Genomic DNA, 121,896 nt, shown 5'->3' with positions numbered 1-121,896 from the left:
ACATACGGGTTAAAAAATTATTTAGAATTTCAGACTCAGCCATAATAAATGCTGTGACTGCTGATGGAGGCTGAAATGATGCAAAAACAATCACGAGGAAGACATACCTCTTTATTGGGTCCCATGAAAAGCTCCTCTTTGTATACATATTTCACAAAGCACAAGATAGCTCTGATATAGATATGCTTTAATCCAACTGGGAAAAATTCCACAGCTTTTCAAAACAGAAACTCAGACTATACAACATTACGTAGGCCTTTACTAGTGAAGGCTGCACAACTAAACAAGGTCAGGAATATCTTCGAAGACTGATTAGATTGATTTCATTAGACAGCAATAGTTTATCTTCTCTATTCTTTTCTGTGCGTAGACAATGAAGTCAGCACACATTGTTTTTATCTTGTCACATCCAAGCTCACAATAAAAATTGCTCAACAGGAGTACTAGAAAAAAGCCCATTTTGCTTTGGATAAACAATGAAGGAATATTTTATATAGTGTTATTTGTGTGTCTATTTAATATATTAGTCATCTAATAAAAACATTTTTTCTAGTGTATAAACCCAAGTTGCTCACCAACCACCCAGAGCTACGGGAAAGGCAGCTGCTTGCTTACGACAAGTTAGGACAGCAACTGTAGCCTCCAACCATATGGTGAAGCTGATTAATTAAGCTAGGGTATATGTTAATCCTGTTAATCTGGATTTCTGAGTGGCTGGAAATTGGTGCAAACTGACTATAAGTATTTATTTTCATAAAAATTTAATACCACTTAAAAAAACTTAAGTTTTGTGGCAGGCAGCTACAGAAAACATGAGTTACCACAATACAAACTTTTAAGCAGTGATGGGTGAACGGCCCTCTGCTCAATTTAGAATTGGATTTGGCAATTAACAACAGAATAGAAATTACTCCCAATTTGGAATGCTCTCATTGACATCAGGGGGAGTACAATGGCACTCCCAATAACATTAGGCATGGGTTATTACACTCAAGTGTAACATAGATGAGTAGCACCAAGTTTGTAACCAATAACTGGATTTAAGATGAGAACAGTATGGATGTTTTTAGGCTTATCAAATTAACTTTTTGTTAGCAGGCAAGACTGTATTGCATAGTGTTAGTAAAGACTTGCAGCTTTAACAACCAAGGTTCAAGAAGTGGCTAATTGAAGTTTTGAAGTGTGTGGAAATGGACAGGTTTTTACTAAGATTCACTGTGGAAATAGATGCAATTGTTTGGTTGTACCTGGCAAAAACCAATCACATTTGCTGCATATTGGAGTACATATTGTAGTGATATTCAGATAGAAGAGTACAGAGATTTGCAATATTAAATTTATAAATAAAACTATTTTAAGGCTGTAATCCCTATTTCAGTCTGGAAATAAGAATTACTGTCTCTGTTGTTGTAGAACAAGAAGAACAGGGTTTCAGTCACTGGTGAAGAGGCCTGACAAAACAAATGTAAGAATTGTTTTCCTATATATAAAAAAGTGTCAAATGCCAGAAACAAACTGGGTTGCATGGTATCTGAAGAAGTGTGCATGCACATGAAAGCTCATACCTATGACAAACTTAGTTGGTCTCTAAGGTGCTACTGGAAGGATTTTTTTTATTTTGTTTTGGGTTGCATGGTGTGGGTGGCCTGGTTCACATGACAGTCTAAGCTAAACCTTGGCTTAGTGAGACCATGTAAACATAGCTCTGAAGATTAAAAATTGCAGAGCGACAAATTTTGGCTAAACATTAGGAGAAACATTCCTAATTAAGAGCTGTTTGACAGTGGAGCAGATGGCCTCTGGAGTTGGCTGGCTCTCGTTGGAAGTATTTAAGTAGAGACATGACAGGCACTTGTTGACTAGATGGTCTTTAAGCTACTTCCAATTTTATTGTGCTGTGATTCTCTGTTTCATCATATCATGCAACAGAACAACATGGCTAATCCTCTGGAATTTGTGGATGCAATGGCTGCTGCTGGATTCTAGAATACCTATCTGATGTACTAATAGACACATGCACGAAGTCTTTCAATTCTGCAAGTTAATTGTGGGAATCAAAAATTCTAATGGTGGAAAAAGTGACTAGAGACTTCCATGATGCTCATTACTACTCTCCCCCACCTTCAGACCCAAAAAGCAAATTCTCTGGTAATCACAGCAGCTTTATTTTCTGGCTTTATTTATTTATTTATTTATTTTACCAAAGAACATGCAACAAAGGTTGAGAACATGGTGGAACAGTAACTGCAGTGCCTTTACTAGAACCAATTAGAGTAATGCTTCATACTGACAGGTGTATCTATATTATTCAGTGCAAATTCATAACAGTTCTTCCATTTTCAGGTGAGGACATTTGTACTGGTTTGTTTGTCTCTCTCATTTACTCAACTTACTCAACACAATATCTGAGTATTTACACAGTGTTTCTGTTTTGTTTTGTTTTGGTCCTGCAACCATATCTTGGAAAGAGAAATGTATTTTTATACCTAGAGAAAACTGGTCAGTGCAATTGTATTTCTTTTTTTCCTGCCAATATGGAAAAAGAAAGAGGCAACTGCTACATGGTGATGCATAGCATATTTTAAAAACCACACACAAAACATTTGTAGATTTAAACAAAGTGTACATTATTCAGATATAACATGGAAAGGAGAGGGGCATCTCAGATAGGTAGCAGCTAGGTGAGGTCTAAGGAAAGGGAGACTTCAATTCAGGTTAGTAGAAAGACTGAGCAAACATTTCTCCCTTCTAATAAAGAACTATCTTGGGCCCAACCTGACCAGCAGGCACTTTACAAAGATTGCATCTGAACAGGCCTGCACAGCTTAAATCTGACCGCAGAGCCATACACAGCCTACTAGGAGCCTGGTATCTTTATAGTTTGTGCCATCCCAGGCAGGCAGCAAAAACAGGCAGATTAAGCTGCTGGTTGGCTGTGTTTTGCTAAGTGGGTCGAAGTTGTACAGCCCTATAATAAAAAGAATAGTCCCACAAAAGTAAATTAAAGCTTTTGCCAGCACCACCTGGAAAATTTACAGTAAGAAAGAAAAAAATAAGAAAAAAAATTAAGGTGCCAACAACAGAAATCTCTCCATCTTGATCCTTCTTTCTTTCACAATCTTTGGACTACTGCAGACACCACCTGGCAAATCCCTGAGAGGAATCATTTGGCAGAGAATGTACATTTTCCTTGTAAATGCTCCACAAGAATCAAGCAACTCTTTCTAGGATCAATACTGTAAAGAGTATAAAAATCCATTCCAGTCCCCAAGCCCCTAGTTTTTATAGCAAAGCACATAGAAATATTATGGTGGGTTTCTTTAACCACATACTGTATGTAGTTACTAAATAAGATCTCTTCAGACCAGAAGCCGTGTTGCATGGCAGCAACCAGAGCCTTACAGTCACAGCTTTTAGTAACATAACTGATCTCATTATCTATGAAACCATCACCCATACTTTAAAAGGCAAATATACCCCAAGACCATGGTCCCAATGGTCCATGGGGTCACGAAGAGTCGGACATGACTAAACGACTAAACAACAACAACAACCCCAAGAACTTTTAGTCAAATCAAGCAATATTGGATGAATCTTTACAGAACTGGTCCCCTTTAAAAGGCCTTTATTTTACATCACATCACAATCCTCTAGAAAGTGCAGCTTCATGTTTTAAGATTCCAAAAGATTTTTTTAAAGCACTGCCTAAGGAGCTACATTGGAATTTGCCCAATTAAAAATTGAGAGAACTTTAAATTGTTAACTGGCAAAACAAAGTCTTCCACAAAAATACCACAATATATATAGAGATATTAAAGTGTATATATTAGAAATAGTGACAGTTACAACAGTGTAAAACAGGATAAGAATCCATTATTTTTGTATAAAATATATACATAAACAGATGCCATGGTACATATTGCTAAACTGCAATAGATTATGTAAACAATTTTATCCTTTGCAGATGTTAAGAGTGTGCTGAGAAATCTATTAGGATCAAGAGTTCCATATAAAAAACCCTAATCAGAAAGACTGTGTTTGGAATTGGTGGCCAGAGCACGAGATTAATTTGCCTGTTTGTTGTGGAGCAAAAAAGTGAAGGGTCTTCCTTTCAATAAAGCAGAAGAGTAGTTCTGCTGAAGAGCAAGAGCATGAAACCATGTTGCCAAATATTTACATAAAGAAGCAACAACTGCAGTCTCTGGCTCAGAAACTGGCAACCTTACCAGCAACCAAGACAACCAAGCCATGCTACACATTGGGCTAGGGTTATGTTTTGTGGCAAAAAACAACAACAACAACAAAAAAACCAACCAACAAAAAAACCACACCCCTTAACAATTTTTTAAAATACCATCTATGATACACATACATAATGCACAGAAAATAAAGGAGTACCTTGTTCTGGCACAATGGTGTATCAATGGTATAGGCCAGGCACCCCCAAACTTCAGCCCTCCGGATGTTTTGGACTACAATTCCCATCTTCCCCGACCACTGGTCCTGTTCCTGGTCCTGTTAGCTAGGTCATCAAAATCTGCACCAGGAAATTGTCATTCAACTCTCATTCTGAGGCAACAAACCAGGAGATTATCTAATATTCCAAGCAGATAATTTCACTGTTAAGTGGGTAATTGCCATCTATACATGAACTTTACTTGGCACAAATGTCAATGCCAATCAATACCTGACTTGTTAGCTATCTCACAAATATTCATTTCTCAGCAGAAATTGTACACAAAATCTCACAAGGAAACAACAAAACGTGTTTTAGGTAATGAAGTCTTCCCTTACTTAAATACTTCTTCTAGTTTGTCCTAAATATAGAAATTTACAGTGTGCATAATATAAAAAGTTAGAAGATTCCAGCTTCACAATGGATTCCTGTGGCAGAATGGCACAAGTGCAACCTAATATCTGGTTTGCAGTAGTATTGGTCCCAGGAAAACCACAGCCTCTCTGTAAATGTCTGTTTGTATCCAGTTCCAATAATTTTATCTGCTACAGAAAATTTAATTTAGCAATTATTTTGAACTAACTTTTATTTGCTAGGTACTTAGGAGGAATAAGAGTGTTTGGCATAACAACAGGAAATGCAACTTGCAAGCTTTCAGTTGAAGCCTATATATATCCTGAAATAAGTCCCAATGGGTTCAACTGGCCTTGCTCTCAAACAAATGTATATAGGTTTGCAGCCATGGTTGCACTGTCAAATGTTTTTTGCAAGGCCCAGTTTCCAGAAACACTGCCCAGCCTGGGCATCATTGAAGTGAATAAAACTCGCAAGTACTTTGATATACAGTACTGCTTTCTGTACAAACCTTTATAGTTTGATGAACACACGTTTCTCAGCCACAATTAGTAGGATTTAAGGGGCAAGAGGGGAATTGGTGAGAGTGAAAGAGAAAGAAACCCAAATGATCAATTAGTGAACATTGTTTAGAAAAAATTATCAGGATGAAGAGCAAGGTACCTCTTGGTGAATGACAGCTGCTTTTAAGGATGTGGAATTCCAGATATGTCATCTGGGATGGTAGATGAAAGGAAATATGGTCCAGGTTTACTCCTGACAATGACATAGACTCTAAAGAGAATGCTGCTATTTTCAAAAATGGCTTTAAATTGTACATCTATGATTTATTGAGGATAAAGTGTTGTCTACTAAAATTTTGTTCCTTTTCAAGATTTTCCAATTAGTGTAAGAAAATGAAGCTTGGTTCTCAAAGTACTTTCTGGTAACAGCTTCATTAATTTCAGGACCATTTATTCCTTAAAACAATCTACCCAGCTATTTAAGGGCATTTTGAAAGTGAAATATGGGATTCAAGGCAGCTTGATGCGCCAACAACTACAACTGAAGATTCTACAGTAATTATCTCTACTTCTTCCAACAATCATTGATGGCCTGCTCTTAAAATGTACATACAGTACTACATAAATCCCAAGGAGATGAAAAAAAGTGCTCAAGGCTTCACAAAACAAACAAACCCCACAACCAAGGCACAAAAAAAATTAAAAAATGATGGAGGAGCTTTATACATGCTGACAATGACTTAGCATAAAAACCCACACATTTGGTACACCAGTGTTCTGAAACATGAGATAATTAGGACAACTGCTGCCTAGTATGGTAAATAATTTTTCCATTTATCTTCATAGTTGCAATTTAACAAGTCCTGTCCTGGTTGTTCATTTTAGTGAAAGGCAAAGATATATGATCATAACGATGCTCTCATATTCCTGGAGTTCAGTTCACTCTGCTTTGAACTCCCTATTTTGTAGGTGTGTTTTCTGTTTCTGAATCTGAAAATAAACAGGAGATTACATACATTAGAAACAGAAACAGCAAAGCACTGGTTTATATTTTTCCCACAGGAACTCTCCTACAATACAATTTTGTTCAAGCATCCATATTTTAGCAAAGAGCATCTGTAATTCAATTAAGGCAATCCTAAACACACTCAGTGGGAAGCAAGATCTATTGAACTGAGTCGGATTTACTTCTGAGGAAGCATGCAGGGGCTCAAGCTGCAAGAGCACTTGGGTCATTTTAGAAGTGACACTTGCCGAAGGAGAGCATTTAAGACTATGTCCTCACCCAGATACATCCTTTTGTTTTTCAGCATCCACAATGAGAAAGCATTATGTACAATCTGAACATTGTATTCCCTAATAGTAACACTGGTTTATCTTAATAGTAGTAGTATTGTCATGATTGGGGTGTATGGGGTGCTAGGGGAGGGTGAAAGTAGGAGATGGTGGCTTCATAATTGGGCAGAAAGTGAGATGGGTGCTTTGCAGTTTAAATGCTTGGGAGGAGGAAGATGCCAGAGGTTACCATGGGTGGGGTCGTGTTACAGGAGGGCATTCTACAAAAGGAGGGGAAGAATACAGCAGGGTCATGGGGTGAAAAGCAGAGATGCAGAATAAAAGAGAGAAGTGGCTTCAGAAATAGAATTAGGATGGTGAAAAGCAAGCTTAGTAGTTGACTGGAGTGGGAAGTGGATACTCTAAACATCAGAAAAAACTTTATGACACTGAAAGCTGTTCAATAATGGAATGGTCTCCCTAATTCCTTGGAGGTTTTTAAGGAGAGTTTGTGTGGCCATCTGTCATGGATGCTTTAGCTGAGATTCCTGCAGTGCAGGGGTTGGACTAGATGACCTTTGGGGTCACTTCCAACTCTGCAATTTTATTGTGTTCATGTGGTGAGCAGAGCAAGCAGGGGCAAAATACCTAGTAGTATATAAGAACCTTAAAGAAACAAACTTATTTTCTTTTATGGTTTGGTTTGCCTCCTAGCATCCTGTTGAAGCTTGCATAGCATCTAAGTAGATTTGACATTCTGCCTCCAGGTCAAAAGTTCATTATTCTCCATGACTGCAAAAATACAATGCAAGGGGGAGCTTTATTTTAGTGAAATGTGTTTACCCTTTAACTCGCAGCATCTCTTCAAACGTCTCTGGAAGAGGATTCCCATAACTCTCCGGGAGGAACAGGGTGAGAATCCCTATCAGCACAGTCAGACTGCCCATGACGATATAAGGTAGAAATCTATCATAGGCACCTGGTGAAAGACAGAAGTTCCAAAGTTTAGATTATACTTCAATATAGTTACAGAAGAACTGAAGTAATTATTACTTTATCATATTTGCATACTGCCCTTCCTCTAAGGCAGGCACCCCCAAACTTCGGCCCTCCAGATGTTTTGGACTACAATTCCCATCTTCCCCGACCACTGGTCCTGTTAGCTAGGGATCATGGGAGTTGTAGCCAAAACATCTGGAGGGCCGCAGTTTGGGGATGCCTGCTTTAAGGACACCAAGGCGTGGGTTTATCCATTTTATCCTCAACAATGTTTTTATGCGGTAGGCTAGGTTAAAATACAGTGAATATTTCAAGATATGGAGGGGGGGAGAATTTCATATTTTAACATGAAATTAGCCAATTTGGACTTCCTGAAACAATATGCAAACTGAAATGCGGTTATCCTTCAAAATTCATACTTCTCTGAATTTTGCAGTTCCCCAACCAAAAAAAATGTGAACACAAATATACACATATTCAGTTTGCATAAAAATATATATATATTGGTAAAAGCATAATCAAAAATGCACTATATGGGGGAAATTGCTTGCAAAATGGGACAATGACAATAAAGATTATCGTAAATGTATATTAGGAGAAATGGGAACTAAAATGCTGATGAATTTCCACAAGAACTAAAAAAAGCAAAGCAAACTGATGTGGAAATGTTACAAATTGAATTTAAGGTTATAAAAAAATGAAAACCAAGTGAAAACAAAGCTGTCCGATTATCCATCCCTACTTTAAGGTTGGTGCTGACCTTTAAAGCCCTAAACGGCCTTGGTCCAGTATACCTAAAGGAGCGTCTCCTCCCCCATCGTTCTGCCCGGACACTGAGGTCCAGTGCCGACGGCCTTCTGGCAGTTCCCTCGCTACGAGAAGCTAAGTTACAGGGAACCAGGCAGAGGGCCTTCTTGGTAGTGGCACCCACCCTGTGGAATGCCCTCCCACCAGAGGTCAAAGAGAACAACAATTACCAGACCTTTAGAAGGCATCTTAAGGCAGCCCTATTCAGGGAAGCTTTTAATGTTTGATGGATTTCTGTATTTTGGTGTTTTGTTGGAAGCCGCCCAGAGTGGCTGGGGGAACCCGGCCAGATGGGCGGGGTATAAATAATATATTATTATTATTATTATTATTATTATTATTATTATTATTATTATTATTATATTCAGTTTCATAATCCTAAATTAGATGGGAACTGGGAATTGAAGGTTGTTTTAAAAATGTAGCTCAAATGTATAATAAATAATAATTACATTACTGCATGTTGGAAGTTTGAGAGTGTTTTGAAGCAAGGAGTGACCCACGGATAAGGCAATCAGAATTGAACTTACGCAACTGCTACCTAGAGATGACAGAAAAGTGAACTGCATTTTATTAAAATGATAGGACACTTCTTACCAAGGTAAACAAAGTAAGGAGCAATGATGCTGCCCACACGGGATGACATGGAGGTGGCACCTACTGCCATGTTTCTTACTATGGTTGGATAGAGCTCTGCAGTGTAAACATAAAGCATAGAGAAGGCAGACGTGATGCCAAATTTTCCCAACATCACCAAGATAACAGACAGGATGTTGAGGTCTGTGGAAAAACAGAAACAGAGTCATAAGACCTCTATTAACCACCTTTCCAGAAATCTTCCTTTTATCCCAACTATTCTTTGCTTATCCTACAAACTGTTTTAAATGTTGCAAAGAGCACCGCAGCATGTCAGCATATATGTCTTGTTGGTACCTGTAAATACTTGATTTACACAACAGGTCTGAGACTAAGCTGCAGGTACACTAGTTCCAATAGCTAAATGTAGAAAATCTTAAGTAATTAACCATAATAGCATTAAATGTACCACATAAGTTTCTTAACTATTTAACATTCCACAATTGTTATATAGGCAGGGCCATTAAGAGCTGTGTCTTCATCCATGATATTAACCTTCACCAGAGTTAGACAAAGATGATGGGAGTTGTGGTTCAAAACATCTGAAGGCTGCACCATCGCTACTAACTAGAGAGACTTTTCTGCATGGGTGCAAGTAAATGAAGGTACTAAGAAGGCAAGGACGTGGTCCAGTCAACCTCTGAGCTACATAGCTTTCATTTATGCACATAGATAGGACTAGGAAGTGAAGCTTTCATGCGTCAAATCCCTGTTACAATAAATACATGATGATACGTACGAAAGTACAGAGGAAGCAAATCCATAATCTAACTTGCAACATGGATAAGCAACTAGGATAATGGAGCTAAACAAAACTCAAGGATACTTAGCTCAAGTTGGTCTTTTCCAATACCAATCCTCTAACAGAGTCTTTACACCAGGGTGGGGAACCCTAGTCCCAGGAGCCAAATATGGCCCTCCATGCCTTTATGTGTGGCTCTCAGGACACTTCCCTGACCACAGCCCTCACTGGCCCAGCTGCACACCCTCAAGTGTTTTTGTCTGCCTGGAATATGCCCTTGAACTTTGTTAATGCCTCTTGCTTCCCCGGATGGAAGATAGAGCATTGAATGTAGCCCAATATATAAAGCTTTTGCTTCATACTTTTGCCTCAGCCTAAACACTGCCATCTGGTGCTCAGAAGGTTGCCCAGAAAGAAATGTGGCCATTGAAATGAAAAATGTTCTCCACCCCTGCCTTGCACAGTACGGTCAAATATCAACACATCTATAACATTGGTGGGTGTTCATACTTGGAGGTACCAGTTGAATGAACAGAATAACTCCTCCACCCAAGAAAAGGGTGCCAGCTATTGAATAACGCCGAGGTAAGTTTCGGAGCAGAAGCCAAGCAATCACATAGGCTGGAACCTCAATTACTGCTGACAGGAAACAATTGAGGTAGGCATCTCCATGTAGATTGGGGGTGTTGAGTGACAAGCCAAAGTAGCCAATAGATGTAAACATCCTGGAATAAGAAAGGGAGAAATAAAATAATAATAATAATAATAATAATAATAATAATAATAATGTGCCTGATGTTCAAAAAAAATGAGACATTGCACTACCTTTGTAACCTAAGAAAATCTTTAATAAAAATAATTATAAAAAAAACAATAGCTAGTTATTTTCTGTAGAGGAAATGCGAAAGACCATTGTAATTTCGAGGAGTTAGGTGACATGTCTCTTTCCCTTCTACATCCCCGGTTTAAGGTTTGCTGATTTATGATAGTATAATTTGTTTTTCACACACCTGTGTCAGGAGTTTCCTGGGTCTCCTGTGTTCTAAGTGCTGATTGGCTAGTGGGGATGATACCCAGTTGCAGTGAGTGGGAGAGACTCAGTTGCTCCGCATTAGTCGCACCCGGTGTCCTGGGCTGACCATGAGTGATGCCTGCTAACCAAGTGCACTCAATTACATCAAAGTTGGCTGTAAAAGCTGTAGGCTGAAGGAGCTCAGTGAGCTGCTTCACAGATCGAGGTACCTGATGCTGTGAGACTGTCAGCTGTGAGACTCTCTTTACCTGGGGATCCGGGCAGCTGAAGGGGAGATTGTGTCTGGTATGCTATAATTTGTGTTTTGTATGTCTGCTGTTATTTGTTGACCTTACGCAAACAAAGGATTGCTTTTTCTTCACCCACCGGCGTGCTTATTGGCCCTAGATCCATAAAGAACCCTGCCCTTGGCAGAACATTTTCTAAGCTACCATTCCATGTAGCAACACTTTGTTTTAGAATGTATTTATGGTTTTAAACTTCTTTGCTGCCCTGAGATCCATTTTCAGATACAGAGTGCTCTACATATTTTAAAAATAAATAAAATAAAATGCAATCATCCCAAAAGATAAGCATAACACTTGCCTTACCAATCAGGCCAAAGGTCACTGAGCACTACTGTCAGTGAGATGCAAGTAGTAACAACATTTACAGAATTTTGCCCCTCCAAAAGGTATAGCTAAGACACTGGATATTTGATAGCTTTGGTTTTATTTTCTTGTTTTAAACCAGATTTTAAATAAGAGCCTCTATTCTAGGCCCAGCCATGGAAAAAAAATAATCTAGCTTTTAATCCTGACATATGTAGGAAGGTAGGAACCTTGACAGGTTTCTGTTACCCAAGGTCTCAAGCCAGGAATGGAGAATCTGTTGTTGGATTCCAAGTGCCTCAGCCCCCACCAGCAGGGCCAATGGTCAGAGATGATGGGAATTGTAATCCAATAACATGTGGTGGGTCAAAGATTCCCTAGGCCTGAGTTGCACTATATGAGATTTTCATAAGCAGGGAGAATTATTATTTTTTGTGGCTGTTCTGCAGTTGCTATGTAACTGAGGGGACTTTACTCTGAAGATGAAATGTGATCTATTAGATACCCATTATCTGACTCTCCCAGTTACCCACATCTATCCAGTGCCAGCATTTGTTATGGCTCTTTGTAAGAAGTGCTTTCATCTGAATCTTCAAAATTGTTCTGGATTTCCTAATGGTCATTTAGTAAGCTAAGTACATGAAGCCCACAACATATATGCATTTAACTTGTCTGCATTCAGCTTTACACACATGCCAAAAATAAGGGGTGGACAGAAAGGAGGCAGGGATCTGGGGGAAATTATTTTGATAATCCTACCTATATGTGATTTTGGCTTTAGGAACGATCCTCAGAACATAAACCCTGTGTAAGTTGTGGACTTACTGTACCTCAAACAGGTGCATTTTTTGCTCTTGTTTCCATCTTGTAGAAACACTCAAGAATGTTTAGTAGTTTTAGTGCAAAGAACAAGGAAGCAGCTATTTTGGAATTTCCTGACCTGGGAGGTCCATTTGATTTTTTCATTTGTCTCAGCTGTTTGCTTTTTAGTGAATACATTTTTATTCTGATAGGTATTTGGCCTGTCAGGATGAAGAATTTTAGTGGGCAATTATTAGGTTTGTTTTGGTTTTTAAAAAGACTATTTTCCTTGACTGTTTTTCTTTTATTGAACATTGCCAGACTTAATTGTTGTTACTGGGGCACTTTTGCATGCATTAAGGGAGTAGCCCCATCACTGTCCTCAATTTCATAAGGAATCAATTTAATATCGCAAAGGCTAGAAACAGGTAAAGGTAAAGGGACCCCTGACCATTAGGTCCAGTTGCAGACAACTCTGGGGTTGCAGCGCTCATCTCGCTTTATTGGCCGAGGGAGCCGGAGTACAGCTTCCGGGTCATGTGGCCAGCATGACTAAGTCGCTTCTGGCAAACCAGAGCAGCGCATGGAAACGCCGTTTACCTTCCTGCTGGAGCGGTACCTATTTATCTATTTGCACTTTGACGTGCTTTCAAACTGCTAGGTGGGCAGGAGCAGGGACCAAGCAACGGGAGCTCACCCAGTCATGGGGATTTGAACCGCTGACATTCTGATCGGCAAGCCCTAGGCACAATCACAGTAGACAGCTGAGCAGCACGCAAAATAATGTATGTTGAATTTGAACCTGCTTTTTAAAAACTTAGGTGGGAATTTGAACAACTCAGTTCATACATGGTTTGCAGTGTCCTGTTGTAATCAGATATTCTCTTGATCCTTATGTGCTTTAGAAACATACACACACTTACCACAAGAGAAGAGAAAAGACAGTGATAGTTGCAATATTTCGGGTTCTGAACAAATCCAGAAGCAATCCTTTCTGCTGCTTGGCCTGCATATCTTGTTTCTTAGGAGTGGGGAAAAAGAAAGTGAAAATGATTCCAAAAAACAAAGCAAGCTTAAAAGCACTCAATACCCCAAATGGGAAACAATTGTGATCAGGGGTGGTGGTGCAAAAAAACAAAAACAAATAACTGAATTCAAGAAATAGGATTCAAGTTAGCTGGAAATTAGTTGTTAGATACAGGTAATCCACCAACATATGTCTAAGGGAAGTTCTGAGACACCATTACATTTCTGAGTCTGATTTCTTCCCCTTTTGTAGTGGTCCTGTTATCAAATGTATTCTGTTGTTCACTGCATTATGTCAGCTACATATTTTATGTGTAAAATGAACACAAGGCTAAAACTGTCCAACTCTGCCTTTTTCTTTCAGCAATAGTAAAGCCATTGGTGGAACCAAGTTCATAATTCACCATAAGGTGCAAATGAGAGTTACAGGTTAGAAATCTACTGTACAGTAGAAAGCTAGGTGAGTTCAACTCGATTAGGAGTGGGGAACTGGATCCAGCCAGTGGGTCAGGTCCTTATCACTACCCTTCATGTGCCAACTCTGATAGGCTGGATGGACGGCCGACCTGTCAATCACTTGATGCCACGTGGGATCAGGTGACCTGTTTTCCTTTGCCCATAGCAGACTAGAGCAACCAGCTGGCCCTTGCACATGTTTCTACAACACTGCTCAGAGATTGAGGGAATTTAAGTGAGTTATTTTACTAACACATTAGCAACAGGTTAGAAAGTCACAGGTTGTCACTTAAAAAATAATAGGTAAAGGGAACCCTGACCATTAGATCCTGTCACAGTGGCCGGAGTGGACTACTTCAGAGTAACGACGCTACGCAGCTCTGCATTTTATTCTTTTATTGGTGCTGCGTATTTACAGTGCTCAAGTCATTGCTATTTACACGGAGCGATGTTGTCAGTCGGTTTCAGAACCTCCTAATGGCTTTTGGCGCGTCTTTCTCCAACACAAAAGCTTTGGCAGACCCATCCTCTTGCCCCTCCTCTTCCTGCGTAATTCTGGAGTTGGAGGGATGGGTCTTCCCCCCTTGCTTGCCCCTTCCTGTCCCACCTGGGACCCTGGCTCCTCTACCTTGCCTGAGCCTCGGACACGACTTCCTGCTTCCCCACTGGAATCGGAACTCTCCCTGCTTTCCCCTTTGCTCGGGGACGGGCTTGAACTCAGGAGGGGAGGGACTTCGCGATATCCCCTGTCCCTCACATCCACCCCCCTCCCAAGCTCTCCTTCACCCCTCCCCAGGCCCCCCCCATGTGTCGGTGACGACTGGAAGCCTAAGAACTCAGTGCTCTCCGAGCCCGTTGGTGTGAATACCTCCCCCCAGTCCTGCGAGCCCCCCCCTTCCGCCTGGGCGGACGGGAATCCCAAAAAGTCCGTGGCGTCAGAGCTGGTGGGGGTAAAAACGTTCTGCCAATCTGCTCCTTCCTCTGACTGGGTGGATCTCGGTGACACCCATACCTCATCCTCTGGTTCCTCAAACTCCGCTTCCCAGCGCCATGGTGAGCTGCTCTCCCGTGCCTCCTCCTCCTCCCCCTCCCTTTCCATGTGCCAGGGCTTGGGTCTGTGGGGAAAGAGGGCGTGAAATTCTTCCACCAAGAATTCCTCCTGTATCTGAGTGGCTGGGACCCATTCATTCTGGGACGGTGGAGCGTCCTCCCATGCCATGAGGTACTCCAGTCCCCCCACCCCCCACCTTGAATCCAGGATGGCCGTGGCCTCATTGAGTTGCTCCCTGCCTTCCCTCTCCCCCCCTCCCTCGGGGGTTTGTTCGCTGTCTCGGAGCCTGCTGCTTTCCCTGTACGGCGACAGCAGCGATCTATGAAACACTGGATGCACCCTCATGTCCTCTGGCAGTGCCAGCCTGTATGCCACCGGGTTTACCTGTTGCGTGACCGTGAAGGGGCCCAGCCTTTTGGGTGCCAGCTTTTTGCACCTCCCTCTGGTGGGAAGGCCCTCCGAGGACAACCACACCTTGTCCCCCACCCTGATGACCTCCCCTTGTCGCCTGTGGCGATCTGCCCCCTTTTTGTACGCTTCCTTGGCCCTCTCCAAGTGTTCTCTGAGCTGCTGGTGCACCGTCTCCAGTTCCTCTGCCCAATCCTCAGCCTGTGGGCCCTCCTCCTCCTCCTCCTCCCTCTCCCTCTCTGGGAAAGATCTGAGGTCGCGCCCGTAATTGGCCTTAAAGGGCGACACCCCTGTGGAGACGTGCACTGCATTGTTGTAGGCAAATTCTGCTAGTGGCAAGCGATCCACCCAGTCCGTTTGCCGCTGGCTGACGTAGCATCTCAGGTACTGCTGCAGAATGGCGTTGACCCTCTCCGCTTGTCCGTTGGTCTGCGGGTGTCTAGCCGTCGACAAGCTGACCTCCACCTGCAGGAGGTTCATGAGCCGCCGCCAGAACCTGGAAACAAATTGGCGGCCACGATCCGAAATAACCCTTAAAGGTAATCCATGCAGTCTGAAAATGTGATCAACAAACAGTTTGGCTGTCTCTTCTGCCGAGACTGCCCTGGCACACGGTATAAAGTGACACATTTTGGACATAAGGTCCACCACCACCAACACTGCAGTCTTACCCCTGGACGAAGGCAGATCTGTGATGAAGTCCATGGACACCACTTCCCACGGCCTGTGTGGTGTGGCTAAGGGCTCCAGCAACCCTGGTGGCGCTGCTCTGACCACCTTCGCCCGCTGGCAGGTGGTACAGCCCCTTACATAGTCTCGAACATCTTCCCGCACCCCTGGCCACCAGAAGTGTCTCATGACTAGGTGAGCGGTTTTGTCCCTTCCAAAATGCCCCGCTGTAGGGTTGTCGTGCATCTGCTTGAGGACCGTACGTCGAAGCTGGGTGGTGGGCAGGTACAGCGCACCCTTGTAGAAAAGCAGCCCTCTGCGTTCTGCAAAGTCTTTTGCCTGCTCCCTCCCCCCTCTCAGTTCTCTGAAGATGCGGTTGGCAAATTCATCCGCTGCCGTCAGTGCTGTGAGTTCTGCCTCGCTCACCACAGCTGCTCCGCAGGACCATGCCGACGGGGGGAAAATGTGCCTTGGGGCTGGTGGCGCCTCCTCCTCCATGTACTCTGGCTTGCGGGAGAGGGCATCCGCCCTGACATTCTGCTCCCCCGGGATGTAGTGGATGGAGAAGTTGAAGTTCGAGAAGAACTCTGCCCACCGTATCTGCCGCTGGTTGAGCACCCTGGCAGTTCTCCAGAACTCCAGGTTCTTGTGGTCTGTGCACACCTGGATGGGGTGCTTTGCGCCCACCAGGAAGTGTCGCCAGTGCTGGAACGCAGCGTAGATCGCAAGAAGTTCCCTATCAAACACTGTGTAGTTGCGTTCAGGCTGTGTCAGCTTCCTGGAGAAGAAGGCACAGGGTCTCCACTCCCTGTTGGCGTCCAGTTGCAACAAAATTGCGCCCACAGCTTTTTCAGAAGCATCTGTCTCAATGCGTAGGGGCGCGTCCTGCACCACATGGAACAGGTTTTGGTCTGAGGCGAACACTCTCTTGAGGCTTTCGAACGCTGCTTGCGCCTCTGGTGTCCACTTGAACTTCTGCTTGCCTCTCAGGCAGTCCGTGATGGGAGCCGTAACGCGAGAGAAGTTCTTGATGAACTTCCTGTAGAAGTTAGCGAAGCCTAGTAGGCGTTGGGCATCTTTGCGCGTCCTGGGGCTGTGCCAGTCCAGGATGGCCTGCACCTTGTCCTTGTCCATCGCCAGCCCCTTGTCTGACAGCTTGTAGCCCAGGAAGTCCACCTCTTTGGTGTGAAACTTGCACTTCTCCAGCTTCACATACAGGTGGTTCTCCTTCAGGCGTTGCAACACCTCTCTGACATCTTTCACATGCTGCACCGGGTCATTCGAGTAGATAAGGATGTCATCTAGGAAGACCAAGCATTTCCTGAAGAGGAGGGACCCCAGGACGTGGTGCATGAAGGCCTGGAAGCATGCTGAGCCCCCTTGCAAACCGAAGGGCATCACCAGATATTCAAAAGAGCCCAGAGGCGTGAACATCGTGGTTTTCCATTCATCTCCTTCCCGGATCCTGATCAAGTTGTACGCCCCCCTTAGGTCCAGCTTGGTGAAAATCTTGCCCCTGCGTGCCGCTGTCAGGAGATCATCCACTCTGGGCATGGGGAAAGCCACTGGCTCTGTCACCGAATTCAGCCGTCTAAAGTCCACTACAAGACGGCGCTGTTGCGTGTCTTTCTTGTCCACCCAGAAGACCGGGCTGCCCCCTGCTGCCTTGCTTTCCCTTATGAACCCCCGCTTGAGGTTCTTGTCGATGAAAGCGCGCAGATCCTCCAGCTCCTGGTCTGACATGGCGTACAGCTTGGCTGGGGGTATCGTCGCCCCTGGCACCAGGTTGATCTGGCAGTCAAAAGGCCTGTGCGGGGGTAGGTGGTCGGACTCCGCTTCGCTGAAGACCTCCTGCAGGTCCCAGTACTGCTTGGGTATTGCCTCACCCCCTTTGATATGCATGGTGGCCACCGTGGCTATTGGAGGCCCCTCCCCTGGTTGGTGCTGCATGCAATGTTCCAGACAAAAGTCCGACCCAAACGTGATGCACCTCTGGTGCCAACTGATGGAGGGGTCGTGGCGCGCCAGCCAGCTCATGCCCAAGACGATGGGGGGGTCTGAGATGGTGGTGACGTTGAACGCCAGTGTCTCTGAGTGCCTTCCAACCGTCATTCTCATGGGGGGGGTTTGATGTGTGATGGCCCCTCCCAGCAGCTCCCTGCCGTCAATGGTTGCCACGTGCAGAGGAAAATCCAACTGCAAAAGCTGGATTTGGTGCTCTTCTGCAAAGCTTCTCGAGAAGAAGTTGGCGGACGCCCCACTGTCAATTAAGGCGAGGACCGTCAGGGGATAGCCATTTGGGAGCGTTAGCGTCACTTCTAGAACCACTCCTGCTCTGGGAGGGGTGGGCTGGCTCTGCACCTCTCTGTGCGGGTGGGCGGGCTGGGGCTGTTGTCTGCTGACTGTGCCTGGCTGCTGCCCCTTGTCTCCTGCAGCCAGGCTTTCCCGTTTCCCTGCTGTGGTGCTGCGTCAGTGGGGGAGGGCACCACCGTTCCCGCCTTTCCTTGCCACTCCCTGCGATGTGGGCAGTCTCTGACTAGATGCTGGGGTGAGTTGCAGAGAAAGCAATTCCCGCCCCTTCCCTCCTTGCGTCTTGGCGCCGCTGGGATTTGAAAAGCCCGCGCGCGCGCGCTATCAATCTGCATGGGCTCCTGGTCCTGGCTGGCTCCAGGCGTGGCTTGAAAGGGTTGTTGAGGGAGTGGCTTCTCCTGCGACCGTGGGAACCAAGCCCGCTTTGCGCGCGTCGCTTGCTTGTCGTTCCACCGGGATTCCTGCCTCACCCCCACCGCCAGAGCTGCTTTGCTCAGCTGATCCATAGTACTGGGCTTTGGACCTCTCGAGAGTTCATCCTTCACCTCCTCGCTCAAACCCAAGTAAAACGCAGCTTGCATGGGAGGCGAATCCAAAACCCACCCCAGTCTGTGCACCAGCATGGTGAATTTCGCCCAATATGCGCGAACTGTCATATTTCCTTGGCGTAAATTATGCAGTTCCTCCTTAGTCTGGTCCAAATGACTATCGGACGAATACATCGTCCTCAAACCTTCTAGAAATTGTTGTACATTTTTCATGCAAGGATTCTTGGTTGCGATTAATGGTCTTAGCCACTCCCTGGCTGCTCCGGTGAGATGTTCCACAATAAACGCTACTCTGTGCTCATCATCGGGGAACTCATTCTGGTGCAGCTCAAGAGCATACACGATCTCAGTCTCAAAGCCCTGAAACTCCTTCGGGTCTCCATTGAACTTGCTTACAAGGGTCCCTGCTCTCCTTCCTGGCAGCACTTGGACTTGGGGAGCCCCTCCCGCCTTGTTTTTCTCTGCATCCAGCTTGTTTTGGAGGTCTACCGCCACCGCCCTTAAATGCTGCTCTTTTTCCTGGAGCTCTCTCACCTGTTCCGCAAGTTGTAGCCGGTCGTCCTGGACCTTCTTAGTCTCCTCTTTAGCTGCCTTCAATTCTCCCTGCGCCTGCAGCGACAGCTGTTGCAGTTCTAGCTGGGCTTGCTCAGCGATCTGCCGCCACTTCTCCGCCTCGGACACGCTCATCCCGGCAACTCCGAAGTAGCCCAAAAAGGATTAGGAGGTTGCTGTCACAGTGGCCGGAGTGGACTACTTCAGAGTAACGACGCTACGCAGCTCTGCATTTTATTCTTTTATTGGTGCTGCGTATTTACAGTGCTCAAGTCATTGCTATTTACACGGAGCGATGTTGTCAGTCGGTTTCAGAACCTCCTAATGGCTTTTGGCGCGTCTTTCTCCAACACAAAAGCTTTGGCAGACCCATCCTCTTGCCCCTCCTCTTCCTGCGTAATTCTGGAGTTGGAGGGATGGGTCTTCCCCCCTTGCTTGCCCCTTCCTGTCCCACCTGGGACCCTGGCTCCTCTACCTTGCCTGAGCCTCGGACACGACTTCCTGCTTCCCCACTGGAATCGGAACTCTCCCTGCTTTCCCCTTTGCTCGGGGACGGGCTTGAACTCAGGAGGGGAGGGACTTCGCGATATCCCCTGTCCCTCACAGATCCAGTGGTGACTGACTCTGGGGTTGCGCTGCTCATCTCATGTTATTGGCTGAGGGAGCCACCGTACAGCTTCCAGGTCATGTGGCCAGCATGACAAAGCCGCTTCTGGCGAACCAGAGCAGCACACGGAAACGCCGTTTACCTTCCCGTTTATTTATCTACTTGCACTTTACCGTGCTTTCGAACTGCTAGGTTGGCAGGAGCTGGGACCGAGCAACGGGAGCTCACCCCGTTGCAGGGATTCAAACCGCTGACCTTCTGATCGGCAAGCCCTAGGCTCTGTGGTTTAACCCACAGCGCCACCTGCGTCCCAATTAAAAAGTAATAATCTAATGCTAAAAATCATTTTATCTCAGCTAAAAGCCATTTTATCCCAATGAATTTTTTTCAAAGCTAATGATTTGTCCACCAAACTGAGATTCTTATTTTTACCTCTTTGTTGAAAGCATTCAAAGATCTTGCCACAAAGAACAGGCAAACGAGACACACCTATCTTTCAGCAAATTAAGAGAGTTCTTGCTGCTAAAGTAATCAGAGCTGGCCCAAGACATTCTGACAGGTGAGGAAGACCCTAAAATAGTGCCCCCCTCTCTGCCAGGGAAGAAGGGGTGAGGGAACAAGGCAGGGAAGATCTGCTGCCCCTGGGGATCCTGATGTCCGGCAGTGATTGCCTCACCTTGCCTCATGGGTGGGCTGGCCCTGAAAGTAATAATAAGTGTAAGGACCGCATGAGCCATCAACTGCCAGTGGCACATATTTACTACTTATTAGTATGACAAATGTTCCAGCTGTGGCTTGTTTACTATACTGGGTTATTGTAGCTAAACAGAGGTAACCACGAAACCCGTTTGAAACAGTTACAAAGAACATGGAAATATTTACCTCCACAGGGTCTAGAAGTATTGCTGGGGCTGGAACACCATTCATTTTGGCAGCCTTGCGAATAATAACTTCAGCTTCTTCAAATCTTCCTTGAGAGATCAACCACCGGGGAGACTCAGGAATGAGCCTGAAACAAGCATCAAATATTCAAGCTGATATTTTTAAAACTATGAATTTGCTGGTTCAAAGGAACTTTGCCAGCCAATTACTTCCTTAGTTGGAGTATGAGGACCAGCTGTAGATATGATTGAGGAGGCTATGTGTGTTTTATGCATGTGTCTATTGTTTGTGTGTTATGCAGGGAATGAGGTCTGTATTTCATATCAAAAAGGTGCATGAGGCATAGCTGCCAAGTTATCCCTTATTTTAAGGGATTTTCCCTTATGCTGAATAGGCTTCCTCGCGAGAAAAGGGAAAACTTGGCAGCTATGGCATGAGGGCGAGGTGAGCCAAACTCTTCTTACCTGATGGCTGTTTTATATGTCACAGATCATTAAAAGGTAAATATTCAAGGTATTCATTGATTAATGTAATGCTAAATAAAAACAATCAGATCTGTTTCAGCAATGGTATGGAGCATATCAATGCTTTAGAAGAGTATCATCAAACTGTAGAGTTGGAAGGGACCCTGGGGATCATCTAGTCCAATCCCCTGCAATACAGGAATATGCAGCTGTCCCATATGGGGAATCAAACCTGTGACCCATGTGAAAGGAAAAGCCAAATAGTCTGGGTCTAAAGCACATTTGTCTCCATATTAATACTAAATTTCAGTAAAACTGGAAGCGTGTTTAAACAGCAGCTTTAATGTACAACCAACCATTACTAAGGCTGTATACCAATGGTGGAGAACAGGATCCATCCAGCAGTCAGAACTTCAACTCCCCAATCTCCTGCAGGCCACTTGTTGAACAGTTCAGGTCATGACATCAGGTGACTCAACTTCAAAGAAAAGACTTGGGAGTGCACTCTTAAGGGCATTCCAAATCCTTCCTTCCTTTGCAGCTTGGCTCGAAGTTAGGCTGAGCTGCAACTGACGATACCTTCCAAAAGGGGCTGACTGCAAACCTAGCTGGGATTGGTACTGACTGCAAACCCCACTTACAGCAGGGATTATTGGAAATATATCTGTAGTGTGATGCTGTCCCTGATTTGACATCAGTAATATGGTAACTGTACAGATGTAATGTAGAGTTAGGCTTCATGAGAGCATGTGTCCAGGTCCGTAATTTTTCTTGCTTACATACATTTGTAAAAAAAATGAATCATAGTTCCAAAAAATGCTTTGGGCATGGCATGTGTACACATCAATGCTCATTTACAATTTGGAGGAAGAGCTTGCTTTGACGTTTTGAGGGCATTCTTTGCAGTGGCACGAAAACCTGCAAAACTGAATTGCAGCAGGAACTTAGCAAGATGAGAAAATGTTAGTAGTGCCATCTTGTGGGCATGGCTGCTTCTCAAGCAGAATCCAAATGAAGTTAGCCAGGAACTCTGCATGTGATTAAGGCAAGTACATGCTTACTTCTCATTAAAGTTGAAATATTATTCTCATAAGTTGTGGCATTGCTTTCTTTCACAGGGGAAATGGTCCCTCTTTCCAGAAAAACACATCAGAAATTAGATAGTCTAGTATCTGTAGAAAGTCTTGAATGATAAGAACTGCTGCTTTTTTCTTCCAAATGCCCAGATATTAATGTAAATGTCAATTTCTTTATAACAGAGATGAAATATATAGAATGTGCAAACCAAATACTAGGATTTCACATTTGGACTTTCTAAGATTTTGACAACAAAAAGATGTTTTTGTCCCCGTGGATCGTTATGGATTTGTTTTCTGTTTTGCTGATTTGTTCATGGATAATACCCCAACTAGGATTCCTCTGTTCACAAAAGTCATCATAAGCTGGCACAAAATAATGGCCCATTCTTCTAATGCTAGCAAAGACCTGCCACTGGTTCTCTTGCTCCCCCCTTCCTTATGTGGTAGGGTGGTGCCACACAGTGAATATATACTGTATGGACCAAAGCAAGGCTTTCCCCTTACATGATATTCCATGGGCCATTAATTGGCCAGGTAACAGTTGTAAGTACTTGCAAAGTATAGGAACTTTATATAGGGTTAACACCCTTGGCATTTATGGGACTGGAATGCTAAGGACTAACACTACTGGTAGGCACTGCATAAGCTTTTCCTAAATCTCTGTGAAAAGGAACATGGGAAGCTGCCTTATACCGAGTCAGTCCATTGGTTCATCCAGCTCAGTAATTATCCATGCAGACTCACAACAGCTCTTCACAATATCAGCTAGAGGACATTCCTATCCCTGCCTAGGAACCTCAGACCTCCTGCATGCATGGCAAGTGTTCCATCACTGAGTTAGGACACGTCTGCCATCTCTAGAAGGCTTGATAAAGAATGAGGTGGCACTCATGACCATAAAAGAAAAAATATAGTTTCTCACAAGTGCACTTTGATCTCATGTCAGGGGCTTTTGTACAGTATCATCTTATAGCTACATTTCCAATGGGAATTTGAAAAAACCATTTCCCCCCACATACTTTTTAAAAATGCATAAATGCCACTTTTCAACCAAAATGTCCCCAAAGTAAGATAAAAACATTAGTTTTAATTAAGAACAACTGTTAAATACTAAACATAGTAAATTCAAAACACAGTAATACTAAGCATAGTATCCAGGCCATATTTACTGGAAGCATGCCCTACTGAGCTCAATGGAGCTTATTTCCAGACACAAATATGTCATACTGTAGCAAACGAGTATTTAGATTTCTGCTGCAAATGAATTGGTCTGCACTGTAATTTAACCAATATAAAATAGGACTGATTTTCTGCAAGCAACCAGGGGGGGGGGGGAGAGGAAAGAATTTCACAACAGCTTTATTTCATGAGCCCAATACTTCCTTGTTGAGGAATCCCGATGCTATAATGCACAGGTTCCTCCATCCAACCCCAGCATACGTGCACAGGAGCACCAAGCCGCGACAGGAAATGGGAGGTCTACGTGCATTTCCCATATTCCCATCCAGCTCCTTGCAAACTTTCGAGGAACATGAGCTTTAGTATATTTAGTGTTGTACTTTATTTTAAACTTAAGTTATTGTATGTTTATTATTTATGTATTTGTTTTGAATTATACAGCACTTTGCACCTCATCTGGGTATCAAAACAGTTTACAAAGAATAAAGAAAATACTGTCCAATAAAATAAAATATAAATTAAAATGTTGCCCACAGAATGTATGTTATGGGGTGACTAATACATACAGACATTCAGAGCAAAAGGGCTGGATGGAGACACAAGAGGTCTGAAGCTCCCTATTGCCTATAACGCCCAGTGCACAGAGCTCAAAACCCTATAGTGAGCCCCCCACATGCAGGTGCTTGTCTGCAGGGATGTTTTTGTTTAATACAAAAGAGAAAAATAATAAAATAGACAATTGTAAGGCATTTCTGTAACAAAATTAATTAATTTGCTTAAACCTATAAAAACCATTAAACCACATTCTCTTTATCACCTTAGTATTAAAACAGAGGCTGTTCACTGAGAGAGGATTCCACAAGTTAGGATCTATACATGGAAATAAGTTGAGGAGTTGTCTGTTTGGCATAACTCACTTCACATCACAGAACTTCTCTGAGCAACAAGCTAAGCATAATAGGTCCCCACTCTCTTGTATGTTACTTCACCAAGGCATGGACAAAATAACTATATATATATATATATATATATATATATATATATATATATATATATATGTAATCTGTATATATATAAAATCTCTTTTCATACTGAAACCACATAACCAGCCAGAAGTGAGTTCAGTGAGAATTTGTTTAAATTTGTATTGATTTGAAAAAAGGTGTAAAGGAAATGACTGCAACTGAAAGCCAAATGAGAAATATCCAAGAGCACTTGAGAGGGGTAGTTTTGTGTACACACACAGGGGAATTAGCAAGTGTTGAAATGGCCAAGGCTGAAATGCATGAAAATCCAAGAGTTGTAGTGAACATGAGGGAAGATTGCATGGAAAACACAAAATGAACCATCCTCCAAAAGCAGGGGGGGAGGAGAGAGGGAGTGGGTTTTGTTTCCTGAGCATAATAACATGGCCACTCAAGCCAAAGTCTGCTTCCTACACCCTACATAGTACATACTGTCTAATAATTACCTCCCACGATTACTTTCCATTCTGGGCCCCCTAAAGCAGATTCAATAAATACCCATCTTCCAAGAAACTAGCTTCACATCTAAAGTGTATCAGGCAAACTGGAAAAGAGAGATTCCACTTGGATCTCAGATTGTTGCAACCCATCTCCTTCAATCTTATGTTACTGTATTTGGCCATCAGAACTGGAAAAGGAGAGTATCTTTTGGGGGGGGTTGCTACAGATACCTGTGACAGTCTTTTCAAAAATGTGGCCCTTTATAAAATGTGGCCTCTTACTTTGTAGCTGCTGAATCATATGGACACTGGCTAGCTATGAGCTCAACAACTCAAGATTTACAGGAACAAAAAGCAGGAAAATTAGAGAGGAAGAACTACCATATATGAAAATACAAGAAGTAACTAAAGGGAAAACTCTCTAGTGCAACCACCATAGGAAACAATACATATGGTAGCTAGCAGGGTTTTGATTAAAAGTATCTGCTGCTTTATTTTTGTGGAACCAAGGCTAAAAAGTAGGGACATTTCAGGGAGTCGGGTCAACCCCAAGGCACATTTCTAATCTCTAACAGTCAGCTTTATCCTTCAACAAACTGGCAAACTGATTAGCAGAGTAGAAAGCAGCTGGGACCAAGGTTGAATCATGTTTTTGTTTCAGCAGCTAAAGTGGGGAATTCATTGTAGAAGTTTCTCCCTAGCAAAAACATACATCAAACATCAGCTACCAGAAACTTAGGGAGAGGGCTTTGGTGGACAAGATTAAAGATGGAGGACACCTATGTAGAACTCAAACAAGTAGTCTGAGGTTGGGAGGAATGGAGTATGGGTGGAGAAAAGACACCATACACATTCCCTGTAGACTAAAATGCAATGAAGCAAAATTGCTTAACAGGATAGGAGATTCTTTAAACCCTTTTAAAAATGCACAGCTCCTGTATATTAAGAGCACCTGAAACTGATGTGTTCATAATAGTGAAATTGTAAGCCCACTGCCAAATCATTATTTCAAGTCAACAAATCTAAAAAGTTGACTTAATCCTTCTCAGAAAATTAAAAATACCCCTTGTTTGCAGCTGTTCCCACCTCACTCAAGTCCATCAAAAGTGTGTGTAGAGATGGTCAAATACCGTTATCAATAGGTCTACATGGTAGAATCTGTACTAGTTTTTCTAGCCTGTTGCAACTAGCCACCACTTGAATTACCACCGTGCAATTTCTAGGAGAGTGAATGCCTTATGTTCTGTTGCTCAGAACTTGGGGGATAGGAGAAGGAAAGCAGATAATGGTATTTAAAAGTGTGTGTGTAAACAAAACAAAAAGGCCTAATGCAAGAAAAAGAAATTGAGCTGGGAGTGCAGAAAGGCCTGAGGTAGTGGGGGGGGGAGAAGTGTTAGCTATGGAGTAGAAAGGGGGGGGGTTCAGAGAGCCCTGCGGTGGTGAAGGAAGCAGGGAAGAGAGAAAGTGTGTGCACACCATGGGGTACAGAGAGAACAAGGGATAAATGAGTTAGCATAAATACATTAAATTAAATGTGATATGTCCCTCAAGAACATTTGAGCTGTACACTACATTTTAGAAAACTTAATAGCTTTTTCAATGAAGATGAAAAAAATATTAGCTGGTGGGTGGGGTAGGGGAATAAAAATGCCCATACTCCTGTTCATGTTATTTGGAGCAGACAGCAACTATAGAATGAATAAAAAACTATTATTACAGTACTGAAATATTTAGTGCCAACATATTGCTAGCTACTGGAGAGAAAAAATTCTGTCAGGGGAAATCCATGGGCACCAGGGCAGACAGGGGGAGATGGAGGGCAGAACTAGCCCAGGAGCAAAGTGTTGGAAGTAGTGTGGCTCTTCTCTTACTTCACCATCTGAATATCCTACTACTGAAAGTAGCTATAGGATTAAGCTGCTACAAATGGTGATGCTGGAATAAACTTAACATCACATCCCAAACTGAGCAGTAATGCAGGAGCGAATACCAAGCAAAACATACACACCCAGTCCAGGGCAGGATGATACGTGTTTTCAATATTTTTCTGGTTTTAGCACTTGAGTTAGATTCAGCATCCGTGTTGAGAATCATTAGGTCATTTAATGTTTTTTAGGGAGCTATTTCCCCCTCTAAAGATGAACTTGCAATGCCTTCTCCAATTTCTCACTATGCCTAGATATGTCAGAGTTGCAAACAAGTAAATAGGCTACATACAGTGGTACCTCTACTCACGAATAACTCTACTTACGAATGTTTCTACTTACGAGTGGAGCTCCGTCCGCCATCTTGGATGCAGTTTAGATAGGATTTTTTCTACTTACGAATTTTTAGATAGGGTTGCTTCTACTTACGAATTTTTTCTCCCAATGCATTCCTATGGGATTCGACTTACAATTTTTTCTACTTATGAATGTGCGTTCGGAACGCATTAAATTTGTAAGTAGAGGTACCACTGTATATCAAATACAGTGATACCTTGGTTGTCGAATGTAATCCATTCTGGAAGACCGTTCCACTTCTGAAACATTCAACAACTGAGGTGCAAAGGGCGGTCGGCAAAGTCAATGGAGAAAATTGGGGGGGGGGGAATGCAGCAGAAGCTGTTCGACTTTGGAGGCATGTTTGAAAACAGAAGCATTTACTTCTGGGTTTTTGGCGTTCAGAAACCAAAATGTTCGGCTTCCGAGATGGTCGAAAACTGAGGTACCACTGTACATACAGAAGGTATCCAACTGAAATTATATACTGGTAATGTGATCTGGACGATGAGGTATACATAGATTTAACCACTACTTTTCTATGACTACTATTGAAGGAGCAAGGTGAATGGTCTATTTTATGTAATTTATAACAGGTATTTCAGGAAAATTTTTAGTTGTAACTATGAAGAAAATGGGGATGGAAGAAAATTAGAGAAGGGGAAAGGATGTACAAGAGTGCTCATCTAGTAAGATTCAAAAAGGCAATAAAAAAGCTGGAGGAAAAAGAATAAGAAAAGCGAGAAATAATTTCAAAATTGCATTGAAGAGCCGACACAGGATGCACTCAACCAAGCTACCAGAGTCAGTCAGACTCTAAAAAGAAAAATAATTTATCTGTAAAGAAATGTTCGGCATTGAATACAATTCAGTTCTCTGCAACCAAAATGCCAGGGGTGGGGAATATATCCACAGCAACCAAAGGCTGTTAAAATCCTCCAGCTGGTTATATAACAATGCAAGTTGAAGGCTATCAGCTACAGATGACACATTTCTGAAGCTGAACGCCTGTCAAACATTAAGACTCACCACCACAGTGGAACGCAGCAAACCCCAGGTACAGTAAGAGCCAGTAGCAGCATCCGCCATTCTCTGATGAAGTAAGCAAATAGTGGCAGCAACATGTAGCCAATTGCAAAAAATATGCAAACTCCTAATGTAGAGAATATAATACGAACTGATTTGCCAAGAATTTCTGTGCCTGTTCAAAACAAGGAGTGTGGGTTAGCATCTTAACTCTCTCCCCCCCTCCTTAAAAAAAAGTTACTCAAAATATTCTATTGCATTTTGAAAAATGAATACAGTCTTTAAAATGGAGCCATTTGTCCTGGAACATTTCAAGAGAAGTATGGCCCAAAATTAAGCTATGCTTGTAACTATGGTTTAATGTGTAAGATAGGATATAATGCTGGGGGAGGGGGAAGAAATGGGAAGGGATTATCAAACACAGCTGTAACATTATTAAAAATCTGTTTCAACATCTATAAAAAAAATCAGAATTGCCTTTGCTAGGTTTGACCAAGGTTCAGATAATCCATTATTATGTTCCCAACATCAGCCAATCATATCTCTCTAGACACTCACAAGTAGAGTACGAAAGTAAGTCATTCCGTTTGTAACCATAGCTTAGATCCAGAGATGTCTTGTGCAAGCGGAAAAGCAAGTCTGCTTGAGAAAAGCAGCCCTCCCAAATTCCTCCAATTTCCCCAGCCTACAGCAGTGCATTGTAGCCCAGCCCATTCGGCTCCAGAGGGGCTGCTGACCTCCAGGAGAAGATTTTGCAGGGACCCATATGGCTTTTTTTTTTTTTTTTTGCGGGGAGTCAGGATAGCCCTGTCATACAAGTAGAGTCCCATTTGATCCTATCTCAATCCAACAACTAGTATTAATTCTAACAAAAATTAGAATTTTTGCCCTGCTTTGAGTGCTGAAGACCGCTCCCTGCAAGGCCCTTTCCACCTAGCCTTGGGGGCAGGGCCAGACTCATCCTGCTGTATTTCAGAGACTTCTGGGAGGCCAGAGGGACATTGCCCTGCTGTGAGTGCTGAAGAGCCCACACTCACTGGAACAAACTCTGGGGTTGGGGCAAATTTATAATGACATTTAAGTACTACTTTGGTTCACTCTGAAGAATAATAAAAACACCTGCCACACTCCCCAATAACCATCTGTAACAGAAAGCTTTGAAGAAGGGGGAAACTTCCTGGTGTCAGTAATTCTGTGAAGACTATGGGGGCTAATGAATTATTTCTTTAGTGAACCTTCAGTGTCATTAAAAATACACTTATCATTTAGGTAGCCCTTTAAAATATCCCAAGTCCTTCACATACATTGGCCTAAACCTGGGGAAAAGGTGGGATATGAATAAATTCTTCTTCATCATTATCACTCCAAGTATACATTCATGAAATTGGAGTTGTTCGTGCCCGCAGCGCAGGCAGAGATGTCTCAATCTGTGGAGAGGGGAAGCAGGGTAGGTAACTAAGGGCAGCCCCCTCTCTACAATTCTCTCTCCTCTTGAACAGTTGATCGGAACAATCACACATTTAAAACTGGGTTTTCTAAGTGCAGTCCTAGCAGCTGCATCAAAAGAGGGAAACCAAGCACAAGGCCCTGAGGGATTATCTCAGCAATTCCCTCAACAAGCGAAGGAAGGAAGGTCCATATTATTATTGCAATGAAAGTGCATATTACTATTATTCCCATATTGGGGACTGGGAAAATACTATTATGCAAAACTCCCTAGTGAGTTTGTAGCTGAGGCAACATTTGAATTAGGGACTTCACACACTTAGCCACTATGCTACATCATCTCTTACAGTATAATTGCCATTGATACTCATAAAACTGTACCATTATGCATTTCCTTCTCTAAGATGAAGTCACATTACTTTTTTGTATTAGGCTCTTTTCCAGTTTAGCATCCAGCAAGTTCAAAAATCAAGACTGCCAAACCTAGGGAATCTAATTATTGTTTAACCTTTAAATTCCCCTTTCATAGGTATCTCATCACAATAGGCCACCGCATGACTAAACCTAGTTGGAAATCTTGTAAGATTTGAGTGATGAACCAACTGGTGCAGCAAATTTTATTTTTTTCTTCAGTTCTGTGAAGAACTGTTCTCTGAAGCAGTTTATGGAAAATGAAATAATCTAGTATGTTTCACTGGTGACAAGATTCTCAACAATGGGTACCTGAGTTTTTGTCATTGAATCCTACATTTCAGTCCACAATTTATTATTATGAAGAAGACTGAATTCAGCAGAATAAAGTGGATGGTTCAGATGGATTTTTTTGGGAAGTGGGGAAGGTCTCTATCTCTCATCCACCCACCTACTCCTACCCCCTATGTGTGCCTTACACATTATGAAACAACTTTGTATGTTCTGGAATGAATTAAGAAAAGAGGTTCCAAAGTTGCATACAAATCAGTTTCTATAAAATATATTACGTGATTCTTTTCCCTTATCCCTTTTCCCTTGATTTCCTGCACTCGTGGCCTCCTTAAACACATTTAAAAAACACAAGTTTGTAATGCTTGAATCATGTGGAATTGTTTCATAAATTATATTGCTTCATTGTTGCATGTCCCTGCAGATAATAAAAAGAGGAAGGAAGATACTTTCGGGAATTTGTTCTGTCTTAGTTGGAGCGTGCTCAAAGAGATTTTCAAGAGCTGTGCCACCAGAAATATGCATCAGGTCATTTTCAAGTAGACTCTGGCAACTTGAATAATTCTTGAAAATTGCTTGAAACAACAGTGCACTCAGTACATTTGTTGTGGAAGGAATGTGCACACAAGGGTTACGGGTACTCTTTTTGACCTCCTCCCCAATTAAGATAGTGTGGCAATATTCTTTTATATACACCGAGGTGAAGGAAAAAGTATCAGTACACTTTATTTCCTGGCCCTCAGTGCTGCTATTGCAGCAGGAAAAGAGAACATCTTGCCTTAAGAATGCTCTCTTTTTATTTTCAAGAGGAAATTTATATTAATTCTCCTCATGAAATTTTGTTTAAAGTGTCACTAAAGGTTCTAAATCTAACCATTCTTGGAAGTCAGATGATGCTTAGAAAATTAATATGTGGCAATACAGTTTTGCTAACATGGAGGGGTGATAAAGAAATTGTAGTACAGTAGTAAAGTTTATGAGCCAGCCTGATAATGTGGGTATGTCTGATCAAGGTAAAACAGGGTGGAATTCTCTGTCTGCCTCTGAACACTAAGGAATGACATACCCACACAAACTTGGGATTCATGCTGGGGATCAAACCCATGGAGATAACAACACATATTAGAAACCTGGGGCAAAAACATGATGTGTTTCAAACAATTCTGGGCAGTGATGGTTGGGGGTGGGGATGAGGTGCTGGTACTCAATAGCCTGATAAAGGATTAGTAGGGCAACAAAAGAAGTGCCTTTTAAAAAACAATTACATATACGAGTGAAGTTTCTTGCTTGTGTATGAACACAGTGTTAAAGCACAGAGGGTGCATGAGCCTAGGACAGGCTTTGAAAATAAATCAAACTGTGCAGTATGATTATTAGATTGAAAAAAGTGCCCCATAGTAAAAAAAAACACTCAAAAGTTCCTCCAAAAGAGAAAATCATCGCTCCAGTTTATTGAAATGAGCATGTGTGAACTCAAAGCATGTCCAAATGAAGTGATTCCAGTAGTTAGTGGATGTAACTTTCCACAACTGCATGACTCCCTGCCTATTCCCTCACTCCTGTCCCCTGTACAATCCTGCTTCAGTGTTTGGCATTTGTGGCTACAGCCTTTGAGATTTCTCCAGCAAAGGGTACCAAATGAGGAAGGAAAATCTGTACAAGCGCGGAATATGTTGGTTAACAAAATTGCATTGTTATTCAGTCTACGCTGCTGGAGAGACAATGAAAATGAGAGGCATCTTAAGCATATTTTACCTAAATGCACAAAGACATGAGGCATGGACAAAGTGTGTTTAAATTTTTTAAAAACCCAACCCCCAGGTATAAAATTTTCCATTTTTTAAAAAACTAAGCATGGCAATGCAGTTCACCATTCCCATTCTGTCAGCCGTGGTTGACAGGATGGTGCAGGTGTGTGTGTGTGTGTAGGGGTGCACACCTGACTTCTCAACACCAAGCATCATTGCCACTTACCGAGGGGGGAGGGGCAAGGTGCTGGGAGCTCCACAAGATGTGGCACAGTGCCCACATGGTGCTGAGCATCCTGCACAACACTCTTCCTCCTCTTAGTCAGCGGCAGCAATGATCAGCAGGGGGACACCAGGAATGCATCACTGTACTGCCCAAGAAAGCCTGCTAACCCCGGCTACCTTCGGCCCAGCTTGGTCCAGTACAAGAAAAATAATGCATGGCAGTTCAAGGAAACACAATTTTGCCTCAACAATAGAAACATATATTTTTTAAAATGGAAAGAGTCACTTTCTACATGTTAAAATGCATCATACAATAACATTCTGACCCTATATCCACCACAAGAGGCTTCAAGCACCTCAAAACAAAGTTGAACATTTTCTGGGGGGTGGGGAAAGATTAAAATATCCCATCCCAATAAAAACCTATAATAATACAGAAGTTTAAATGAGTGTCAATGAAACTATAATCAAATTTACAGAAACTTAGTAATGTTTGGAATGGGAAAGACAAGGACCTATATGTAAACAGCTCTGGTGTAGTAGCCACTTTCAAATGGCACTATATGGAGGTTGCCTCTACCAAGTAAACCATTTAACTTGAGTGTTACCTTTGTGCCTCTTTTTCTCCCGACCACCATTTAGATGATAGATTATAAAGGATTTTGGAGCATAAGCTATATTTGTTTACTTATTTTACCCTGTGAATCATCGTGTATGGCATGACACAGATAAATCTAATAATAATAGTAATAATAATAATAATAACACCAACAGCATGGAACACCTAAGCAAGATGAGGTTATCTGATTTTTTTTAAAATACTATTTTTTACAAATTTTTCAGATGCATATCACTCTAGTCTCCAAAGGAATGTAACATTTTTGAATGCCCATTCAACTCATTGTTCATCCACATTTTGGGGGATGGAACAGTTTTTGAATTGTTCTCTGCTCATTTCTCACCTAATTACTGGGAAACTTAAATATCTAGAAATAATTTCTATGCCATTGCTGAAATTGCAATTGGCCAAATAAAGAAAGATCTCATCTAGTTTGGCGCAGAGAACCAGACCTCAATTCTAGACCTACAGAGCAGAATAGATTATGGCAAATTTATCTATAGCAATTTTGCTAAATGTTCCTAAAAGAAGTTTAGCCTCTTAGACACAGGACTATCAGTTACACAGAATCATTTCTTACTAAGTGAAATAATTTAGTATGCATACTCAAACTACCATGCTAAGAGGACATTTCAATGGAGTGGAAATAGTCTTACCTAATATGAAGGCCACAACGTAGTTTGAAATCTGTCCCATGCCAACTAGAACAAAAAGAACTGTGAACATTTCCCAGCTGGTTGAGAAGATCTGCAGGAAGCTGAAACCTGTCTGCACACCCATGGTTGCAAATAGAACAGACTTTCTGCCAAACCTTTTGAGGAAAAGAACAAAAAACAAACAAGCAAGACCGTAAATGAATCCACAATATTGTTATTGCCTCATTCTAGAGAAAGCAAAGAAACCTAGCAGGTTGATTTAACTTAAGACTCAAGGAGCAGACATTTCTCCTGCAGATAGGGGCTGGAGCATTGAGTTTACGTTTTGAAAGTTTGGATATTGGCAACATTCACCCAACATTGCACAACCTGTTCATTATTTTTCACTAGAACACAGACTTGTGACATTTTATGAGCCCCACTTTTCAAAAATAAAAATGGTACCCTAGAACAGACTGCCCCAAGAGTCAAATGGAATTCCCTGGGCCCCTCTGTGTGGCCACGGGGACTCAATCTAGGCCACACACCTTCCGCAGCCACACCGTTCAATGGTTCTGCTTTATAGCAAGGTTTCCCAAACTTGGGTCTCCAGCTGCTGTTGGACTTCAACTCCCATCATCCCTAGCTAGGAAGACCAGTGGTCAAAGATGTTGGGATTTGTAGTCCAAAAATAGCTAGAGATCCAAATTTGGGAAACCCTACTTTACCGGAACTTTTGAGTGCTTTTTCCTGGCTGGAGTGTGCCCCTGGACTCCAATAATGCTTTTTGCTTGCATGGATGCAAGATAGGGACCCAGGTGGCGCTGTGGGTTAAACCACTAAGCCTAGGGCTTGCTGATCAGAAGGTCGGTGGTTCGAATCCCTGTGACGGGGTGAGCTCCCGTTGCTCGGTCCCAGCTCCTGCCAACCTAGCAGTTCGAAAGCACATCAAAAATGCAAGTAGATAAATAGGATAAATAGGAACTGCTACAGCGGGAAGGTAAACGGCGTTTCCGTGTGCTGCTCTGGTTCGCCAGAAGTTGCTTTGTCATGCTGGCCACATGACCTGGAAGCTATACACCGGCTCCCTCGGCCAATAATGCGAGATGAGCACGCAACCCCAGAGTTGGTCATGACTTGAGGGCTTTTTCCTGGCTGGAGTGTGCCCCTGGACTCCAATAATGCTTTTTGCTTGCATGGATGCAAGATAGAGTAGGGCATGTGAGTGTGTGTAGAAACTCTCATATTATGCAAAGGTAAAATTTACATGTTTTGTTCTGCCCACTTTTGCTTCTGGTCCTGCCCACCATGGGTGTGTCACCCCTGGAAGGATGCCAAGGATTAACCAACAACTCACAAAAATGAGGCAAGCTTTTGAGTTCTTCAGAACTCTGCATCAGACAAGATGTTTTAAAAAGCAGGGAGTTAGCAGAATCTGTTTTTGGGGGAGGGGAGTACAAACATTAGGCAGGGTTGTACCCATGGGGTCAGCTTGTAATAATAATTATGATGATGATGATGATGTAGACCAGGCATCCCCAAACGTCGGCCCTCCAGATGTTTTGGACTGCAATTCCCATCATCCCTGACCACCTGTTAGCCCTGGTCCTGTTAGCTAGGGATCATGGGAGTTGTAGGCCAAAACATCTGGAGGGCCACAGTTTGGGGGTGCCTGATGTAGACCATTCTGTGAACTCAAATTAATAAAGCTTGACAACCACCAATTTGTCCTGTGCATTCTCTAATTGCAAATTAAAATGACAATTAACTCATTATGCTCATCACACCAAGAGGCAGCACAGCTACAGGTACCTTTGCTTTAAACCATTGAAATTATGTAAATATTGCTGGACAAAATCCTGGTGTTTTCTGTATTCTGTCTAATCGGAGTGATGCTTAGTAAAGAGAAGCAAGATATAATCAGATAACAAGTATTTTAAGTATCAGCTGATGTCACAATAATTTTACAATTGATAAAGTTAAATAATCTGGATTTGCCTTTCTTAGCAGATGAACACATGGTGGCAGCATGTCATTTTCACACTTCCTTTTACTTATCTCAAAATCACAGCCTCTTAAGGCAGCATATCCAGAATACTAGCCTTCACAATAATTAATTACTTGCCCTTCATTCTAAGATCACAGCGCAGGTTACAACAATTAAAACAGAATATCAGAAGAGTTGAAAACAACTAACAATCACAGAAATAACAATAGCATTTTGCTGTCCAAATTATAACACTGATTGTGAAAACCTTGCAGCAATGGTTTACCACAATCCTTTTTCTTTTATCTTCATCCTGGCTCAGGTGTATTTTTATTTCCTTTTCCTGTGTTACACTCATACTCACAGTGTCCTTTTATGGAAGTGAAAATTAATCTGAAAGTACTGGCAAAAACATGTTGCATAATATTATTATTGTTTACTTTTTGTAGGCAAGAATGAATACCCATATACAGCATGGTACACTCACAGTCTCCCTCTCTCCCTCATATGCATGTGTAAGACTTGTAAAGCGCTTTGAGGTTTTTACAATCAAGTGGTGTATAAATTTTTATTAAATAAATAAATAAAGTAGCAGAAGTCAAGGAAGAATGTGTCTTTCTTTTTTTACTGAGGCATGCCTAAGAGTCTAGAAAGTAAAGGGGAAATTCACATTGAGCATGGCACACTATTTGAAGCCTGCTGCGTACGTCGAATTTTGAAAACACTAAATATGACCCTGCTCCCTCAAAAGTGCAGGGCAAAAATCCTAGGGCAGCCAGCTGACTGTGTACTTTACCTGTCTGAGAGTTGTCCTGATACAAAGGATCCAAGCAGCACACCCACAAAGAACAAAGATGTAGTTAAGGGGGTTTTCCAGTCATCATCACACACCAGATTCCACTGCAAGAGAAACACAACAAAGCAAATCCCATGTCATTAAGGCATAAATTTAGCTTAAATTGGTTGCTAACTATATGGATTAGCAGTGACTAAGCAAGAAAGAAAACTTAGGGTAGTGGGGAAGCGCTCAGTAAAAATATCAGCTGAATGTGCTCCTGCTGATAAAAAGCCAAATCCCATGCTAGAGTGTACAGGCGCTCTTAGAATCATAGAATCATAGAGTTGGAAGAGACCACAAGGGCCATCCAGTCCAACCCCCTGCCAAGCAGGAAACACCATCAAAGCATTCTTGACATATGCCTGTCAAGCCTCTGCTTAAAGACCTCCAAAGAAGGAGACTCCACCACACTCCTTGGTAGCAAATTCCACTGCCGAACAGTAAGAGCTTTCTCTCTGTGTGTCTCTCTCACCCACCCACCACCACCACTACTATGCGCATCCCCATCACTCACAACCACAATTACCATGAAATAAATAAATAACCCTTCCTTCACTTGGGGCTGCTGCCCAAACAAGGGAAGGCAGCCTTTGATCAACCAGCGGTGTGGGGTGGGTGGTGCCTTCTCCCCACCTCTGCTGTGTTTGCACACCCATCCTGACACCAGTTCTGCTGGTCACCCTTCTTAGCCCTTCTGGCTCTTGGTATGCAGGCAGATTTGGGACCGGCTGGGCTGCAGCCCAGGTGAGTCTCCTCCCTGTGTACACCACTTTATGTGACTTCATTTGTGGTGGGGGAACACCTGTATTACCGTAGCAAAGGAACTGAAAATAAAATGGGGGGGGTTCTATAATAACGCTTATCTGTATCCAACCTCTTTATACGATGCATAATTTTATAAACCAGAGTTGGGGAACAAGTGGCTTTCCAGATGTCACCGTCTTTAGCCCTAACTCATGGTTGGGGTGATGGGAGCTGTAGTCCAACAACATCTGGAAGGCCACAAGTTCTGCTTTGCTGTTATAAACCCCTAGCATTTAGATATATTTTTCTAAACTAAAAAGCCCCAAATGCTTTAGCTTTGCCTAACAGAGAAGGTGCTCCAGCTCTCTGCTAAATTTTGGTTGCACCTTTTCCAGTTCTACAGTGACATTTTTGAAAAAGGTTTGACCATACATGTACATAGTATTGCATAAGGGCAGTTATGATATGGACTGTTCTATTTACTGTCCCAAATTGGGGAGATATTCACTAGCTTATATGGCTGTAAAGAAAGGATTTTGAAGATGTTCAGAAGCTAACCCTGAGATGGGAGGAGAAGCAAGCTTTGGAACAAATTTAGCTAGCTCCTAAGGTATTTCAAAAATTGGAAACTCATCTTCTTCTTAGATATGGTGTACTGCAACAACCTGGGGCAAACAAATCAATCCTATATAGACATAATCACCTAGGAGTAAGCCCCACTGAAGTTAACAAGACTGACTTTTGAGTAAACATGTATAGCATTGTGGTATCATCTGATGTTGTGCTTTGCAATGTTATCTTATGCTAGCCTAAGAACTCTCAACACATAAGCAAATTCACGGAAATACAGATCTTTTTTGTTTACAAATATAAAATACTTTTATTACCAACACCTATACAGTCGTACCTTGGTTTTCAAACAGCTTAGTTGTCAAACGTTTTGGCTTACGAACGCTGCAAACCCGGAAGTGACTGTTCCAGTTTGCGCACTATTTTTGGAAGCCGAACATCCAACGGGATTTCCAATTGGATGCAGGAGCTTCCTGCAGCCAATCAGAACCTGCGCTTTGGTTTCCAAACGTTTTGGAAGTCGAATGGACTTCCGGAACGGATTCCGTTCAACTTCCAAGGTACAGCTGTATATCTGAAAGAAATGAACTCTTTATTACAATGCATTTGTCTGTGTGTACAGAGTTAATGGGGTCATGAAGAGTCGGACACGACTAAACGACTAAACAACAACAACAGAGTTAATAACAGGCATTTGCTGAAGATAAAATCAATACTCTGCAAATGTAGGCCAAATATCCTTCAGTTGAAAGTTGAGAAATGCCGACAGACAGCTCTGCTCCCACAGAGCTTAGATTACAGAACTCATGTTCTGCAACATGCACACAATTGGCAAACAAACCAGAAGTCAAATCACTTTCAACAGAGCATAAATTGACCTCTCTTTTCTACTGTGAACTATTTAGAGCTTTCATCTATTTCCAACTCATGGAGCTATGATTACTGGAAGAGGAGAAGCAGAAGAGAAAGAGATGGGAGGGGGGGAGAGAGAGAGAGAGAGAGAGAATGACTGAAAGAAAATACAGTCCAGAAACATTATCAGACTTTATGTATTTATATTTATTATGGGCTAAGAAACCCAGATTTTGGAACGAGAGGGAAATCGAGAGAGAGAGAGAGAGAGAGAGAGAGAGAGAGAGAGAGAGAGAAGAAGAAGAAGAAGAAGAAGAAGAAGAAGAAGAAGAAGGAGGAGGAGGAGGAGGAGGAGGAGGAGGAGGAGGAGGAGGAGGAGGAGGAGGAGGAGGAGGAGGAGGAGGAGGAGGAGGAAGAAGAAGAAGAAGAAGAAGAAGAAGAAGAAGAAGAAGAAGAAGAAGAAGAAGAAGAAGAAGAAGAAGAAGAAGAAGAAGAAGAGGAAGAAGAAAAGAAGAAGAAGAAAATATCTCACGCTTTTATAATGATGTTGCACAAGTGTAAAACAGTTAACTATAATCTATTCTGTTTCAATTTGTGCTAGGAGGAAGAGGCATGTGGGGGCATTTCGGGGGGGGGGGAATGATATGGTACCAAGTGTTAGGCAACTGCTATTCCTTAAACAAACTCAGACTGAGGAGCGTGCATTTGCAAGTTAAGTTTTTATTTTTAGTTCACTTTTTCCTTTGCAAAGTATTTAAAGCAGCCTTCAAAATATAAAGTACGTCACAAAAAATAATCAAAACAAGATTAAAACAAGACTGGGGAAAAAATGAAAACCTGTGGTTCTTTACAAGTCAGTGGCCAGAGAGTGGAAACAGCAGTTCTAACCAACACCATCCTATGAAATCAACATCCCAGGAAAAGGCAGAAAAGCTGCAAAACAATGGCCTCAAATCCAACTTCACAAGGTATCCCGGAAGGCTGATGGTATCAAAAGCTACTGATACAGGGGTATTCACGGGATTTCTTCTGGGGTGAGGGAAAATAAAACACTAAAAGGGGAAGCAGTAAAGTTTTTTCCTCCAAAATGAGAATAGTGCCTGTACATTTTGTATTGTATTTCAGGTTCTACATACACAAGCTTTCTCTGTTTAAGTCTGGGGATGACTATTCATGGGGGTGCAGGGGTGCTTTGTTGCTTTCCAGTACCCTGAGAGGTCCAGCAGAATCAAAAGGTTTTTTTTTTAGTTTACATTGTTATTATTAAAAAAGAAGATACAACTATAAAAGAGAATACCATGCTGTTACAGATATCTCATTTTACAGGTCTTCTATTTTACTTCCCTCCCCCCCCCTTTCCCCTCCCAAAATGACTTCTCAGCCGATACTGAGTTTCTCCCTTCTCGGTCTATACATACTCCCAACGTGCTTTCCCCTTAATTACTTATCGATTTTTAATTATTTTCTTCCCATAATATACAATTCTTAAATTTTCATAGAACCTTTATATATCTAATATGAGTTTAGGATTTTCCACTATTTCTGTTATATAATGCATAAATTGTTTCCAGGTTTCTTCAGACTCTTCCAATTTTACTCCTTTGATTTGTTCATATTTCTTTGCCAATTTATAATAATTATATAATTTTTGTTGCCATTCTTCCAAATTTGGGGTGTTTGCAGACTTCCAATTCATTGCTATCAGGTTTCTCGCAGCTGCTACTGCGTAACTTACACAGCATCTGTCTTGGGGTTTGATGTCTTCTGGCATCATCCCTAATAAGAAGAGTTCCGGAGATTTTTTAAATGAATACTTCAACATTTTCTTTAATTCCTTGTATATTATTTCCCAAAACATCTTGGTTTTATTGCAGTTCCACCACATATGTATGAAGGTGCCAATTTCCTTATTACATTTCCAACAAAAATTATTTAAGCCTGGATACATTTTTGCCAATTTAATGGGTGTTAAATGCCATCTGTTTTGCATTTTTAGAAGATTTTCTTTTAAATCATAATTTGGCGTGTATTTTGAATCTACTTTCCATTATTTCTCCCATTTTTCTATGCCAATTGATTTGCCTAAATCTTGACTCCACCTAATCATACAATCTTTAGTTAATTCCTCTTCTGTCTTCCATTTTAATAAAATTTGATAAAGGTTCCTCAAATATTTATTTTTATTTTCCAATAATATTTCCTCTAATTTTGATATATATTTTTCAAAACCGATTTTTTTTATCCAATTGTAATCTTTGGTTTATTTGGAAATATTGTAACCACGTTTTTGGGTGGCTTTTATTTCTTGATATTCTTTCAATTTTAAATTTCCCTCTTTCTCCTCTAATAATATTTTATATGTAGGCCAATTGTTGTCCATATTAGTTCTTCTTACAGCCACTATTTCGAGTGGTGAAACCCACCAAGGTGTTTTGGGTTCAAAAAACCTTTTATATTTCTGCCATATTACGTAGATAGATCTTCTTACGATGTTCATCATAAAAACATTTTTCCTTTCATTTTTTCCCCTCATTAGGTAGTGGTGCCATCCGAAACCCAGCCCCAACCCCTCTAGATCTAATATATCCATGTCTTTAAGTTCTATCCATTCTTTCATCCACATGATAGCGGCTGCGTCATGATAAGTTTCTAAATCAGGGAGTCCGTATCCACCCCTTTCCCTATGATCAATCATAATTTTATATTTTATTCTCGGCTTCTTGCCGTTCCATATGAATTTAGTAATTGATTTCTTCCAATCCTTAAATATTTTGCTTTTACCCAATAATGGTAGATTTTGAAATAGATATATCATTTTTGATACCACACACATTTTTACTATTGATACTCTCCCCATTAATTTTTTTCCATGCCTCCCCATAATTCTCCTGTATCAGGTCGATTCCCTTGACCGTTGTCTGTATGCCCAAATATTTTAATTTTTTTTGCAATCATTAGACCAGTTTTTTCCTGTAATTCCAATCTATAGATTAGATTGGAATTATAGATCAGAATCAAAAGGTTTGTACCTCCCCTCATCCATCTCCCAGAAACAGTCATGCACCAGGGTAACCAATGTTGTTTCTGCACCAAAACTATAGATTTTATCCAATTTTAGTCCCACACATACTGGGTCCATTAATTTCAGTGGGTTTACTCTGAATATAACTTAGTTGGATAGAATCCCACCTGTTTGTCTGTCTTATATCCCATGTTTCCCCAATATGGAGCCCAAGGTGGAAGCTAGGTCTGAGCGAGACTGTAAAGCATTCCAAGTAGAAAACTACACTTTAAGTAAGTACAACTGTACTTTTAATGGGAAAACACCTGAAACTGAACCACCACCAGCGTCATGATCCTGCATGTCCATGTCTCCGTCCTCAAGTAGCTTGGTTCACATCCTCAGGGTGAACACACTGAAAATGGCATCTATACCATGACTGGGCAGAGCCCTAGAATTGATCAGCTCCAACTTTATATATATTATAAGTCGTATCTAAATTGGAGTGGGTGTGAAGTGTGCTTTCATAAGACTAATAAAAGCCTTTGCAGACCAAAAGGCAGCACTGCTCTGATGACATGGTAGCTGGCCTCAGGAGGAGGGTTGGATTCTGGCTCCAGTGCTTGACTGTTTCTGGGAATCTCAAGTGGGGACAGTGCTGCTGCGCATAGGTCCTACTTGTGGGCTTCTCATAGGTCAAGAACAGGATGCTAAACTAGACGGGCCTCTGACCTGATCCAGCAGCACTCTTCCTAGGTTCTCTTTGCTTCCTCAGTCCTTTAGTAAAAAAAACATTTTTATTCAGCAAAAAGTTTTTCCAGCAGGCCAACACCAATACGCCTTGCTCAGATTTTTGTGGGGCACAAACTGCAACTATGCAGTGACATTTCCTTGAAGTAGCACTTGAACCGCCATCCTTCCCGCTGAGTCACAGCACAGAGGCAGATGTTACTTGTTTGCATTTATTTACCATGCTCTTTTGGAATTTCCTAGAGCTTGCCATTCCCATGTGTTGTTTCTCCCCTTTTAAGTAATTTAATAGGTGTGTCCCAACCTAGTGAAGAAACAGGAATTTTCTAACTGAACACTAGCTTTCTACACAAGATTTCCTGGCTTTGAGAATGTCCCTTATCATGCAATATTGGAATTTTGAAAATTAGCCAGGTGGCTGGAAGAGATGCCTACCATTGCCTAAACTGGGTGTGGGGGAGCCTGCCGCACTGTTTCTCAGAATTTTTCAAAATAAGTTTCTTCTCTCCTTCATATTTAGAAAGCATAATGTAATTTACATTATTATCTAGATATATGTATCCGGAGGTATTATTTGGTGGTAATTGGAATTGTGTTTTGTGTTGCAGAATGAAAGTCTGGTGTCACAGTGGCCGGAGTGGACTACTTCAGAGTAACGACGCTACGCAGCTCTGCATTTTATTCTTTTATTGGTGCTGCGTATTTACAGTGCTCAAGTCATTGCTATTTACACGGAGCGATGTTGTCAGTCGGTTTCAGAACCTCCTAATGGCTTTTGGCGCGTCTTTCTCCAACACAAAAGCTTTGGCAGACCCATCCTCTTGCCCCTCCTCTTCCTGCGTAATTCTGGAGTTGGAGGGATGGGTCTTCCCCCCTTGCTTGCCCCTTCCTGTCCCACCTGGGACCCTGGCTCCTCTACCTTGCCTGAGCCTCGGACACGACTTCCTGCTTCCCCACTGGAATCGGAACTCTCCCTGCTTTCCCCTTTGCTCGGGGACGGGCTTGAACTCAGGAGGGGAGGGACTTCGCGATATCCCCTGTCCCTCACATCCACCCCCCTCCCAAGCTCTCCTTCACCCCTCCCCAGGCCCCCCCCATGTGTCGGTGACGACTGGAAGCCTAAGAACTCAGTGCTCTCCGAGCCCGTTGGTGTGAATACCTCCCCCCAGTCCTGCGAGCCCCCCCCTTCCGCCTGGGCGGACGGGAATCCCAAAAAGTCCGTGGCGTCAGAGCTGGTGGGGGTAAAAACGTTCTGCCAATCTGCTCCTTCCTCTGACTGGGTGGATCTCGGTGACACCCATACCTCATCCTCTGGTTCCTCAAACTCCGCTTCCCAGCGCCATGGTGAGCTGCTCTCCCGTGCCTCCTCCTCCTCCCCCTCCCTTTCCATGTGCCAGGGCTTGGGTCTGTGGGGAAAGAGGGCGTGAAATTCTTCCACCAAGAATTCCTCCTGTATCTGAGTGGCTGGGACCCATTCATTCTGGGACGGTGGAGCATCCTCCCATGCCATGAGGTACTCCAGTCCCCCCACCCCCCACCTTGAATCCAGGATGGCCGTGGCCTCATTGAGTTGCTCCCTGCCTTCCCTCTCCCCCCCTCCCTCGGGGGTTTGTTCGCCGTCTCGGAGCCTGCTGCTTTCCCTGTACGGCGACAGCAGCGATCTATGAAACACTGGATGCACCCTCATGTCCTCTGGCAGTGCCAGCCTGTATGCCACCGGGTTTACCTGTTGCGTGACCGTGAAGGGGCCCAGCCTTTTGGGTGCCAGCTTTTTGCACCTCCCTCTGGTGGGAAGGCCCTCCGAGGACAACCACACCTTGTCCCCCACCCTGATGACCTCCCCTTGTCGCCTGTGGCGATCTGCCCCCTTTTTGTACGCTTCCTTGGCCCTCTCCAAGTGTTCTCTGAGCTGCTGGTGCACCGTCTCCAGTTCCTCTGCCCAATCCTCAGCCTGTGGGCCCTCCTCCTCCTCCTCCTCCCTCTCCCTCTCTGGGAAAGATCTGAGGTCGCGCCCGTAATTGGCCTTAAAGGGCGACACCCCTGTGGAGACGTGCACTGCATTGTTGTAGGCAAATTCTGCTAGTGGCAAGCGATCCACCCAGTCCGTTTGCCGCTGGCTGACGTAGCATCTCAGGTACTGCTGCAGAATGGCGTTGACCCTCTCCGCTTGTCCGTTGGTCTGCGGGTGTCTAGCCGTCGACAAGCTGACCTCCACCTGCAGGAGGTTCATGAGCCGCCGCCAGAACCTGGAAACAAATTGGCGGCCACGATCCGAAATAACCCTTAAAGGTAATCCATGCAGTCTGAAAATGTGATCAACAAACAGTTTGGCTGTCTCTTCTGCCGAGACTGCCCTGGCACACGGTATAAAGTGACACATTTTGGACATAAGGTCCACCACCACCAACACTGCAGTCTTACCCCTGGACGAAGGCAGATCTGTGATGAAGTCCATGGACACCACTTCCCACGGCCTGTGTGGTGTGGCTAAGGGCTCCAGCAACCCTGGTGGCGCTGCTCTGACCACCTTCGCCCGCTGGCAGGTGGTACAGCCCCTTACATAGTCTCGAACATCTTCCCGCACCCCTGGCCACCAGAAGTGTCTCATGACTAGGTGAGCGGTTTTGTCCCTTCCAAAATGCCCCGCTGTAGGGTTGTCGTGCATCTGCTTGAGGACCGTACGTCGAAGCTGGGTGGTGGGTAGGTACAGCGCACCCTTGTAGAAAAGCAGCCCTCTGCGTTCTGCAAAGTCTTTTGCCTGCTCCCTCCCCCCTCTCAGTTCTCTGAAGATGCGGTTGGCAAATTCATCCGCTGCCGTCAGTGCTGTGAGTTCTGCCTCGCTCACCACAGCTGCTCCGCAGGACCATGCCGACGGGGGGAAAATGTGCCTTGGGGCTGGTGGCGCCTCCTCCTCCATGTACTCTGGCTTGCGGGAGAGGGCATCCGCCCTGACATTCTGCTCCCCCGGGATGTAGTGGATGGAGAAGTTGAAGTTCGAGAAGAACTCTGCCCACCGTATCTGCCGCTGGTTGAGCACCCTGGCAGTTCTCCAGAACTCCAGGTTCTTGTGGTCTGTGCACACCTGGATGGGGTGCTTCGCGCCCACCAGGAAGTGTCGCCAGTGCTGGAACGCAGCGTAGATCGCAAGAAGTTCCCTATCAAACACTGTGTAGTTGCGTTCAGGCTGTGTCAGCTTCCTGGAGAAGAAGGCACAGGGTCTCCACTCCCTGTTGGCGTCCAGTTGCAACAAAATTGCGCCCACAGCTTTTTCAGAAGCATCTGTCTCAATGCGTAGGGGCGCGTCCTGCACCACATGGAACAGGTTTTGGTCTGAGGCGAACACTCTCTTGAGGCTTTCGAACGCTGCTTGCGCCTCTGGTGTCCACTTGAACTTCTGCTTGCCTCTCAGGCAGTCCGTGATGGGAGCCGTAACGCGAGAGAAGTTCTTGATGAACTTCCTGTAGAAGTTAGCGAAGCCTAGTAGGCGTTGGGCATCTTTGCGCGTCCTGGGGCTGTGCCAGTCCAGGATGGCCTGCACCTTGTCCTTGTCCATCGCCAGCCCCTTGTCTGACAGCTTGTAGCCCAGGAAGTCCACCTCTTTGGTGTGAAACTTGCACTTCTCCAGCTTCACATACAGGTGGTTCTCCTTCAGGCGTTGCAACACCTCTCTGACATCTTTCACATGCTGCACTGGGTCATTCGAGTAGATAAGGATGTCATCTAGGAAGACCAAGCATTTCCTGAAGAGGAGGGACCCCAGGACGTGGTGCATGAAGGCCTGGAAGCATGCTGAGCCCCCTTGCAAACCGAAGGGCATCACCAGATATTCAAAAGAGCCCAGAGGCGTGAACATCGTGGTTTTCCATTCATCTCCTTCCCGGATCCTGATCAAGTTGTACGCCCCCCTTAGGTCCAGCTTGGTGAAAATCTTGCCCCTGCGTGCCGCTGTCAGGAGATCATCCACTCTGGGCATGGGGAAAGCCACGGGCTCTGTCACCGAATTCAGCCGTCTAAAGTCCACCACAAGACGGCGCTGTTGCGTGTCTTTCTTGTCCACCCAGAAGACCGGGCTGCCCCCTGCTGCCTTGCTTTCCCTTATGAACCCCCGCTTGAGGTTCTTGTCGATGAAAGCGCGCAGATCCTCCAGCTCCTGGTCTGACATGGCGTACAGCTTGGCTGGGGGTATCGTCGCCCCTGGCACCAGGTTGATCTGGCAGTCAAAAGGCCTGTGCGGGGGTAGGTGGTCGGACTCCGCTTCGCTGAAGACCTCCTGCAGGTCCCAGTACTGCTTGGGTATTGCCTCACCCCCTTTGATATGCATGGTGGCCACCGTGGCTATCGGAGGCCCCTCCCCTGGTTGGTGCTGCATGCAATGTTCCAGACAAAAGTCTGACCCAAACGTGATGCACCTCTGGTGCCAACTGATGGAGGGGTCGTGGCGCGCCAGCCAGCTCATGCCCAAGACGATGGGGGGGTCTGAGATGGTGGTGACGTTGAACGCCAGTGTCTCTGAGTGCCTTCCCACCGTCATTCTCATGGGGGGGGTTTGATGTGTGATGGCCCCTCCCAGCAGCTCCCTGCCGTCAATGGTTGCTACGTGCAGAGGAAAATCCAACTGCAAAAGCTGGATCTGGTGCTCTTCTGCAAAGTTTCTCGAGAAGAAGTTGGCGGACGCCCCACTGTCAATTAAGGCGAGGACCGTCAGGGGATAGCCATTTGGGAGCGTTAGCGTCACTTCTAGAACCACTCCTGCTCTGGGAGGGGTGGGCTGGCTCTGCACCTCTCTGTGCGGGTGGGCGGGCTGGGGCTGTTGTCTGCTGACTGTGCCTGGCTGCTGCCCCTTGTCTCCTGCAGCCAGGCTTTCCCGTTTCCCTGCTGTGGTGCTGCGTCAGTGGGGGAGGGCACCACCGTTCCCGCCTTTCCTTGCCACTCCCTGCGATGTGGGCAGTCTCTGACGAGATGCTGGGGTGAGTTGCAGAGAAAGCAATTCCCGCCCCTTCCCTCCTTGCGTCTTGGCGCCGCTGGGGTTTGAAAAGCCCGCGCGCGCGCGCTATCAATCTGCATGGGCTCCTGGTCCTGGCTGGCTCCAGGCGTGGCCTGAAAGGGTTGTTGAGGGAGTGGCTTCTCCTGCGACCGTGGGAACCAAGCCCGCTTTGCGCGCGTCGCTTGCTTGTCGTTCCACCGGGATTCCTGCCTCACCCCCACCGCCAGAGCTGCTTTGCGCAGCTGATCCATAGTACTGGGCTTTGGACCTCTCGAGAGTTCATCCTTCACCTCCTCGCTCAAACCCAAGTAAAACGCAGCTTGCATGGGAGGCGAATCCAAAACCCACCCCAGTCTGTGCACCAGCATGGTGAATTTCGCCCAATATGCGCGAACTGTCATATTTCCTTGGCGTAAATTATGCAGTTCCTCCTTAGTCTGGTCCAAATGACTATCGGACGAATACATCGTCCTCAAACCTTCTAGAAATTGTTGGACATTTTTCATGCAAGGATTCTTGGTTGCGATTAATGGTCTTAGCCACTCCCTGGCTGCTCCGGTGAGATGTTCCACAATAAACGCTACTCTGTGCTCATCATCGGGGAACTCATTCTGGTGCAGCTCAAGAGCATACACGATCTCAGTCTCAAAGCCCTGAAACTCCTTCGGGTCTCCATTGAACTTGCTTACAAGGGTCCCTGCTCTCCTTCCTGGCAGCACTTGGACTTGGGGAGCCCCTCCCGCCTTGTTTTTCTCTGCATCCAGCTTGTTTTGGAGGTCTACCGCCACCGCCCTTAAATGCTGCTCTTTTTCCTGGAGCTCTCTCACCTGTTCCGCAAGTTGTAGCCGGTCGTCCTGGACCTTCTTAGTCTCCTCTTTAGCTGCCTTCAATTCTCCCTGCGCCTGCAGCGACAGCTGTTGCAGTTCTAGCTGGGCTTGCTCAGCGATCTGCCGCCACTTCTCCGCCTCGGACACGCTCATCCCGGCAACTCCGAAGTAGCCCAAAAATGATTAGGAGGTTGCTGTCACAGTGGCCGGAGTGGACTACTTCAGAGTAACGACGCTACGCAGCTCTGCATTTTATTCTTTTATTGGTGCTGCGTATTTACAGTGCTCAAGTCATTGCTATTTACACGGAGCGATGTTGTCAGTCGGTTTCAGAACCTCCTAATGGCTTTTGGCGCGTCTTTCTCCAACACAAAAGCTTTGGCAGACCCATCCTCTTGCCCCTCCTCTTCCTGCGTAATTCTGGAGTTGGAGGGATGGGTCTTCCCCCCTTGCTTGCCCCTTCCTGTCCCACCTGGGACCCTGGCTCCTCTACCTTGCCTGAGCCTCGGACACGACTTCCTGCTTCCCCACTGGAATCGGAACTCTCCCTGCTTTCCCCTTTGCTCGGGGACGGGCTTGAACTCAGGAGGGGAGGGACTTCGCGATATCCCCTGTCCCTCACATCCGGGTTGTAATGTGTTTGTGTCTTTTGAAGTTGTTTAATTCCACAGTGTGGGAGAGCGAACCAATTAAGGTGCTACCTGGATGAGAGACAAGGAGCGAGTGCTTATGTTGCTGTTTGTATGTTACTTTATTGCCCCAGATGGTGATGGGTGAATGAGCAGGTTGTTAATCATGCTTAAAGCTGTCTGGGATTTTATGCAGACCAGGCATTCACTTTATGTCAGTATGATTGGTGGGAATGCTTGAGAACGAGGCTCGTAAATGAAAGATTGTAAAGGATGTATTTGGGAGAGGTTATCATACCAGGTGTGAGGGGGAATGTGGTGCAACTTCTATTTTAGTTATTTTGTTTAATTGCAAATGATGTATATCTGAAGAAGTGTGCATGCACACGAAAGCTCATACCAATGATGAACTTAGTTGGTCTCTAAGGTGCTACTGGAAGGAATTATTTTATTTTGTTTCGACTACGTCAGACCAACACAACTACCTACTGGTACCTGTAACTGGAATTTTATTGTATTTTTGTATTGTTTTTATCTGCAATGTTTATATTTAAGTGCCCCCCCCACTAAAAGCACTGTATATGACTCTAGTTATTTTGATATTTTGTAATGTATGCTTCTTGGCCATTTTAACTATTCTATTTAGAGCAGAGAAAGCTTAAAGCAAACAGCTGTTAGCAAAGTAACTGAAGGTGGCATATATTTTCGAAGGCAGGTCAGAAGGATTATCAACTGAAGCATCTGAAGCAAGCTCATGCTTTAAAACCATGAAGAAAGGTCACTTAACTGCCCACACAGGTTGGGCAATGTCAGATTACAAGTAAGGCACAGTTCTCCTGGCTCAACGCTTTGACCGCAGCTCTATAGCAATATAGCCAGTAAGAGTTAAATGTTACAATACTGAAAGACACATGAGAAAATACTAGGCACGACTAAGGTAGATAAAGTCTGACATAACAGTGATAACGGAGTGTTATAACTGTGTTTCCTGTTAAAGCCCACTCCACACAGCAATCCGTAAACTGCATGTTACAGTAGTTCTGAAAATGAAGGCCACACATTGCTTTCCACAATATAAAATACAATTTTTTTATTTTACAGTTTTTGCTTCTTTGTGGACACAATAATAAGGCAACCAGGTGATTGAGGTCAGTCACTGGGCGCTTCCCAGCCAAATGAATGCACACAGCAGATAGTTACAGTAACTCTTTACTGTCAAAGATAACACAGCTGCTTCTACAGCTCTGGTTAACTATGCACACCAATCCAGTTTCTAGGCAGCTATTCCCAGGTTTGTGCTCTATGCAGCAGTTGCAGCAACAGGAAACCACTTCCCCTCCACCAGTTTATGTACCTTCCCAGACAGGCTGCGTGCATGCAGCTGGAGACTATGCCTGCATGGAAGCTGCTTCTGCTCTCCACTTCAAGAAAGACTCTCCTGGTTCTGGAAGACAATGGTGTAGGAGAGGGTGGGGAGGCACCTGGTCTTTCACATGCCTGGCCTGCTTCTTCCTAAAGCTCTGAAGCTTCTCTTGCCTCTGGCTCTTGCCTCCTGGCTGGAACAGGTCCCTACAAACCACTGTCCTGCTCTCCTGAGTCAGACTCCAGCCCCCTGCACACTAGGCAGTACCCTGCCAGTCCCTGACATCTGGTACATATATCACAAAGAGCAGTCCACTTTTCAAATGCTTGCCTTAGGCTTGCATTTTACATATTGTTGTAAAATTTAAGCTGGTTCCTATGAACCCAGAGAAATGGATCTTGACCCAGGGAGAGCTCAAGGATCCAGGCAAGCAGACGAATTTAAGCGTCTCCTGCCCACCAAATAACAGAGACCAAACCAGGACGTACGAAGCAAGGCACTTTTATTTTAACTGTTGCAACAGGGTCCTTCCTCTCACACAGGAGAACAAGGAAGGAACCCCAAACAAAGATGTCTTGCCCTTAAAAAGAAATTTGAAATTGGTTTCAGCCCACCCCCCAGAAGCATCATCCATATGTCACAGAAGGGGTGTAGCCCAAGACCCCCCTCCCTAGATTCATCATAGGTACATCATGAAAGGGGAGGTCTGGTGGCAGTAATCTGAGCAGTCTGGACCCTGCCCCCTGCCCCCCAAAACCTAATCAACAAAATTGAGAGATATTTACATTTCCCTGTTTCCCAGCCAAGTTAATCACACCCTTTTGTCTGGCAGTCAGGTATCAGGATGCCAGGGATTATCACTTTAATTCCTGAGACAATGAGAAGGTTCCCCCCACCCCACTTCTTCCTTGCAGAGGAACACCTGGTCAGAGAGAGAGTCAAAATGGTGTCAGAAAGGCCTGTCTTCCTGTGCTGCTTCAGACATGTGCCTGTACATTCATGTACATGTTTTATGAACAATTATTATATATATATAGATATGACCTCAAAATTCTTATAACAATTCCCCATTTGGGGCTATAATTTTTCTTAAAAATTGTTGCCCCACAAAAGAATAACCAGATGTGTTGTTTTAGTACTTTGGGAGAAGCATTTCTCAAAAATGGTCTATGTATTACACTTAACAGGATGGTCCACCAATATTGACTGGAAAGTGCAGTTTGCTTGTTTACCCTTTTGTGTGTTCTCAGGTGTCAAAAGCTAGCTCTCCTCTGGTTGCACACCTCCAACGTGGCACAACAGCAACAATCCCTGGTGAATCCCCTTAGGGCTTTCATATTGACCATGTCGCCTGGCACTCACCATAGCTGCCACAGGTTTGGACATGTCATGAGAGAGATGCCTTTGCCTTGGGCTTTCTATGGGCCTTTATTATAGGCTCTGGCCTTGCACTGTAGGGAGTTGCCCAGTTGCTCTTAAAGGAAGAAAGCTACTTGCACCTTGGATACACTTGCCCAATTAGAACTGAAGCCAAATTAAAATTTATACAGCCCCATAAAACATGTCCAAATTAGTCAAATTTAACTCTAAAAGGGATCATTCCTGTTAAATCAAGACATAAATACCTTCATTTATCTGGTGTTTCATGGATCTTGGAGCTTATTCTTGGTAAAATGAGTAAAAACAAATTTAAAAAATGTGTAGAGAAGGTTGGCACACTGCAGAGTGCCAGGTGGGACAAGAAAATGTGGTCATAAGTTGATCTAATCTAAATACTGAACTATGCAATATCCTGATCCTTTAAAAGGCATACAATGCATGGCAATAATACAAAAAAAAAAACATTGGGACACTATACATTTTTTTTTTTTAAAAAAAACCCAACAATTAAACACAAAATTGGTTCACCTCCCCCTCCTTGTGGAAATAACATACTGTCAGACATAGTTCAATGTTTCTGTCGAATATCACGCAACATAAGACCTAATAATTATATATCAGTTGTATGTCTTGAGGCCATCATGATCTTGAGACAATTCCGGCTGCTTTTAAATCCTAGGGCACAGAGTCTTGAGGTCAAGGAGAGAGAATGTCCTTGCAATTCACTTTCCCCCTTTGTCCCAAAGTCATTTGACACATTTCAGTATTCCTATATAACACATAATGCACAAAACCTTCAAATTATTAATTATACGCCATTTGTATATCTTGAGGCAATCAGGTGAACTTGAGATAATTCTTGCTGCTTTTGCATGTATCTCCAACAAGGGGGTTTTCTTGTCTGCCTTCGAGTCACTGGGAGGAAGTTAACAGTACTTCTATAACAGCACTTCTAAACCTTGCTGAAACGTTATAGCTTTCTAGGTCCTCCTTCTTAGGTTGTGATCAAAGAGATAAAATGTCAATTTGGTTTCCTGTAAAACATCCTTTTGAAAATAGGCCTGCAGGGGGTTGGGGCCTGAAGATATAATTAGTTAAAAAATAATAGTGATAAATAGTCAAGAAAGGGGAGAATATTCTAGAAATTTCTTCTTGGGGAGCTGCAAATAATATAAGATCATAGTTATTTAATTACTGCTGTTATTGTCTACTCAGTCAGTTTAATTTACTTCACCTAGTTTGGCTGTGGAGGAAACAAAGGACAAAAATTTTGTTAATTAGGACACAATCGATAAGTTATTAACATTTTCCTTATGTGGTTCTGAATTCTCTTTGAGGTTCATGTATCTTGTTTGAAAGGGATTATTATTATTATTATTTACAGGAAAGAATGACTTAGATGCTACATTTGTATGTACAGAAAGAAAAAGTAGAAATACCAAAAAAAAAAGATACAAAAATAAAACAAAATAAAATTTAGATTACCACTCACACAACAATTTTTACCTGGTTATTGTTAGAATAATTTCATAGACATAATGGAAAAACTGATATAATAAATGGAAGCAGATTATTTATAAGCTAAAGAGAAGCGCCAAAGAGAAATGAAATTACTGTTTGTATCTCCTCACTCCTCACTTTTTTTTTTTTTTTTTTTTGCTGTGGAAGAAAAGAATTGGCAAAACACTCAATCATTGCTACATTAGAAAAGGGAGGGTTATATTAACATAGGGTAATGCTTCGGGGTGAAATGCAAATGGGAGATAAGTATCCATCCTGAGTACCTGCTAGGAAAGAAATGGAGCCTTTTGTTTGCATAGTCTGTCAACTGGTAGACAGCAATTTTCTATGAATTTCCAAGTGTGGAGGGGCTTGTTTAGGTGGCGTCCCCCCCCCCCATTGGGAGATAATTTTGCATTAAGGTTCTGAAAGAATTTCTCCACACCCTGAATCTCAGTATTCTGCTGGAAAGGGAAAATTATTTCATGTGAAAATCAGTCAGGAAATGTTCCTAAAATGTACAGAGTTTTGCATGTTGAACTGGAATTGGCAGCTTCTAAACAGTTGATGGTTCTCAATGGTTCTTTATCTATTTATTTTTACATAAGGAAATTTAAATTTAAGTTTCATGTGCAAAGCATAACCTTGAACCTCTTAATTAATTTATAAACTACTCAAGAGACAGACTTATAGTAGTACTCTGCTATTTATACCTGTGGAAAGAATCTGGCATGTTAAGATTTTTGGAACTTGGCAACCACTTAACCTTGATGGACCAGTAACACACATGAGGTTGTTTTCCCTCAGTGGTTCAAAGCTTTACATTAAGAAATTTGAATAATATTTCATGAGCAGATTATAACCTTTTCGCCCCTTAGTTAAAACCTCATTTTTCTCCTCTATTTTCCTCTTCAAGCTGACATAGCCTCTGTGCATGTACAGAGTTCATGATTCGGCAGTCTATTGTACCATTTTTTAAAGTGCTGCACCTCTTGACAAAATTACCATCTGAATAAAGGAAGGGAAGGGGAAAGAGTAGATTTTAAAATAGGGTTAGATTTTACACAGAAACTCACTTTTCAGTGCTTACAAACACATTTTCTCTCCCTCCTTTTTGCAAGTTTGGAAAGGGTTGGAAGGGATCTTGAGTAATCTAGTCCACCCCTTCTGAAATATGGGGATCTCAACACTATCACTGCCCTTAGGATACACATACATTTGAGTACAGACGCCTGACTGGGAAGGAAACACAGGCTATGCCCTATCACGGAAGCACATGTGTGTACTAAGGGAAAAATAAGGAAGGGGAAGATTAAAAGTACCAACGTTATATAGAAGCCTTTAGCAAACCTTAAGATTGGATAAACAGTTTAAGAGGGAATTTACTTCCTTACTAAAACCATTCTGTCCATTTGAATCAAGGTTAAAGTGACTCAGATAGACATTTGCTGGCTATGGATCCTCTACTTTTAATAACATTTCCCTAGAAGGAACACCATATTCCATAGTCACATGGTGAAACATTACATACAGAGCACATGGCTCCCTTGTGACACAGACCTTAAATATTATGAGTTCACAAACAAACATTTTCAAGGTTACAATCTCCCTTTTCCCTTCCCGCTCCCCCTTTCTGTACAGAAAGGGGTAGGTATGCACATACACCCCACTTTTACTCTCTAGAGAAAGATTGGGAAATGTTCAAGACTTTCATATGTGCTTAAACTTTAACCCTTAATAGAGAAAGTGATAAAAACTTATATAATCACTCCACAAAAACAACAATTACACTCTTGTTCCAACTCTGAAAACCAATAATCTTTCCTTGCCAGAAAGCAGAGCTGGGCTGAATTTCAACCCATCACCACATCAGACACATTGCCTTTCACATAGCTCTAAAATGGGGGTTAGAAGGGACCCTGAGGTCATTTAGTCTAACCCTCTAAGATACAGGATTCACAAGATTTGAATGAAAATACCAACTTTATATAGAACCCTTTAGCAGATGAGTTTTTTTCCTTAAGAGGTGATATCAGGAGCCCAACACAATTGAAGTTAAAACTAGACTCAGATAGACAATTCCTGGCTAAGGAAGCTCTACTTTTGACAAACAATTCACCTTTATAGGAATAGCTGTTCAATTTTCCTTTAGTCAATATTCCTCTAGTCACTTGGAGGAAGACTCCCTTTTAGAGCCTCTCTCAATAACAAACATTTGCACACCTCATGAAGTGAACATTTTCAAGTTTCAAAATATTTTCAAAGCATTGAGCAAGCATTTTCAAACTTACTACTCTTATTTTCCTTCATCCTGCCCCCTCTTTTTACTTTTGGAGAGGAAAAAATGGCCTTCTACAGCCTCTTTAAAACAAACCTTTACACACTACCTCCACTCTTTTAAATATTTGCCATTGTTTTTGGGTTGATCAAGCCCTTACATAAGATTATTTAAGCAAGCTTGCCTTATTATTATATTATTTTAAACTATGCATGCTTTAAAAAAGGCAGTCTGTGGGTGTCATGGCCAAATTTTACACAAACCCCTAATTTCCTAAACCTGGATTATATCTCTCATTTACTTTAAGGGGAACAATGAACTATAGCAGACACAAGGATCAGACGCACATACACTTCACAGACAACACAGACAACATGTAACATGCAAACATATATAATTTTATACCATAACATACTTTGTAGGATTCCTCACAAAACTTTTCTCATTCAGAGTTCACCAGGGTTAATTTTAAAGCGGAGATTCACTGTATGTTAAAGGAACCTCCTGGTAGCCATTTCCCCTCATCTGGGTGGTCCATAGTAAAGCGGACCCAGTGTTTTTTTCTTACAAAGTTTTTGCAATTGGTTCCCTTCAAGCTTGTCCGCCCCGGGGATTTCGTGCCAATTTAAGAGAACGAATTGGAGTGGACTTTCATCCTCAAAGTCCTTACCGGAGCCAAGCCTCAGTTGTGCTTTGCCTCGGTTGGGAGTCTGGGAAAGGAATTCCTTAGAGTGGGTTGCACCCATTTTACTTAAGCCTTTTTATACTGCAGTTCGGGTCCCCGACCCTGTTCCTGGACACTCTTAACTTCCCGAGTCTATGACTCACCCCCACGTCCTAGTGGTGTTCCTGCCTGCCGTTCGCGTGCACTAACTACTAGGCGGCCTGGTGCAGCTAAAACCCTATTGGAACCCTCCCACTGGTCATCAATTGCCTGAGGGTTCCACAGCAACTTCCCTGCCTCTTACACACTAGACTCATATCCTACTGAACGCTTGCCTACGCAATGTCAGGTCGGAACTGAGGAATACAGAGATACAGAGTAGTAGGAAAGGAACGGGCGCACTTGCAATCTCTGGTCATGGGTTGTCACAGTGGCCGGAGTGGACTACTTCAGAGTAACGACGCTACGCAGCTCTGCATTTTATTCTTTTATTGGTGCTGCGTATTTACAGTGCTCAAGTCATTGCTATTTACACGGAGCGATGTTGTCAGTCGGTTTCAGAACCTCCTAATGGCTTTTGGCGCGTCTTTCTCCAACACAAAAGCTTTGGCAGACCCATCCTCTTGCCCCTCCTCTTCCTGCGTAATTCTGGAGTTGGAGGGATGGGTCTTCCCCCCTTGCTTGCCCCTTCCTGTCCCACCTGGGACCCTGGCTCCTCTACCTTGCCTGAGCCTCGGACACGACTTCCTGCTTCCCCACTGGAATCGGAACTCTCCCTGCTTTCCCCTTTGCTCGGGGACGGGCTTGAACTCAGGAGGGGAGGGACTTCGCGATATCCCCTGTCCCTCACATCCACCCCCCTCCCAAGCTCTCCTTCACCCCTCCCCAGGCCCCCCCCATGTGTCGGTGACGACTGGAAGCCTAAGAACTCAGTGCTCTCCGAGCCCGTTGGTGTGAATACCTCCCCCCAGTCCTGCGAGCCCCCCCCTTCCGCCTGGGCGGACGGGAATCCCAAAAAGTCCGTGGCGTCAGAGCTGGTGGGGGTAAAAACGTTCTGCCAATCTGCTCCTTCCTCTGACTGGGTGGATCTCGGTGACACCCATACCTCATCCTCTGGTTCCTCAAACTCCGCTTCCCAGCGCCATGGTGAGCTGCTCTCCCGTGCCTCCTCCTCCTCCCCCTCCCTTTCCATGTGCCAGGGCTTGGGTCTGTGGGGAAAGAGGGCGTGAAATTCTTCCACCAAGAATTCCTCCTGTATCTGAGTGGCTGGGACCCATTCATTCTGGGACGGTGGAGCATCCTCCCATGCCATGAGGTACTCCAGTCCCCCCACCCCCCACCTTGAATCCAGGATGGCCGTGGCCTCATTGAGTTGCTCCCTGCCTTCCCTCTCCCCCCCTCCCTCGGGGGTTTGTTCGCTGTCTCGGAGCCTGCTGCTTTCCCTGTACGGCGACAGCAGCGATCTATGAAACACTGGATGCACCCTCATGTCCTCTGGCAGTGCCAGCCTGTATGCCACCGGGTTTACCTGTTGCGTGACCGTGAAGGGGCCCAGCCTTTTGGGTGCCAGCTTTTTGCACCTTCCTCTGGTGGGAAGGCCCTCCGAGGACAACCACACCTTGTCCCCCACCCTGATGACCTCCCCTTGTCGCCTGTGGCGATCTGCCCCCTTTTTGTACGCTTCCTTGGCCCTCTCCAAGTGGTCTCTGAGCTGCTGGTGCACCGTCTCCAGTTCCTCTGCCCAATCCTCAGCCTGTGGGCCCTCCTCCTCCTCCTCCTCCCTCTCCCTCTCTGGGAAAGATCTGAGGTCGCGCCCGTAATTGGCCTTAAAGGGCGACACCCCTGTGGAGACGTGCACTGCATTGTTGTAGGCAAATTCTGCTAGTGGCAAGCGATCCACCCAGTCCGTTTGCCGCTGGCTGACGTAGCATCTCAGGTACTGCTGCAGAATGGCGTTGACCCTCTCCGCTTGTCCGTTGGTCTGTGGGTGTCTAGCCGTCGACAAGCTGACCTCCACCTGCAGGAGGTTCATGAGCCGCCGCCAGAACCTGGAAACAAATTGGCGGCCACGATCCGAAATAACCCTTAAAGGTAATCCATGCAGTCTGAAAATGTGATCAACAAACAGTTTGGCTGTCTCTTCTGCCGAGACTGCCCTGGCACACGGTATAAAGTGACACATTTTGGACATAAGGTCCACCACCACCAACACTGCAGTCTTACCCCTGGACGAAGGCAGATCTGTGATGAAGTCCATGGACACCACTTCCCACGGCCTGTGTGGTGTGGCTAAGGGCTCCAGCAACCCTGGTGGCGCTGCTCTGACCACCTTCGCCCGCTGGCAGGTGGTACAGCCCCTTACATAGTCTCGAACATCTTCCCGCACCCCTGGCCACCAGAAGTGTCTCATGACTAGGTGAGCGGTTTTGTCCCTTCCAAAATGCCCCGCTGTAGGGTTGTCGTGCATCTGCTTGAGGACCGTACGTCGAAGCTGGGTGGTGGGTAGGTACAGCGCACCCTTGTAGAAAAGCAGCCCTCTGCGTTCTGCAAAGTCTTTTGCCTGCTCCCTCCCCCCTCTCAGGTCTCTGAAGATGCGGTTGGCAAATTCATCCGCTGCCGTCAGTGCTGTGAGTTCTGCCTCGCTCACCACAGCTGCTCCGCAGGACCATGCCGACGGGGGGAAAATGTGCCTTGGGGCTGGTGGCGCCTCCTCCTCCATGTACTCTGGCTTGCGGGAGAGGGCATCCGCCCTGACATTCTGCTCCCCCGGGATGTAGTGGATGGAGAAGTTGAAGTTCGAGAAGAACTCTGCCCACCGTATCTGCCGCTGGTTGAGCACCCTGGCAGTTCTCCAGAACTCCAGGTTCTTGTGGTCTGTGCACACCTGGATGGGGTGCTTCGCGCCCACCAGGAAGTGTCGCCAGTGCTGGAACGCAGCGTAGATCGCAAGAAGTTCCCTATCAAACACTGTGTAGTTGCGTTCAGGCTGTGTCAGCTTCCTGGAGAAGAAGGCACAGGGTCTCCACTCCCTGTTGGCGTCCAGTTGCAACAAAATTGCGCCCACAGCTTTTTCAGAAGCATCTGTCTCAATGCGTAGGGGCGCGTCCTGCACCACATGGAACAGGTTTTGGTCTGAGGCGAACACTCTCTTGAGGCTTTCGAACGCTGCTTGCGCCTCTGGTGTCCACTTGAACTTCTGCTTGCCTCTCAGGCAGTCCGTGATGGGAGCCGTAACGCGAGAGAAGTTCTTGATGAACTTCCTGTAGAAGTTAGCGAAGCCTAGTAGGCGTTGGGCATCTTTGCGCGTCCTGGGGCTGTGCCAGTCCAGGATGGCCTGCACCTTGTCCTTGTCCATCGCCAGCCCCTTGTCTGACAGCTTGTAGCCCAGGAAGTCCACCTCTTTGGTGTGAAACTTGCACTTCTCCAGCTTCACATACAGGTGGTTCTCCTTCAGGCGTTGCAACACCTCTCTGACATCTTTCACATGCTGCACTGGGTCATTCGAGTAGATAAGGATGTCATCTAGGAAGACCAAGCATTTCCTGAAGAGGAGGGACCCCAGGACGTGGTGCATGAAGGCCTGGAAGCATGCTGAGCCCCCTTGCAAACCGAAGGGCATCACCAGATATTCAAAAGAGCCCAGAGGCGTGAACATCGTGGTTTTCCATTCATCTCCTTCCCGGATCCTGATCAAGTTGTACGCCCCCCTTAGGTCCAGCTTGGTGAAAATCTTGCCCCTGCGTGCCGCTGTCAGGAGATCATCCACTCTGGGCATGGGGAAAGCCACGGGCTCTGTCACCGAATTCAGCCGTCTAAAGTCCACCACAAGACGGCGCTGTTGCGTGTCTTTCTTGTCCACCCAGAAGACCGGGCTGCCCCCTGCTGCCTTGCTTTCCCTTATGAACCCCCGCTTGAGGTTCTTGTCGATGAAAGCGCGCAGATCCTCCAGCTCCTGGTCTGACATGGCGTACAGCTTGGCTGGGGGTATCGTCGCCCCTGGCACCAGGTTGATCTGGCAGTCAAAAGGCCTGTGCGGGGGTAGGTGGTCGGACTCCGCTTCGCTGAAGACCTCCTGCAGGTCCCAGTACTGCTTGGGTATTGCCTCACCCCCTTTGATATGCATGGTGGCCACCGTGGCTATCGGAGGCCCCTCCCCTGGTTGGTGCTGCATGCAATGTTCCAGACAAAAGTCTGACCCAAACGTGATGCACCTCTGGTGCCAACTGATGGAGGGGTCGTGGCGCGCCAGCCAGCTCATGCCCAAGACGATGGGGGGGTCTGAGATGGTGGTGACGTTGAACGCCAGTGTCTCTGAGTGCCTTCCCACCGTCATTCTCATGGGGGGGGTTTGATGTGTGATGGCCCCTCCCAGCAGCTCCCTGCCGTCAATGGTTGCTACGTGCAGAGGAAAATCCAACTGCAAAAGCTGGATTTGGTGCTCTTCTGCAAAGCTTCTCGAGAAGAAGTTGGCGGACGCCCCACTGTCAATTAAGGCGAGGACCGTCAGGGGATAGCCATTTGGGAGCGTTAGCGTCACTTCTAGAACCACTCCTGCTCTGGGAGGGGTGGGCTGGCTCTGCACCTCTCTGTGCGGGTGGGCGGGCTGGGGCTGTTGTCTGCTGACTGTGCCTGGCTGCTGCCCCTTGTCTCCTGCAGCCAGGCTTTCCCGTTTCCCTGCTGTGGTGCTGCGTCAGTGGGGGAGGGCACCACCGTTCCCGCCTTTCCTTGCCACTCCCTGCGATGTGGGCAGTCTCTGACGAGATGCTGGGGTGAGTTGCAGAGAAAGCAATTCCCGCCCCTTCCCTCCTTGCGTCTTGGCGCCGCTGGGGTTTGAAAAGCCCGCGCGCGCGCGCTATCAATCTGCATGGGCTCCTGGTCCTGGCTGGCTCCAGGCGTGGCCTGAAAGGGTTGTTGAGGGAGTGGCTTCTCCTGCGACCGTGGGAACCAAGCCCGCTTTGCGCGCGTCGCTTGCTTGTCGTTCCACCGGGATTCCTGCCTCACCCCCACCGCCAGAGCTGCTTTGCTCAGCTGATCCATAGTACTGGGCTTTGGACCTCTCGAGAGTTCATCCTTCACCTCCTCGCTCAAACCCAAGTAAAACGCAGCTTGCATGGGAGGCGAATCCAAAACCCACCCCAGTCTGTGCACCAGCATGGTGAATTTCGCCCAATATGCGCGAACTGTCATATTTCCTTGGCGTAAATTATGCAGTTCCTCCTTAGTCTGGTCCAAATGACTATCGGACGAATACATCGTCCTCAAACCTTCTAGAAATTGTTGGACATTTTTCATGCAAGGATTCTTGGTTGCGATTAATGGTCTTAGCCACTCCCTGGCTGCTCCGGTGAGATGTTCCACAATAAACGCTACTCTGTGCTCATCATCGGGGAACTCATTCTGGTGCAGCTCAAGAGCATACACGATCTCAGTCTCAAAGCCCTGAAACTCCTTCGGGTCTCCATTGAACTTGCTTACAAGGGTCCCTGCTCTCCTTCCTGGCAGCACTTGGACTTGGGGAGCCCCTCCCGCCTTGTTTTTCTCTGCATCCAGCTTGTTTTGGAGGTCTACCGCCACCGCCCTTAAATGCTGCTCTTTTTCCTGGAGCTCTCTCACCTGTTCCGCAAGTTGTAGCCGGTCGTCCTGGACCTTCTTAGTCTCCTCTTTAGCTGCCTTCAATTCTCCCTGCGCCTGCAGCGACAGCTGTTGCAGTTCTAGCTGGGCTTGCTCAGCGATCTGCCGCCACTTCTCCGCCTCGGACACGCTCATCCCGGCAACTCCGAAGTAGCCCAAAAATGATTAGGAGGTTGCTGTCACAGTGGCCGGAGTGGACTACTTCAGAGTAACGACGCTACGCAGCTCTGCATTTTATTCTTTTATTGGTGCTGCGTATTTACAGTGCTCAAGTCATTGCTATTTACACGGAGCGATGTTGTCAGTCGGTTTCAGAACCTCCTAATGGCTTTTGGCGCGTCTTTCTCCAACACAAAAGCTTTGGCAGACCCATCCTCTTGCCCCTCCTCTTCCTGCGTAATTCTGGAGTTGGAGGGATGGGTCTTCCCCCCTTGCTTGCCCCTTCCTGTCCCACCTGGGACCCTGGCTCCTCTACCTTGCCTGAGCCTCGGACACGACTTCCTGCTTCCCCACTGGAATCGGAACTCTCCCTGCTTTCCCCTTTGCTCGGGGACGGGCTTGAACTCAGGAGGGGAGGGACTTCGCGATATCCCCTGTCCCTCACATGGGTCATACCTAACAAAGGTCGCCATGGCAGGGGGGCGTCTTCACCCGAAGATTAAGAGCAGAGGAATAGGAAACAGAGCTGGGATAGCCAGATTCCCAGATTGGTAGAAAAGCGACAGTTTGCTCAGACTTCTGCTCAGTTTGGCAGAAGGGAGCTGGGACAGTCTTTCTGAGCTCTGCGTTTAACGTAAAGACTGTTGCCCTGGACCTCAGTTCTACCTTGTAACTGTGCCTGGCAGCCTTGCTGCAACTAAGGTCCAAAGAGGAGAGTAGAAAAGGATAGTCCAAGTGGAGAAATAGATTTTTAGTTGCTGTGGTTCTTAGCTCACCCAAGGTGTCCCCTTTTAATACTCACGACCGATCCTTTCAGTCGAATCCCGTTGTCTCCAGCTTCCAACTGGTTCCTGAAAAAAAAACAGCCTTGTCCCTTTAAACGTTGCTTCGTCCTGGGGGTCCCGCTTGGACTCTCAATTACTACCAAGTGCCTCGGGTCCTGAGGTTGGTTTACCCCCCTGCAAAAGAGGCAAGGGCGCGCTGGGCTCCCCTTCCTCAGTGAACCCGGAGCTCAAGGCAAAACTGGGTCCCTTCGTGGTCGCCAAATTGTTGTAAAATTTAAGCTGGTTCCTATGAACCCAGAGAAATGGATCTTGACCCAGGGAGAGCTCAAGGATCCAGGCAAGCAGACGAATTTAAGCGTCTCCTGCCCACCAAATAACAGAGACCAAACCAGGACGTACGAAGCAAGGCACTTTTATTTTAACTGTTGCAACAGGGTCCTTCCTCTCACACAGGAGAACAAGGAAGGAACCCCAAACAAAGATGTCTTGCCCTTAAAAAGAAATTTGAAATTGGTTTCAGCCCACCCCCCAGAAGCATCATCCATATGTCACAGAAGGGGTGTAGCCCAAGACCCCCCTCCCTAGATTCATCATAGGTACATCATGAAAGGGGAGGTCTGGTGGCAGTAATCTGAGCAGTCTGGACCCTGCCCCCTGCCCCCCAAAACCTAATCAACAAAATTGAGAGATATTTACATTTCCCTGTTTCCCAGCCAAGTTAATCACACCCTTTTGTCTGGCAGTCAGGTATCAGGATGCCAGGGATTATCACTTTAATTCCTGAGACAATGAGAAGGTTCCCCCCACCCCACTTCTTCCTTGCAGAGGAACACCTGGTCAGAGAGAGAGTCAAAATGGTGTCAGAAAGGCCTGTCTTCCTGTGCTGCTTCAGACATGTGCCTGTACATTCATGTACATGTTTTATGAACAATTATTATATATATATAGATATGACCTCAAAATTCTTATAACAATATCACAATTAAATAAAAATAAAAATCCATTATACTTCTTAGATGCTATAAGCTGGTATGAAAAATTAACTTAAGGCATACATGCTAAAATGCGCACCATCTTTAAACAAAACCATCTTTCCTTGTTCCTCTAGTCGATTTTAAAATTAAAATTAAGGTCATCAGCACATAACAAAGACAAAATGGAATGTGAATTGTTTTGCAGTTGAGAAATTTAACCAATACTGTACAGTACAGTAGTTAGTCCTGACTCCTGAGTAATTTACAGTTTGCTGAATTTTGAGATTTTGGCTTGTCTCTTGTTACATAACCACACATCCAACACCACTTTAAATGGAGCTTTAACAATGGGCAGCCCAGTATTATCTGTTCACTTCTGCTGTGGAACAATAGTCCAATAAGGGTGACAAGAGCTATGACCTAGTTTGCCTCTATAAATTTCTCCCCAGAGTTCCCCATAGCCATGATAAGATGCAGCTAAATTTGCTATCTTCACCACCTCTGTTTCCCCCCATTATTTTTACATTTAAAATCAAGCCAAGTTGCCTCTTGCGCAGCATCCTTGCATGCGGGTCATATCTGGTCCCCAAAAGCCCAAGAGTTCTGGGAAGTACTGCATCGGCCTCAGGTTAGGTAAGACATTTCCTTCACCAGACACAGTTATCCTATTTCCAAACCCCAGACAGCTAGCCTGGTATTTCCCACTCTATGTCCTAGGCACTTAAAGGCAAATAATTCAATCCCCTTTGGATACTACCATGGCTTATAGACTGGGTGAATGAGTTGTCTCCCAAGTAGTCAAGAAGTTGACTACCCCTGTACTATCCCTTCAGTGCTGCCAAGATAAGGGGCTGAAGCAGAAACACCACAGAATTTTACATTGCAACTTTGTACACATATCTCTTTTGTACTGTGGATATTTATTTGTGCAGCTGGGAAGCCATTTATTATGGAAAAATCTGGTAAAGATTTCCTGGTTTTGCAAGCGCTTCTTGCATCACAATACATTTAATCTCACCAGATGGCTAGAAGATTGGGATCGGGGTGTGCAGCATAAGCTAGGAAATACTTACACCCAGTGTGCTACATAAATTGACATAATTAAAGAGTAGCAAAACACTAGTGCCAGCAGGAAGGGTGGAATGAGAATCCAGCCCTATTATTCTCACATGGTGACTCCTAGAGCCTTGGTATAAATAATTTATTAGCTCATGAAAAATATTTCCTTTTGGGATCTTGAAATGAAGAAAACCAATCAACTGCCTCTTAAAATTAAAGGAAAGCACAGTTTATCATCTCCACTAAGAAATGCAGGAGCGTTTCAAAGCAGGCAACAGACTTTGTAGGAAAACTGTGTGTGTGTGTGTGTGTGTGTGTGTGTGTTGGGGAGAACAGCAATTCCATATTGGCCTGAATATAAGCCTCGCTTTCCCCCTGAATCCCAACTATGAAAAGTTGAAGTGTGGCTTATATTCGTGACCTTACGGTATGCAGCCAGGAGCGCGGGGCAAACAGCGCCAGGAGTGCGGCAAAGCAGTGCCCACCCCGCACGTAGTACTCAGTCCTCTCCCCCAAGGGCGGGAAGGGAGAAAGCGAGGAAGGGGAAAGGGCGCTGGTGACACAGCGCGGCTCCCACCCCCCCAGTATGCAGCCAGGAGCAGCGAGGAATGGAGCGGCTTATATTTGGGTGCGGCTTATATTTGGGCCAATACAGTAGTCAAGGAGAACATATTTAATTTTTAAAAGAACATTCCTGTGCCTGTTTGTGTGTCTAAACCCCATGAACAATTCAAGTGTGTGTGTGTTCCTGCCTATGGTCTTTAAGAGATGTCTCCGAATAAGAGAACAACTTACAGAGCTACCCATTAAAAGGAATGGTAATTACTTATACACATGGTTTTCAAATGACTATTGTTATTTTTTTAAACAATTCCCATGATCCCTAGCTAACAGGACCAATGGTCAGGCATGATGGGAATTGTAGTCTAAAACATCTGGAGGGCCAAAGACAGTGACCAGAGCAGGTAAGAGAGCCAATTATTTCCTCCCCAGCCTCCTAGAGCCTGATTACCTGCCTGGATAGGTATCTCCTTTGCCCCATGGCCATTTCCCATTTATGATAAGGAGGCATCGGTAGCAGTGTCAGTATTGTACCAGCCTCTGTCATCTCTCAAGGTGAGAAGAGAGACAGTGGAGATGACAGAAACAGAAGAAGAATAGGGGTGAGGAGAGTGTTCTGCCAACACCCCCTACCTTTAAACTATACCGTATTTTTCTGTGTATAAGACTAGTTTCCCCCCCTTAAAAATGTCAAAAATTGGGGGGGGCGCGCGTCTTCTACATGGATATATCTCCCCCCATTTTCTTACATCTGAGTCCCTCAAAATGCATCTTATACATGGGGGCGTCTTATAGACGGAAAAATACAGTACAGTAATCTTCGTAATTTTGCATAGTTGCATAGGGGAACCTTCATGTTCTATGAAGAACGGATAGAGCTGAGAGACCTGTTCTAACATTTCACAGGGCAGTGTACAGCACACACTTTTTCTTTGCTACTATTTATTGTTATACTGTATAGAGACCTGTGGTCATATCTGTTTAGAATTTTAATGGCTAAATTGAACTGTTGCCAGTATGACCTTAGTTCACCGTAGACTGCAGTTAATTACCTGACAGAAATATAAGAATCTACAATTTGAGAGTTGGTGTCACTAAGGCTGTATGCCCCAGATAAACAGGTGATACACACTGTATGCCCCAGATAAACAGGTGATACACACCCGATAAACAGGCGATACACACTGACCATGAAGCATACTGCCATATAACTTGACAAACTCACTTCACTAATTGTGTGTTACTGTGGAATATTGTACTAAATTAAAACAGTCCCAACTGCTCTAAGTTAATCCTGCTATGTTGACCATTTAAAATAATACATAGTCACCACACGTGTGAAATAGCTGTCAGGTGGGGGGTGTCTTTAATCCCTTGCTACTGCCATGGTCCCCACTGATTTGCCCCTCCCTCATCCTTGCTTTTTGCGGGCACTAGGGGTGATTTTAATTGACACATCTTTCCTACATGTTTGGTCCAGCTTAGGGATATTTGTTTTTATAAGGAAAAGTATAGAGACATCCGAATACTGCTCCATACATTTTCCCCCTGCACGCAGAAAACTAGAAATCCTGGTTTGGAAGGGATGTATTCTATCATGCAAGCTCTTATGAGCTCTTATGTTTGGGTTTACTACCAAACACAAGGTTAACAACACTTGAGTATGAGGGCTGCACCAATATACATCAGTATGAAAACAAAGGAAGCACTATGTTAGTCATTAACTAGGCAACAAGTTTCAACATTATCACAGGGCAAAGTCTCTGGAAATTTGACATAAAACAGTGCAATTTACTAGTGTGCGAGTAGGGACTGGAATCCCATACTGGAGGACTGACCTCGGCTTTCTGCAACTAAGTTTGTCATTGGTATGAGCTTTCGTGTGGCATGCACACTTCTTCAGATACACTGAAACAGAAGTCACCAGACCCTTATATATAGTGAGAGGGTGGGGAGGGGTGTCAGGGGATTGTTGCGGCTACTCCCGAGGAAAGACACTCCAGTCCGATCTGTCTTTTAAGGTTTTATTGTGCATATTATTTACAGTGCAGATAGCAGAAAACATGACCTCCTAGTCACTCGCAGAATCCGGCAATGGTGCCCTTCTGCTTTGGGGCCAGCATAATAGCTTGGGGACCCCGAAACGCCACCCCCTAAACCTGTGTTTGGGCTTTGACACATTGCTGAGCCCTCCTTCCTCCACTGGTTGGCTGGGGCAGTGCAAGGGCTCGGATGCCTCACTGACCCCTCCCTCCATCCGGCTCCATGCCTAATTCCCCCCCCGCCTGACCCGCTGCTACCGCTGTCGCTGGGCGAAGTGCTGGTCAGGAGGACGGGGGGAGGCTCCCTGTAGGGAGTCCCCCTGACAAGGGGTATTACTCAGAAGGGTGGTGGGAATGGGTGATTGGCTGATAGGTGTGGTAAACCTGTTGTTGACTGTTAACGACTGCAGTTGGTCTTACAGGAAAAAGCAAGGGGTGAGATGGCTAAAAAAGCTTTATCATGTATAATGAGATAAGAATCCAATGTCTCTATTCAGACCAGGTCTCTCCATGGTTTTAAGTTTGGTAATAAGTTGCAATTCAGCAACTTCTCTTTCCAGTCTATTTCTGAAATTCTTTTGTAATAAGACAGCTACTTTGAGATCTTGTATAGAATGTCCTGGGAGACTGAAGTGTTCTCCTACCAGTTCCTCATTTCCAGAGTGCTCTGACATACATGCATATGGGGCCTTATGCACGTCCAGGAAGGCGGGGTTGAGATGGAGAGTTCTGTTATGCATGCAGAGGAACACTGCCTATATGAATAAAGGATATACCCTAGTTATTAATATGAGATTATATGTGGTTGCAAGCTGCAAGAGAAAGTTGTGCCATGAGCACTAGTTCTGAGAATAATCAGAACATATAATCTCTCTAATGTGAGAAATTTCTCTGTGTTACGTAGTAATACACCTTCCTTGTGGCATAGCTCTCCATAGAAAAGACTTTAGTCTATTACCCAATCTGAAGTAACTAATTAACCTACCTCTTTGCTCCAGGGTGCCACAGGCCACAACCTTGCATAGTTTCACAAAGATAGGATCCTATATTTACATATTCCTTGGAAAACCCTGAATACACAAACAAAAGTGAAAAACAACTTTTGTTCATTCAAAACCCTATCAAAAGGCCACAGCAGTTTTATATTCACTGCTTTTATAAAACCTAAGATGACAATGCCTTGCCAAAAAGAATGGCTCTAGAATTATGAAAGCAACCATAATACCAAGCATGTGGAACTCAAAATAGCTATTGGTTGTCATGGCAAAAGGAAATTATTCATCATTACTACATGTGTTTACCAAAACAAAAGCTGGCATTAAAATCACATCAGTGGATTATGCAGAGTGGATTATACACAGAAACAGCAGTTTGTGTTGGAACTTTATTTATATTTATTATTAGGAAATCATTTGGCAATCAAACAGAGTTATTATTAGGAAATCTCTTGGCAACCAAAAATAAAAAAGTTATTTTATGTAGTTCTCTACCCAGCAGGGGTAGGGCGCATACTTGTGATAATTCTAACCATACATTCCCCACCTAAGGATCAAACAACACCCCCGCCTTTCACAAGCACATGTTCAAAGACAGAACAAATAGTAATAGTAATAGTAATAGTAATAATGTATTATTTATACCCTGCCTATCTGGCTGGGTTTCCAACAAAATATTAAAATACAATGGTCTGTTAAACATTAAAAGCTTCCCTAAACAGGGCTGCCTTCAGATGTCTTCTAAAAGTCTGGTAGATGTTTTTCTCTTTGACATCTGATGGGAGGGCGTTCCACAGGGCGGGTGCCACTACCGAGAAGGAAAAAGAACGTACCTCAAGACAACAATCTATGACAGTTCAGTCAAAGACTGTACTTACAGTTATCTCAAACCAAGAAGTACAGGAGGGAAATGATAAATGCCACAGACATATACAAGTCCACAACACATGCCTAATAGCTAAAACCATGGTTTGGCTGGAGCATCTGAGGTGGGCCATCTTCAGGAACCAAGCAACTGCATGGTAACACAGAATATACACAACCTTTTTTTATAAAAAAAAATGTTTATTGGGTTTTATAACAGAAAAACAAAAACACATAACAACATGTATCCCATGTGGGATACAACAAATGTACAAAATAAAAACATACAAAAAGAATAACATACAAAAATGAAAAACAACATTACAAAGAAACAAAAAAATATATAATCCTGTTTATCTAAATCCCTAACATTGTTGACTTCCTCATATCCCTCCTAACTGCGTTTCATTGTAGATCATCTTTAGTAATTTCTAAATCATGGTTCAAATCTTGTTATAACTTATTTAACCTATTTTTACCTTTATTTCACATTTCATAATCCATTCAAAACTTAATTAACACTTATATCTAAAATTTACTATATTAAAAAAGAGAAAAACAAACAAAAATATCAACAAATCCTTTTCTACAACCTCTATATGCTTCCAAATTTTAAACATTCTCAATATTACAATTATTTTTCAAATAAATTTTAAATTTCTTCCAATCTTCTTCCACCGACTCTTCCCTCTGTTCACAGAGTCTCCCGGTCAATTCAGCCAGTTCCATAAATTCAATCATCTTCGACTGCCACAGAATATACACAACACAACCTTGTCCTGGGCATGGTCCCTCTCTCTCTTGCATGTGCACACACACCTACATACGGGCAAAGGAAGTTTCAATGAACTCAATAGAACTTCTGAGCTGAAATGCACCCTACTGTAAATCTCTTGTAAATACGCAGGACACAACAGCCAGAAATATCAGCACAATACTTTAAAAAATGATTATCTTTTTTAAAAGAGCATGGTGAAAGTAGTTTACATACCACTACTTTCCATGGAGAAATGCTCAACTAGTCCATTACAGAATAAGCCTACATTACTATCCTTGATGACATGGGCTGCTTCTGCCAGATGAGAGTTCCAGCTTGGTTCACATATTGGGATTCCCCAAATATGCCTTCCAATAAACACTGAGTGATTTCTTCTACGTTCAATATTAACGATTAGCAAATGGCAGATTTTATTCCCTTTTTAGTCAAGTGAATTAATACACCCGGCTTCAGATACTGCCAATGCCTTGCTGGTCTTTGCCTTATTAAGAGAGCTGGCATGTACCTTCTAAAACTGCTCAACCCAGTGGTCCTGAAGCAGTTCTAAGTATCTAACTAGAACGTATTTATTTGAGTCTATGAAAAGAAGGTGGCCATCTGTTATGGCTGCTGTTATGGCAGACCAACTCTGCATTACAAAGATGTCTGCAACCATGACATGAAGGCTGGCAACATTAACGCCGCTGTATTATTGTAGGGCCTGGAGACACAGGTCGTGTATCCACAGCAGTGACAATGGAGGAATAATAACGGAGGATCACAGAGAAGAAAGGCCATGATGCACCTGTAGTAGCAAAACCCCAAATGCATTCATCTGTCGTACCTGAAATAAAACATGCCTCTCCCATATTGGTCTCTATAGTCTTTAGAACCTGGATGTCCGCCAGGGCTTCCAGGGCTTCTGATTGGCTGGAGGAGCTTCCTGCAGCCAATCAGAAGCCGCAATTTGGATTTTGAACGTTTTGGAATATTTCCAGAATGGATTCCGTTTGACTTCCCAGGTATGACTGTATAATGAATTGGAAAAAAAAATGTTTCAGATAACATTTGTAAAACAAAACAAAACCAGAAGCTTTTCTTTTGGGAATGCAGTCGTACCTCGGTTTACGAACCGCTCGGGTTGCAAACAGTTCGGGTTACGAACTCCGCAAACCCGGAAGTGTTTTCGGTGCGCGTGCGTTGCGCATGCGCAAAGCACAAAAATCGCAAAAATCGTGCTTTGCGCATGCACAGAAACGCGCGCTCGGTTTGCGACCTTTTCGGGTTACGAACTGCGACCCAGAACGGATCGCGTTCGTAACCCGAGGTACTACTGTAATGGGATCAGAGCCAGCTAAGCAATATAGAAATTTATTTATGTATAGAACTACAGCCGCAAGAACGATATTTGCCCAAACATGGAAAGAAGACGTTCCAATGAGAGAAGAATGGTTCCAGAAATCAATGGAATATGCAGAAATGGCAAAACTTACTGAAAGAATTAGAAATCAAGATAACAAACTCTTTATTAAGGATAGGGAATGATTTATTGAATATTTACATGCAAACTGTATAGAGATTAAGACAGCACGATTATTGTAAAAACTTGAAGTTTTCAAAACATATATAATAAGAGAGGAATAAAAAGAGTAAGACAAGATAATTTAGGATATGCAGGGAAAGATGACTTTAAGGAATCATAGGAAGGGGGAGGGAAGTCGAGGCTTAAAATGCTAGAATTATTGTAGAAATGTTTTCTTTTTGGTTATAATCTAAAATTATAAATATTTTTTTTAAAAAAACTTTTTAAAAATGACATGCTATGTAAAGTTATATCACACTCAGCTTTCAAAATTTCCCTCACTTTTGAAATGTATTTGCCATCTGGTATGGAGATTAGGTAGTAAAGAAGCGCAAGCCTCCATCAGGCACAGCATGCTGGTGTTGGTAAAGCTACACAAGTAATTCTAATACTGCAGGAACAAGCTTAAAAAGGGAGAGGCAACAAAAATGTACTGTTTTATACGCTTAGACTGCATTATTAAATTGATATCAGGCTGACTTCTTTTCCCATGGGAAAGCTGTGTGTTTAAAGTCTTATGAAACATATTTAGTTTTTCCAAAAAGATAATTAGCTGTTATCCAAATTCTATTAGTGTCACAGATCCCATGATTTAAAGTGGATTAGGACTACTTCCCATAACATCCAGCCCTTTTCCAAAACATATTTTGCAGTCTGGAACATACTGAAACAATGGCAAATGTCCCCCTGTCCCCTTCTATGGAAAATTTTATTTTGGCAAAATCAACATAGCAGTCTGGCATTTTTGTTTATTTGATTTCTAAACCACGCTTTATTCAAAGATCAAAGGGTGGTGTACACTATTAAGAACATAATTTATGGAGCATAACAATGATATATTACAAAGCATAATACAAAGCATAATAATAGAAAGCACAATATAAAATAATCGTAATAACCATCGCTCCCGCACATATTTAACAGGTCATAGATCAGGCATCCCCAACCTGCGGCCCTCCAGATGTTTTGGCCTACAACTCCCATGATCCCTGGCTAACAGGACCAGTGGTCAGGAATGATGGGAACTGTAGTCCAAAACATCTGGAGGGCCGAAGGTTGGGGATGTCTGTCATAGATTATTTAACGGCCAAAGACCTGAGTACCTAAAGACAGATGGGGAGCCACCACAGAAAAAGCCTGTTCTCGTGTAGTCACCCCCTGAACTTCTTGGGTAGGGGAAACATAGAGAAGGGCTTGAGATGAGAAGTGCAGGGTCAGTTCTAATGTGGAGAGGTATTGAGGTCCTGAGCCATGGAAGGCTTTAGACGTCAACACTTAGTGAAGCAATGTCTGGCCACTGCATTTTAAAAAGACAGCAACAATAAACCCAAATCATATTGGTGTACAAACTAAATATGACCAGAACATGAAATTCTTGCCTTATAGATGAAACAAAACTGGAGAAAAGAAATACTATTGAAGCTCAAAGGAAGGGAGAGACATGAATGGGAAACAGGTCCAGTTCTGCAGCTATCTATTGGCGCAGCTTAAACTTGCTACTGCAATGTATGCTCACTCACCTAGATATATGGTGGTGGTGGTGGGGAGCTTCCATACGGCCATTGCCCTAAGTGGAAGCACTTTTACATATTGCAGAATACAGTGCTATGTTTAGATGTTTATAATCTGGGTGTCTGCCAAGCATATTGCTCCTGTAACATGGTGGCAAGACCTTGCACAATGAATACTTTGAGCTCTCATTTGTCTCATATTTCTGCATCAAATGAATACTGATGCCCACATATAATTAAGGAAGAAACTAAGACATGAAAGAACTGAAAGGATTATTTTGATTCAAGTGTCTTTTATTTTTTGAAGCTGTGAAACTCCAAGTGAAAGTTCTGAATAGGAAGCTATGGATCTTTCAGACACTAACCGGCAAATAAACATGAATAATGCTGATAGTATTTTCAATGCTATATTATTTAATAAGATGTAGTGGGATATAAATAAAAGTTGTGTTTAAGTTAGCTTTTTAAATAAAAATAAAAATCCAGATATTTTATATCTCCGGGCTCATTATAAATTGCAATTTTTCATTCTGGTTCCTTCTGGCCATGCATTGCGTCAGTGGGTAATCCCTCCCCACAGCAGATATCAGTTTGAGAAAAGGGGTTCTCCTCAGGACACACCAGGGGAGGAAAGTGTTTGAATTCTTCTCCATGCCTGTTCTGATACAGTTCATTATCAACCCTTCTCAACTAATGCAACCTGCATTTTTAAGAGCCTATGCATTAAATGCATTGATGAATTTAATCTATATAATTTGCATCTATCTAGTTTGCTCCTGAAAACCAAATGATCCTGCAACAACCTTTAAATCATAGTCTAGACAGGATTTTCACACTTTCTTCTTATTTCTACCTCATAATGTGCAGTGTTGGCCAATATGAGTTAATTTCCTGTAATATGCTTTCGGTTCTTCTATCTCAAAGGAAAAAACAGAAGTAGAGGAGAGAACTTTATTTTCTCCATCTAACCCCTGTGATGGTGCATTTCTGCTCCTGTCTCTGTGTTTACAAATATTCTGTAACTGTGGGCCAAGAATGTAACTTTTTAAAATCTCAAAACGTCAAGAGATTTTACTACTCCCCAAAGGAAAGAGAAGTCATATTTTCCTATAACCAACACCAGTTTGGAAATGTTCACAGTAAACCACACAATAGATACTTCCGAAGTAGCATTTGTTCTGCTCTTCCCAGCTGTTCACTTCACAATTACCCAGCCCTTCATCACATAAAAGCAAAGCAATCATGTTGTTCCTGCCACATTCACAATACACACCTTGAGGAAAGGTGGCTTTCTCACAGCCCCAATCTCCTTTCAATATCACCCTGCTTACTGAATCTCCTAGCCCAAGTGTGCGGAACGTCTGGCCTTTCGGAAGTTGCTGAATTACAGCTCACATCATTCCTAGACATTGGGCATGCTAGCTGAGACTGATGGGAGTTGTAGTTCAGCGACACCTGGATGGACAAGGGTTGCCCACACCTGCTGTAGCTCCTGAGCTTTATTCTAGCTAGGGGACTGACGGGCTCAATAATGCCACCTGTGAATTAAAAAAATTGGTCCAGCTAATGGAGGAGGCAAATGTACTATATAGTTTGCAGGACCAAAATCAAAGAAATATCAGTGGGTCTGCAACTGTAGGAATAATAACCATAAAGGGAACAGGAAGTGGTGCAAATTCCTGCAAACTTTCTTGTGTTCAGAAGGAACAACATTCTGAAACAGATTAATACTTTCTAGCACAATAATAATTGTGAATATTCCTGAGCCTTCGCCAGTTATCAAAATAGTGGGGCGAGAACAGAACATTGTTGACATAAATACCTTGTTGTTGTTTGTAACACTGAACACAAAGAGCAGTCAATATATGGGCAAAAACAGTTATAGAAATAAATTGCAAATCATGGTGAATTGATAATAAACCAAGTCTTGCAATGAACTGAAACATCATAGAGTTCAAGCACAATAGAGCACCTAAGAAGCAAATGTCCATGAGCCAAAAACTCAACAAGCCTGCCTTCAGTGGTTGCTTCAGGCCAAATCCTGACAAAATAAAAAGCCGGAACCAATCTTTGGAAACCTGTTGGAAAGCAAAAATGAAACAAAGAGATAAAATCATGGAAGCAGACTGAAAAAGTTAACAAGATGTTTCTGACATAATGTTCCTGGCTTAACAAACCAGATTTTTTTAATGCCAGGAACAAGTGTCAGGTCCACTATGCTACCTATCCTTTGCTCTACCCCTCATACACTAGAGATTAATCCTTTTAAAATATAATTTATTGATCATTTTCCAGTTTTATAACAAAGCTTACAAATAATGAAACAACATGTGCTTCCATCCGTATACTCCTTCAGTTTTATCTGGCATTCCTTCTTAGTTGGAACGTTTTCTTCTTTCCATTTCTGCGCATAAATCATCATAACAGTCATTGTTGCATACATAATAAACTTTTTTCCCTGACATTTGGGTATCTCTTGACCTATTATTCCCAAAAGTAAAGCCTCTGTTTTTTTAAATAAAAGATACCTTCAACATTTTCCCCCAGTTCATTATAAATCATTTCCCAAAAAGCTTTCACGATCTTACATAACCACCACATATGGTAAAAGTTGGATTTCCAGCAGGTATCCATGCACCAGACTGAATCTGGTCTGCTATTCCATTAAATCATAAACTGAATTGTACTTCAGTGTTGGTTGATTCATTAGGATCTGAAACCACAGTTTGATTGTAGCTTCTGATCCTGTCTGATAGAAAAAGTAAAATTAAACTAGTTTTCTGTTTTAGGCATAATAATGGGAAGCTGGCCACATGACCTGGAAGCTGTACGCTGGCTTCCTCAGCCAATAACGGGAGATGAGCGCCGCAACCCCAGAGTTGGTCACGACTGGACCTAATGGTTAGGGGTCCCTTTACCTTTACCTAGTTTAAAGAGACCAGAATCAAAGTACTGAAGCTGGTTTGCATGGGGAAGAAGCTAGGAGATCAAGATTGGGGAAGCACACAGGACCATTCATTCCCAACTAAGTCAAGTATTTTATGTTCAATTTGGCCTAGAAACTCAAAACACACAGAGAAAAATATGCAGAGATCTCACTTATGGAAATTGTAGAAATAAAGCCAGTTTGATTTAAAACACCCCCAAATATGTACATTGGCTAAGTACAAAGCCCTTTCAACAGGGTGCCCTCCCTTAGCTTCATTTCTAATCACTCAAATCTTTTACAATTAACAAAGACCTTTAAATCAAAGTAGAATCTGGCCAAAGTATATGTGGGGAAAGCAATACAATGAGGTAGTTTTGCCCCCATTTCCAAGAACCTAGCCCCCAATTACCATCAAATGTTGAAATAATGCAGATGAAAAGATTTGTATCATGCTAATGCTTTCTGCCAAAATTGACAATGGACAACAGATGGCCCAACCGGTAATCCTAGACAGCTATTATCTAGGGTAAACGCAGCTAAAATGGTGGCAAAAATAATTGCTCCTAGGGAAGAAAACAGGGAGGGAAGAGCATTTGTTCTACATGTTCACATATATATTTTAATGCTGTAGAGTCCTTTAGGAGTACAGAGATATGTGGCCTATGGTTTCCAACTATGGTTTGCAGAAAAAACATGCTTCACCTAGATTGGATGCAGTGGGGGAAGCTATGCTTATGGCAAACCAGGAAGTCGGGGGGGGGGGTCAGAGTACATGAAAGAAGGATGGAGACAGCACGGAAGCCCCAGGCTAAGGTCTAAACCACCACTGCTGGAATACCTTCAGTTTACAGTAGTTTCGCACAACGTGGAGCTTGCATGCAGTCTGCCTGCTCCCTGCTCTGGTAGGTGTATAAGGCATTATAGGCCATTAGGGTTTTATACACTAATATCTTGAACTGCTGAAATTTCTAAACCACCCCAAATGTAGCCTCACATAGAGCGCATTCCAATAGTACAGTGTAGAAGTTACTAAAGCTTCCATCGCTAAGACCAAGCTATCCCTGTCAAGGAGCAGGTGTAGATGTGCCAGAAAAAGCACTTGGCCACTGAGACACCTGTGATTCCAGTGACAATGATGGATTTAAGAGTACTCCCAAGGAAGAGTGCAAACCTATCAAGAATAGGCAACCTGCGAATTTCTCAAACTTAGGAACCGCTAACCCACAGAGCTTCCATTTTAACAAGATTCAGCTTCAGATTACTGGCCCTCATCCAGCCCATCACTGACTCGAGCCACATTGGTACAGAACTTGCATCGTCTCAATTGATTTCAGATGTGACAGCGTAGAGCTGAGTGTCTTCAGCATACTGGTGACACCATGTTCCAAATATGTTCCAAATTTCCTAATGACTGCACCCAAAGGCTTCAATGTTATGTTAAAAAGCATTAGGGGCAAGATGGTAGGCATCAATAGAAAAAGGACTGAAAATAAGACTGTCAATATCATAACCGAAGGCATGAATCCATTTTGATTACTGTGTACAATTCTGGTCAGCTCATCTCAGAATCAAGAGTACTGACCAACTCACCTATGAGGAAAGGTTACAACATTGAGCGCTTTTTAGTTTAGAGAAAAGGCAAGTGAGAGGTGACACAAATAGAGGTGTATAAAATTATGCATAGTATGAAACGAAGTGAATACAGTGTTCTCCCTCTCTCCTAACACTAGAAGTCAGAGCACTCTGGACTTTTTGGAAGATTCAGGACAGACAAAATAAAGTACTTCTTCATGCAGCACATAGTTAAACTATGGAATTTGCTCACACAAGAGGTAGTCATGGACATCTACTTAGATGGCTTTAAAGAGGATTAGAAAAAAATCGTAGAAGATAAGGCTATCGATGGCTACTAGTCAAGGTGGCCATGTTCTGCTTCACTACTGTATTTCAATACAAGATGCTGGGAATCACAGCAGTGAGAACACTGTTGCATTCATGTCCTGCTTGTGACCTTCCTACAGGCTGGTCACTGAGATAACATGATGCTACACTAGATGGACTTCTGGCCTGATCCAGCAGGTTTTTCTTATGTTCTTATGGTAGAAGGACCCCATAGCACAAATGCCAGTGGGCTGATGGACAGTTGGACAAAGCCATACTCTGTGAACTGTCCTAAAGCTAGAAGTTAACAACAGGCAGCAGCCATTTTACGCATATCCAATTGATGCATGACTGAAAACAGGGCATAGTGGGGAGGGGTGGACTTATGCACACTCTCCCAATGTATGTGGGGGCCAGGAACAGAAGCCCTGTGCAAACTTGGGCTTGTCTGTACTGAATTACAGTGCCATCAATCCCACTGCACAAAGTCAGTTTAGGAGGATACTACAGTCAAGAAACAGGATTGTACTCTCCTGCTCATGATAAAGGTCAGCTAACACTGTTTTATTATACTGTATCTATTGCTGTTTTATGTGAGATACCCCAAGAGTTTTAAACTAAAAAGCAGCATCTAAACTTTTTTTTAACAGCAACAACAACATCCATCACAACACAAGGTTTCCAAAATGCTGCTAGGGCAAGGAAGAAGTGACAATATTATTGCTTATCACTATAGGTGTCCCTGCACAACTATATTCAACAGAGCAACCACAACAGAAACAAATGCTAGGAGAATAACTACCGGTACTGTATTTTGTGAGTGGCTAGGAAATGCTCTCTCTGTCTTTATGCAAAGTGAAGACTTTGAGGAATTATTTAAGACTGGGAAACAACTGCACACATATTAAGAGCAAGAGCAAGCCAATGACCCATCTAGTCCAACATTCTGTTTTCACAGTGGCCACCCAGATACCTGTGAGAAACCCACAAGCAGGATATGAGCACAAGAGCACTCTCTCCTCTGTGGCCTCTAGCAACTGGTATTAGGAAACATTATAGCATCCAGTGACTTAACGCACAATCAGTCAATCTTGTTGAAAGACCCCACATCAACTTAAAACTGCAGTTCACTGACTACTGGTAAGATGTGGTGCTTTTTCAGATGTTTCAGAAGATCACAATAAAAATAATGGGCTTGTGCATCTTATTCATAATTATATGTTCCATTTCACTGACCCCATTTTCAGGACCATCAAGAGTCAGTTAAGAATAGTCAAGTCTTCATTTAAATGTCTAAACAGTATTAAACTACAGAAAGGATAGAGTTAAAATTAATAAAGTCTCCTGGATAGCATGCATAACATGAGGCAATGTACCGGTAGCGGTTCACAAACAAGCAAGTCTGAACAGTGGCCTGACCAGTTTACTGGGAGTAAATTCCATTGAGCTCAATGGGGCTTTACTTTTGAGTCAGCAGGTATAGGATTGGACTGTTAATGTTACCACTATAGTATATACAAAAGGTATGTGTCGGGTTAACATACCGTATATTCCGGCAGATAAGACGACTGGGCATATAAGACAACCCCCAACTTTTCCAGTTAAAATATAGAGTTTAAGATATACTCGCTGTATAAGAAATACGACCAGGCATATAAGACGACCCCCGACTTTTGAGAAGATTTTCCTAGGTTAAAAAGTAGTCTTATATGCAGGAATATACAATAATCCATAATCCTCCAAATATTGAGCATGAATGTTTCAGAAATGAGTCAGAGTTTCAACTCTCATCTACAAAACAGTCTATTCCAATAGAACAATTGTTTGTGACATAAATATTTTTTAAAAATAAAGAGAAACCTGATGTGATCTCTAGATTAGTTCATGTCTGGGTAATTATTACTACCAGATTTATCCTAGATTACAGTTACGGTAATCTAATTTGTTTTGGACTGTGCTCCTTTCTTCTTCCCCCTAAGGAGGTGAAATAACATGTTTTTAAATTTGTTTTATGACAACACCCTTTATATGACACACCCATAGCTACCACATTGATGTTATTCCACACCAGTGCCCTGTAACCACACTCATCACAGTTCAACAGAACTCAAGGAAGTTGATCTGAGCTGACATAATTAGCATGCTAGCAATAGCTGTGATTTTTTATTTATTTACAGTAGCCTACCAGTCCAGGATGCAGGTGGCAATGGGAGAGGTACATATGCAGTATTCTGGTTGCTGATCATAAGGGTGCCTATATGTTTTCCTCCATAGGGTAAGAAGCAGCTTGGGAAGGGAGTGACAGATGGAAAACAACATACAGGGAGAAGGGTACAAAACAACAAATCCTTCCCAGCATCATGGCTCCAATACCAAGAAGAGCCTGATCCATCAGATAACTTAGCCTCACTCTGATGTTGTGTTTTGCAGTTCAGATCCCCCCTAATGTGATTCCTTTGAGAGAAAAATCCATTAACACAAAATGTTATGGGTGCATTCAGTTTATTTCCACGTGTGAACCAACCAACATATCATCCACCAACACACAGCACATACTGTACAACACTTTGCAATGGAGCCAGTCCACACGTCCAACTATCAGTGGTCTAATGGTGACGTACAGCGACGTGGCATCAAGCGGCTATAAGAGTGGGGACCCTAAATGTTTCCTCGGCTGGATGAGTAAACAGGTCCCTGCTGGATCTTAGCCATACGAAGCTAAATGCGTTGAACGCGATTTGTTACGTGGGCCCCAATGTATGCATGCACGTTGCCTGCAGGCCTTTCTCGGTCCCTTCCTCATACACCCGAGATCACGAACAAAGCAGCATTGTCCCTACGCATAGAAGGCGAGGAGCAGAGGACGCGGCCGGCTTGTGCCACGACTTCAGAGACGCAAAAGGACCGAGGTGCCGCGCGATGCACGAGACAATGGCTCCGCCAGCTCGCCAACAACCGACCTCTCCAGAGAAGCAGGAAAGCATGCGAAGAAGCCCCCTAAATGCAACCCTTCCTCCGGGGAGCCAGGCGGCAGCAGAAACGAATACAACCGCGCGGGCGACACGTGCCCTAGCCCAGGCGCCGGAGCCGGCCTTCGCTCTTACGAAGGGGAGCTCGGCGTCGCGTCTGCCCCGGAGCGCATCTTCTGCGCGTGCTGCAGCCGGCAAGGCCCCTCCTCAGAGCCCCGACCCGCTCCTCCATTTTCTGACTCCGAGGCTCCAGACACGCGCGCCTCCTTTCCCTCAAGCCGGCAACACACGCGCCCCTCCACTCTCCGCACACAAACACACACGGACCACAGCCCAGTCCTAATAATAAGACTCCCGAAGCAGCTGCGGCGCCTGCCCGCCGCCCCTCCCTACCTCGCTGACGATGGTGGAGAGGTAGGGATCTCGGCTGTACTCCCAGCCGTCCAGGCACTTCTCCTGCTCCACCTGGCTGAGGTTGACGTCTCGCCCGGGCACCAGGTTGCGGGCGGAGAAGTTGGCCAGGGCCTCCAGGCTGTAGCGGCGGCAGCGCTGCGGGACCAGCCGCCCATCGCGCTCTTCCAGCGGGATGCTGGCGTTGAGCCACTCGCGGCTCAGGTTGGCGCTGGCCGGCACCCGGCACCGGTGCTCGGGGGTGCCGGCCAAGAAGACGGCGGACATGCCGTTGAAGCCGTTGGGGATGATGCTGGCGCTGAGCAAGAAGAAGATGAGGCGCTGGAAGGGGCCCCACTCGCCCAGGAAGGCGATGATGTCGTCGTAATCTCGCATGGCGGCGGCGGCGGCGGCGGGAGGCTGACCGAGACGCAGCAGCGGAGCGCACACCGCCGACTGGGTATGAGGCAGCGGCAGCCGCGCTGCGCGCTCTTGACTGGCTCTGTCATCTCTCCGGAGGTGGGGTCTTCCCCCGGCGGACTCCGCCTTTCCCGCGCACACCCCCTTCGCCTGGGCGACCGGCGCTAACCGGTCCTGACCGAGATAACCTTCGCTGGGGCTGCGAGTGGGTTCCCGTCGCTGGAGGGAGGCGCCGGCGGCAAGCCCGCCCCAAGGCGTTCCGCCTGCCTCGCGGCGCCCGGGCCCTTAGGCGGGAAAAGCAATCTGGAGGCTGCCACCCAGGGGCGCGCGGTATGGACTGAGGAGATAGAGGCAGAGAGCGCTGCACGAGAATTAAGGGCCTGGTTTTCGCTGAAGTGAACTGCCGGTCGCGCTGTTTCCAGAGGCAAAAATAGCTTCTGTGAGGAATTTATTAAGAGAAAGGTCGCCAAGCACCGTGCAAAGAACTTTAAAACACTTCCTTGAAAGAGGTCTCCCTATACAGATACTAACTAATGTTAGTTTTCAAAAATTACGGTGCCTCACCTTGTATAACAGGGTGGTGTGTGTGTGTGTGTGTGTGTTTTTTTTTAATGACCCAAGCAGCCAACCTAGCAGTTCTAAAGCACATCAAAATGCAAGTAGATAAATAGGTTCTGCTCCATGCGGGAAGGTAAACGACGTTTCCGTGTGCTGCTCTGGTTCGCCATAAGTGGCTTTGTCATATCTGGTCACATGACCTGGAAGCTGCACGCCAGCTCCCTCGGCCAATAACGCAAGATGAGCGCCGCAACCCCAGAGTCGGTCACGACTGGACCTAACGGTCAGGGGTCACTTTACCTTTAAGAATAAAGTACTTTTGAGTAACTGCAGGGTGCATTTCTTTTGTGAACCTTATTTTCTTTGTCCTGAATATGCCCAGCGAAGGGATGCCTTCGCAGAGAGGAGCGCAGAGAGAAGAAACACCATGGTGCATCTGCAATAGCAAAACTGGACGCCTTCATGTGCCCCAGCTGCAATGAAATACAGTATGTCTACAGTATGTGTCTACAGCCACAGCAAGCGCTGCAACCTTCCAACAGTTTGACTTCACCCTCAAAGGCGCATTCCTCCATTGTCGCTCAAGAAAGATGGATGCCAACTGAACAGGCAGGACTTTTGTTTATTTTTATTTATTATTACAGTTATCCCCTTCATGGATCAATGCCTTGTCGTGGCGAAGGGGCTTGAATAACTCAGAGAAGCTATGTGCTATGCCATGCAGGGCCACCCAAGATGGACAGGTCATAGTGGAGAGTTGGGAAAGATTGAGGGCACTAGGAGAAGGGGACGGCAGAGGACGAGATGTTTGGACAGTGTTCTCGAAGCTACGAACATGAGTTTGACCAAACTGCAGGAGGCAGTGCAAGACAGGAGTGCCTGGCGTGCTATGGTCCATGGGGTCACGAAGAGTCGGACACGACTAAACGACTAAACAACAACAACAATTACAGTTATAGTTCACCTTTCCTCCAAAAATCTCAAAGTGGCATGTATCTCCCATTTTGTACTCGCAACGCATACACTCAGGCTAAAAAACAGTGGCCAGCTCAAATTCACCCAGGGAATGTCATGGTTAAATCGAGATTTGAACCCTGGTCTTCCAGCTCCTAGTTCAACACTCTAACCACTGCACCACATTCACATACAGTCCTACCTCTGCTTACGTATCCCTCTGGTTATGTAAACTTCGGGATGTGAACGCGGCAAACCTGGAAGTATTTTTCTGGGTTTCACTTGCGCAGAAGCGCTCTACATGCTGCGCACATGTTCAGAAGCACTAAACTGCGCCATGCGCAGAAGCGGCAGCTCTGGTTGCAAATTCCTCGGAATGCAGCCAGACCTCCAGAACAGATCCCGTTCGCAACCGTAGGTACCACTGTACTATGAAATGTGGTATCCTTATCCTTAGTACAATTATTATGATGGAATGGGACTTCCCTATTTTCATTAGAGAAATGCTGGAGGGTATGGTACAGCTACCAGTGCCACCAGCAGGTGGCACAGTGGTGGCGAGTGTCCTGTGGGTGGTGGTGGTGTGGTAGAGCAGGGTGGCACTTCCTGTTTTGCCTCAAGTGGTTAAATGAAATGTAGCACCCCTGACCTCAGGATTCAAGAATTTACAGCTGTCAGTTCTGACGGAAGGCAGGCAAGGACCTACAGCCCGGGTGGGGCTCACTAGCTTGGAGTTTCCCTGAGTTTATGACAAATCCTATATCAGTAGTTATTTTTGGACTCATGGAGAGCACAACATGGAATTTGAAAACACTGGCGGTGGCTGGCTTGCCTAGGATGATATTATTATTATTATTATTATTATTATTATTATTATTATTAGTCATACCTCGGTTTAAGTACGCCTCGGTTTGAGTACTTTCAGTTTAAGTACTCTGCAGACCCATCTGGAACGGATTAATCCACTTTCCATTACTTTCAGTGGGAAAGTTCGCTTCAGGTTAAGTACGCTTCAGATTAAGTACTCCGTGGACCGTCTGGAACGGATTAATCCACTTTCCATTACTTTCAATGGGAAAGTTCGCTTCAGGTTAAGTACACTTCAGGTTAAGTACAGAGTTCCGGAACCAATTGTGTACTTAAACCGAGGTACCACTGTATTTAAATTTGTATACTGCCCTATACCCATAGATCTCAGGGTGGTTCACAACATAAAAATTATAATATAAAAAACACAAAATACATAATTAAAAACAAAAACCAAAACAACCCACAACACATTTTAAAAGGGCCTTGGATGTCAATCAGCCCAAGGCCTGGTTAAAGAGGTCTAAGATAAAGGAGCCTTTTTCACATAGACCAGGGGTCCCCAGACTTACCGGGCTTCGGGCCGGTGCCCGCCGCGCCGACCGCGCGACGGGCCGGAGGGGAGGGGAGTGCGCGCGCAGCGGGCCGGAGGGCGGGGGAGTGCGCGCCCGTGCACATGCGCACACGCACACGGTCGGGAAAAAATCGCCGAAAATCGCTTGTGCACATGCGTATGGGCCTCCCCCAACCCGGAAGTGCATCGGAAATGACCTCTTCTGGGTCGGGAGAGGCCCATACGCATGCGCACAAAGGATTTTCAGCGATTTTTTGCTGATTTTGAAGATCGCCGCCGCGCCGCGTGTCGCCGCGGGCCGGATTGGGAGGCCAATTGGGCCGCATCCGGCCCGGGGGCCGTAGTTTGGGGACCCCCTGACATAGACCAACGGAGAATAAATGAATGAGAACATTTTTAAACTTATCTGTCTACTTGTGAACTAATGAGCAAGAGTGCACAAATATTTAAACAAGTTACAGAAGACAGCCCGAAGATGCAAATACATTGCGAATTTGTGAACAGTTCACTGGAATCAGTCCCCTCCAAGAGTATACAGCTAGATCTGCCTTCCCCAGCACTTTCATGTAAAGGCTAAGTATAATATATTAATGTTTTCCTTTTTAGTTATCATCAAGCAAGCACTACTATAGCTGTTCTTTGCATTGACTGCTTTTGATGCCCATAATTCCCATACAATGCTGGAATCTCACAGTGATAAATGGATCCCAAGACTGAAGTGTTATGGTAGGCTATGGCATTATAAAGTGTGTTGTCCTTCTGCACACCATGTTTGCCTGGGGCACAAATGTACGGTATGACATATTATTCTCCCAAGCACCAAGATGATTATCTTAAAGCAAGACATCACAGGTAAAGTAATTATCTCAAAGAAAGACATTTGGTTTAGAAGAGCATAACCTTAGAATCAGGTTTGCCGTTTGGAGGTGATTCTGGAACCAGCCATGCTCCTGAGTGATCATGCAGTAGTGGAGTGCCCTCTTTGCTGGTTCCAGTTGGTTCCCTTTTTGTGAAAAGCCTGGCTTAACTTCATTCATTCTCCTGTTCTAGTCACTTCCAGGTTGCATTTTTGCAATACATCTGGGGATGTTTAAGAAGACAGTTAAGAAACTTAAATGGGTTCAGACTGCCACCAACATACCGTAATATTAAGTGAAGCCTGAAGGCCACAATTATAACTCTCCTAGAGAGAGAGAGAGAGAGAGAGAGAGAGAGAGAGAGAGAGAGAGAGAGAGAGAGAGAGAGAGAATTATAACATCTAGTCTGGTTTTCAGACTTAATTTAATGTACTTTTAAAATCTTTAGGGCACAGGAATAATCTCTGCTCATATTAAACTGCCGCCTCCTTTAAGTAAAATTGCTCTTGAACCATGTCACCAAAATAGATTATTTCCGAAAAGCACACTGGGTCTTGTATTCCCAGTTGGTTCTCCCTTAATCTTGTAGTTTTATGTTGTTCATGCCAAAGTTTGTAGATTTAGCACAAAACAGTGTGATGATTTAGGTTTGTCATATATTTTCCAACTCCTGGTATGTAGACCTTCCCAAAATCATATCTGGTATTATTAATCTAACTGGTTGTTCGTTTAAATAAAAATAAAAAATCCTTCCAGTAGCACCTAAGAGACCAACTAAGATTGTCACTGGGTGGATTTGATTTAAATCACGATTTAAATCACTAGTCAGTAAGGCTTGATTTAAATAATAGTTTTCTACATAAAGACTAATTCTTGCTGGTATAACTTTAATATGCAAGTAGATGAAGATTTTTAGAATAACAACTTTTCATATTAGTTTTTTATCCCCAGATTAATAGGTTAATCATTCATATTGGACAACTTTACTGTTGTACTTAGGAAGGAGAAAAATAATCATTACCTTAATAATAACAATTTAAATAGATTTATTCAACTGAAACAATAATATTACAGCATATGTTATTTGCTTAAACAAACATCCATGTTTTGTTAACTAATTTGGCTAAACAAAGAAGAAGATGAGTTCCCAATTTTTGAAATACCTTAGGAGCTAGCTAAATTTGTTCCAAAGCTTGCTTCTCCTCCCATCTCAGGGTTAGCGTCTGAACATCTTCAAAATCCTTTATTTACACTCATATAAGCTAGTGAATATCTGCCCAATTTGGGACAGTAAATAGAACAGTCCATATCATAACTGCCCTTATGCAATACTATGTACATGTATGGTCAAACCTTTTTCAAAAATGGCACTGTAGAACTGGAAAAGGTACAACCAAAATTTAGCAGAGAGCTGGAGCACCTTATCTGTTAGGCAAAGCTAAAGCATTTGGGGCTTTTTAGTTTAGAAAAATATATCTAAATGCTAGGTTTATAACAGCAAAGCAGAACTTGTGCCAGGGTGGATTTGTGCCAACTGATTTAAATCACGATTAAAATCACTAGTCAGTAAGGCTTGATTTAAATCATCGTTTTCTACATAAAGACTAATTCTTGCTGGTATAACTTAAATATGCAAGTAGATGAAGATTTTTAGAATAACAACTTTTCATATTAGTTTTATATCCCCAGTTTAATAGGTTAATCATTCATATTTGGACAACTTTACTGTTGTACTTAGGAAGGAGAAAAATAATCATTACCTTAACAATAACATTACAGCATATGTTATTTGCTTAAACAAACATCCATGTTTGTTAACTAATTTGGCTAAACAATATATATATATATATATATATATATATATATATATATATATATATATATATATATTAAGAAACTTAGACTGTCAGCCCAGCCTACACATGAAAAACTTAAATACTGTCCACTCCAAACAATCAGAAAAATATTGTTTCTATTCTATTCACTGAACTTCTTGAAACTTAGCACTGAAGGGGTTGTTTCTGTATTCATAGGTTTGTAGAACAATAGGATTAAGGTCTTTTTCTCAACTCTGTTCATGTTATAACATTTTTGCTGTGAAGAAGAGGCATGTGATCTCTGTTGAGTCAAATTCAGTTTTGAGAACTGCAAAAGTAAACCAAGCATCTGTGATAATATCTTGTAGGCAGAGAAACTGCCCAATAATCTTACAAAAACATCTGGAAGAACATGACATTGTGAATGGATTAATGGAATTTATTTACCTAAAAAAAACACATATACAACCTTATTCTACATAATTAAAAAACTAATATTTTTTTCATGATGGAATAACCTTTGGATGGTAATATATTTTCCTCAAAAAGCATTTTATTTAAAAAAATCCAATTTAAATAAAAAACAATTTAAATAAAAAAAATCCGATTTTTTTAAAAAAATCATTGATTTTTATCCACCCTGGTTTGTCATAGGTATGAGCTTTCGTGTGCATGCACACTTCTTCAGATACACTGAAACAGAAGTAACCAGACCCTTATGTATAGTCAGAGGGTGGGGGGGGGGGTGATGGGAATGGGTGATGGGCTGATAGGAGTGGTCTTGCAGGAAAAAGCTGAGGTGCTAAAGAAAGCTTGATCATGTATAATGAAATAAGAATCCTATGTCTCTGTTCATACCAGGTCTCTACTGGAAGGATTTTTTATTTTTATTTTGACTGCGTCAGACCAACACGGCTACCTACCTGTAACTGGTTGTATGCTTGTTTTTTGTCCTGCTCATGGACTGAGCCCTGCTCGGTGTCCCCCCCCCCCACAGTTGAAAGTGTGGTGGATGGACATAAAATAAATAACAGGGCCTTTTCTGTGCCTCTCTTGGAGCATTCTGAACAAAGCACACGAAACAACAGCTTGATGGTCTTCATAAATAGCTTCAGAATCCCATTTCACCAATGAGGCAACTGTTGATAAAATGAAGATGCCAATAACAGTTTAAACGCTACTTTTAGGGCAATATCCAGATTACAAGAACAGTTGAATATATGACATAGTTTGATTAGTGAATTTATTTACTAATAGTAATTTACTAATACTAATTAGTAAATAATTTATTTACTAATAGAATTTATTTACTACATAGTTTGATTAGTGAATTTATGCTTGAGCATATCAAAAGGAAAGGTGTAATGTTTACAAGTCCACTCCATATTTCTTATAAATATTATCATAAGCAGTTCCAACTTAGGTTTTAATTATGACTCAGTATCTTCATAGAATCATAGAAAGAAAGAAGATTCCACCTAACCATTAGGAAGAACTTCCTGACAGTAAGAGCTGTTCGGCAGTGGAATTTGCTACCAAGGAGTGTGGTGGAGTCTCCTTCTTTGGAGGTCTTTAAGCAGAGGCTTGACAGGCATATGTCAGGAATGCTTTGGTGGTATTTCCAGCTTGGCAGGGGGTTGGACTGGATGGCCCTTGTGGTCTCTTCCAACTCTATGATTCTATGATTCATAGAGTTGGAAGGGACCATGAGGGTCATCTAGTCCAACACCCTGCAATGCTGGAATCTTTTTGCCCAACGTGGGGCTCGAACCCATGACCTTGAAATTATGAGTCTCATGCTCTTAATAACTGAGCTATCCCACTGCCTATATACCAGCTAAAGTGGGTCTGGCAGCCATGAAATATTCTGTTACTATTGAATATATTTATTATTATTTATTAAATTTTAAGATCTTACTCTACGCCTTTGTTTAAAATAGAGTTGTTTTAATAAAAATAAGACTTTGGCTTAGATTTAACTAACTCTGTATTCTAGCAGAAGTCAGTCTAAGGGCTCCTGCTAATGCAACAGGGCTTTTCTTCTCCTGCTCCTGTCCACGCCTTTCCCCAAATTCACTCTGGAGAGTCAGGAGAATCCTCAGCACAGCACGCAGGGGAGGAGAGAGGTTGTTCCTCTTGGCAAACAGAAATGCTTGCGTCAATTGATTAGAAGACGGTGATGTTGAATTTCTCCCATTTAATGTTTGTCTGCATTTTCCTGGGTCTTTCACAGACCTTTCACCTATCAGTTGAGTTACATCAAGCAATTATAGACTTGCGTTGGGAGATAGGGTTATTGCTGTCCCAGCCCCTGTAACCTTTTCTGGAAATGCTGTGCAATAGATAAAGAATGGAGCTCTCTGAACTAAAGATAACAAGAAACTTTTTTTCTTTCTTTAAAGGCCAGACCAACAATTCTTTCTTTCCTCTGGCAAGAAACAGCTCTTGTTAATGAGTGGGTATGCAGTGGTCTTCGGAAATCACGTTGTGTGTGTGCTTGCCAAGGGAAGAAGGAGAGATGAGGGTTCAAGCAGTCAGAAGCTTTTGCTGCCTCACTTGTAAGGACAGCCAGGATTCCAGCAAGCGGAGAGGAGGTGCAAATGTTATGTAACATGTAACATGTCAAGCAAGTTAATGCACTCTATACAATATCCTATAATTTCTATGGGTAGCATATAATGTACAAGAAGTTGAATACAACTTGTTTAAACGCATAACAATATATTTCTTGGGGAAAGGTCATAGTACGCTAAGGTACAGTACTAGTGTAGACTCACTGGCCTCCATTTTCACTTCCAAAAAAGTGAATTTAAGCAAGGTTTTCCAGACCTTGCTTTAATTATGAAAATGGAGGCCAGTGGGTCTACATAAGTACCTTAGTGGGCTATGGCCTTTTTAAAGAAATATACTTGTACGTGCATTTGGATCTAATATGCATCCTGCTGTTTCTGAACAGCTGGATTTGGCAGGTGCTCTTAGATGAGTGACTTCACTTAATTACAAAGAGAGGACAAAATCCTCAGGACAACAGTCTGCTTACAAATGAAGCCCAAAGATTTTAAGCTCTAATAGATATCTTGCCTTTCGGTATACATACTGTATATATTTATTCAATGAAAGTAGAATGATTCTAGAGAGAGAGTATAAGGTGTTTTACAGGAATTCTAAGGTCTCAGATACAGAATAGATGTTGATAATTGTACAAGGTAAACACACATACATAAGTATATAAAGAACATGTCAAAAATTGTACAGGAGAGCAATCCAAAAGCCATCTTGGATCTCCTGAAGACTCTAAATATTTCCTCTGCCTCCTAAATCCCCCTTGCCTGTGAACAGGTAGGCAGACAGCCATCCTCTCCTATATCTATGAACCTCCTTTCTATTAATTGTCATTATTTGCCCAGATGCTCTGCATTGAGGGATGTCTGGCTGGCATCCTGATTGTCTTATCAAATGCTAATGTTTTGTGTTAACTCTGTCTGGAACTATGTAAAACTTTCTAAATCCTCAGAAATATCACACCTTGGCCTGTCTGAGCCACAGTAACCTCACCTTGTGTGTGATATAATTTCTGAATGTTTGTAGAGGGGATGTGCTTCTTCTCCATGACAAAATGCAAACCCTTAAAAGAGATGTTTCTTCTTGGTTGGTCTCTCTTGCCTCCTTGCAAGGAGTGGAGGGAACTCTGTTGCAACAGAAAAATAAAGATCTGTCTTGCTTTCACTTTATCCTGCCTGGACCCATCCATTCATCTCTCACTGATCATGGACTTTGGGGACTCAGTCCCCTTGGGGAATTGGGCAGCAAAAGCCAACCACCCCCTATTTTTTCTACATCAGTGCAGGTTTCAACAGCAGCACTTTTCAAAAGGAGACTCCCTTAATGTGAATAAACTTATCCTAAGGGCACTTTACACATAAAAGATCTTAAGTGTACACTTAAAAACTGTAAAGGAGCTAGTTGCATATCATCCACAAATATGTGTTAGCACTAATGCCTTTTACAAAAAGCAAATCTAAACATGTAGACATTCCTATTTCCAGGAAGGAGGGCTGGGTCAAACCTGGAAAAAGGAGCCCATGTAGAAGCAGACATAAACATGACCAATAGGGAGATCTCCCAAGTTATTTAGAGCAGGAACCAAAGCCTTTCATCTTATGCTGCCTAATCACTATACCTTTAAAGTGCAATTGAAGCACATTCTTTCCCCCAAGAGCCCTGCGCTTTACCCCTCACAGAATTATAATTCCCAGCAACCCTTAACAAACTACAGCACCCAGATTTCACGTGTGTGTGTTTCAAATGTGTTTCAAAAGTGCAATGAGTATGCAGCAACGGCATGACTTGTTTCCGGGTGTTGACATAACCAAAGCAATGTTTATGTTGCCCTTGGTGCGACTAACAAAGGTTAATCAAGGTAAAAGTTTTGCCAACACTGTTGGCAACAGAAAAATATGTACAAGTAGGATGCGGATCCTAGCCTCAGCACAGGCTGTCTCTCTAGTCAGCTAAACTGATTTCCTTTAATGTAAATCACTGTTGCCCTTTTTTTAATAACCTGTAAACAACTTGTAAAGATAAAATACTTTGCTGTTAAAGACGAATTGACAGCAGGTTGAATGTGACTTGAGATAAAAGGGATGGGATGGAGGAGGTGAAAAGATAATGTAAGGCCAGACCATGGGTGTAGCCAGGGTTTTTGTTGGGGGGAGGCTTTTTGTTAGGGGGGCCAGAACCTCAGTTAGCCATGTATTTTTATTCATTTTTATTGATGGGGGGGGAAGCTGCCCCTCCCTGTACCCCCTTGACTATGCCCATGGGCTAGACCTTCCTGGCTGCAACTCAAGAGGAGCAAAGAAAAGGCCAAGAGGAGGCGATGCCCCACACCTCAACAGGTCTAAACAGGATTACATATTTTACAAAGGGACATAACTGATAATAGATTATAAGACTTGATCAGTTGCTAACAGATCAACAATTAAAGCAGTTTTAAATACAAAAACCATGGGACAAAATAACGGAGAATACCATCACCAGGACAGAGCAATGAGGAGATTGACTCATACGTTGAGTGAGCCTGGCTTGCCCCTTGCCTGATTGTTTTGTGAGTGTGCAAAAATGATCTTTCTGGTGTACAAAATGAAATGAACAAGAACAAAACACCGCAAGAAGATCTTGCAGGAGTAGGCTACTGGCTCATCTTCTCTGCATCCTGTTCTCACAGTGGCCAGGCATTTGCCTGTGGGAAACTGGCAAGCAGGACCCAAGCACACTAGCAATCTCCCCTCCTATGGCTTCCATCAGCTAGTATTGAGATGTATTATTGCCTCCAACTGCAAAGGCAGAGCATCGTCATCGTAGCTACTAGCCATTAATAGCCTTATCCTTCATGAAGGTATAGAAAGGCCTTTTAAAATCAGCTTTGCCAGTCCTAGTAGTAGCCATCAAAGATGTTTTCTCTTCCCCCCCCCCCAATGTAATAGATTGGCCACATCACAAAGAGCTGAAAATGTAACTTTCTACTCCCTTGAGATATCCAACAGCATATCATGATCAAACTATACTTGAGAAGCCTCCAGGTCAGTATTGCAAAAGCTTAAAATGTATGGGTTGTATTCAACCAACTTCTACTCAGGGTGGACCCATTGAAATTACCATAACTAACATAGGTCAATTAATTTCAATGTGACTACTCTGGGTAAACATGGTGAATATAACTCTCATCCTCTCCTATGGCAGATGTTTCGTTTTTGGTCATGTGTTGGCACACATCTGAGGAAAAGTGATTTTGTTATTTCTTCATATCATTGAAAGCATTTGGCTGGCCACTGTCAGAAACAGGATACTGGACAGGTGAACCTAATCTCTAGATTAGGAATATATTCCTGAAATTATTTATTACCCATGTTCCATTATTGTGAGCAGTGCATCAAAACAGAGTGCTTTAGAAGAACATTGACAATAATTGACTCTTAAATATTTAATGTCTTAAATCTTTAATATGAATATAATGAAATACTGTAATACTTTTATGTATGGTTTCCAATGGCTTTGTTCTTTCAATTAAGCCATTTTCAAAGAACAGGCAGAATACAGATTGATTTCATATCATTTGCTGACATTTCAAAGAGGAATGAGCCTGTCATCAATGCTGATTAGTGCAAATCAGAATTTGTAGAATTTGTGGGCAAATCATTTAATCGGGATTTTCGGGAGAAAGCTAATTATGTATGTAGAATTAGGCATGTTCTTTGGCATTAAAATATTCTGAGCCTATAAGCCGGTTCAGAGGGGAGGAGGATTAGCTGAGCATTCCTAAGTCTGAGAGTTGTGGTAAAAGAATTAAAGGCCTCAGTGCGTGAAAGAGTTCTGTTTTGGGTATTTTTTATTTAAAAAATCTCACCCTTTTCTCCAAGGAGTTTAAGGTGCCATACATAGTTCTTCAACTCTCCATGTTTTGCCTTAAAATTAAACCTATTGGGTAAACTAGGCTGAAAGATGGTGACTGCAAAATGGTCACCTACTGAGCATCATGGCTGAATGGGTCTCCCTGGTTCTAGGCAGGGTATAAATGTAATAAACAAGCAAAATCTGAAGAAGTGTGCATCTGAAGAAGTGTGCATGCACACGAAAGCTCATACCTATGACAAACTTAGTTGGTCTCTAAGGTGCTACTGGAAGGATTTTTTAAATTTTGTTTTGACTATGTCAGACCAACATGGCTACCTACCTGTAACAAGCAAAATAATTGTTATTCAGCAGCATATCACGATGAAGCTGATATCATGAAACGGGACCTGGTTCAGTTTGTTGGTATAATAATAATAATAATAATAATAATAATAATAATAATAATAATTTATTATTTCTACCCTGCCCATCTGGCCGGGTTCCCCAGCCACTCTGGGCAGCTTCCAACAAAATATTAAAATACAGAAATCCATCAAACATTAAAAGCTTCCCTAAACAGGGCTGTCTTGAGATGCCTTCTAAAGGTCTGGTAGTTGTTGTTCTCTTTGACCTCTGGTGGGAGGGCATTCCACAGGGTGGGTGCCACTACCAAGAAGGCCCTCTGCCTGGTTCCCTGTAACTTGGCTTCTCGTAGCGAGGGAACTGCCAGAAGGCCCTTGGCGCTGGACCTCAGTGTCCGGGCAGAACGATGGGGGAGGAGATAAACACTTCCCTGTGGAGACTTCTATTCAGGTTCCTACATTGTGTTGAGGATGTGATGGGGGTGAAGAGCTGGGGATTGCAGAACCTGCTGAGTTATCTACCCTCACCTCCCTGCAGGTAAATACTTTAGCTGGCATGGGACTGGGTTAAAGATGTGAGGTCTCTGTTTGTGGTTGCCTGTTAGGGCGAATCATATGAAGGGATGCTTGTTGGAGAGACTAGCATCAACGGGACTAAACATTTCCACTTACCTTGCCCCACAACCTGCCTGAAGCCTGCTGCTGGAGGGCACAAAGGGGCATTTGATGGAGATAGGCTGACTAAATACCAAAACTGTAAATGAATATTAGAGATGAAGGAAGAATAGCAACCTTTACCTGCCTGATGGGAATGAACTGAGAGAAGAAGAGATGCTGTTGAGAGCTGGGAGGAAGGCTACCCCTAGTGAGTGTAAAGCCCAGCCTTAAACAAACTGCTAAAATGTTGTTGTTGTTGCATTTACATCCCACCTTTTTCACCAAGGAGGTCAAGGCGGCATGGTTCTCCCTCTCATCAGTTAATCCCCACAACAACCCTTTGTGTTAGGTTAGGCCAGGGGTGTCAAACTCAAATTCATCGGGGGCCGCATCAGCAGTTTGGTCACCCTCAAAGGGCCGGCTGTATCTGTAGGACTATGTGTCCACTCTTTATTATCATAAATTATTGTCACTGCATTCAATTATTACTGTTTTTTGTAATAATGTAAGTAATACCTAGCTCAGAAAGCAGAAACATAGTCAGAATAATGGCAAGTAGATATTCAAATGTACAATTATTGTACAATTTATTGAAAAATGATTTTTTGTAACTGCACTGGGTGGTGGAGGCTCGCTAGGGTTTCATGCAGGACCTTTGCAGAGCTACTAGTACCTGGAGATGCTGGGGTCCTTCTGCATGCAGGACAGATGTTCTGCCAGTGAGCCACCACCCTTCACCAAAGGTACTGGCTGAGGTTGACTTACTGGAGCTGCTCTCCTGGTTCCAGGGTTTAAGGGCCAGAAGTATAAAGCAGCATCCTATGTTTCTGAGGAGAGGGAGAGGGAGGGGAGGGAGGGGGGAGGGAGGGAGGGAGGGAGGAAGGAAGGAAGGAAGGAAGGAAGAAAAGAGGGAGTGGGAGGGAGAGAGGAAGGAAGGAAGGAAAGAGGGGAGAGAAAGAAGAGTAGGAAATAAGGAAGGGAATAAAGAAGAAAAGAAAAAGAAAGAGGGAGAGAAGACGGAAAGGAAGAAAGAAGGAAGGAAGTAGAGGGAAATAAAGAATAAGAATGAGGGAGAGGAAGAAAGATGGGAAGGACGGAAGGAAGGAAGGAAGGAAGGAAGGAAGGAAGAAAGAAAAGAGGGAGCAGGAGGGAGATAGGAAGGAAAGAGGTGAGAGAAAGAAGAGTAGGAAAGAAGGAATAAAGAAGGAAAGAAAAAGAAAGAGGGAGAGAAGACAGAGATAAAGAAGGAAGGAAGGAGAGGGAAAGATAAAATAAGAACGAGAGAGAGGAAGGAAGAAAGGGAAGGGGGGGGGTCGCCGCCTTGATTCAGCACCAGAAAAGAGCGTGAAGGGACCCAGGGGCAAAAAGCATTTCCCGTGCAGCGTGAGGCAGCGGGTGTCCGTTTTAGGAGAAGTGCGTAAAGCCTCAAAGTTGCACGTTCGTGAGGCTGAGCCGCTGCTGAGCTCACGTTCATGAGGCTGAGCCGCGGCAGGAGGAGGAGGAGGAGGCGGCTTGCCGGGTCGGTGCCCGGCAGTGCCGTGCGGAGAGTCCCGAGCCTCTGGGACGCAGCAGTGCTCTGTAGAACTTTGAATCCTCCTCCTCCTCCACATGGCGCTGCTGGGTGCTTTGTCTGTGCTTCAGCAGCAGCAGCCGTTTCCAGGCGCCGAGCCGTGGCAGGAGGAGGAGGATTCAAAGTGCTACAGAGCACTGCTGCGTCCCAGAGGCTCGGGACTCTCCATGCGGTGCTGCCGGGCGCTGACCCAGCAAGCTGCCTCCTCTTTCTCCTGCTGTGGCTCGGGGTGCTCCACACAGCGCTGCTCTGGCCGCCTTTCTACCACCACCACCCCGCCCCCAGCTGTTTGTCGGCGCTTTGTCGGCGCGGCGCTTCAGCAGCAAGGTCCCGCTACTGGGTCCCGCTGGCTGGGGCGCTCGGCGGGCCACATGACAAGGTCTGGCGGGCCGGATTTGGCCCCCGGGCCTTGTGTTTGACACCCATGGGTTAGGCTGTGAGGCAGTGACAGGCCCAAGGTCATCCAGTGAGCTTCATGGGGATTTGAACCCTGGTCTTTCCCAGGTCCTAGTCTGACACTCTAACCACTATTATGCCACACTGCCTTTCTTCTGTGGAGGGGTGGGCTGGGGCTTAAGAACAGCATGCTTACTGAATACAGTTCAGAAAATCAAAAGTGCTCTTATTCACACACTGCAGGGATATCAAGAATAGGTTCTCTACCTGCGAGGAGTTCAGAATGAGGAGGAGGAGTAAGGAGCAGGGCTGTAGTGCCAGATGCACCATGCTCCAAGTGGATGCAAAATTCTTGCCCCAAGGATGCTGTTTTCTGCCTAGGCTTTGTACTATTTTCTCCCCATCCATCTGGCAATCAGTTGCTCAAGCCTTCTCCTTTCATATTCTTTCTTATCTTGACTGCAGGCTGTCAGCAGCAGATGGTCAGAGAGATGTTAGTCCTAGAGCACCAGTGATTGGGTATGTGTTGATCTTGGGGTGTTCTTCTGGACTGAGGTCACATTCACAGGGGCCTGGCTGCATTTTGTTCCTTGTACTTCTGAAGAGCTTAGGCATTCCAGGCTTTGACATGCATCCCTGACCCATTTTGTCTGGCAGTGTTGACATACCAAGCTTTGTGATGAAGCTAACATTGCCTGTTGCTTATCTAAGCTAAAACCTTCATTGTCACTGGCATTAATCACAGTGGATTCATATTACGCTGAGAAACAAGACTGTAGAAATGTAAAGGCAGTTTATGAAGAAAGGATACAGAATTTATCATTAGAAGGTTGATTGGGTACATTAAAAGGTCCCTTATAGAGAAGGAACATACACAAGGCTATTACTTGCCATATGAAAACATGCACGAGTGCCAGCTTGGCCCCGTGATTGTGGGTGCCCAGGGCTGTGGGTGCCATGCAGCCTGCAGGCCCTGGCACCAAAATTTGTGGGTGCCTGGCCCCTTCAGGGGAATTTTATGGGTGCTCGGGCATCCAGGGCCCCAGGGAGTTGGCACCTATTAATGCATGCATCTTAAAATGTACTGAGAAGCATAACTCAAGTTAATTGTGGCAAACCTTTGTGCCTGAACAAAATAAAAAATTTCCTTCCAGTAGCACCTTAGAGACCAACTAAGTTTGTCAGTGGTATGAGCTTTCATGTGCGTTGGTCTCTAAGGTGCTACTGGAAGGATTTTTTGTATTGTGTTTTGACTACGTCAGACCAACACGGCTACCTACCTGTAACTTTGTGCCTGACTACATGATTCAATGCCTCAGAAAGCAGGTGGGGCCTGCTAAAGCTCAGAGCAAGGTTTATATCAACTCCCCTCTGGTTTTTTCCTCTTCCAGCAAACAAGATGATGTGCTTATGAAAAATGGGGTGTAGTTCATCTAGGGGATTAGTCTTTCCCTTTCTGGATTACTGTACACGCCTTTGTCACTCCTAAAACACGGGCTTACCGTAATTTGTTTGCAGAAGAAGAATCAGCTGTTGAAGAGGCCCAAAAAGATGGCTTTTCTCCCCAATTAAGAACATGTTGCAATCTCATAATTCACCACTCTTACACATACCTGTGCAATAAATACAGGGATCTTTTCTAAGAAGTAAAGCCTAGCATCTCAGATTCCTTGCAAAGCTGCATACAGAATCCTGGAGGAGTTTAAGAAAGCCTATCCTCCTTGAATCAGTCAGGGTATAGAGAGACACAGCCTGGGTAGCTGTCCCTTTGCGATGATGCTGTATTTACAGGATGTGCAGCGGAGTAGTCTTTTTCCCTCTAAGGCATTTTCTCAAGGAAATATTCCAACTTGAGAGCCAAGTCCTAAGGCAGCTCTATACATAATGGACACTTTCACAAGAGATGAATCATGGTGGAAACCTAGTTTTGTAACAGTAGAACCCCTGCCTCCACCCAAGGCTTTACATCTCCTTTTGGGAATGTATTTATTGCTTGCAGCACTGTGTGGAAAAAGCCGTAACCAAAAGAACAAGCAGCAGGATTTTAATCTTCACTTGCAACATATGCTCACACTATGCAAATATGTTTTCTGCTGGAGGGAATAGCATGAAGGGACATGGCTTATTAAGGTGGTGCTATGGATTATTAGGGCGTGTCATTTAAGGACAAATTATTATTTTTTTGCTCAATGAGGGGTTCTAAAAATATGTTATTGCACATGAGGAATCCAAATCTGCAATTATTTTTATGATTGGTTGATGTTTAGCTTGGTAAATTGAGATCTGTTTGAAATACACTAAAAAAAAAGCCAAAAACTCGCATTTTGAAGCGAAGTTAAAGTTTTTAATCATTTTATACAAGCGAAAATATAAAGACATTTTGTTTCCAGCTGTAACAACATATCATTACTTTCTCTTAGGCATCCCCTACAACTCCCATGATCCCTAGCTAACAGGACCAATGATCAGGGATGATGGGGATTGTAGTCCAAAACATCTGGAGGGCCGAAGTTTGGGGATGCCCGCTTTATCTTATAACGTCCTATTATAGCAAAAAAAGAATAATAAATTAACAACTTCAAGGGCTGGTGTCACATGATCATGTATCTGCTGAGGGCCCACATCTGAGTAGGAGAGCCACTGGCAGAAGCCCCCTGGACCATGCTCTTCAAAAGAAGTGTACACTGTTAAAATTTGATTCCTGTAGAATCTAAAGGCCTGCTCTTGATCCTCACAAAGATGGTGTCAGACTTAGAGAAACCATATTCCATGCAGGTCAAGACTGTTCATTTAATGGTTCTGAAGCAGGAGACTATATAGTATTTCCATCCTTCCATCACTGTGATAGAAGGGTTACCATAATGCTTATTATCCATGCTACTATTGAAGGAACTAAAATCTTGTCTTTCTTAAAATGTGGCAATCCTTATTTTAAGATTGGGTGCCTGCCCAACAGCCTTAATCCTACACTATCAGAATGCTGTTTTTGCACCCCCAATTTATCCAATAAGGAAAGACCGTCAATCGACTGAACTTTGGTAGCTCTACTTTACAGTGTATTTTTAACACCTCCAAGTAGTTTATCCAGTCCTCTGCATAGACTTCCTTATCGTGTTTATCATCATAGCTATTCTTCAAAGAAAACATGCTTTTCTCCTTCATGGGAATAAAATTCTGTTTGCAAAGGGTGGGAGTGAGCAACAAAAGGACACAATTCTCTGCTGAATATAGTATATTTCCCCCAGAGCCTCCCCCGATTAACTATTCAGTCCTATGAACACCCTAGTAGAAGCCAGGACCACTGGTTTCAGTGGGGCCTACATCAAGGAAAGTGTGAATAATGAAAGAGTTTAAGAATGGAATCATGCGTCCTCCACTTCCCTTCTCCAAACAGTTTCTCCTTGATTCATTTTTCCTTTGTCAAGCTCAAGTCTGGGCAGGAATTACCTTAAGGCAAACCCACAGTAATACTCTTATTCCCAGAAAATCTATATACCAACATCAATATTTAGATTCTACTTCCTGGAACAAATAGAGGTTATGTCTGAGTAGGCATATATAGGATTTTTTTTTAACCTTTTACCTTATATAGGATTACATAGTTCTCAGAGATTTCTAAATATCCCACCTGGGGCACTTTATCTTTGGAGCAAGCTAGAGCGAGCTGTATACCCAGGAAAAACTGGAGGGAAGCCCAAATGCAAGTTCTCTCGTCAGCTTCACAAATGTCCAGGGGCCTTCCTTGCTTACAGTTTTTATTGACATTAAAAGGGAGGCCTACTCTTATAAATTCCTCATTCACTAGTGGAAAATCTGATCCTTGGATGAGTGGAAATTGCTAGTGTAATGTTTGCCTTTCTAAATATACTCTCACTTTAGGGAACGGAGTTGCCATTTGCCTATTTAAATAAATTAAGTCAGAAAAACCTGGATTGTTGAATCACAAATTGTGCATAGTCCTGAATGCAGAGCTTCTGAGTGAAACTCTGAAACGGGGAGAGCTTAGGAGGGCAAAGACAGTATCATCTGGGACAGATCCATTATGTCCTCCACTCCCTCAACTCATTATTAGTTTCTAGAAGATTAATATTTTATAAACGTTCGTTTATTTGTTTCTCAGTTCTGCTTATGGCTTCTTCAAGGAAAGGGTCAGGGAGTGCAGCAATGGGGCTTAGGTATATTTATGGAGATATGCTATATGAATCAAAATTGTATCTGTAATTCAGAGGTGGGGAATGTTGCTAGACTGCAGCTCCCACCTTACCTGGTTGTTGGGGCTGATGGAAGTACAGTCACATCTGGAGGTTCCCCTCCACTGGTGTAAACCAAAAGCTGTGTTTAATGATATATTTTTTTTTTGCAGTGTGGGCCATCCATTTCAGCCAACATAAACTGATGTTTTAGTGTGCAATACTGATTGATGTAGGCAGAGATTATCCATATTAAATCTTGCAAAAGTGATTATCACTATGGTCCTGTTGAATTATAGGAATGTCCTGGAATTCACAAATCTGTTGGTTTCATGCCAAGGAGCCCAGATTGAAAAGGAGGGCAGGGCACCTATACCTCTAATCATAGCTGCCAAGTTATTCCTTTTTTACAGGGATTTTCCCTTATGCTGAATAGGCTTCCTCACGAGAAAAGGGAAAACTTGGCAGCTATGCCTCTAATTGTTGTATAGAAGAAGAAATTTCAGCAGATGCCGAAATTCCTTCTTTTGTACAACAGTTTAAGAGCCTGAAGCCCTACCCTACTATTCTCCTGGCCACCCTATTTCATCCTGAGAACCACAAGTTGGAGAAGCACAACAACTTGTTCAGAGAAGCTCAGCAAGGTACATCAGATGGTACACTCAAGCAGAAAGCGGTGCTTCACATTGTACTCATGCTAAGAATGTTACATGAAGGAGTTTATCTGGGAGTTAGTTCACTCACAATATGTGTGTACAGTGGTACCTCGGTTTATGAACACAATTGGTTCCGGAGGTCTGTTCATAAACTAAAGCGTTCATAAACTGAAGCGAACTTTCCCATTGAAAGTAATGGAAAGTGGATTAATCCGTTCCAGACAGGTCCGTGGAGTACTCAACCTGAAGCGTACTTAACCTGAAGCATGGGTGTAATTGGTTCCGGAAGTCTGTTCATAAACTGAAGCGTTCATAAACTGAAACGAACTTTCCCATTGAAAGTAATAGAAAGTGACTTAATCCGTTCCAGATGGGTCCGCGGCGTTCGTAAACCGAAAATTCATAAACCGAGGTGTTCATAAACAAAGGTTCCACTGTATGTCAGGGGTGTGCGGTCATTGGACAAAGCCAGTTGTATCCAAACTTTTTTCAAAGAGGGCCAGATTTGATGAAGTGAACTGCCGTGAGGGCCGATCAAAGGCCCAACCAAAGTTGTTAACCTTTTTTTTAGGATGTAAGTTATTGAGCTTTCTTTAGGGTTGAAGTTGTTGAGGTTTTGTTTAGGATTTTACCCCAGGAATTAAACTGCCATAGGGGCCTGATTAAATCAATCGGCAGGCCGGATTAGGCCCCCGAAATGGACTTTAGACATCCCTGGACTAAGGGGACTAGGCTAGTCCCCTAAATGTCCCCCTGGTTCCTCCTTCCCAAAGCCCAGGAAGCTCCTGCCCAGCTTAGGGAGGGAGGTGCAATACTCACATGTACAATGTTAGGACGTTACATGGGTTACATCAACAGCCCCCTGTGCGCCCCTCATCCTAACTGCTCCCCTATGAAAAAATTCGCCGCATGCCACTGGTGTACATGTTCATATGCCTATGCTGATATCCTCCGTATACAACAGCAGATTGTGCAAACAGAACAGACCTCGCAACTCTGCACGACCTACTTTGGGGTGCTGTTCTGTTATGTGTTGGGAAGAAACAGAATGATAGAATCATAGAACTTCCAGAGGTAGAACACTTACCCGTATTGGGTTTTATGTGGAATGAGGTTATTGGAGGCTTATAGTGTGTTGTTATATTTTAGTTTATAAATCTACAGGTTGAGTATAGATATGCCTCTGACTAGGCCTGGGAGCCTCTCTACTTGCAGCTTACCTAACAATTGATGTGTCTCCTAACTTGGCTTTCTAACCAATAAGGAATATTTGCATGCTCCCCACCTCACACACATAGCAAAGCATTCATTTATTACAGTGATTCCTTTTTTGCACCCAGGGGAAAAAATTGCAATACAATCAACACAGAATACGTTTGTGTTGCAACTTGCTGATGAGTAAAAGCCATGTAGGTATCAAGGAATGGAGAGCCACCAGAGGGCGCCCAGTCCCCAGTAGATCTACAGAAAAAAAGCCGGCTTGTCAGTACTGTATAACACTCTCAAGCAGACAAATGGTTCTCTTGTAACAATATTTATTACGTCCTGGGCTAGCCCTGGGCTACATCTCCCATAAGCCACATGCAGCATACTCAGTGGTGAGGGATGATGGGAACTGTAGTCCAGCACCATCTGGAGCAGGGTAGTCCAGTGCATGGCCTGAGGGCCACTCAAGGACCTTTTTGGATGGCTGTTGGTGCTGCCTTTCCAAGCTGGATAAGTGAGGTGCGGGGCTTTGGGAGGAAGTGTGAAGGTTTTGACAGGGACCCAGAGTCCTCCATCCTCCTAGTTAGCACTTTCCCAGTTTTAGGAAGGTGGTGGGAGGAGGAGGAGGAGGAGGAGGAGGAGGAGGAGGAGGAGGAGAAGAAGAAGAAGAAGAAGAAGAAGAAGAAGAAGAAGAAGAAGAAGAAGAAGAAGAAGAAGAAGAAGAAGAAGAAGAAGAAGAAGAAGAAGAGTTTGGATTTGATATCCTGCTTTATCACTACCCTAAGGAGTCTCAAAGCGGCTAACAATCTCCTTTCCCCTCCTCCCCCACAACAAACACTCTGTGAGGTGAGTGAGGCTGAAAGACTGAAAGAGAAGTGTGACTAGCCCAAGGTCACCCAGCAGCTGCATGTGGAGGAGTGGAGACACGGACCTGGTTCACCAGATTAGGAGTCCACTGCTCTTAACCACTACACCACACTGGCTTTAGGGTTTTAGGACCCTGCCAGAGCCTTGTGCCACATTCCCAAAGCCCAGCACCTCACTTAGCTGGATTTCAGAAGGCAGTGTGAGAGCTGGTGTGTATGTGTGTGTGTGTGTCTGTGTCAAATTTTGGCCTCACTCCCCCGCTCCCCAATGTAATAGCACAGTGTGCAGCCTGCAGGTTCCATGTTGAAGGACTCTTGCAGCCCACTTGGTATGAAAAGTTTGGCTGCTCTGATCTGGAGTGTTGCAAGTTTCCAGCCCTTCCTCCAGTCAAACTGATATACTCCCATGACTGCTTCACATTTAAAACAAAAAATCAGGAGCCTGTTCAGCTTATCTCTTGTGTAACATCTAGTTTGGCCTGTAGACCTGAGGAAACCCAGGTTCAAATTCCTGCACAGCCATGAAACCCATTTGGTATGCCACTATCTCTTCATGCCACCCCTCAATCATAGCCTCTTCTTTAAAACGTCAGTAGGAAATCACACACACAGGACTATAGAACACAGGACATCGTTTGTTCCTTGGATCATGCCTAAAAAGTATACCTCTGTAACTTTTTGCCCAGGCTAAGACTCTCTTCATTGAAATGTTCACTTTCGGCTGCAATCACAAACCCAATAGAGTAAGCTCTATTGAATACTGTGGGACTTACTTCGGAGTACGTATGCATAGGCTTTCACTGTTGGAGGGAGTAATTTGAAAACCTCAAACATCTGATTTCAGGAAACCTATTTCATGTGAGACTGAAAGTGAAATGCAGGACGCTCCCAACACTTGGCCCAGCAACAAAAGTCCATTTATTGCACAGGATCAAAACATCTTCCATTCATGGCAGAATTTTTGTTTTGGGAATATCTCATTTCCCCAGCAAACAGCTATGTATTTCTGCTGAGAAAATATAATTCTTTGCTCAGCAAGCCGTTTGGAGTGTTGACTAGAGTATAGTTGCACAAAAGGCATGACCCCCTGAGATCGCCGAAGCCACAGTCCTCCCATCACCCAATGCTTGCCCTATGTTGTGACCCTAACACCGAGGCTGAGCCTGCAGAGAGGGGATCTGCATAGGGGAGATGGAACTGATTTGTATCCAGGCCAAAAAAAAAAGTAAGGAAGCAAAGGCCTTTGTTGTTCATCAATCCTATCTCCTGCCATGCATCCAGTTTTCAGTGAAGGGTATAACTTCAAAATTGTGACATGTGATGCTGCTGGAGCAGGAACTACCATAGCCATCATGCCCTGACTAGTAAGGGGATGTTGGGCCCATTATTTTTTTTAGAGTTTGTTGTTGTTTAGTCATTTAGTCGTGTCCGACTCTTTGTGACCCCATGGACCAGAGCATGCCAGGCACTCCTGTCTTCCACTGCCTCCCGCAGTTTGGGACCTACAAATCATAAAACCACCCAAACCCAAGTCTTTAGCTGCAGAAGACACACCAAGGTTACAGTCCTATGACTAACTGTTTGGGAGTAAGCCAGTGAATACAGCAGGGTTTACTTCTGAGTAAACATGACAGGATTGCTGCTAGTGCAATCCTAGCCATGTTGACTGAGAAGTACGGTAAGTCGAGCTAGGTTCATCAGGGCTTACTCCCAAGGTAGTACACGTAGAATTACAGCCTATGCGTGTGACCACACTTCTTGGTAAATTTCTTCTTCTTTGACGATCACTCGTAGACGAGTAAGATTGTCTTCCATAAACACGGTTTTAACAATGGGTCTGTAAGTGACTGTGGAGGCCAATTCTGGATGCACACGTCCTTCCACAGTGGGGACATTGGTTTCCAGGCGGGAGTTAATCACGGTGTGGATTTGCCAAGCGTGCCTTCCTCTTGGCACGTTTCTCCCTTGCGTCCTGAGATCGAGTGTCTTCAAAGCCCATGACACCTTTGGTAAAGGCTGTTCTCCAACTGGAGCGCTCACAGGCCAGTGTTTCCCAGTTGTCAGTGTTTATACTACATTTTTAAAGATTTGCCTTGAGACAGTCTTTAAACCTATTTTGTTTACCACCAGCATTACGCTTTCCATTTTTAAGTTCGGAATAGAGTAGTTGCTTTGGAAGACGATCATCAGGCATCTGCACAACACGACCAGTCCAACAAAGTTGATGTTGAAGAATCATTGCTTCAGCCATTGGTAAATTTAACAATATGTTGTTGCAAAAGAGAGAGAGTGTGATTTTTAATGTTTGTTGGGCAGCTGCATTGAGGAGGCAATTATTTCTAATTTAATAGAACAGTCAAAGCCATGTTACTTTGGTACACTGCATAGCCCACCCCAAAGAATTGTTATGATGTAATAAAAATGGAATGGGATGAACTAGTCTAGTTCAAAATCACAAAGGCTGTTAAGCATTTTCATTCCATCCTTATCAGAATGTCTTTCATCTCAGTTCCTATCAGGATAGAGGCACAGTGTGTGATCTGATCTCAGTGCCAAGTGACCTTGCAGTTATTTTCAAAAGATCTCCGCTTTTGTAACCGGGGACTTACATTTTCAGAAGAGGTTAGATTCCCGCTTTTAATCCTGCCCGTTGACTTTGAGCTCTTTGGGATGTCTGAATTATTGTGTGCCTATGAAAACATGACAAAAGCATACTGGGCTGACTTCCAGAGGTGCCGAGCCCCCAGAGCTGAAGCTTATGTAAGTTAGTCAAATCCTGCTTCAATGGCAGATCCAGGAAAACCTGGTGTGGGAACATAGCACACAACCTACACTTGTTACGCCAGCCCCACACATATTTGTTTGAACACCCAAAGAAGGCTGAAGAGTGGCAATCCTTCTGTAGATAGCTACAGGAAGACGGTCCATTTGCTGGTATGGTTTGAATCCATACTGCAAACAAACTTCAAGCTCCCTTTCAGCACCCATCAGCTTCTTGGCCTCTGAAAAGCTCACCTGACATCCTAATAATGCCTACCTAGCAAAATTATCCCACAACAGGGCAGGGGAGAGGTAAGCTAGCTTCCCATCCCTACCTGAAGAGGAAAGCCTTTTTATGTAGTTCTCTAAATGGTTATGAGCAAAGACAATCTTTGTTATGTCTACTGAAAAGATATGCAGGAAGGCTTTGTCAGTTTCCATAACAATTGTGTCCCTTTTTTATTTTTAGCCCTGATATTCTTTTAAAATAAAACAGCAGCAAGAGGGATAATTTTGCATTATTTTAGCATGCACTCTCCCACTTACTGGTATCTTTCATTATCATCTGTCGACCAAGGATGGCACCAGCAGTTTATTTGAATAGGGTCTTGTTAGTGCCCCGATGTGGCAGGCATCCAACAACAGAAAAAGTTTAAACAATTTTTAAGAAAAGAAATCAGAAAGGGATGGACGTTGAGCTCCGGGCTTTGTTATGTAGGAAGCTTTTAATGATTAATGGAAAAATGTAAACAATTAAGAAATGTTTACTCTGTCGATCCCCACTCCCCTGGCAGCTCAATTAGTACAATACATGAACGTTCTCGGTTTTGAAAGGCTTCCAATATACAATATAGCTCTGAAATTCAAAGCACTTATACTACAAGGTTATAAGGCCTGTTCATATTCCAGGTGGGGAAATGGATTGCTGTCTTTCTGCAACTGTGCTTCAGGCACGCAGACCAGGCAGATCCATGCAGTAATTTAAAAGTGGAAGTCCTTGAAAGCCGTCCAGTCACATTATGTCATCTTGGGCTTGGGCTGATATACAAATGATTACTCCTGGGAAAGAGATTTGGAAAGGGATGTTTCAGGGTTTATAGATTCAGCATTAGAAAAGCCCTGGCGAGAGAACCTTCCACGATGGAACAGGTAATTTGCTGGCTTACAGAACTGACCGGGGAAAGCACAGAGTCAGGATAGAAAACATAAAATGTACTGTGTGCGCCTCTGTGCGTCTTTGCACGAGAGCAAAATGCAACCCACCCCTTCTTTTTAGAAAGCCTTTAATCTATTTACAGGTATATGGCAGACCTGCCCAGTTCAAGAAATCGGAATCAGGGAATCTAAACCTTTAAAAAGGAGGAATATATATATAGTTGACTCTTGCTACAATTACGTTTCGTCCAGGATTAAAACAGTTTACACAGCTGGAGTTTTAACTTGGGCCATTCCGTACCATGGTTACAGCCTTTACAGGGGAAGGGTGTTTTAGTATACATTTCTTCTATTTTGTTGTGTTTTGAAATGGTGACAATTGACTCCAGGTGAGCTGGGCTCAGCAGTGGTATAAACAGCCAGCTAAATTAAAACCACACTTCAATAGCCTCCACCAAAATTGTCTGTATGGTGTATTTTGGGATGGTGGACACACCCTTCCTGATGTTCCATGTCATCAGAAAGTAAAGAACTTTCCACAAAACTAATTATATTTTTTCCCTGATACATACATATGTGGAAAATGTCTTGAAGTTCTTTGATCGTATTATGAGTTTGTGGGAGGTTAAGACACCAGCCAAGCAGGTTCCTTTGTAGATGAAGACCAGATGGTCACTTTTAGTGCTCTGCTTCACTCAAAAGGGGGTAGGTTGGGTTTCAGTTTGTAGCATCTAGGTGACAAAGAAGCAACAAGCGGGGCTGGAAAGTATTGCTGTGTAAATGAAGTGGAGAAGAGGAGGAGGACACTGTGAAGCAAATAAAGCCATATATCCTAAGGACATCACAGTCTCCGTTGAGCTCATTCCAAGGACACGGGAACCCTTGGATTCTCTCACTGCTCAGAGATGGGCAGTGGATTGCAACAATAGAATAAGACTTGCTTGTTAATATTTTACTACTTTGGGTAAGGAGCTTAAGTCAGTGTTGAACCTTACAATATTGAGGATGCTTCCAGATGGGTGTTTATTCTCATGCACACAGGTTCTCTCTCCCCCCCCCCCCGGCAGTGTCCGCATGATGTTATTGCAATCAAAATGCCAGCTAGTCTTCTCATTTAATCCAGATTTACAGCTGGTATTGGCCACCTCAAAGTGGCTGTGGCTCAGTTCAGCTGCATTGCGAAGCCAGGCTTCAGCATTATGGCAGCCTTCACCAACCGAGCACTTTACAGATATTTTGAACCACAACTCCCATGCTGGCTGATGGAAGTTGGAGTACAAAACATCTGGAAGGCACCTGGCAGGCAAAGGCTGCATTATGGGAGCAAATGTTGTGATCACACATTCTCTCAGCCCCCCTCCTTTGGCATACTTCTAGCTACTTCTGATTTAGCACAAAGCACAGTTTTTCCATTCCCTCCATAGCAGCAACCTAGGCTTGTAATTTTCCTCCAAAGTACGATTGCAAACTATGCAAAGCTAGTTAGCCATCCTGGTTTGTAGGACTGGCATAGCTTCAGACATAACAGCAACAGAGGAAGTGACAAACAGAGTATACGAGGGAAAGAAGAAGAGAAAGGAGGAGCACATGAGCAGAAGGCTGTTTCTCACAGCACCCAGCTATCAGCTCTGAGCTGGCTGCATATGTTTTAATGTATGTTCCATATGGAATCCAACACTTTCTCCGTCATAATATATTGATGTGAGAGATATCCACGTTTTGAAGAGAAAAAACCCCCACCCTCAATCTATAGTCCAACTAAGATGGCTACACTACGCTTCTGTTACAAGACTAGCCCAATATATTTGCTTTTGGTTCAAAGTATTTGTCCATTAAAGGTGGCAGGTTGCATTACTCTTGAAATACACACACTGGCTTTGCAGTAGCTTTCTACTGTCATTGATTTCCCCCTTACCCACCATGCCACCCTCTTCAAAGTTGCTTCTATGGGTTGGCTCCTCCAGAACAAGACGAGGCACAAAGGGCTGCAGTAGGCAAGGGAGTATCCCCCTTTTATGAGAGTCAGTGTTTTCTGCTGCTTCAAAGCTACCATTAGATATAATCCATTTATTTTTGAAGTACAGGCATTGCTATGATTTCAAAGTACGCTCAGTTGGGAGCTGCCCAGCATGATTTTCTGATAAGTGTCACTGTTTGATACCGCATAATGTCCCTGTTTGTTTTATCACATTTGCATTTTACGGCCTCGGTCCAGTATACCTGAAGGAGCGTCTCCACCTCCATCGCTCTGCCCGGACACTGAGGTCTAGTGCCGAGGGCCTTCTGGCGGTTCCCTCGCTGTGACAAGCCAAGTAACAGGGAACCAGGCAGAGGGCATTCTCGGTAGTGGCGCCCGCCCTGTGGAATGCCCTCCCACCAGATGTCAAAAAGAAAAATAACTACCAGACTTTTAGAGGACATCTGAAGGCAACCTTGTTTAGGGAAGCTTTTAATCTTTAAGAAATTCGTGTATTTTAATATTTCTGTTGGAAGCCGCCCAGAATGGCTGGGGAAACCCAGCCAGATGGGCGGGGTATAAATAAATAATAATAATAATAATAATAATAATAATTATTATTATTATTATTATTATTATTATTATTATTTACATTTTTACCTGCACCCAAAAAAACTTAGGTGGACATCTAAACAATGTTATGTACACAGCTGGCTCACAAGCTGTATTCACTGTCCAAAACATCCCAGCTGCAGGGGTACAAGTTTTTCTGACCTCGTGACAGGTAAATGATTCTTAAATGTATTGCAGTAACATTAAAGCCACACTGATGGCTGAACTCTAAAATTACATTCCAAGTATTAGCTAATGCAAAAATGGTGATTTATCAGTGTAAGAAAAGGTTTCTTTATCACAACCAGGTTTCCCCAGGTCCCCAGCCCCGCCTTTCTAAGTAATACCCTCATTTATAACTAGGAACAACTTGGGATGGGCGTAATGTTTTGCAACATTAGTGTTTCAAAACAAAATGTGCCTTTCAGTTGCCCTGATACTCTTGGAAACATTTCATTTTAATGACTTGAAATCTTGTAGTAGTCTCATAAAGACTTACTGCTGCAAATGCCTTGCGTATATAATGCCTTCGGAGGCAGGGGAGAGTCCTATTCACTTCACTGAAACTTTACTATGCCTCTTAATCCTATGCAGGTTTGCTTGGAAGTACTGCTGAGTTTAGTATGGCCAAAGTAAGTGCGTGTAAGATTGCAGTTTTAAGATTGCACCAGCCAGGATGCAATTTTCTGATAAGTGTCCCTGTTTGATACTGCATAATGTCCCTGTTTGTTTTATCACACTGGTGTGTGTCCACATTGATTAGCTCATACTGCCTCAACATCATGGCTTTTTTCAGCCAGAACTCACCAGAACTGAGTTCTGGCACCTCTCAGACAGGTGCCATTGCCATTCTAAGAAAATGAGGGAGGTATCTATGATGAGTTTTGGCATCTCTTTTTCAAAAAAATAGCACAGCTCAACATATTTTTCACTGCATGCTCGGTGGAACTGACAGCACAGATCCAACTAACCTTTGTGAAAAATTTGCAGCGTATATAGGGTGGAATTAAATGATGTGCTCTTCCAATCATTCCATTTGTACAAACATTTCAGTTTGCTCCCCCCCCTCTCCTCTCATTGCATGCTGTTCTGGAGGTTCTCCTGACCCCTCCCCTCCCCAGCCAGTTTTGGGGTGTGTTGGGAGGAGAGATGGGGAAAAGCCTTGTTGCACAAGTGGAGGTTATTGCACAGGGGCTGGTTAGGTGAATACAGCCCACAGGCTTTTTAAATATTTCCTGAATCCAACAGCAGATGCAGGTTTCCATTTTGCTTATTTACAGGGCCATCAGCGCCAAGTACAAAGAGGTCAGGACCCTGCTCTGAAAACTTTGCAAGCTAAAATTTGGCATCTGGGAAATGGGAGAGGAAGGGAGGTGTCAGGAGTATGGGCAGGAGTCAGGCTCTGGGGCCTGTAGTGCTTTGCAGGACTGGGGCATGCCTCAGCTTGTGCTGGAGAAGCAAGGCATGGCCACACAGGTGGAGACCTCAGCTTGTGCTGGAGAGGCAAGGAGTAGTCTCTCAGGTGAGGCCACTTGTTATCTCACTGCACCTGGTGGCAGGAGCTGGGAGGGATAAAATCTCAGCATTTCCCTTCAGCTCTTTGCCACAGCAACGCTTTCCCTGCCTGGTTGCATCTGGCCTCTTGATCCTTGCTCCGTGGACCCTTGCCTTGCCGACGTCTTGATCCTTGCTCCGTGGACCCTTGCCTTGCCGACGTCTTGATCCTTGCTCCGTGGACCCTTGCCTTGCCGACGTCTTGATCCTTGCTCCGTGGACCCTTGCCTTGCCGACGTCTTGATCCTTGCTCCGTGGACCCTTGCCTTGCCGACGTCTTGATCCTTGCTCCGTGGACCCTTGCCTTGCCGACGTCTTGATCCTTGCTCCGTGGACCCTTGCCTTGCTGACGTCTTGATTCTTGCTCCGTGGACCCTTGCCTTGCTGACGTCTTGATTCTTGCTCCGTGGACCCTTGCCTTGCTGACGTCTTGATTCTTGCTCCGTGGACCCTTGCCTTGCTGACGTCTTGATCCTTGCTCCGTGGACCCTTGCCTTGCTGACGTCTTGATCCTTGCTCCTTGGACCCTTGCCTTGCCGACGCCTGGATCCTCGACCCTTGGACCCTTGCCTTGCCTTCGCCTTGCTCCTCGACCCTTGGACCTTCGCCTTGCTTCTTGTTCCTTGAGCTTTCGCCTTGCTTCTTGCTCCTTGGACCTTCGCCTCTGCCTTGCTCCTTGACCCTGCAACTGCCTGCTACTAGACCCTCAGCCCTGCACCTGTTCCTGCTTCTGCACCTCCATCTTGCCTCTGGTCCTGATGCCCGCCGACCGGACCGTGACAGGAGGAATGGCTGGCTTGGGGGTGAGGGCAGAGACTGTGTTGCTCTCCTGCTTCTGAACACCCTGCACCACTGCTGCTTACCACAAGAGAGTTGGAGAGTTCAGCCAGTGTGGGTGCAGCAGCAGAGCCAATCAAATCTGAGATTCCTGCTGCTGCACCTGCACTGTGATGACCTCCCTGCTGACTTACTATGAAGTAGTAACTGGTTTCAGAACATTGCAGTTCACGGCTTCTGAAGCCGTGAACTGCAGTGTTCTGAAACCAGTGGAGCAATGCATGCTGCTCTACAGGGAGCAATACAAAATTGTTTTAGTGTACTTGGGAAGGGGAGACAATTATCATTGGGGATAATGGTGGTGGAGGCTGCACAGCTACCTAGCCCACTGCAGATCTTCACAGTGTCAGGTCATAAGAACATCACTGTCCTCAAATAAAAAGCTGGTGTTGGTCCTTGGCATTTGCCTCACGCTGCCAGATATTGACACTGGCCCTGTCAGGCTGAGTTGCATCAGGGCATGAGAACTAGGGCATTGTGCCAAAGTTTTTACAGAAAAGGTGGGTTTTCAGAAAACATGGCTGCATAACACAGGAAACTGCACACCAAGAAACATTTCAACAAAAAGGGGAGGTTGTTGTTGCTTTTCTTTTGATTATGTACTTTGTGGTATATAAATTCAATAAATAAAATTAAGAAGAAAACACATTTCTCACCATTATGAATGCAAATGTTGTGGTCCTAAGAACATTGCATGGATACAGTAAGTGTGCTAGTGGTTGTGACCTTTGCTTGCTAGCTGGTATCATTGCTAGACGACCTTATAAAAATTCCCTTTCATATTTACAGCTAACTATAAATGAAAGATCTAATCCCAAGGAGAAGGCTTTTGTGCTTATGTCCTGCTTATGGGCTTCTTATAGGTAACCGTGAGAGCAGAATGCTGAACGAGAAGGATGTCTGGGGTGATCCAGCAGGGTTCTCTAGATATCGTTCGACTTCCTTTCCAGTTACAGAAAGGGATAAGAAAAGGATATGCTGTATACTACGTTGTATTTGTTAAAGAGAAGATGACCCTAGGTTCCTGCATAAGGGAAGCAACATTTTAAAATAATGTAAAATATTTGCAAATGGTCCTTTTAGAAAAATGTCAACCCAGGCTTTAATACATCTTATGAAAATAAACACACTAAGTGAGAATTATAAGGAGACCAGAAAATGAAACACTCTTAAAAGAATGAAAGTGGTAGAGATGGGCAAGCAGGCAACCAGCACAGATGAATGTCTTTTCTTGCTTTCTTAATTCTTTCCATCCCTTGTCAGTTTTGTTAAGGCATTGTTGGCAGAGGAAGAAATATGTCACGTGGAAGTCTACATAGCTGAAATTATTCTGAATCTGCTTGGAGCCCAGTTGATAGCATGTGGCATTACATGTGGAAAACTCTTCCTTTGGGGTAAAGGATGCCAGCTGCAATTAAGACCATCTTCTGATGACTTTTAGAGTAACCTACCCAAAATAATTTAGAATTTAGAAAATATATTTAGAAAATATATGCAAAGAATACATAACCTCTTCAGGCACTTAGCCTGGTCATGAGATGGGCTGATTGGCTAAGTGTGCATAGGGAGGGCTGGCTCCATCTCCTCCACCAAAAATTTGAGAATTTAGCACAAAGGTCTGAAGAGGGCTGCTAGCCACGTCCAGCTGGTTGTGGTTAGAAGGCTCCGTTGGATCTAGAAACAGCTGGACATGTCCAGAAGCCATCTTCAGATCTTAGTGCTACACACACAAAGATCAGGGGGAGGTGAGGGTATGCCCAGCACGCAGAAGGCATCGAGGGCAGGGCCATCATGGTCTGAGTTGCCCCCTTGCACACCTTTAGCACTCACCTGACCAGACTGAATGCCTGAATAGGGCTGTTACAGCGCCCATGTTAACTCCTGACACCTGACAGGTGGTGCTTGCTGTGAGTACAAACATCCTCTCATAGTACTGGCTACGAATTGACAAATCATTAGAGGACTAGGCCAGAGGACTCAGCCATCCAGATGTTTTGGGACTACAACTCCCATCATCCCTGACCACTGGTCCTGCTAGCTAGGGATGATGGGAGTTGTAGTCCCAAAAACATCTGGAGGGCCAAGTTTGCCTATGCCTGGACTAGGCTGTTGATGGCTACCAGCTATGAGGACTGCGTTCTCCCTCGGAGGCAGTATGCTTCTGAAAACCAGTTGTTGGAAATTGTGACTGGGGAGAGCAGAGCACTGTGGCAGTAAGGTACTGCTTGTGGGCATCCCATGGGCCTCTGGTTGGCCATGTGAGAGCAGGATGCTAGACTAGGTGGGTCTTTGACTTGATCCACCAGCCAGGCTCCTTTTTTCTTCTTCTGGGTGATACCCTTTGGTGGACAGAACATTGATAAACTTCATAATCTATAGGACATCAATAAACTTATATAGCTGGTCTAGCATTCCGTTGATGAGAGGGACTCTGCTGATCCTACAGCTCTCTAAGTTAGAGATGGAGATCCTTGATTGCCTTTTCTAAAGCAGATAAGTGTCCCCAGATGGAAATCATTACAAGCCCAAGTCCTTTATTAAAGTTGAAAGCAAAAGGGCCCTGCTCAACACAAAGCTGCTTAGTTTTAAACAGCCCCTTTCCTCTAGTGCATCTGCCTCTGCTATCTGCTCATATTTCTTTGTACATTTTCTCAGTGGAACCCAGCAGATTACAAAGTATGGAGACCAATAATAAAAGCCCCTCCATTTAATTCCCGAGCTTCAGGTTTAAATTTAGAGCATGTTATCATAGAAGATTGGTTTGGGATATATGATGTGCACCAGTGACTGAACGAGGAGGGTGACTTCATGCTTTTTGAGAAAGATTTTTACAGATGTGGTCAAAGGAAAATATTCTTCAGAAAAGCCAGCAACATCTGCAGATAGCATGCTGATTATGTCACTGCTGCTGCTCTATAATCTGAGTGAGATTCTCTATCCTACACAAAACAAATGCAGGAGCTGATGGGGCAGGCCAGGGTTCCCAAACTAAGGCCCGGGGGCTGGATGCGGCCCAATCACCTTCTAAATCCAGCCCGCGGACGGTCCGGGAATCAGCATGTTTTTACATGAGTAGAATGTGTCCTTTTATTTAAAATGCATCTCTGGGTAAATTGTGGGGCATAGGAATTCGTTCATTTTTTTCCCTTCAAAATATAGTCCGGCCCCCCACAAGGTCTGAGGAACAGTGGACCGGCCCCCTGCTGAAAAAGTTTGCTGACCCCTGTAGGCAAAAGAAAGTACACACATGTTTCCACTTTTTCTGGTGCTTATTTCCAACTTACTCTGTAGTGCGCATTGGAGATCTGCTATCTCTTTGGGAGGGACCCGTTTTCCTAGGGCAGTGTGTGTGTCTCTCTGTGTGTGTCTAGAAAGTAGCCTACTATACAAAGGTGACATTCACATGAATTGTTCCACCCACTTTTGCTTCTGGCCCTACCCACCACTGTCATGTGTCCCTCAGAAGGTTGTCCAGAAGGAATGTGGTCCTTGGGCCACCCCTGCCATACGGTAGCTCATTTGAACTCTGCAGGACTATGTGAAACTCAATGTTCAATTTTCTAAGTTTCAGAGTGCACATCTATCAGCTAGTCTTGAGGCACAGCAGAGCATCTTTTAGATATTTGGAGATTGGAGAACTTGGGGGAAATAATCCTTTTGCGCACCTACAATATTTTTTGCTATCATTTGTGTGCTTACAAAAAAATCATAGTAGTTCCTGGTTCCCATGGAAATTTTTCTTTGGCAGTTTCTTCAAAGTCTGCTTGTGGGTGCAAAAAACCCATAGCCAGGTTGAATTTGTAAATAATGTTTAGAGAAGTTACATAGTTGTAATGAGTTGATACAGTATAATAATATACTGTACAAAGGAAATTGCTTTGAAAATTATGCAAAAGTGGCACTTAACACCAGCCAGAGTAGCCGGTATCAGTTCCAACCTTGTTGGAGGGGCTGTGCATCCTTAGGGTCACACCGACACCTGTGAGGGAACTGCAAAAAGTGGCCACGTTCTAGGAGTCAGTATTTGGGGAAATGTGTGCCCCAACAAGACAAAACACAATTAAAACCTCAGAGCTGGCTTTACTCAACCTCTTCTTGGGAGATAATACAAACCTGCATTTCAGACATCTTATTGGTCAGTTACTGTTGGGAGCAAGGTATTGGAAATTTCTGGAAGCAGCATCTGTTGCCACATGGTGAGAGAAAGCATGGCAGTTAACTTTGGTAGAAAAATTACTAATCGGTTAAATCTTGCAAAGGGTTTGATACAAAAGGACACATTTACAATGGATTGCTACACCTTTATTATGTATAAAGTGGAACTTTCCTCATGCTACAAAATTTTTTGGCTAGTGTAATTCTAAACTATAATTTGTTTATTCGTTTGGATAAGTGACTGCATTTGTGTTTTTCTAATGGTTGCTGGCTTCACGGTAATCTAGTAATTTCATTTCCTGGGGAGGGCGAGGGAGGGATAGCTTTGTTTGTTTTACTGTTCTTTGATAATGTGTAACAGAAAAAATCGTAATTAAAAAAAACCACAAACTGATTTTTTTAAAACAACAACAACACAAAACCCCACAATTCCAGATCTCTCAAATAGTTGAGTAAACCTTAGTCTCTCTCTCTCTCTCTCTCCCTCCCCGCCTCTCTCTGTTTCAGTGACCACATATAAGTCCATTGGAACATTAAACGATGTATTTTACATTTCAGCCATTACTCTTTCACACTGGATGAACAGTTTAAAAAAAATCAAGGGTAGGAGGAGAATAGATGTAGTGTCCATTAGTTGCAGTAATTGTTGTCCGTGGCATATAGATACCAGTTTATATCAAATATCAGATGGAAGACCCATATTAAGTACCGGTATATCTGCCATACATGGGTGGAACTGCTATGGACACCTTGGGATTTGCATTGTCACTATTCCTTGTGTTGCTACTGCTTAAATGTTCTAAACTCTGTTAACTTCTTATTTTATTTTTGTGGTGCTGTGCCTCAGGTTGTTATATGGAAGGTAAAGGTAAAGGTAAAGGTAAAGGGACCCCTGACCATCAGGTCCAGTCATGACCAACTCTGGGGTTGCAACGCTCATCTCACGTTATTGGCCGAGGGAGCCGGCGTATAGCTTCCAGGTCCTGTGGCCAGCATGACAAAGCCGCTTCTGGCAAACCAGAGCAGCACACGGAAACGCCATTTACCTTCCCACTGTACCTATTTATCTACTTGCACTTTGACTTGCTTTCGAACTGCTAGGTTGGCAGGAGCTGGGACCGAGCAATGGGAGCTCACCCCATCACAGGGATTTGAACCACCGACCTTCTGATCGGCAAGCCCTAGGCTCTGTGGTTTAACCCACAGCGCCACCCGCGTCCCTTATATGGAAGGTAGTATATAGTAAATAAAGGGTTGAATCCAACAAAGTCATGGTGCAACAGAACTTCCTCTCCATCTCCTCTCCCTGCACATCCCTCCTTTATACAAAACCTCGCCAGAGAGATGCGGGAAAGAAATGCAGAGCAGATTTGGGGGGGGCATGGGGGGAGAGGAGTTCCCTTGCATAAGTGGAAGCTATTCTGCTCCTGCAGTGACTTAGTTGGATGTGGCCCATCATTTATTCCACAGCCATTCTCCCCAACCTCCAAATTCATTTTGACTCCTCTCTTTGTAAATTCAAGGGTAGGAGAGGAAGGGCTGCTGCCAAAACAGAAATCTATGAAAGCCTTTTAGCTGTGTACCTATAATATGCTCTTGCTGGATCCTTCCCCACATGTTCCTCTCTCCCCCTGGAGCCTAGTGGTTTTCTGGTGAGAGATGAAACACAGCCTATTCTGTTCCTACTCACTGTTAGCAGTAATCAAAGTCCGGCCAAATGACTGGCAGGTGCGTGAGACTCTTTGGAGAAACTTGTCTAAAAATGTTAGGAAAGAGAAAGAGCTAACATTTCCAAGTTCCAGATGCTCTTCGCTATGCGTGACCTAGCATGATTTGTGCTTGTTTATACTCTTTGGACCACCTATCTTGTTAATAGCTCCTCTGCACAATGTCCCGTCCTCTGCTCTTTGCAGACCGTATTTGTGGTTTTCGGGATGCTGATTTCGGTTATGGCAACATGGGGAAGAAACAGAAGCTAGCAGGTCGCAGCTGGCCTTCTTTTGTTCTTTATTGCCACGAAAAATGGAAACACATATTTTTAAGGCACGCACAAATAATGCTTATCTAATTCCAGCTAAAACAAATGCCCTAACCCAGCATCAGGCTATCGGCTCATGTAAGCAGGCCTCTGCGGGATTATCATCTGCTGTGTATCAGATGCTGTAAATCTGATGTGTGCTCAAATGGGCATCACCATCACACGGTACATCTGAGTCCAAGTGCCACCTACCCACTATCCCATGTACATTACTACCATCTGGAATGCACAGTCCCATGTACAGTCTAATGCAACTAGTCATGGAAATACCTTTCTAAGCATGATACAAAACCTGCCACCATATTTGACTAATATCATATTAGCTGCTACAATCAATTTGTGCTGTGTAAGGGACAATGCAGCCGAGAAAAGAACTGGGTGAAACGGAAACCCCCTGGGTGGATACAGTATTCTCCACACAGTCTCTGCAGGATCACTTCTTCCCAGAATATTTGTTACTGGTTTATGACAGCCAGTTTCTCTCTTTGATCACCCCCATCGTGCCCCTTCTGTCGCCTTGCTCTATATGGTTGCTTTGAATTTCCAGTCCCAAATACTGCCAGCCCCAATTCACCTGAGGTCACAGCAAAGTTTAATTTCCCCAGGCCCAAATCCAGCATTTAACTGAAGGCAGAAGCCTCACGCTCGATTGAACGGCACGCAGATGCATTTCATTTTTTAATGTTAAAAACTCATAAAGTGCATTTCCCAAACAGAATCTGAATAAAAGTTTTGCATGAACAACAAATGTTTTGCCTAATATGCAGACCAGGCCACCCAGTTCTGAGGTCCTGGAATGTGGCAAAACTCTGCACTGGTTGCACAAATCCATATCAGGCCTGGTCAGTCCAGTGAACTCAAACTCTTTCCTGGAGCAATCTGGCTGTGAGGCCAAATGGAAACCCCCTTATCCCTCAGGCTTGAATTTTCTCCCAAGAGAAGCAGTGCGTAGCCTAACCTTTTAATACCCCCCTCCCTTTCTTGGCATCCTGTCCTGGCTGGCCTCGGATGTTGTCCCACATTCCTCTTAGTCAGAAACAATTAAAGAAAGAAGTAAACTGGCAGGGATAGAGACCGAGGCAGCACAGTGTAGCCAAACATGAAGCAGCGGAAGGGCCTCTGAGAAACCCAGCCAGTTTCATGTAAGGCAAGCCTGGTCATCAAGGAGCTGCTGTGATCATTTACTCAGTGTGCGCAGAATGAGAGTGGGGTTAGGGTAGGAGAGACAGCACAGAAGCATATCTGGTATGCCTTACCTTGAGGCCCTGGGAAAAAGGATACTGGAAACCATCTTGAGCGGAAAACGCAACTGTCGTGGCCCAGCAAGTAGCAATGAAGTGCCAAGTGTGACTGATCCCCTTTGAAAGCTTATTAGTTGCATCAGGGAATTGCTTTGAGGCAAACAATAGCTTGTCCTTTCCCAGCAAAATCGGGGGGTGGAAACAAGTCGGGACGGTTTCTGTGGGCTAAACTCATCAGTCTGTACCAGGCCTTGGCAGTCAGTCCTGGCATGGTAAAAAGTGGCAAACAGCCAGTCTTGTGTCGCTGCTCCCAGCTGCCAGTTGCTATCTGGAGTTTATGAACTTGTTCCAGTATCTGTAACAGGGGCTTATTATATTAGGGAGACAGCTCATTAAATCAAAGGGCCTTTTCACATGAGTGGCTGATGTGCTTTTGGGGCAGCCACCTTCTGTAATGGAACTGGGAAAACCTATATCGGTGGGAGTGTACAACCATGCTATCTTCTGCCTTCGCAACCGTTGCACATGGCACAGATACCATGTGAAAAGCATTGGTTCGCACAGGCGAAAATGGCCCCTAATCTTCTTTAAAGTCCCTCAACATGCCTAGCAATTTACTTTTTCCATTTTAATATTTATGTAGCTGTGGACCTAATAATTTCTGTTTGGTTGCTGTGGTACATGTGCGCCTTATCTAGAAACAAACAAATCTTCCTTTGACTGGAAAAAAGACATTTAAGTGAATCATTTATTAAAACTCATTAACATCTCTTTACTTGAATGATAGCCCTGCTTAATTAGCACACAAATCCTTCTTGCATAGGGCATATGAAACGCTGTGTGGCAGGTACACCCACACGGGGGACATTATGTACAGCTCTTGCTTCATTGCATTTGTAAAATCAATTGGACACATCACACTTCTCCTATGCCCTTTCTCAATTGACAGATAAATTGGCCTAGATTAGAGCATATAGGACTCGTCTGAACCACATTTGGGGTTCCTACACCTGTAATCATAGAGTTGGAAGTCCACCTGCTGATGAATGAAATATGCCCTGCAGCCTCTCTTTGAAAACTCCAAGGATAATCTTCTTTTGACAATATTCTCAAAGAGAGACAGGAGGGGATAGGCCCTACTATTTTTAATTTTGAGAGCTCCAATTTTGATGAGATGTTCTAGTGTGAAATTAGGCAAGGGCTACATAGCAAATGCTGTGTACAGTTGAATGTTTATTGCCAATATGAAGTGACTTTTGGGAGAACGCCAAGCTGCCTTCTTGAATGAGGATGTATTGTGCAGGAAGATAGGTGTACATGTGTGGCTGAGGCCAAGGTAGCAATACAAATGCTATCTGCCTCAAGCCCATTTGGAGTGGAGGGAGAGATTTGCTAATTGTATTATTGGGCTAAATCTGATCATATAGTTTGCATTGTATAATTCTGACTGTGTGGCTTAGCCCCCATATTCCTGGGATGCTTTTCTCCTCAAAATGCTTTTATCTTTGCCTCTGTGCCTCTGTGTTAAAGTGTAATGAAAACATTTGACAGCTAGACAGGATGGCCTTGCCAGAAAGCACAAGGAGCATCAGGAGATGCTCAAGGTCTATACCAGGAGATGACGCAAATATCAGGCACACTCAAGGCTGCTTGAGGCTGGCACCGGGGTAGCATTGCTGAGTCAGCGTGTGTTTATGAGAAGGACAGGATACGGATCTTCCTTATATGTATTTGTAACCTATGACCCCCTTGCGTGCACACACTTACAGAATGGATTCCTGAGGAGGGGGAAGGAGCCCGAGAAGTGTATTAAGAATCTTTGCAAATTTGTCTTTCTTTACTCTTGTTGTGAAGTATGGATCACCAAGAGTCTCTCTATATAGAGTTTAAACTCTTTCTCTGAATTCAACCCTTGGTGTTGTTATTGACTGTCTTTGTCCCTGCCTGGGCACAACTTAAGGAACCCTTATTAAGCCAATAAGGCTACAGGAGGACTGTCTTGGTGGGGGGGTTATTTTCATTTCACGTATAAGAGCTGCATTTGGTGGCAAATCCTCTTTACCCTGTGATTTCTGCTGCTCCGCAACATGCAAATATGTTGGAAGATTGTCACTACCGAGTTTCAAAATATATTTTGTCACAGTGTAGACATTTGTATAAGCAGTGAACGAGATACATGGTATAAATAAGTTTGTGGAACGGGGTGCAATGGTGACCTGGAGCCTTATGTTGAACTCTGCTGTAGCTCCCATGCTCCCGTAATCTGTGCAGTTTCAAAAGCTCAACCCATAGCC

At 43.9% G+C, this 121,896-nt stretch overlaps 1 protein-coding gene across 1 annotated transcript; it reads right to left on the bottom strand.

Moving 5' to 3' along the window:
• Nucleotides 1–2,166: 2,166 nt before the first annotated feature.
• SLC22A4 (solute carrier family 22 member 4) lies at nt 2,167–81,604 on the bottom strand. Its single transcript, XM_035105413.2, has 10 exons — nt 81,014–81,604; nt 36,338–36,441; nt 33,576–33,730; nt 28,183–28,354; nt 20,706–20,832; nt 13,120–13,217; nt 10,283–10,497; nt 8,992–9,174; nt 7,432–7,567; nt 2,167–6,303 (listed from the first exon to the last, which is right to left on the bottom strand). The coding sequence occupies exons 1-10, from the start codon at nt 81,404–81,406 to the stop codon at nt 6,219–6,221; spliced, it is 1,668 nt and encodes a 555-aa protein (XP_034961304.1). The 5' UTR covers nt 81,407–81,604; the 3' UTR covers nt 2,167–6,218.
• Between the last annotated feature and the right edge of the window lie 40,292 nt (nt 81,605–121,896).

This window comes from Zootoca vivipara, chromosome 2 (assembly GCF_963506605.1).
Source record: "Zootoca vivipara chromosome 2, rZooViv1.1, whole genome shotgun sequence".
Classification (NCBI taxonomy): domain Eukaryota; kingdom Metazoa; phylum Chordata; class Lepidosauria; order Squamata; family Lacertidae; genus Zootoca; species Zootoca vivipara.
Note: the sequence above shows the minus strand (reverse complement) of the source record. Positions and strands in the feature narration are given on the sequence as shown.

Coding starts and splice junctions, on each gene's coding strand:
- SLC22A4 (XM_035105413.2), bottom strand. CDS start 81,406: ATGCGAGATTACGACGACATCATCGCCTTCCTGGGCGAGTGGGGCCCC. Junction 10,498..13,119: donor GTCTTTTCTCTTCTCTTGTG/GTAAGTGTGTGT, acceptor TTCTTATTCCAG/GATGTTTACATCTATTGGCT. Junction 7,568..8,991: donor TCCTTACTTTGTTTACCTTG/GTAAGAAGTGTC, acceptor GTCTTTCACCAG/GTGCCTATGATAGATTTCTA.